This window comes from Medicago truncatula, chromosome 1, assembly GCF_003473485.1.
Source record: "Medicago truncatula cultivar Jemalong A17 chromosome 1, MtrunA17r5.0-ANR, whole genome shotgun sequence".
Classification (NCBI taxonomy): domain Eukaryota; kingdom Viridiplantae; phylum Streptophyta; class Magnoliopsida; order Fabales; family Fabaceae; genus Medicago; species Medicago truncatula.
This window is the reverse complement of record NC_053042.1, coordinates 12469591-12611827: the sequence shown is the minus strand read 5'-3', so window position 1 is coordinate 12611827 and position 142237 is coordinate 12469591. Positions and strand designations below refer to the sequence as shown.

The 142237-nt window shown below is 33.6% G+C and overlaps 15 protein-coding genes, 1 long non-coding RNA gene and 2 other non-coding genes across 23 annotated transcripts; 11 read left to right on the top strand and 7 right to left on the bottom strand.

Annotated features, from left to right (window-relative positions):
* Window positions 1–8061: 8061 nt before the first annotated feature.
* Window positions 8062–12162, top strand: LOC11418857 (mitotic spindle checkpoint protein BUBR1). The gene is made up of 11 exons (XM_003589640.4): window positions 8062–8343; window positions 8430–8489; window positions 9477–9621; window positions 9734–9891; window positions 10237–10318; window positions 10427–10490; window positions 10573–10657; window positions 10925–11084; window positions 11225–11307; window positions 11664–11738; window positions 11849–12162. Exons 1-11 carry the CDS (start codon window positions 8147–8149, stop codon window positions 11910–11912), a joined length of 1173 nt encoding a protein of 390 aa, XP_003589688.1. The 5' UTR covers window positions 8062–8146; the 3' UTR covers window positions 11913–12162.
* Window positions 12163–20942: 8780 nt separating this feature from the next.
* LOC11421625 (cytochrome P450 71D11) lies at window positions 20943–27651 on the top strand. 4 transcript variants are annotated; one of them, XM_024778345.2, is made up of 4 exons: window positions 21913–22076; window positions 23398–23478; window positions 23816–26425; window positions 26651–27651. In XM_024778345.2, exons 3-4 carry the CDS (start codon window positions 25526–25528, stop codon window positions 27266–27268), a joined length of 1518 nt encoding a protein of 505 aa, XP_024634113.1. In that variant the 5' UTR covers window positions 21913–22076; window positions 23398–23478; window positions 23816–25525; the 3' UTR covers window positions 27269–27651. The 4 variants fall into 4 exon arrangements, 3 of the variants coding, with proteins under 3 accessions (XP_024634113.1, XP_024634098.1, XP_003589691.1); XM_024778330.2 differs by having other exon boundaries at window positions 23813–26425; XM_003589643.4 differs by having other exon boundaries at window positions 23398–26425.
* Window positions 27652–52391: 24740 nt separating this feature from the next.
* Window positions 52392–54567, top strand: LOC11430373 (cytochrome P450 71D11). The gene is made up of 2 exons (XM_024778044.2): window positions 52392–53418; window positions 53725–54567. The coding sequence occupies exons 1-2, from the start codon at window positions 52513–52515 to the stop codon at window positions 54346–54348; spliced, it is 1530 nt and encodes a 509-aa protein (XP_024633812.2). The 5' UTR covers window positions 52392–52512; the 3' UTR covers window positions 54349–54567.
* Window positions 54568–55039: 472 nt separating this feature from the next.
* Window positions 55040–57537, bottom strand: LOC11428553 (pre-rRNA-processing protein TSR2). The gene is made up of 3 exons (XM_024778095.2): window positions 57034–57537; window positions 56739–56852; window positions 55040–55523 (listed from the first exon to the last, which is right to left on the bottom strand). Exons 1-3 carry the CDS (start codon window positions 57295–57297, stop codon window positions 55386–55388), a joined length of 516 nt encoding a protein of 171 aa, XP_024633863.1. The 5' UTR covers window positions 57298–57537; the 3' UTR covers window positions 55040–55385.
* Window positions 57538–58114: 577 nt separating this feature from the next.
* Window positions 58115–60755, top strand: LOC112419912 (uncharacterized). Its single transcript, XR_003010023.2, has 3 exons — window positions 58115–59714; window positions 59865–59928; window positions 60612–60755. It is a non-coding gene; the product is annotated as an uncharacterized lncRNA (long non-coding RNA).
* A 2427-nt stretch (window positions 60756–63182) lies between these two features.
* LOC11430374 (uncharacterized) lies at window positions 63183–63845 on the top strand. The gene has a single exon (XM_024774571.1). The coding sequence runs from the start codon at window positions 63183–63185 to the stop codon at window positions 63843–63845; it is 663 nt and encodes a 220-aa protein (XP_024630339.1).
* Window positions 63846–66383: 2538 nt separating this feature from the next.
* LOC11434359 (pyrophosphate--fructose 6-phosphate 1-phosphotransferase subunit alpha) lies at window positions 66384–71868 on the top strand. Its single transcript, XM_024777816.2, has 18 exons — window positions 66384–66583; window positions 66980–67152; window positions 67261–67373; window positions 67876–67950; window positions 68051–68164; window positions 68250–68317; window positions 68496–68579; window positions 68665–68718; window positions 68804–68884; window positions 68974–69067; window positions 69165–69238; window positions 69406–69516; window positions 69621–69665; window positions 69756–69917; window positions 70007–70123; window positions 70261–70364; window positions 70809–70974; window positions 71491–71868. Exons 1-18 carry the CDS (start codon window positions 66494–66496, stop codon window positions 71614–71616), a joined length of 1851 nt encoding a protein of 616 aa, XP_024633584.2. The 5' UTR covers window positions 66384–66493; the 3' UTR covers window positions 71617–71868.
* A 3801-nt stretch (window positions 71869–75669) lies between these two features.
* LOC11419828 (pentatricopeptide repeat-containing protein At3g48810) lies at window positions 75670–80058 on the bottom strand. 3 transcript variants are annotated; one of them, XM_024777655.1, is made up of 4 exons: window positions 77258–80058; window positions 76980–77049; window positions 76250–76370; window positions 75670–76142 (listed from the first exon to the last, which is right to left on the bottom strand). In XM_024777655.1, exon 1 carries the CDS (start codon window positions 79954–79956, stop codon window positions 77968–77970), a length of 1989 nt encoding a protein of 662 aa, XP_024633423.1. In that variant the 5' UTR covers window positions 79957–80058; the 3' UTR covers window positions 75670–76142; window positions 76250–76370; window positions 76980–77049; window positions 77258–77967. The 3 variants fall into 3 exon arrangements, with proteins under 3 accessions (XP_024633423.1, XP_003589699.2, XP_024633374.1); XM_003589651.3 differs by having other exon boundaries at window positions 76980–77037; XM_024777606.2 differs by having other exon boundaries at window positions 75688–76142; window positions 76980–80058.
* A 44-nt stretch (window positions 80059–80102) lies between these two features.
* LOC11425160 (rRNA N6-adenosine-methyltransferase METTL5) lies at window positions 80103–85336 on the top strand. The gene is made up of 8 exons (XM_024777695.2): window positions 80103–80260; window positions 81934–82031; window positions 82768–82837; window positions 83062–83110; window positions 83935–84023; window positions 84118–84165; window positions 84719–84778; window positions 85028–85336. Exons 1-8 carry the CDS (start codon window positions 80144–80146, stop codon window positions 85136–85138), a joined length of 642 nt encoding a protein of 213 aa, XP_024633463.1. The 5' UTR covers window positions 80103–80143; the 3' UTR covers window positions 85139–85336.
* Window positions 85337–86920: 1584 nt separating this feature from the next.
* LOC25482694 (G-box-binding factor 1) lies at window positions 86921–93173 on the bottom strand. The gene is made up of 12 exons (XM_013611285.3): window positions 92885–93173; window positions 91893–91988; window positions 91740–91787; window positions 91530–91625; window positions 91346–91423; window positions 90918–91090; window positions 90784–90838; window positions 90548–90596; window positions 90313–90404; window positions 89166–89243; window positions 87930–88055; window positions 86921–87248 (listed from the first exon to the last, which is right to left on the bottom strand). Exons 2-12 carry the CDS (start codon window positions 91953–91955, stop codon window positions 87183–87185), a joined length of 924 nt encoding a protein of 307 aa, XP_013466739.1. The 5' UTR covers window positions 91956–91988; window positions 92885–93173; the 3' UTR covers window positions 86921–87182.
* Window positions 93174–96514: 3341 nt separating this feature from the next.
* LOC25482693 (deSI-like protein At4g17486) lies at window positions 96515–100878 on the top strand. Its single transcript, XM_013611284.3, has 4 exons — window positions 96515–96747; window positions 98744–99000; window positions 99927–100214; window positions 100350–100878. The coding sequence occupies exons 2-4, from the start codon at window positions 98790–98792 to the stop codon at window positions 100592–100594; spliced, it is 744 nt and encodes a 247-aa protein (XP_013466738.1). The 5' UTR covers window positions 96515–96747; window positions 98744–98789; the 3' UTR covers window positions 100595–100878.
* A 3183-nt stretch (window positions 100879–104061) lies between these two features.
* Window positions 104062–106642, top strand: LOC25482692 (UPF0496 protein At4g34320). Its single transcript, XM_013611283.3, has 2 exons — window positions 104062–104353; window positions 105289–106642. Exon 2 carries the CDS (start codon window positions 105291–105293, stop codon window positions 106404–106406), a length of 1116 nt encoding a protein of 371 aa, XP_013466737.1. The 5' UTR covers window positions 104062–104353; window positions 105289–105290; the 3' UTR covers window positions 106407–106642.
* Window positions 106643–108234: 1592 nt separating this feature from the next.
* Window positions 108235–108306, bottom strand: TRNAQ-CUG (transfer RNA glutamine (anticodon CUG)). The gene has a single exon. It is a non-coding gene; the product is annotated as a tRNA-Gln (tRNA).
* A 201-nt stretch (window positions 108307–108507) lies between these two features.
* LOC25482690 (pyridine nucleotide-disulfide oxidoreductase domain-containing protein 2) lies at window positions 108508–120291 on the top strand. The gene is made up of 16 exons (XM_013611281.3): window positions 108508–108835; window positions 109056–109217; window positions 109788–109967; window positions 110075–110132; window positions 110491–110541; window positions 110928–111010; window positions 111156–111243; window positions 111492–111533; window positions 111628–111702; window positions 111799–111867; window positions 112502–112617; window positions 116835–116947; window positions 117627–117706; window positions 117947–118067; window positions 119697–119763; window positions 119872–120291. The coding sequence occupies exons 1-16, from the start codon at window positions 108573–108575 to the stop codon at window positions 120002–120004; spliced, it is 1701 nt and encodes a 566-aa protein (XP_013466735.1). The 5' UTR covers window positions 108508–108572; the 3' UTR covers window positions 120005–120291.
* A 3022-nt stretch (window positions 120292–123313) lies between these two features.
* On the bottom strand, window positions 123314–125607 carry LOC25482689 (pentatricopeptide repeat-containing protein At1g63080, mitochondrial). The gene is made up of 3 exons (XM_013611280.2): window positions 125379–125607; window positions 123500–124716; window positions 123314–123391 (listed from the first exon to the last, which is right to left on the bottom strand). The coding sequence occupies exons 1-3, from the start codon at window positions 125605–125607 to the stop codon at window positions 123314–123316; spliced, it is 1524 nt and encodes a 507-aa protein (XP_013466734.2).
* A 2361-nt stretch (window positions 125608–127968) lies between these two features.
* LOC25482687 (pentatricopeptide repeat-containing protein At1g12775, mitochondrial) lies at window positions 127969–129171 on the top strand. Its single transcript, XM_013611278.1, has one exon. It carries the CDS (start codon window positions 127969–127971, stop codon window positions 129169–129171), a length of 1203 nt encoding a protein of 400 aa, XP_013466732.1.
* A 2669-nt stretch (window positions 129172–131840) lies between these two features.
* TRNAS-UGA (transfer RNA serine (anticodon UGA)) lies at window positions 131841–131922 on the bottom strand. Its single transcript has one exon. It is a non-coding gene; the product is annotated as a tRNA-Ser (tRNA).
* A 646-nt stretch (window positions 131923–132568) lies between these two features.
* LOC25482684 (uncharacterized) lies at window positions 132569–133945 on the bottom strand. Its single transcript, XM_013611276.3, has 2 exons — window positions 133389–133945; window positions 132569–133121 (listed from the first exon to the last, which is right to left on the bottom strand). Exons 1-2 carry the CDS (start codon window positions 133877–133879, stop codon window positions 132809–132811), a joined length of 804 nt encoding a protein of 267 aa, XP_013466730.1. The 5' UTR covers window positions 133880–133945; the 3' UTR covers window positions 132569–132808.
* Between the last annotated feature and the right edge of the window lie 8292 nt (window positions 133946–142237).

The window sequence follows — 142237 nt, the reverse complement described above, 5'->3', positions numbered from 1 at the left end:
TTTGATAATATAACAATATGTAATGCCTTGTATTTCAAAAAAAAAAAAATCCAAAAAATAAACTCAAAATTTTCGATCAGTTTTGTCCTTGAATACCTAGCACCTGAGTTGGCGAATCCACGTCAGGGCTTAAGGTCAGACGTCATCACCGTTAACTACCCAACTTGACAGAGGGATGAATTGATCGACATTTGTAGAATTAGGGATGTTTTAGCTGTTTCAAATAATTTGAGGACGAAATTGAACAATCTGTGCAAATTCAAGAATAAAAATGTCTATTCACTCAATATGAAATTAATATTGAATTTAATTTAGTAGTTGCTTAATTAACGAGGTATTTTATCCTTAATATTTTTTTTTAGATAGACGAAATGACAAAGTCATTATAAACTCACACGCATTAATGAAAATATTAGAGTTCGAACTCTGATTATGACGTCCGACCTAGCAATTTCATTATTTTTACCAGTTGAGTTAGAAAATGTGAACAATAACATATAAATATATTTTATATCTATATTTATGTGTACGCACACGGGAAATAATAGTGCAAAAAGGGATTTAAAACTCACTTATTCACCTTAAAAAGGTGAATTTCTGACTACCTAAAAAAAAAACAATTGTTGCAAATAAAGCGGTATAAAAAAGGCGACATAATGGCTTTTAACAATTAAAATGTAAACCTGAAACGTCCTTCAATATTTGAAGATGGACATCACTATATTCGGTTGTATACAACACCTTTAATGTGATGAAAGTTTTGCTATTAAGATGAAAAATTGAAATGTCGTTAAAGATAACCATTACTATAACGGAGTTGAACATTGTTACTTCGATTATATTTATAAGAAAAAACAATTTTTTAGATCCATTGAATATTTAATATATTGGGACTATATTCCGGTGATCTTAGTTGCAAAGAAGCTTATAATTTCAACATTGGTAAGACCCAAGATCTGCCTTGGGCTAAGTCGATGTTGATATGACGCCTTATTCATAGCAAAGTCCCAACTGATGAAAATCTATACAATATAGGTATTACAGTTGTTTCTGAGTGTGTGACTTATGCAAGTATATTGCTGAATCTAGTCATCACATTTTCCTTGAGTGTCCTTATTCTTTGAAACATTGGAGCTAGCTTAGCCAAATTCTACAAATTTATATTTGTAATAAGGGTTGGTCTAATCAATGAATTGTTTTAGTTATTGTGCTGAACATTAATACAATCATTTGGTATTGAAGAAACAAAGCCAAGTTTTTTTTTTTAAGTAGCTTAGTGACTAGAACTCACACAATTAAAATGTAGAGAAGTGAGTGTCCGAGTTTCGAACTCCGGCCCCTGCATATAATATGCAATATCCCTTATTAACTGAGCTAAGCTCACGGAGATAACAAAACCAAGTTTTACTATGCAGGTTCAGTGGAACTCGACCATTAACATTATCATTTATAGTGCTCTTTTGAGAGGTAACCAATGGATTGATGTTCGTTCTTGTAACATGCAAGTGTTCCAGATTCTAAAATCTTTATTGGTTAATATTCACGATCCTTTGGTGCCTTGTATCAACGAGGTTTTTTGGCATCCACAACATAGTTAGATATGAAAGTTTTTTTTATTTTTGAGTAAGTTAGATATCAAAGATGTCATGTGATACTTTTTATTTTTTTTATTTTTTTAATAAGTTAAATTAGTCCACCTAAATTGGCATTAGAGATAATCGAACCTGAGACATCGAGGAGGAGCACACTTCCGTATCACAAGTCAATACCATCAGACCAACCCAAGTAGGTTGTAATTTTTTTTTACATTATTTTTTTCTTCTTCTGCGAAATATAGATTTGTTTTTCTTTGGTACCCACAAATTATAAATTATTTGCAGACTTCATTCACAAGAGAAACGCCATGAAATAAAAAATTTAAGAGTTAAGAAAAACATAGATTTGTAAATTATATTTTTTCTTTGAAGGGAGATTTGTAAATTATAATTAAACATACTAATTTAATATCTTTTATAAAGTAAATATAAGTTTTTTCTTTTGTGGTGACCGGGGCGTTTACATATATTATGCATTATTTTTATCAATTATGCATTGTCTTTATCAATTGAACTAAGTTCACGGATAAAAAATAAAAATTTCTTAATCCATGCATTATAGCATCACACCTATATTGAAAAATAGAAACAACTCAAAGTCACCGACGAGAATTCAAAGAACAGGCTTATGAGCCACTCCAACAACAACATACCAAAACTATATATTGATATCTGCATAGATACTACGATCATTCAGCAAACAAATGATCGCATAAACAAACACAGTCATAATACATAGAAATAGAAATGATATGCATCCTAATCAACAAACAACTACTCTCACTCATGAATTATTCTAACTATAGGTTGATGCGGGCAGAGAAGCCACTTGTTACCCAAAAAACAAGAGGGTGATTCAGTATTCAACAGAAACACTCCAACGTTTACGTAAATCAACAACTACTTTCGAATCAGGTTTCGCCATACTTTATCTTTTGAGGTGGTTGGAAGATATTGACCGTGTCTAGAAAGGGGGTGTGAATAGAATCATAGATACTCTTTGATAAAAACTTTTTGCGAGGATGTGTGTAATTGAACCGACGTATTTTCGAACAAAAAAAAAAAGAAAAAAGAACCGACGTACGAAAATACCAATTAAGATAGTGCAAAGCACAACAAGCAAAGACTAAGAATAGTGAACTATACAAATAATTCATTGATTGTGAAATTCAATTGATTAATATATTTTTTCAATTTAGAGAACTTCGAAATTAGGGTTTGTTCTTAGAGAATTTGTTGAAAGTTAATTCTTATAACCATTGTATATCTTTGTAAGAAACTCTTTGTTAGTGAATTGGAGAGATCTCTCTGCCGATCAATTTGGATCGAAATATCACCGTGTTCTTCTTACTCGTCTCCTTTATCTTATTTTATTGTCTATGACCGCTCTGATTTTGGTTGCTGATAATTTTGCTCTACACATGAGATTCATTTGGAGAGATGTTAAACACTTGTATAGTTGGTTGAAAGGATCTTCAAGTGGGCAGAAGACCATATAAGATTTGAAGAGGTAAAGATGAAATCTTATGGGACTACATAGTGTAATTGGATGCAAAATCTTGTTGGGATTTTTTCTCAAGAAAATTGAAGATGCTACCTGTTTCTCAAGAAAACAAAAATATAAGGCGGTTTTTTGCTTGACAAAGCATATGAGCTGCAAGGTTATTTCTTGAAATCCAAGACAAGCAAAGTGATTGCTTCACTTGTTTACCTATAGGTCTTATAGTTCACAAGGTTGTTTCTTAGAGTACAAGACAAAATAGGGTTTACTAAAAGAGAATTCTTAGGAAATCAAAGGCTAATGATTGGTTCCTTTTGGGATAGAAACTAATATTGAGAAATACTTTGAAAACACCTTAGGGATATAGAATATGATTGGAATTAGGGTTTGTTCTAAAAAAATTTATTGAAGACTAATTTCTTGTAACTCATGTATCTCTTTGATAGTGAATTGAAGAGATCTCTCCTCCAAACGTAGGCCAATTTAGACCGAACTAAGTAAACAAATATCAACGTGTTCTTCTTATCCTTCTCGTTTATCTTATTTTATTGTTTATGATCACTTTAATTTTAGTTACTGCTAGTTTTGGTCCACACAACAAAGTATTGGTGTGAGTTTTGATCCAAATTCACAAATTATTCAAATTACAATCATTCACTTTGATAGTCTTTTATCAAGGTAAAATGAACACATATTTAAGAAAATGAAAGCATATAACGTTTTCACCAAGTAAACAAGCCCTTAACATGTCTCTTTTACTACCTATACTTTATATTCACTCTTGCTGATGATACAGTAAGGCTATGATCCTATGTCTATCTCCCATCCCAGTCTATTGACATTCATAACCTTTTCTTCCAATAATGCTTACCCTACTTTCAAATATTGTCCAATGCAATAATCCTTATCCTATTTTCACATATTGTATTTCTTTCCTTTTCTTATCTCCGATTCATTTGTGAATTGATAATTACCTTTTTTTCAATAGACATGATAATCACCAACTTGTTGTGGACTTTTAATTTTTGTAAAAATTAATCAACACGCAATGGTCAATAATATAGTTAAACAGGGGATACAGTGATATATTTTTAACGTTATTTGTAGCACATTGAATTCTATAATCCAACTGGAGTAAAACTAATATTTTTGAGAAAGACAGAATGTGAAGAAAAAAAAATTCTCATAATATATTTTCCAAATTGCTGTGACCGATTACACCAAATTCCACGAGCCCTATTGAGCGTGGATTATGTGGTTGCATATTTTATTTGGATTATGAAATTGGAAAAAATGTTGAGTGTTGAAGGATGTTTTTAACATATTTTTATACATTTTTGATTATACGATCCCAAATATTGGAAGGTGCGCGAAAAATTAGTCGAATGTGATAGGAATTGTCGAATAATTAATGATATAGATAGATTCCATAAACCCTAGTCACTTTGAGTGTACAAAGGCATTTTCGTCTTTCAATTTGTACACACCGGTCAATTTTGTCCTCAAATTTTTTGAAATAGCTAAAAGGTCTTTGAACTTTACAAAAGTCGATCAATTTCATCCCTCCGTCAAGTCTCACCGTTAATGGTGATGACGTGTGACGTTAAGTGCTGACGTGGATTGCCAACTCAGATGCCACATATTTAGGGATGAAAATGGTCGAAAATTATATTTTTTTGGACTTTTATTTAAATGAAAGTCATTACAAATTGTTACATTGTCAAATTGATCAATAAAAATTATTCACTAAAAATCAAGATGGTCCTTGAATTATGTCTCTCCCTATCAAATCAATCTCTGAATTATTTATCTTAACTATCAAATTGATCCCTATCAAATAAATGCTAAAAACTGAAAGAATGTGTTTAACTTTATTTATTACATTTTCATGTTTGAAATGAAATTTCATCCATGTTCAACGTATCCTCGAAGGTCTTCATGCAAAAGTGTTGAAAACCACTTCAAATTCTCTTTGTTTTCTACATCCACATTTATGATATTATAAACATAATTTTGCATATGAAAAATTCTCTTTGTGCTACCAAATCAAGAACCGCCCCTCAGCCACCATACTGGAGCTTCTCTAGAGCTCTCACATGTAAAGATTCACCTGTTCTTGACATTTTATGCATGTTTTATTTATGCTAGGTTGATGTCACTGCTAAAACTCTTATGCATAATGTTTCAAGATGGAAGGGCACATCCTTTACTAATGATGAAATAAATACTCTAAGTGAAGCAACTCTTGCATGTTAATCAACTTGTGATGAAATTTTAACATAAAATTTCTTAGAGTCCTCATTGACAGAAACTTTTGTTTCGTTATAGCCGAGGATCTGGCAGGATCAGTAGCATGGCTTGGTAGAGGTTTGTCTTGTGTCTGTGCGCAAATAAGAGATAGTGATGCTTCTAGCTTTTCTGAATTAACTCTTAAGCAATATTTTTATAATTTACTAAACTAGCTTTTAGTTTATGTTTTGAGTGTTTCTAATTCTGGTAATTATTACGCTCCATGCATCATCCAACAAAAACTAGAAGAAAACATAATTTTTTTGTAGCATGTTATATGGACTAAAAACTAGCTTTTAGTTTATGTTTAGAGTCTTGCTTAACTAGCTTTTAGTTTATGGCTTGAGACTTTAATGTGGATATTATAGGAGGCCTTTAAGGTATTATGGAAGGTTGCCTTTTCTAAAGAAGAACTCTATGGCTTGATATCAGAGCAGTGGAAGGAAATGAGTTGGCAAAGGTGGGAAGATTCATCAATAGATTTTTTTTAGATAGACATTGTCCTTTATCTTGTGTTCATCTTAATTAATTGTGTTAATGATTTTTATTGTCATGTGTTTGTTATTGGTATGTGCTTGTGCATGTAGAAAACAAAGAGAATTTGAAAGGGTTTTCAACACTTTTACATGAAGACCTTTAAGGATATATTGAATATGGATGAAACTTCATTTCAAACTTGAAAATGTAATTAATTATATTTAAACACATTCTTTCATTTTTTAGGATTTATTTGACTGTTTCAGGGATCAATTTGATAGTTAAGATAAATAATTCAGGGATCGATTTGATAGTGAGTGACATATATAATTCAAGGACAATCTTGATTTTAATGAATAATCCAGGGATTGATTTGACAATATAATAATTTGTAATTACTTTCATTTAAAAAAAAAGTGCAAAAAAAAGTTAATAATTTTCAATCAATTACGTCCCTAAATACGTGGCATCTGAGTTGGCAATCCATGTCAGCATTTAACGTCACACGTCATCACCGTTAACGGTGGTGAGACTTGACAAGGGACGAAATTGATCGACATTTGTAAAATTCAGGGATGTTTTAACTATTTCAAAAAATTTGATGACATAACTGATCCATATGTACAAATTGAAGGACGAAAATGCCTATTCACCCGATATCTTTGCTCTTTTTCGAAGGACCCCCCTAGCCACTTTGATGAGTCGTGATAGTTGTTAGATGTTTTGAACAGCTTGTATAAGTAGTGTCATGGTGAAGGACGTAAATTTCACAAACCAATAAATGTTCATGTTGTCGTCGTTGTTGTTTTTATTATTAGACTTGTGTTATTTCAACATCCATATATGTGACAACCAAAATTTTATAAAGGAAATGAGGTAGTGGACACAAAAACCAAAGCAATAGAAAGAGAAAGTAAAAAGATAATGTGAGTATGAGAGAGAAAGTTATCTCAAAAATTGTAAAAAATGATTGTTCAAATATCATTTCTCTTATTATTAGTAGTTGTAGTCTTTTTTACAAAAATTTAGATAATAGATATGTTTCAATTTTTTATTGTAGTAAACTATACTTTCTTACATAAGTAATAAATTATACTTATCAATTTCAATGTTAGAAAGAATATAACAAATTATGAAAACTATAATGAAAAGCACGGTGATTAGCTTTATACCACCAAAAGAAAAGAAGCTTAATGCTCTCCACAAGTTGAATTGGAGAATTTTCTATACCCCGAAAAAGTCTAACATTTCTTTTCTTCCAAATCATCCAAGAACTAGCAAACCAAATCAAATGCATGAAAGAATACATTGATTTAGCATAACATGAAGAAGTACCAAACTGATGAAAATGATCCACAATATTAGAATGATCTGCTGAATATACACAAATCCAATTCCTAACAAGCTGCCAAATATGACCAAAAAGATTAAAGTCAAAAATAAATGATTATGTGATTGGAGGAGACCATATCCAATAGCACACAACCAAAGCCATGTATAATAATCCCTCTTTACATACTAGACTATAGACTAACTTTGACATAAACAAATTTTACGGGGGACTATAGCAAAACAACAAGAATCAAAACAAAAAAAAGTTACATAGTTGCAAGCAAGGATTAACAAATTTTCTCAAATACTGAAAAAACAAACAAAAAATTTGTAGAGACAAAAAAAAAATATTCAAACCCTTATTTATTTAATCATTATTGAAAATTTTATAAATATTTTATAGACTAAATTACACCGAAAGTCCTTTAAGTTATTTAATTGTAACATATTGATTTTTTAAATTTTTTCGTACCACTTAAACCCTTTAAGTTAATTAATTGTAATAAGTTGGTTTTTAAGTTTTTTCCGTACCAATTAGATTTTTAAGTCATTTAACTGTAACAATTTAAGGATATAAAGTTTAGGAATTTCAGATCTTATAAAAGACCAATTTGTTATATTTTTTACGGATTATTTTATAATTTTTATCATTCCTATTTTTTTGGTGTTTTTTAATATTCCTATTTTTCCTTAAAAGATTTCCTATTTATTCTCCCCAAAAAGAATATTCCTATTTATTTTCATCATTGTTGACTCTCCAAAAAAAAAAACAATAGGAAAGTAAATTAATTAATTTGATTAATACAATATTATTCATTTTCCAATAAAGTAGCAACGGCTAGTATTAGCGTATATAAAAACACTTTCAAAATTCAAATCACAAATTCAACGCTCCCATAAGATTCCTTGGTAGTTGGAACACAAAGAAGAAGAAGCTTCAGCAACAACAACAATGGCGGAGATTGAAACGCAGAAGATAGATCCAGAGACAGAGTTTCTAGCATCGAAGAGAGAAACCGGAACCGAATGGGAAACCTTCAAAGAAAACGTGAGACCATTGAAACGAGGTCGTAATGTTAACATTCTCAATCACGCTCTCAAATGTCACACCGACAATTACCTCAAGAAATCTCTTATTCAACAACGAAGGTTCTTCTTTAATTATAAGGATTTCTAGATTTTCTTCGTTTTACTTTGTTTGATTTCATTTAATTGATGAGTTTTTGGTGTAACAGAAAACTTATTGAAGCCATTGATGATTACAAAGGCGAAGATCCTCTTCTCCCTTGGTTAGAGTGAGTGTTCATTCACTACTGTTATTAATTGTATCGCATCGTTACTAATTTAATGTTGTTATAATATTTTTAATTTTAGGGTTTATTTTAGGAGATTGGATTGATATGATTTTGAAGTTTTAGGACCTGATTGGATATTTAGTGTATATTTGATTATGCGGTGACAAAAATAGATTTTAGATGAATTGATTATGTGAAATTGATTTTACTTAAAAGCGAGTTGAATGTAGAATGGTCTATGTTTAGATAAATTCATGTAAAGTGAGTTGAACAATAAACTTTAGAGTAAAGATCATATTTAGACTCAAATGCTACAAATTCTAGCTTCAAGTTAGAATTAATTCTAGAGGCAAAGTCGAATCTACTCCAAAGCAACTAAACATGTCAAAATCAACTTTACACCTCCACAATCAATTATGGTTACTGCAAATGTGGAACCAGACATAGGCTTAGTTTCTCAATTTGTGTCAAGTATAAACACTTGTAAAGTGATTTTGAATGAATTTATTTTGTAAAATTTATTTTGGCTAAATATCATTTTGGCTGCTCCAAATGTGGAACCATACATAGGCTTAGGCTTAGGGTCTATGCTGACAAATAATGATTTTGAATGCAATGGCTGCTCCAAATATGGAACCAAACATAGGCTTTGGCTTAGGGTCTATGTTGACAAATAATGATTTTGTAAAATTGATTTTGGCTGAAATAAAATGAATTATGTTTGGTTATATTTGTGTGAAAAAGAGTTGAATGATTTAACCAAGCCTAAAAATCAATTCTAGAGGCAAAAACTGCAAATATTAGCTTTAAGTCTGAATCAATTCTGTAAAGGTAAAATGAATTATACTCGATAACAAACAAACACGACAAAATCAATTCTAAACCCTTAGAATCAATTTTACTTGCTTCAATACTGGAACAAAACATAGGTTTATAATAAAATAATAAATTGTGAATTTATTTTCTATTTTGTTATTGATGGTGAAGGTGTATGAAGTGGGTTCAAGAAGCGTTTCCTCCAGGTGGAGATAGCTCAGGGCTGGTGGTGATTTATGAGCAATGTGTTCGTGCTTTTTGGCATTCGGAACGGTATAAGGAAGATTTGCGATATCTCAAAGTGTGGCTTGAATATGTAGGGTTCTTAAATCTTTTGTTTTTTAATTTTTTACTTAATTATTTATTTAGTTGGTTGCTTTGATTTTGAGTGGTGGTTTGATAAGAAGAGATGTTGTTGTTGGTTGCAGGCAGAAAATTGCTTTGATAAGGAAGTTATATATTCTTTTTTGGATGCAAATGAAATTGGAAAAACTCATTCCGATTTCTACATTTCATATGCTTTGCACTTGGAATCCAAGAACAAGTTTAAAGCTGCTAACCAGACATTTGAACTTGGCATAAATAGGTACTGTGGTTTCTTATCTTATATCTTGGACCTTGTAATGAAATTCATATATTGTTTGATGTGTTAATTTGCTATATGCCATATTGTATACCAGTTGAATAACTCCAGGGAAAGTGTTAAATGCTTTTCACTTTTGCATTAATTATGGTTGCCAAAGGATATAATTGTTCAAGGTTTATGTCCATGTGGTTTCAATTTATACAAATTTGGAAAGGAAAATACGTGTGTGCATTTGTTATGGCCAAAATACTGAGCCTAAGTTCCATGAGATACCTTAGTTGACGAGTCATATAACTTTATAGAAGATCTAAATATTCTGTTTTGGTATGACTACCAATTTTGCAGGAATGCTCAACCCATTGAAAAACTGAAAGCTGCTTATAGAAAATTTCTTGTTCGCTCAATGTCAAGGACAAAACCTATAGATGTATGTGGTGTTCTCATTAGCACCTCTTCCAAAATTTTATAATATGATTATCTATGACTATGAGCTATCTACATTTGTTGTCTGACCCTCATATCTTCCGCTAACTAGGACCCAGTGGAAAAAGAGGCACCTGTGCGTAGCTTTGGAACTCTTCTTGCAAAGGGAGATAATGGTTAGTTCCACCCTTTTCAATTCTCTCCACATTACTTTTTGTCTCAATATTTTAAATTCTGAACATTTTTTCTGTGTTGTAGGTGCGCCCTTGGCTCCTTTGAGCAGTAATCGTTCTTCTAAGCCCTTGGCCCCTTTGAACAGTAACCTTTCTGTTAAGAATGATAGGTAACAATCCTAACAGTATTGTAGCTTTGGATTTATTTGGTTGGAATTGCCTTATTTCTTCCTCTTGTTTTTTGGATCCTTATTTCCATATATACTTCATTTTTCAAATCACCTGCACGCACTATGCACATAGTCTTGTAGAGAAATATATGAATAATGAGTTTCTAGGAACATATATAAAATGACCTTGGAATTGTCAAATTCCAATTTCATGCAATGTACCTCTAGGTTGGTTTTTATTGATATTTTCATTATTAAATCTTGTAGGACTCGAGCAGCTCCACTTTCCATTTATAAAGATTCAAATGCCAATGCTGAGACCTGTCCACCTCAGCCAGATCCGTCACACTCTTGGCTCAAACTTGGTGGTCGTGCCGAAAGAAACAAGGAAAACAATGCAATTCCTGCAAAATGGAAATCCTTTAAGGTGCTGATTTTCGCCTAGTTCTCTTTCTTTTTCCTGCCTTTTCAAAATTGATTGATAATAATTTATCGTACAGCACTTTACTTATTTGCTTGCTTTTGTGTTCTGCATTGCTTAATGTCCAAGTTTCTTAATGCTTTTAGGTCCCACAACGACCTGGAACTAGGGCTACAGTGGTTGGTGCAAGTGCCTGCATCCCGGTGTTTGTTGATGAAGAATATCAAGGGTAAGTTGAATCACTTTACAAGGAAAAATGTCCCAAATTGCAGCCTCCATGGCACTATGCATCTAGTCTGTTTTTCTCTTTCACTTTTATAGCCTGTTTGGTTAAGTGATGGTGCACTATTTCTCGCGTCCCAACGTTCCCTAAGCTCTAATTTGTAGAGTTGGGTTGAACGTACATTTGACAAATATTAAACGTTAAAACAAACAAGCATTACCATTTTTATTTAGAAAAACTTAACCGCCATTTTTATTTGAAAATAATACTTCTAAGTAATAAGGCATTCTACACTGCAGTTTGTGTGTGTTGGTTTTTTTCTGGATTATATTGCTGAACCTCTATGACATTGTGTTTTACAGTTCATTAAATCCGAAAGCAGAGGGTAAGTCCTCAAATTTGAAGACTAGGCAAGACGACGAAAAGGACTTGAAAAGGTAATCTCTAATCACCTGACAATTTCCCTCCTCTGATATAAGACAGAAATCTGCAACCTAATACATATACATCATTTTATTTATTTATTTGTATTTTTTGTTTTCTGCAGAGAAACCGAGTTACTAAGGAAGGATCCATTACGCAACTTCCCGCATAGCAGCCTCCCCAGATAATTCAAACTTCTGAAAGGTCATTGCCCTTTGCAGCAACATGCTATCATTTCATGTAGCAATTTGTGGGACAGCTTTTCCCTAGAAAGCTTGACCCCACACATCTCTGTCTTTTGCTTGTATTGGAATTTTGGTTTGTTTGATTTGATGAAAATTTATGTTGTACCGATAATCAGTTTGTGTATGGATAAATCTTGAAAAATTTGTACTGAGAATGTACAATAATAGTTTGTTCAGTTTTTTTCTTTATGAATGCAATTCTTTTTAATTGGAAATTTGTTTCATAGTTTTATGAAAAATATTAAACATCTGTAACAGATTATAATAATCTACTCAATTCTTTTCTTTATGAATACAATAATAGTACTCTCTTCTCTGCCCTCACACTGCATGCAAGTTAATTGATTTCCTCAAAGTGTGTGTGATGATTTAGATAAAACTTAGGAGGTTCATTTGGAAAGGTGCCGCTGACAAAGGGATGCACTTAGTTGGGTGTTATAAAATTTACTTAACATCAAAGGTTTTAAGGGTGTGTGTTGCTAGACTTCAAAATGAACCATTTGCCTGACAAATTGTGGGTGAAAATGTTTGAAGAAAGATATGTGAAAGGAAGACTATTGTTCAATGTGTTCGTAACTGGAGAATCGATCATTTGTAAATCTATATCAAAAGCGTTACAAAATTGCAAGATGGTTTATTTTCAAGATCAGTTATGGTAACTGATTTTTGGTATGATCCTTGGGGTCTTTAAAGAGAAGCCTTGCACTATGGTTCCTTTTGTTGTTGTTCAGAGTAATGGGGTCTTTAAGGACATATGGTTCAATGGGGTATATGGGCAACTAATCAAGCGTCCACATGAGGGGTGTTTTTGGTTAAATGTTGACGATAGCTAGCTTGTTAGGCTCAACTAATCAAGCAGGTTTTGCTCATATACTCATGGATAATGATGATTTTTTTTTGGGGGTTATATGGAGCAGTGGAGATTGCTATCATCCTTTATGCAGAAATTATGGCTATCTATCTTGGTTTAAATCTTTGTTGGGATGCCAATTATAGGAGAATTAACTGTTTTTTTAGACCCATTTCATTCAATTAGTCTTATAAAAAATGGTGTTTCTATCCAAGATCGGTATGTAAATGAAATCTTTTTGGTCCACCAATTGCTTGCCAAAGATTGGACCGTCAAGCTCGAGTATATAATTAGAGAAGGTAATGTAAACATAGATGAGTTAGCAAAGATGAGAGTTCATTCTTCCGAATCTTTGGTTCAACTGTCAAACTTGTCTTCTGCCTTCACGGATGCTCTCTGCAGTGCAGATGCTTGAGGAGTAGTCTTTATCACGGATGCTTTATCAGATTAGTTCTCTTATTGTTTACTAAAAAAGAGATAATCATCTTCAAACTGGTTGAGACCGCGTGAATATGAATAATTTTTTCAATAGAAGTGTCTGGCGTTAAATATGAATACATTTTTCCACGTGATTTGAACTCTTAGTTTGCAACATAAGATAATGTAATCTATTTTCATTGGATCCAATTTTTCTTGGTGACAATATTTATTTTATAAATTATAAAAACAATGGTTTGATATTGACAAAATTTCTAACAAATATTAAACATATTTTTCAAAAATTATAAAAAGATAATAAAGAAAATATTAGATCCATGCCGTCATGTTTATCTATACCTATATGTAAAGTGGATACAGTCCCCGTGAACTTAGCTCAGTTGGTAAGGATATTGCATGTTATATGCAGAGGTCAGAGTTCGAACTCCGGACACCCCACTTCTCCACAATTAAATTGTGTGAGCTCTAGCCACTAGGCTACTTGACAAAAAAAATAAAATTGGATACATGATTCGATGTGATTTTCTTAACTTCGAATTTTATCTTTCATTTAAACCAATATATTTACAATTTTATTCTTGACAAAATTACACTTTTAGTCCTTTAACTTAATTTCAGGTAACAGTTTGGTCCTTTATCTTTTTTTCATTTCAATTTGGTCATTTTTGTCCATTTTTATATGAATTTTTAAGTTTAAAATTCATGATTTTATTTTCTTATGGTCTTTCAATCTTCAAATCTATGATCCTCGTTTATGTTTGCATAAGAATATTAGATTTGAAGCTTGAAAATGTATATAAAAATGGACAAAAAGGACCAAATTGAAATGAAAAAAAGATAAAGGACCAAACTGTTACCTGAAATTAAGTTAAGGGACTAAAAGTGTAATTTTGTCTAAAATAGAAACAATACTACTACCATAAGAATTTAAGTTATTAATTAATTTTTTTTAAAGATGAATTGCTTGAGTGGGTGCGTCGTCAAGCAAATAAGGCGGGATTTACAATTGTGACACAAAGATCAAGCTTGATCAATCCAATGTTCCGGCTAGTGTGTGAAAGGAGTGGAACTCACAAAGTGCCGGAAAAAAAAAAAACCGAAGCATGCGAGAACGGGCTCAAGAAAATGTGGGTGCTTGTTCATGATTAGTGGGTATCAAAGTAAGCAAACAAAGGAATGGGGATTGAACATTCTTAATGGAGTTCACAACCATCCCATGGAGCCGGCTTTAGAAGGACACATTCTTGCCGGTAAATTAAGAGCACGACAAGAAGATTGTACGTGACTTGACCAAGAGCAAGATGCTTCCAAGAAATATTTTGATACATTTGAAAAATAAAAGACCACATTGCATGACAAATGTGAAGCAAGTGTACAATGAACGTCAACAAATATGGAAGACAAATAGAGGTGACAAGAAGTCGTTGCAATATCTAATATCTATGTTGGAGGAGCACAACTATACTTATTACTCAAGAACACAAAGTGAAAGTACTACAATCGAAGATATCTTTTGGGCTCATCCAACATCCATTAAGTTGTTTAACAATTTTCCAACGGTTTTGGTTATGGACTCCACCTACAAAACCAACATGTATAGGATGCCAATGTTTGAGGTAGTTGGGGTCACTTCGACCGATTTGACATATTCGGTTGGGTTTGAATTTATGACACATGAGAAAGAGGAAAACTTTGTTTGGGTTTTAAAAATGTTGTGTAAACTTCTTTCGTCAAAGATGAATATGCCTAAGGTGATTGTTACCGACAGGGATATGTCTTTGATGAAAGCGGTTGCACATGTTTTTCCCGAAAGTTATGCAATGAATTGTTACTTTCATGTGCAAGCAAATGTTAAACAAAGGTGTGTCTTAGATTGTAAATATCCTTTGGGTTTTAAAAAGGATGGGAAAGAGGTGAGCAATCACGATGTTGTCAAGAAGATAATGAGGGCATGGAAAGCTATGGTTGAATCGCCCACTCAACAGTTATATGCAAATGCATTAGTGGAGTTCAAAGATTCATGTAGTGATTTCCCAATTTTTGAAAATTATGCCATGACCACCTTGAATGAAGTGAAGGACAAAATTATGAGGGCATGGACAGACCATGTGTTGCATCTTGGTTGCAGGACCACGAACAGGGTCGAATCGGCTCATGCTTTATTGAAGAAATACTTGGACAATAGTGTGGGTGATTTGGGTACTTGTTGGGAGAAAATACATGACATGTTGTTGCTTCAGTTCACTGCTATACAAACATCCTTTGGTCACAACGTTAGCGTGTTGGAACATAGATTCAAAGATGTCACTTTGTACTCGGGGTTAGGTGGTCATGTGTCTAGATATGCTTTGGAAGAGACACGTTGTAGGGAAACATTGTGCATGGACAATGACATTTGTGGTTGTGTTCAAAGGACATCTTACGGGCTACCATGTGCATGCGAAATTGCTACTAAGCTCCTTGAAGAGAAGCCAATTTTATTGGATGAGATATACCACCATTGGCTTAGGTTATCTATGGGTGAAGAAAGTAACGAAGTTGCTTTTTGTGTCGAGGTTGAGTTGAAGGCTATTGTAGAACGTCTAAAGAAACTCCCTTTCCAAATGAAGCTTGAGGTCAAAGAGGGTTTGCGGCAGTTGGCATTTCCTGAAACCACCTTGATGTTGTAACGCCCACTTTCGTTTAATTATTTATTTAATCGAGTTTAGGCAATTATATTATTTTTTTTATAATATATGTGTGAGTTTTGTTGATTTAAGATGATTTAAGTTGTTTTGGATGTGTTTTGATGATTTGATTTTGAGACTTATTTTATTGTTAAATAAAATAAGATTTGATAAGAAAATAAAAATATAAAAAATATTTAGTTGAGGGCTGTTTTGAGATTTTAGAGAGTTTTAGGGGAGATAGTGAGATAAGATAAGATATTAGGAAGAGGTATATAAGAGATAGACCTAGTTTTAGAAAAACATTGTACGTACGACTGTTTTTGGAGAAAAGGGAGAAAAAGCTAAGAGAAGGGAGAATCACCTTAGAGTGCTGCGATTTTCTTCATACAAGGTAAGGGTGAGACTATTAATTCAGTATTGTTAATTGATATAATTCTGATGAATAATTGACAAAGTTAGGATTGATTTAGAAAAGTTTTGAAATTAGGTCAAATCCCTAAAATTGATGATCAAACGGTAAAAGTTGTTTAGATTGATGTAGAAACCATCCTATAACCTTAGAATATGTTTAGGATGAATTCTGGAATTGAAATTAGGCTTAGAACCTTGTTAGTTGATGAAAATTGTGTGAAAACTGCATTCTGTCCGAGCCAAAGTTCATCGCTCGCCATAGTGAGCTATGATCATCGCCTCGCGAGTGATGAAGTTCATCGCTCGCCACGCGAGCCATTCCCTTCGCCTCGCGAGTTACAAGTCGTAGCTCGCCACAGCGAGCAACCCTACTCGCCATAGCGAGCTTGACCATAGAGCATGTCATTTTCTGAGTTTTTGACTTTTGAGTTGAACCTTAGATGCCTTTGAGTACCTTTAGGTGCCTACTATTGATTAAGGAATGATTTAGAACGAGATTGAACTTGGAACAACCTTAGTTGGGATTCTGGCTTGTACTCGCCATGGCGAGCAGATGCTCTCGCCTCGCGAGCACTTCCAGAACTGAGTGCTTTTGAGGATTGTGAGACCTGAGCTGTTTGGATTGGTTAGGAAAGGAACTTAGGTGCTAGTGAGACCTATTGGAGATATTGACTGAGAACTGTGAAGCCTTTATGATATATTAAGTGATTATGAAGTGAATTATGGATTGATTGCCCTTACTTGAATTATTGTTGATTGATCAAGAATTGTTGAGAATGATTTGTTATTAAGCTTGACGTGATTTGATTATGCTGCAATTGTTATTAAACTATGTTGCATGAATCTGAAATAAGTTGATGAATGAACTCCAAATTATTGGATGTATAAGTGATAAGTTGATTAAGATGTTTTGTTGTTTAAGTCCATGCATTAGCATTCATTGAGCTTTGTCCTCACCATGTTCGGAGCTTTGTCCTCCACACGATAGGAGCTTTTTCCTCCACACGATTAAAGTATATTAATACTATGATGACGATTGGAACCACATGCATATAAGTGTCTAAGTTGCATTGTCGCATTTGTCGAGTTTAAGGATGTTTATGTTGTTGATGATGAATGAAGTTGTGATTATGTGATAAATGTTTATTCAAAGATGTAATGTTGATTAAGAATGATTATGATGTTAATTACGATTCCGTATTATATTGATTAATAATATTGTGTTATGAAATCTCACCCCTTCTGCTTGAAAATGTTGCTCTTCGTATGAGTAACTTGCAGGTGATCGTGCTTAAGTGTGCAGTTTGCTGTTGTGAGTGGCCTTGCCTCACTGAGTCGTCTAGGTTGCTCTGATACGTAACGGGATGGGGTTATATGTCATGCATGCTTCATTCTTTTACGTGAACTATTACGTTATGTCATGATATTGATTAACTGTTGAGATATTTTGATGGGGCCTACGAGCCAAAACGATTTATGGATTTCGAAATAATTTTCCGCTGCATTGTTTAAGTATTTGGTTAAATTGTTATTTAACTGATATTGATTTATGTTAAATGTGATATCCCGTTTGTTTATGTTGTTTACTCTGATAAATGTTTAAGAAATTTTTATATATTGGGAAAACGGGGTGTTACAGATGTCTCCACCACCACGAAAAGTACCAACCAAGGGAGCAAAAAAAAAGTCGACATTGCGAGGTCTAAAGGAAATATTACATCGACTAGTCGGATCCCTTCTTCGTGGGAGGTTGTTGATTCCCAAAATCCGGATAGCCAACCGTCACCATCACCAAAAACATCATCATATAAAAGGAAAAAAGGTGCTCGTCTTGGTAAAACATCACTTTCCCCACTTCCACCACCTACTCAGTATCCAAAGGCTAAGGCTATCCCGGTTATGAGTCCTATTGATTATATGCCACGCTTCATGCTTCTATTTATTGAAAAAGTGGTGGATGTTATCGGCGATGGACATTGTGGATTCCGGGCTATAGCCGAGTTCATGGGCTTGATCGAAACAAATCATCTCATGATCCGTACACATCTTATTCAAGAGTTGATAGATCATAAAGATGATTATGTTGAAGTATTTGCGGGTGAGGATCGTTATAACTACATTTTAAACGGCTTACATCCTCCCGCAAATACAAAAACTTGTGCACATCTTGTTGATAAGTGGTTGACTTTTCCGAACATGGGACACATTGCTGCTAATTATTACAAAATGTGTGCGGTCGTGTTGACAAATCTTGAAGTTGGAAACTCGGAATCTTTTTTCCCACTAAGAGGGCCACCACCGCCGGGTAATCAAAAAACTCTCATCTTGTGCCTTGGGGCAATTCCGAATCATTTCGTGCTTATTTATTTGAAGAATGGTTGTCCACTACCTCCATCATCTACGGAGTGGCACAATCACAAGAAAGAAGATGCGGTGACTTGGGAAGATGAGTATTTGGATCAACATGAGTTGTTCCGAAAGCTCATGGCTATTGAAAGTGGAAACAAACCGTTGAAACCACAAAAGGAGTCAAACAAAGCGGCGCCTATTTTGTTGGACACTCTCGAAAAACCAAAGCAACAATTTGAAGTTATTGCGGAAGATGAGGAAGATTCTATGTCACTTGATCTTCTCCAATCACTTGGTCTTTAATGAGTGATTTTTTGTCGGTGTTAGTCCTTTTTTTTGGTAGAAATTACACCGACGTATATTTTGGGGTCGAAATTATAACGTCAATTTTTTGTGGCCAATATATAACTAACATTATGTAATTTATATATATATATATATATATATATATATATATATAGGACATTTCAAGTGAGAGTGGGTTTTAAAATGAGAGGGTGAGAGGATTAAATAAGAACCCTTAGATTAAATTTAACGGTTGTGATTAATTTACTCAATAAAAAAGCCACATGTTCTGTCTATAGTGTACGCACACACGTCATCTTCCTCCATGTATCATCCAGATCCACAATTTCACACCTTTCATCTTCCTTCAAGATACTTGCAAGGCTGCAACACTAAAATCCAACAGTAGCGCTAACAGTTTCCGACCCTTGGATACTCATCGTCGGAACTTGTGAAAGCCACCATCGTCGTCGCCGATGTAAGCATATCCAATCGCTTTGTTTTCGGTGGTCATCGCTTTTCTGCCTCTGAATCCGCCGTTCGTGTTCCATCGTCGTCTGATTTTCTGTTCGAATGGAAAAAAATTGAATTGATTTTTGTTTCTGTCATAGATTGAGTATTGCAAAATTGAATTTCTTAACCTCCACCAGAAGACAAAAACGATTCAATAAAAGTTAAAAAAATTCTGTCATAATTCTTCTTCTTTATTCTCAACCTTGTTATCCATAATTTTGTTTGTTGATTACGATGATGGGGATAATTAAGTTTTTGTTACCAACTCATGAAATTAAAACCATGAAGAAGAAGAAGCAGCAGTACATAACTCGTGAGAGAGAGAGAGAGAACAAAGTGGAAAAAGAAAAGAAAAGGTTGAGGTTACGGTACATGAACCCTTTTTAAAGAGTAATTAAATTTGAAGCGTTGATTTATATCAAAATTAATTTCTCTCATTCTCTCATTTTAAAAGTCCTCTTATTAGAAATGTCTTATATATATATATATATATATATATATATATATATATATATATATATATATATATGATAATATGACTTTTATGTGGTGAAACTAATGCAATACTTATTTATAGCTTATTAATGTTTACGCATTTGATTTATTCGTTATTACATTCCATTTAATTTTGTTCTAATATATGATTCTTTTCTTAAAACTTTTTTCAAGTGAGACATGTCTGAGGTTGTACAAATTGAAAGGCGTGTTAGGTACTCCGCGTTTAAAAAGACGGTTAAGGTTATGATAACGCCGATGGACTCTCTTGACGATTTGAAGGCACAACTTAACACTTATTTTGAGCATCTTGGTGAAAATCAATATCCACGTCACTTGTTTGGTCAAATGCCATGCATAGACCTAGGAGAAGATAGAGATGAATACGCATGGAAAACGGCAAGCTATATGCCTTTGCTTATTCGCGACGACGGCGACGTCGGATTTATGTTTCAGAATATGGTGGAAAATAATATATTATATATGTATGTTCGTTCCATATGCAATTGCGTTGAATGTAAGTAGGGATTTAATTTAATGATGTGTAATGAGTTGTTTAATTATGGACACTTAATTATAGACACTTAATTAAACGTTTGTTTAATTTTAACCAAATGTCGGTTTAATTTAATTATGGACAATTGTAAAAGATATTGTATTTATCTTGTTTATGTCTGAGTTTCAATCTTGTATGAATTATTTTGCCTTTGGAAATGCTCTGGCCGAAAAAATGGCTTGAAAATGTTTAGAATTATGCAGAACAAACTGTCTGCATAATCAGTTTTCCTCAGCAGTTAACTGCAGCCGAATTTCAAATTCTTTAACTGCCGAGGGGACAAAAAAATAAAATACTCGTGTGGCACAACCTTATGTAAACAACAATTCTCAAAGTTAAATTGTGTAATTTTATAAAACAATTATAAAAAAATAAAAATAAAAAAAAACATTTATAAGTCGGGTTTGGTCGAAATTCAAGATTCATCCAATCCGAACGAAGGTTTATATCCCACAGGCTAAACAATAACGCTCACAACGATTCATCGCAGTTTCATACTCTCAATCTCAGATCCAAACCAAAAATGGCGGAACACTTAGCATCAATCTTCGGCACAGAAAAAGACAGAGTAAACTGCCCTTTCTACTTCAAGATCGGCGCGTGTCGTCACGGCGACCGTTGCTCTCGTCTCCACAACCGACCCACAATCTCCCCAACTCTTCTCCTCTCCAACATGTACCAACGTCCCGACATCATCACCCCCGGCGTCGATCCAAACGGTCAACCAATCGATCCGCGTCAGATCCAACAACACTTCGAAGATTTCTACGAAGATATCTTCACCGAGCTTTCGAAATTCGGTTACGTTGAAACGTTGAATGTTTGTGATAATTTGGCTGATCATATGATTGGTAATGTTTATGTGCTTTTTAAAGAGGAAGATCATGCTGCTGCTGCGTTAGCGAGTTTGAGAGGGAGGTTTTATGAAGGGAGGCCGATTTTAGCGGATTTTTCTCCGGTTACGGATTTTCGTGAGGCGACTTGTCGGCAGTATGAGGAGAATAGCTGTAATCGTGGTGGTTATTGTAATTTTATGCATGTTAAGAAGATTGGTAGGGAGTTGAGGAGGAAATTGTTTTCTTCGCAGCGGAGCAGGAGCCGGAGCAGGAGTAATAGTCCGAGGAGGAGAAGGAGAAGCAGAAGCAGAGAACGAGAGAGGCCGCGTGATAGAGATTATGATTCGCGTGGAAGACGGAGTAGTGATAGGGATAGGGTTAGGGATGGAGATAGGGATAGGGAGAGGAAAAGAGATAGTAGGGATAGAGATGGTGGGAGGAGAAATGGGAGGGAGGCAAGGGAAGGAAGTGAGGAAAGGCGAGCGAGGATTGAGCAATGGAATAGGGAAAAAGAGGAGAAGCCATGATGTTTTTGCTTTTGGTTGATTAAAGTTTAGGTGAGTTGAGCTCACCAGGGTCAGGGTTCTTTTTTATTTTCTGTTTTGACAGGTTAAGAATTTGTCTTGTGGTGTATTGTGAAATTTAACTGTAGGGTGAATGTATGATGGTGGAGTTTATGGAGGAATTGGAAAAGAGACGGGAATGGTAAGATTTGTGTGCTGGTTAGTTTGTTTATGATCCATGAAGTGTTTTATGAATTAAGATATTGGTGGAGAACCTTAATTAAAGTTGGAGTTTTGTTATGTTTCTATTTTGTTTAATGTGTTCATTGTTTGATAATTAGGGTATGTTTGAAATGACTTATTTAAGCTTATTAGCCAAATTAGTACAAATACTTGTTTGTGAAAACATCTTGTGATATGTTCGTAAGTTGTTTTCATCTTATTTTCATAAGCACTCTAGGATAGATTATAAAAACAGTTTGATGTTATTTTATCATTGGTTATGGATAGAAATAGCTTATTCATAAACATTTAGTAGTTAGCTAGCTTTTCTAGTATTCCAATCATGAATGGAGGATAATTAGTTGTTTTCTGGTGTGGTGGACTACATTCTGCTTGATATTGTGAGGACTGATTAGTTGAAGTCAATTTTGTTGATTCTATAAGTAGTTTTGATGAATTCTAGCTGAGAAATAGCTTTAGGGGACTCAATGAATTGTTTTTACTAGTTTGGATAGCAGGAAGAAGTGAAATACATGATATGGCATCATTCATTTTACAAAGTTTTTTATTTTCTGAAAATTATTTTTTTTGCGTCTTGAGTGATGAATTTGGAGTGTTGCAACGAGTTGCAGCCCTTATTTTTGTTTTGTTGTTGCCCTTGTTATGGCTATCGGGAAGCTAGATAAGATGGACGGTATCTTGTGTTTTGATGGAAAATTCGATAAGCTTAACCAGTGGGATGTGGGGTAATGCTTTATTGCTTCTGGTAGTATGACAGTAAATTAGGATATCCTCTTTAGACCTGAATTTCAGATTGTATTCTGTTTGAAGTTATGCAATTAGAGCATTCGGCCTTTTAAGGAGTGTGGCTATGACTGTCGGTTGTGTTGTTCGCTCTTCCTGCGAATCTGTTGCCTCTGTTGATTTTTTGACATGACATATCCCAGTTTTCTACTGCATGAAACTAAGTGATAATGGATGATTTTTCTGCTTCTCTTTTAATATGCAATCAGATGTCAACTTTGATATTGTACCTGAACTGGTTGCTGGTAGATTTTATTTTATCTCCCCCATTTTCACGTCATGAATTAGAGGCCAGAAACATACACATTTACCTCTTTTCTGTGATTTTCCTTTGTTGTTTTTTAAATGTTTTTGTTTAAAAAAAAAAGTTCATAGGGTTCTCATGTACAAAACTATCTTTAAAAGTTGGTTTTTTTCTTGCTCGTGATCTTTCCTTACTATATTTTTATATTCCCTTGTATGGTGTCAAAGTTTTAAGTGCATTTTTTCTTGTGTAGGCTAGGTGCTAGGGGATTGGTTGCGCTGCTGATGTTTCTTTGGATGTAGAAATTGCAATTCAAACTTTAGAGATTAACGAGGTTGGGGTTTCTATCGTAAGTTTTTGTTGAAGTTTTAGTTTGTGGCTGCGTCGCGATTCTTTATTGCAGAGAGTCCCTCTCTAACAGGGCTGTTGTGGTCTTAGCCACAGTTGCATTATGGTTGCAAAGACTGAGAGACATCAAAACCTAAACCTTGATGTCGTGGCCCAAATCGCGAATGTGGACTACTTTTTAAAACTCTGGTAGTTGTGATTATTATGATTTTGACATTTAATGTTAACATGTGAGGCCAGAATCCTTTTCTTTTTACACCAATTCTGGGCATATCCCACCTGTGAATTTTTATAACACCCTTTCTTCATCATTTTTACAGCAGTGTAGGTATAGAGAAGCTTTTTGAAGAGAGATTTTGATGGATTCCATTGGTAAATGTTATATAAAAAAATATTGGGTCGACTAAGATGAGCAACCTCTATTTTTGTTATTACTGTCTTGGGATTTCTGCCTCAAAAACTATTGCCCTGTTTGAGCTCTCTAGATGCTTATGCCAACATAGTCTGTTCTATAGATTTATGCTTTGCTCCAGTTGCTCAACGTAATGGCGGTGTAGCAGTTCTTCATTCATTAGTTAGGAAGAAACTAGGGTTATCATCAACTTGATAATCTGTGATGCAGCATTTTATATTTAGAGCAGTGAGATATATATAATATAATGTCAAATTCATATAGGAAACACACTTGATTAGGACATAGGATTTCACCGGGTGCTAATACATATGTTATCCCAATGATTGCTGAGTGATACCAACATTTTTGTGATGTTAAAATTATTATTTTTGCACAGAAGTGATGTTATACTAGTTTTTCATTACTCTCTTGCCAATTTGAAAATATGACATTAAGATGTTTTTCATTACTTCCCAAGCATACTCCAGTTAGGAAATAACAATTGCAAAGATATCTTCAAGGTGTAGGTTCATATAGGTCCATGTATTTTGGCCAAGTCTCCAAGTGTTTGATGTGGTGTTGATGTGACAAGACGTGTCCTATAATATGTATCTTTCAAGGCTCCAGGGGAATGTACTGGAGTTGAGATTGTTTTTCTTGAACCCTATGCTAACTCCTATTTCCAAAGAAACAACTATCTTCGCCATGGCAATTCCCCAACATCCTCAGCCAAACCCTTGGTAATTTCGTCACGACCATCATTGACAACCTTGTCTAAAGTGCTACTAAACCAATTGCCCAGACCACAAATCTAGCCTACCTCAGCTGAATTAACATCCCTCGTTAGTGAAGAAATCATTAGATTATGCAACAACTCCACAACTTTTGTAGCATTATTCCACTTCAAACGACCGACTTACTCAACTAAATATATGAAATAAAACAAAACTACAAGAATTGTATAGTTAATAACTAAATCAAATGCTTTAACACTTAGATGTTTTTTTTAACCAAATGAACGCCTAAATGGTAAAAGACTAAAGCGATAATTTATTCAACTAACTCTCAATCAATTGTGTTTGTTGAGATCTATGCAATCTTTAAATATTTTTGTGATCTACAAAATTGCAATTGCTGCATATCAATTGTATTTGTTTGCAAATTTTTCGTTATATCAAAGATTGTGATTTTTGAAATCTCTATAAAAATAACTGATCACAACTACAATTGCAGTAAACTTACTAATGTTTGTACACACACCTCGCAACACAAGGTTTCAAACAATCTTCATCCTTGTTTATTTATTTGCTTTCAATTTTCCATGTTTTCCACGAGTTACTCTTTTTAGAATTTTTTATTCAATGATTGATCTCACCTATAGCATATTTTCGTAAATAATATCTCATGTAGGGTCGTAAAAGAAGAACATACTTATCAGAAAATATAATATATGAGCACGGTCCTCGAGTTCAGCTACTGTTGCTGACCATTGTTCAAAACTATCATTATCGATTAATAGCACTATAATACACTTATACACGTTACTAGTTTGTTTTATCACCAAATCATTCACCTATAGCTTAAAAATTGCTGATAGCTACTAGCACTAAACTACACATTTCTAGTTGGTTTAACCTCCATGGATTCCCCAATTTTTTACTTACTAGCCCTTGTCTTGTTTTTCATCTTCATGCTTGTGGTACTTACAAAAGGGAGGAATCTTAAGAAAAAAAGTTCAGCTCCAAATCTACCCCCAGGACCATGGAAGCTGCCTATTATAGGACACATACACCATCTTGTTTCCTCTACACCACATCAAAAATTAAGAGATTTGGCCAAAGTGTATGGACCCTTGATGCACTTACAACTTGGAGAGATCTCTGCAATTGTTGTTTCCTCACCAGAGTATGCTAGGGAGGTAATGAAAACTCATGATATCATATTTGCATCTAAGCCTAAAATTGTTGCAATAGACATACTATTATATGGATCCACAGATATTGCATTTTCACCTTATGGAAATTATTGGAGGCAGCTACGAAAAATATGCACAATTGAACTTCTTACGCAAAAACGTGTTAGTTCATTCCGGCCTATAAGAGAAGAAGAGTTCACCAATCTCATCAAAAGTATTGATTCACAACAAGGATCACCCATCAACATCACTCAAGCCGTAGTTACATCAATTATGACTATTACTACAAGGGCTGCGTTTGGAAACAAATGCAAAGGCCAAGAACAGCTCGTATCGTTGGCAAATGGAGAATCAGTTGGAGGAGGTTTTGACATAGGTGAATTGTTTCCTTCAGCTAAATGGCTTCAACTAGTTTCTGGTTTCAGGTCTAAAATTGAGGTATTGCATAGACAAATTGATCTTATATTAGTAAACATCATCAATGAACATAAAGAAGCTAAGTCAAAAGCAAAAGAAGGCGAAGTAGAGGAAGATCTGGTAGATGTTCTTCAAAAATTTCAAGGTGGTAATGATATTGACCAAGATATATGCTTAACTGACAACAATATCAAGGCTATAATCCTGGTAAGTATAATAAGCCTTTTGAAAAAAATAACGTTTTCCATAGGCCGCGACATATCAAGGTTTTTGGTGTATTAGAAAACACGATATAATCACGATTCAGATTCTTGATTATTGCAATATCAAAGATTGCGACGCAACCACAATTTAAAACCTTGTGATTGATGCCAACAAATTATCTCTTTTAGACTTTAGTAGTCTTTTTTGAAATCCTGATATATTTTTCAGGACATCATTGGTGCTGGAGGTGAAACATCATCCACTACCATAGTTTGGGCAATGGCAGAGTTAGTAAGGGATCCAAGAGTGATGAAGAAAGCACAATATGAAGTGAGAAAAATATTCAACAAGAAAGGAACTGTTGGTGAAAACTATATAAATGAACTCGAATATTTGAAGTTAGTAGTGAAAGAGACTCTAAGGTTACACCCTCCAACTCCTCTTTTACTTAGAGAATGTGGACAAGCATGTGAAATTGAAGGGTATCATATACCAGCCAAAAGTAAGGTGATAGTAAATGCATGGACAATTGGTAGAGATCCAAAGTACTGGACTGAACCAGAGAGGTTTCATCCAGAGAGATTCATTGGTAGCTCTATTGACTACAAAGGAAATAATTTTGAGTACATTCCTTTTGGTGCAGGAAGAAGAATATGCCCAGGCATCACATTTGGTTTGATAAATGTTGAGTTGGCACTTGCATTGTTGTTATATCACTTTGATTGGAGGCTTCCCAATGGAATGAAAGGTGAGGATTTGGACATGACTGAGCAATTTGGGGCTAATGTTAAAAGAAAAAGTGACTTGTACTTGATACCCACTATTCCTCTTCCTTCTAGGATTTAAGTTATATAGGCTTTGAATTTGGGTGATTGCTTTATAGGCTCATTGCATTGCTCAAAAACTTCTCGTATTTATTGATCATAACTCCCGATCGCACAAAATCTATCAACGGTTATGATCCGATCATTGTTTTTTGGATCTAATCGTAGCTCTCGACCTGCTTATTTTAGAGGGTTGAGCAACTTGAAGGGCCTATAGAGCAATCACCTTGAATTTGATGTTTCGTATTTACTTTTGAAATAAAGCTTTTTCCATCTTTATCGGGTTTAGTAAGGTTGATGACTTGTTAACAGTTGAAACCATTTGTGAGTTGAAACTGGGGAACCAATTGTAAAGGAATGCCAATGCACAAGGGAAGTATATATTTACTTATTGGATCTTGTTAACGAGTTTAAGGATTCCAAAAGAATAAATAATTTTATTAAAAAGTCAAGTATTTCGATTTCCTATACATTGATTACACATATTTTCATAAAAAAATTACTATTTAAAGGTCTTAAAGAGGTCCCAGAGGCACTCGTTAATATTTCACTTACTTGTATCATAATTATATTGAAAGAAGTTTGTTTTGGCGAGACTGACTCTTCTTTATACCGATCAAAACTAACTAATATGTTGATCAAAACTAACTAATATGACACCTTTAGGTTGTATTATCAGTTTTACCGGTCTCTGTTCGTCTTGAGTAGGGACCCGATAGTTAAATAAAATTTGTTGTTTAAAAAAAAAAAAACTCTCCACATTTAGATGTCTAAGTAGGTCCAATATTTACACATAGATATTTACCTTTTCCACGTGTATGGTGGCTTGTGTGAACAATGAAAAAAATTGATTCAATGTAAAAAAAGTGTCTCACTATCTAAACAAAATGTAAGCATTGTTTAGAATGTGTGGTCTGAGTGAAAATCAAAATTGATTCTGAAGTTAGAATAGTGCTTGATAATCAAACCAAAGTCTAAGTCATTCAGATTTGAAATAGTTCCATATAAAATCCCTAATGCAAAAAACAAAATTAAAGTTTGTGGCTACGCTACACTGCAGCAGCAAAATCCCATTTTCAGCATGATTTTCCACCAAATTATTTCCACATATAGATGAATTTAAAAGTACGTTTTTGCAACTCCTCATGAATCTGAACACATAACTTACGAGAAATTCTAGTAAGTCCTGTATGCTATGCACTCGTATATAAACTTCGTCCACTTTTAATAATTTTAAACGCACGAAAGGCTTCTTAGACATGGACTAACTAAAATACAAAATATATTTTCTATATGCATCAACATATGTACATTCAATGTTACCATCCAAGATGATTTTTTTTTTTCTTTTTCGACAAAAACAAAACGATATTCATTCATTTAAATTGATAGAATGCATCAGAATCAACATCGCTAAAAACATAAAAGGTGAATCTCCGAACAAACTAACAACATCCAAGTTAATAGCATACAACGACAAAATGCCTTAAAAAAATATGATAAAATATAAATCGCCAGAATACCCATGCTTCGTGATATGAAAGGCTGACGTGCAAATCATTGATTGAATTTGTGATTTACTAAAGTTGATCTTTCAATATGAACCAAATGAACACCACTACAAAACGTAAAATCAAACAACGCCGCACAAGACGACGAACAACACAACGCCGCACACAGACGTCAAAACACGAACAAGACACAAAAGAAAACACTTGATATATGTGAAAATCACTTATTTAGATTGACAAAATTGGGAAAAAAGATGCAAAGGGGTGATTATAGGTCAGAAAATGACCTAAAACCACACATCCTCGACGAGTGAAAGAGAAAAAAAACATAGAGAGAAGTTTGAGTTTCTCTCACTAAAAAACTAGGGCCGACTATGTTACCATCCAAGATGATAGTTGCTTATATTCATGTCACGATATATAAAATAATAAGGGATAGTGAGTGATACTTATCTCTCTATATGCTGGTGAAAAAGTTGCAGCCATAAATTAATGATAAATAAAATTATAAATCGAACCTAAAGATCATTAGAATTTGTGTTAGGGGATTGCTGCAAAATTTAAATAAGAAGAATATGAAAATGACCATGATAAAGAGTGCACGCAAATTCTAAGGTGTGTGCGAACACACAAAGCTTTAGGTTCGATTCAGCTCATTAATTTATGTCAATCAGATGCAGATGGATATACTAATTAATCTCCTTCATGGTACTGCAATTCTTAATGTAACATGCACATTCACTTCAAACATGTTGATCAATGGTAATTTACAGAATAAAGTTCTGTCAATTTCTCTAATGCACTAAAGAAAAGAAAAAAGCATTTAGTATTATTTTTGGCAGATTTTTTTGGTTTACAAAAATGTGATGTTATATCTCTTTTTCCTCCCCAAAGTGTCTATTTGTAGAGAAATTTATGTCATTTTGGTGAAGATAAACAATTTTTTGAAAGAGTTTCTTCATGAATAGACACAATGGTTACATTGCTTCAATAGTCAAACATTATATCCTTTCATTAAAAGTCTCTATTTAATCATTGCAATTTTTCAAATTTATATTTAAAAAATTCATCTCAAAATATGTAGATGAATAAAGCCTTCATTTTGAACCCTTTATTTCTAAACAATGAAATGAAAATTAATGTATTCTGATCTATGAATCACAGTCTCTGACACGGATATTAACACAAGACGGAAGTGTTGGCATTGCTAATATAAAATACAGTGGAAATACACAACGATGCATATACATTAGTTTATTTATTAGAATTAAACATTTCCTTCGTCCAGAAATATATGACATTTTTAATCATTGTATAAGAAAAATAAATTTAAAAAAGGGTCAGGCTAACATGTGCCCAACATTTTCGTAAAGAGCAAATATTTATTGAGAAATATTAAATTTCAATCTTGTGAGAAACAAATTGGCATACTTTTCAACGCATAATTTATATCTTTGATACCTTAACATGTGTCCAACATTTTTCTTATTTTATATATAGTATACATATAAGTCTAAAGATATTTTTTGTCTGATATCTCTATTATAGGGTTCATAGAATCATGTTGGTGTCCCCTAACAAAAAATTGCATATTGATCCTTTAATTTGATTAAATGGTAGCAAATTAGTCATTTTCATCCATTTTGTTAGAATAGATATAATGGATCAAAAATATATTTAAGCCTTTATAATACTATTTTGCGAGTTTTGAATAACACAAATTCTTACTTTTATTTTTATTTTGGTGATGAAACACAAATTCTTATTTAATCATCAATAAAAGATGGACATGGTTACCTACGTTGAGTTGACACTAATCAAAATCATTCATTTGTTTTCTATTATTTGTGTTATCCATGTTGAGTTACCCATGAGATAATATAACATAAATAGTGGGAAATCAATGAATGATTTTGATTGTTGTCAACTCAACATGAATAATTATACTCACCTTGATGGATAATGTGATTCTCACATTTGAATTATATTTATGCACTAAATAATTGAGTTACTAAGATCATCTCGGATGTAAGAGTCTCTTTATTTAGGGTCTGTTTGGTTTGGAAGACAAGTTGTGAATAGAGAAATAGACAAGATAGAGTAAGAGAAGAGAGAAATAAGTGAGAAATATAGTAGATTTGGTGTAGTGTTTGGTATAAGAGAAAGAGAAGAGAGAAAGAAGAGAGATAAGTGTGTTTAATGTTTAAAATGACAAAACTATCCTTACATAGAAAACCAATGCACAATTTTATCTTATTACAATTTCAATGAAAATAAATATTTAATCTTGCTTACACAAAAAATTAAATATTTTTATTTTATTTTAATTTGATGAAATGATTTTTTTTTAATAAAATTGAATAATGCTATTTGGAAAACAAACTCATTGTACATATATGTCAACAAAAAAAAAAAGCTCATTGTACGTACAAAAGACATTGAAAGGGCTGGATGTATTAAATGAAAAGGGTAATATGGAAAAAAGCGAAAAATGCTTCTCTTCCGTCATTTCTTCGCATGTCCGTGAAGAAAAGAAAAAGTGACAAGTGCTCGCCATATTAATCTCTCACTTCAAACTCTCTGCTGCACAAACAAGAAAAGTTGTAAACTTCTCTCCTATCTCTCTCGCACCATCTTCTCTCTCGGCTAACTCTCTGAAAACAAACACAGTGTTAAAGACCTGATACCTATTAAGTAATAACCCACCGGAGAACAATCATTTTGGTACTAATATGGAGAATGAGGTTTCATTTAAGCACCTCAACTTTAAGTGGGGTTCACAATTTTTTTCTATTAAAATAATCATAATGTATGTGTCTTTTATTGATGAAACCTATTTAGAATTTTTGTTAGAGATGTTGGATTAGAGTCATTAAGTACTTATTAAATAATGTTATTAAAAAAATATAAATAAATAATATGTACATGTGATACTCATTTAAATACTAAAAAATAAGTATCTACATTATGGACGCTCTACCTTCTAATTGATATCTTTAAAAAAAAAAAAAAACTTCTAATTGATAGTAACATTTTGGGCATGACCGCTGAGTATAAAAAAATAAAGTTTTAAATGCAATTTTGATCTCCCTATTTTCAAAATTGTTAACTTTTGATACCTCTATTTTCAAAACAAACTTTCTCATCCCCACAGTTAGAAAGTCAACAAAAAATTTTGGTCCCCCTCCTCTTTAGATGATATGGCAAGCTCATTAATGACGTGAATCCTATGTGACACATCTTTTGACACATTATTTACACTTCATTAAAATTTAAATATAATCATAAAACTAAATAACAAATTAATATTAAAATTTTAAAAAAAGAATTGGGGAATAAAATTACAAACCCTAAAACACCGCGTTAAATTTTTGGGTTTCTTTCTTTGCTAGGGTTTCCCGTTAGGGTTTCCTAGTCTGATTGATTTCACCTTTCTTCTTGTTTCCTTTGCCGTTTTGCACCCTTCATCACACAAGCCCTGCCATGGCTTTTGATTGGCAATCAGAATTGGCTTCCACGGTGAAACCTCCTTCTCCCTCCACCGTGGTTGCACACTCCACAAACTGTACCCCACCAAAAAAATCGTTTGCACGGGCTTTGGTTGCTGCAACCGTGACAGACACATCTTCACCGTTACCATCTCCGGTTATCCGTGGTGAAACGCTATGTATCCCTATTTATGATGAGAGCTACAAACAAGGAATTGATGCTTGCAAGAAAAATTTATGGGGCCGATTCATATTAAGCAAGGGCGATAAGCCCTATGGATTCCGGGAGGTTCAGACAAAGCTTCAGCAACTTTGGAAGAATGTTGGGCCATGGAAGATAACGCCACTAGGAAAGGGGTATTTTGAATTTATTTTTCTTCCTATGAGGATATGCGGTCAATGGTCCAAGGGAACTCTAAACCTTAAGCCAGGTTTGCTTCGGCTGTTCGAATGGTCCAAGGACTTTAGTGCACGCACACAGAGACAGACACATGCACAGGTTTGGATTCGATTACTTGAGCTGCCGCAAGAATTTTGGATGGACCGCACATTGAGAGAGATTGCAAGCGCAATTGGAACCCTGTTACTTATCGATTCAGCCACTCAAAACCGAGTATTTGGACACTATGCGCGCGTTTTGGTGGATATGGACCTGTCAAAGCATATCTTTAATGAGGTTATGATTGAGAGAACAGGCTTTTCCTTTGCAATTGGGATTTCCTATGAACGTTTACCGGTGTTTTGTACACACTGCGGGAACATTGGACATCATACCTCAAGTTGTCGATGGCTGCATCCCGTGAAAGAAATTCCTGTTATTGACAAGAAGAAGAAAAGTATTGTTTCACAGAAACAACAGCCTCCGGAGTGGCAACCTAAGGACAATCTCGATGGCATAGGTTCATCCAAAGCCTTCGAAGCTCCGGTGGGCAACAATAACAACAATGACGTAGAGGATATTCCAGTACTGCAAGAGGTTGCCAAAAATTTACCAGTTCAGGCTGATAATACCGAGTCAGCAACTGCACAACACTCGGCTGTTGTTTCTTCTCAAGATGTTGCCACAGACCAGCATGATATTGAGGTCATACCGGTTGTTGACGATGATATAAGGAAGGAAACGCTTCCCAACACCTCGATACATGTCTTGGAGAAAGTTTCTGACTCTGCAGAGACACAAGAAGGGGACACTTCTGCAGCATCTCAACCTCGCTTTACGGATGTCGTGGAATTCGAAGTTCAAACACAGACAAATAGCGCAGAAGTTGAAACAATTGCAGCTGATGTTAACAATGTTCCTGCGTTTGTAGCACATGTTCAGCACCATGAAATTCCGATTGCAAAGAATGTGCTGAATGACTTGGACCTTTGGGCACATATTCGAGAATATGACAAACGGATGGCGGAGGAAGGACTCACGCAAGTATTATCCAAGAAGCAACAAAAAGAAGCAAAAAAACAAGTGTTAGGAAAGGCTTTGTACAATACCCGAGCAAAGGGTACCCCTCCTCCTCCATCATCATGAATGTCCTTTATTGGAATATCCGAGTTATCGACAATTTTGAAACTAAAATTGCTTTACGAAATTTATTTATGTCACATAAACCTCTTATTATTTTCATTCTGGAGCCGATGATATCTTTTGAACATGTTCCCTCGTGGTATTGGAATAATATTGGAGTTTCTAAATATTGTCTGAATGTTAGAGATAATTTACAACCGAATTTATGGGCACTTTGGGGCAAGGACATTTCCTCCACTGTTTTGTCTGTGTCTGATCAATGCATAACATTACAAATATCGTATCATCAGTCACTTGTATATGAAGAGAAGCTGCATGTCGTGTTGCAGGCTACAGAGAAATCAATATATTATTGGTATTGTTTACAAAGTTTTACTTGGTCAACAGGTTTTTGCTGTGAGGAACTTTGATTTCACAAGGAACAGGCAGAAGCTGCTATTTATGATGTGCAAGGAAATTGATGTGCATAAATATAATCAATTACATATACTACTGGATTGGAGAGGACTGTGGTTTAACAATGAAAAGAATCACCCTTCACTCTTAACGTGGAATGTCAGGTTTAACATAGCTTCAAAAAATATTCTTATTGATGACAATATGAAGCCAATTATGCTGATTTTGGTACTGCCCTACTTAGGATTGCTATAAAATAAAATTATGTCTCATAAGCCATTGGTAATTGCGGAGCCGATGGTTTATTTTGAACATGTTCCCTCGTGGTATTGGAAAAGTATTGGGGTGTCGAAATAAATGATAGAGAATCTGACCGTTCAGGGTTCAGTTTGGTTTGAAATGCTTCCGACAGAGTTGCATATAGATTTCTTTCGTGATAGCGTTGGTTTGCCTAATTACAGATTTTCTTAGTCTGTAGTAGTTTATTTTAGCCATTTTCTGTTTGTTTTTCTTCTGAGGGTTTTGGCCTAATCCCCCCTCTTCTTGTATATATTTTTCTTTTTTTTTAATAAAATTTTAGAGTTTGGCGGCATAGGACGGAGGTTTCCCGGGATGCCAATCTAGTTGGGATGTCGGTGTTTTCTCCCGATGTTTGTCCTTACTCCTTGCTTAAAAAAAAAAAATGAGAGAAAAATCCCAAATTGAATTCACCATTATTACAGAAGTTATTTGTAACATAAATTGTCCCATGATGGAAACTTTCTCGCATGGAGTGTTGAATGCACCAAAGCTTCGAGCAATACATGTGAAGAAACAAGGTGAATGCCATTGAAATGGTGACATTAATACTACCATAAGAAAATTTGCTGCGAAATTAAAATTGCATTTAAGCCAAAATAAATAAATTTGGGCGTGCTCTACCTCTTAACGATGGCAATCCTTAATTTTTAGAAGTTTTTCTTCAACGTACTAATACCAAACCAAATAATTTTTTTTTAGGGACCAAATTAAGGGGCCGTTTGGTTTACCTTTTTTAAAATAGAGTTTTATAGTGTAATAATTTTTTGCTACAATTTTTTTAACAAAGCAATTTTTAAGGAAAGTTTTAAATGAAAAATTTGTTTGAATAGTTTATCTTAAAATGTAATTTTAAGTATTTCATCATTTTGTTATAATTTTTTTTGGATACTAAGATTTTTTTAAAAATCTCTAAAAAAAAGCTATTTCAAATAGCTTTTTATAAAAATCGTTTTTGAAATATGTCATCACTTTGAAAAAAATATGTGATTTTTACTATTTAAAAATCTCTAACAATGAATATTTAAGCTAGTGAATGTCAAAATCTCATTTTTAACTTATGTTAAATTATTTTGAAATAACTTTTACTATTTTAAATAAATTTCGAAAAAAAAAAACCATTTTTAAAAAATACAAATAAAAATCTATTTTTTTAAAATCTAAAACAAACAGATCCTAAATAAATTAATCGATCATTTTCCTAATTACATTAACTTTTCAACCCGTCGCATGCAGCTATTTTAAACGTACGCTGCCATCTACTAGACTGCACCCCATGCTGAGAGCCTGAGACAGCCCTTTCAATGAGCACCGGTTTTAATTGAAGTGATTACCTCACCAGATTTTTGTACTTTGTCACGTTTGGTTTGGCCGAGAAACACGAGTAAATTACTCAAATTCCTCGGCAGTTTAACTGCCAAAATTTTAAAGAACCGGTTGCAGTTAATTGGAAAACTTCGGCAGTTAACTGTCGAGGAATTTCAAACCTGAAATTAAATAAGGAAATACACCTAAAATTTCCTTAATTAAATTTAATTCTTTAATCCTGTTAAAGAATTAAACATAATTATTTTTATGATTTCATTTATATGATTTTGTTGCCATAAATGAAGAAATATGAGAGATGAATAATATCTGTAATCGGTAGTTAATGGACCTAAAATAATGATTCAATAAAAAAAAATACAACAACAAAAACGTTACAAATAATAGAATAATTATATCTGTAATTATTAGTAATTAATTAAATTAATGTTTGTCATTATTCATAGGTTTGACTAACCTATTATTACTTTATACTAATAATTCATATATTATTACTTTAATTAACATGAAAAACGCAACAACAACAAATAAAAACGCAACAACATAGAAAAATGTTAGTCATCGGTAATTAATGGACCTAAAATGGTGATTCAATACAAAAAAAATGCAACAACAAAAATATTATAAATGATAGAATAATTATATTTGTAATTAATTTCATTGATGTCTGTCATTATTCATAGATTTGATTAACCTATTATTGCTTTATAATATTTCATATATTATTCATCTCTCTTTCAAATAATTATATTTGTAATTATTCTATTAATAAAACCTCTTTTTTTTTTTTTTTGTAGAAATAAAACCTCTTTTCTATTACTAGTAAGAAACGTGATCGAATATGTAACTTTAGGATCTCATATTTCTTCATTTATGGCAACAAAATTATATGAATGAAATCAACAACGTTATAAAAAGAATCATGTATTAAAGAATTAAATTTAATTAAGGGAAAATTTAGGTGTATTTCCTTATTTAATTTCAGGTTTGAAATTCCTCGGCAGTTAACTGCACCCGGTTCTTTAAAATTTCGGCAATTAACTACCGAAGGGTATTTGGGTAAATTACTCGTGTTTCTCAGCCAAACCAAATGTGTGAACAACAATACTCATTACTTCACCAGTTCATGTAAACATTAATAATGAGGTGGTAGTCATTTTTCAGTCTTGAATGTTTAACGAGTAACTACAATAGTCTCTAAATATATCGAATTCAAAAATAGTTTTTAATTGCGCATTTTTTAAATCAAAATAGTCTCTCGTGTTAAAATGTTCCGTACATAAATACTGTCATATCAGTCGCTCAATATACTTATTTACTATCATATTAATCTTTATAAATACTTGTTTATTGTCATATCAGTCATTGTAAGAAAAGGCTTATTGTAAACATTGAGGGATTATTTCAACGTCAAGGACCATTTGACTAATGTAGTGCATAATCAACGACTATTTTAAAATTGTTACATTAGAGAATCTTTATGACTACTTGTTATACATTCATATACCTAAATAACTATTACCCCTAATAATAATCACTTCACCCGTTTTAAAGCGGAAAAACTAAAGTACTCGTTGTTAACGTAGGTTGATTCAGCATAGAGAGTTGATGTATTCCTTGTGAGAACATAAGTTCAACTTAGGATGTTGACGTAAAAATTTGATAGGGTGATCTCTGAGTACATATGTTACTGTTGCGAGACTTTTTATAAATAATATTAATATTTATACTCCATTTTTTTGAGAAAAAATTGTTTTAAATTATAAGTCATTTTACAATATCTGTGAAACAGTAAATGTTACTTTTTCTATTATACTTTCAATAATTTATTACTCTATCCTTTAGGGCACATGTTAAGATATCAAAGATAAAAATTATGTATTGAAAATTGTATCAATTTATTTCTCACAAGATTAAAATTTAACGTTTCTTAATAAACATTTGCTCGTTATAAAAATCTTAACACGTACTCTTAGGACACGTGTTAGCATGACCCATAAAAGAAACAGATAATTTTGGACAAACTTTTTCGTTGTTTCAATTTATCATTGAACAAATTTTCCCAGCCAAAAAAATTCTTTTTATTAAAGCAATGGGAAGTGCAGAGGTGTCACTATAGAAACATGTGGTCCTATAGCTAGGTTGGTACCACATGCCCTAAAAATCAATTGCAGCACCTCTTAACTCTTAAGAATGAAGAAATGAAGAAAAATACAAAAGAAGCGTGGTGGGGCAAAAACCAAACTCGCCTAAGGCTTTGTTTGCAAGTTTGGAGGGGAATGGAAAGAAAGATTTGAAGAAAAAGGAATGAGAAAATGGAATAAATAAATAACATTGGAATGAATGGTTTTAGGGGGCTTATTTTTCTTCAAAATATAAAAATCTCCTCATTTGGAGAACTAAAAACTTGTATTGGAGGAGAGTTTTGGGGGGTTTGGAAAGGTTTATATGAATTATTCGAATTTAATGTATGTTATTATAACATTTCTTAAAATTTAAAATATATTAATCATAAACATATTTATCACTCTAAAAAAATATTCTTTTAAAAAAATGTGAAGGATTTCTTAATTTTCCCATATATTTCTCTTCCCCAAAAACTTTCTCCTCCCCACCAAACTCCCAAACAAAACCTAAAGAACCAGCAAAAGTAGCGAAATCTAAAGCAATGAATGTTTGTGCGATTTTGAATGAAATTCCCTTAATATAATATAATGATATATGATGGTGCATTGACAACCCCCATATTACTATGAAGATGCCTCTCCTTTACAATTGATTATGATGGTGGATTGTGGCAAACAAAAGCTAAGCATACAGGTTGCACAATTGATATATAATGATGGTGCTACATGAAGGTGAGAAAAACACAAGAAGGAGGGTTGAATTGTGTTAGTTTTTTCTTCGTTTTCTCCTATTAAAGTCACTCATCAGAAGCAGATAGAGTTCAACTTCTGAAGTGATGTTCAGATACTAAATGCAGAGGATAAAAACAGAGAGAGAGAGAGAGAGAGAGAGCAATTATACAGGTTCCTTCCACAAACCGGAAGTAGTCATGTCCCCCTTGCACTTCCAAGGAGAGTTCACTAAAATGTAATATCTGATTACAACTGCTCACTGCTAAAACTAGCAAGAGACTTCAAACTACTCAAGCATAACTGCAAGAGATTTCCTACGCTTCTGAACACAATCAAGAGACTTCCTATGCTCAAGCACAACTGCAAGAGACTTCTATTCAAGTAGAATTACAAAGAAAATTGTTTGAGGTTGAACACTTAATATACAATCAGTGGTGTTCACAATACAAATCAGATACAGACTCTTAAGACTCTAGAATTTCTAAGATATGAACTTTCATAAGAAATTCTAAGTGAACTTTTGATCCAGAACAATTTCAGCAGAGTTTTGGGGCTTGTAAATTGTTGTAGAGTCTTGTCATTCTCTAAGTCTTCACTCCTTTATATAGAGGTGTGAAAGAGACGTTGTGAATTGCCATCACATCAAAAAGAGTCGTTTGAAGCTTTGATCAATCACCAATGATCTTTTGTCTGATATGGTTATTGTCCTATGAAGGATCAATTTCAAATCCATTCCAAGTATGAAGGAACATCGTTGCAGGCAAACTGTGAAGGTGAAAAACACAAGAAGGGGGGGGGGGTTGAATTGTGTTTTCTTTTTCTCTTAAAAAATACTTCTTCTGATAAAACTTCAGAATCAGTTTGATTGCTTCTGATGAAATGATCAGAGTCAGATTGCAGCGGAAAAGAACAGAGCAGAGAAAAGAAAGACAAAGACACAAGCAGTTATCCTGGTTCCTTCCACAACACGGAAGTAGTCCAGTCCCCCTTCCACTTCCAAGGAGATTTCACTATAATCACAAAGATTACAACTGCTCAATACTTTCTAAGTATGAGACTTCACAAAAATGCTCAAGCACACACGCAAGAGTCTTCCAATGCTCAAGCACTAAGCAAGAGACTTCTACTGCTCAAGCACGCAGGCAAGAGACTTCTAATCAAACAAAAATACAGAGAATTGAGTTTGAATTGAACACTTGATATACAATCAGTGGTGTTCACAATACAATACAGAAAAGACTCTAGACTTTGAATTTCTAAGATGTATCAAATCAGTGCAGAAATTCAGTGTGCTTTGTAGAATCAAATTGACAGAGTTTTGGCGCTTTTGAACTTATGTATCTCTATCTGCAATCTTCAAGTCTTCACTCCTTTATATAGAGGCGTGAAAGAGACGTTGAGATAATCAGCACGTCTAAAGAGTCGTTTGAAATCCTTTGATTATCCACCAGTGATCCTTTGCCTGATTTGGGTGTAGTCCTTTGAAGAATAAACTTCAAATTCATTCCCATCTTGAGTGTACAAATTCTGCAGGCATGGCTGTTGTTTTGTCTTGTAGCGTAGACAGAAAACAGAGTAGTGGAGGTAGTGGTTGTACACTTGTACTTTGTCAACTCTATTAATGAGAGACAAGTGCTCAGTGATATCCATATATCCGTTGATACCTCCCTTTCAATTCTTCGTTCTTCTTTGATAAGACTGAATTGAGAATCAGCTACTTTGAATCTTCAGTTTGATTAAAGGATCAAACGTAGCTTCTGGTGAAGATATTGCTTCTGATGAAAACTTTTGCTTCTGATGACCTTCTGCTTCTGATGACGTCATCTCTTCAGAAGCACTTCAGCTTCAGGAGCAGTTTTCTTCAGATGCTCAGAATTTCTTTTTCTTTCCATTGTTCTTCCAAGACCTATTGAAATAACTTGAGTAGCCTTTGGTCCTGTACACTTGAACAATTATTAGTAATAACCAATTGACAATTTTTAATACCTTGTTATCATCAAAACTTAATAAGGTTCATTGTGAAACACATTTTGTTCCAACAATCTCCCCCTTTTTGATGATGACAAACAATAGTATTTAAAATGTTCAATTGTTGTTGATCTAATTAATAAGTTGACCACTAGGATAGAGGTTTGTAAGCTCCCCCTGAGTCTAATAGATCTTTAAGGTGAGGTTTGTAAGCTCCCCCTAAGTTCTATTCTTATTAATTAAATTTCAATAAAATACTCATAAAAATTAAATCAGAAGAATTTAAAAGAAATTTAGAAGTGGTTGTAGTGGGGCTCAGTGCCTTAAAAATACTATACATTTACTCCCCCTTTTGTCATCAACAAAAAGAATAGAAACAAAAGAAAGAGTATCAGAGCAAAACAAAACAAAAGAATAAACATATAACCTTTAAAAATAGTATTTCAGAGCAAGCAGCATTAAATATCATCAGAGTTAAAGCTTGTAAAACATATTGAAGGTGAAAAAGCACAAGATCCAGAAACAATGATAATATATATATAGAAAAGTTGAGATACAAATGCAGTGCAACTAAAGTACTTAGAACAAAAATTAAAACAAGCAAAAAAAATGTGCAACTAAGGTTGGGTTTGCTTGTACATCTGTTCCAATAGATACTTGATTTGCTCGTCCTTCTTTTTGAGTAGCTCATCCTTTTCCCTCATTCTTCTTTTGTATCCAGCATGAATTCTTGTTGCCCTTGAGATGTACTCTTCTTCTGGATAGAAAGGAGTGATGTCCAGCAGAGGCACGTAATTCAGCTCTTTCACTCTAGCTGCTTCATGCATATCATCCAACAACTTTTGCAGCATGGCAGAGTGAGATGAGACATACTTAGAACTTAGCTTATCCAGTAGGTCATCAAAACTCTTTTTCAGATCCATCCATTGATCAAGATAGTGAATAGGAGGTACAGGAACTGTTCTGCGAAGAATCAGTGTCTGAATCTCATCACTAAGCTTGATTAACTGTTCATCTATATACTCAGATTCAAGGATATAGTCAGGGATGGTTGAAGGTTCAGATTGAGTTGTATGAGATGTGGAGGGTTGGTCAGAGGCTGTTTGTTGGTCAGAAGAAGTTAGGTCAAATATTGGTGGTTCTGGTTGTTGTTCTGGTTCTGTTGATTAATGGTCAGAAGCACCTTGTTCAGAAGCAACTTGTTCAGAAGCATCTTGTTCAGGAACAGTTTGCTCAGGAACATTTTGCTCAGGAACAGTTTGCTCAGGGATGGTTTCTGTTTGTTGGTTTTCTAACACAGTCTTTCCAGGGACTGTCTTAGAGGCCTTTGTAGGTGTAGGTTGCATTTCACCACCTAAGTGTTTTTCTAAATTGTGAATGGTTGAGGATTCTTGTTGTTGTTGGGGGATTTCTGAAGTAGTTGCTTCTGAAACTACTTCAGAGGCTCTTTGTGGAGTTTGGTTATTTGGTGAGTTTGTTTGGGTGGGTTCAGGTTGTTGTATATTAACAGGTTCTGGAATATCTGGATATAGTGGATGAGTAGTAGGCAAATTGAATTTCTCACACAGTTTAATCCTATTTTTGGAAAATTCTATTTGAGTTCTCTCATAGTCAAGTGTTCCAAATTCTGTTAGTTTGGTAGGTTTGGTTTTTAGAAGCTTGTCTATGTGTTGGCTAAGGGGTTGGTCATCTGATTCTGTTGATGATGAAGAGGGTGAAGAGGGTAGAGATGGAATCTGAGTATAGATGTCAGGTTTGGATGAATTACCTGAAGATTGAGCTTCTGGAGCTTTTGAAACTGGTTCTGATGAAGTTGCTCCTGAAGCTTGCTTATTCTTCAAGGCTTGAGAAAGCAGAGTTGCTCCATACTGAACAGTTTCTAACTCAGACGCTAAAGCAGCAATGTCAGGAGTAGGCACATACCCTGCAGCCTTGAGACGCTCATCCCTTTCTTTCTCAAACACTTCCTTCAACCTTTTCTTCTCTGCTATCTTGGATGCAGAGTACTCCTTAGCATACTGCTTTACTTCTTCAGTCATTTCAAAACTGGGCATGACTATAGGCTCTGAAGTTATAGTCCTTTTTGCCTTCTTGGGGCTTGAGTCTTCATCCCAGTTTTCTTCCAATTCTTCCAACATTTCTGCCCTTCGTCCTTCAGCTGTCTTCAGATTTCTTGAGGATCTCTTCCTTTTGATGGTCTTAAGAGCAGCTTCTCTTTTCTTCTTGGGACTTAGAGGCTCTTCAGAAGCAGCTTGCTCAGAACCTGTTTGTTCAGAAGCAGGCTGTTCTGCTGTTTCTTGAGCATTCCTTGTCCTTTTTGAGATAAGAGGGACATCATCCAAATCCTCCACTTCCTCAAGAATGGTGGACATAGCAGATTTTTCCTTCTTGGCTTTCTTATGCTTCTGAGCACCCTCCTCAGTAGCATCTTCAGCAAGGTATTCTTCCTTGGTGATCTGCTTCTTCTTAGATTTTCTGCCTTTGGCCACAGGCAGATCACCACCATACATTTCTTCAGGGACATCTTTCAAACTGATCTTCTTGTTGTAGGTTTTGTAGAAGTCCAAGATGTAGGCCCTTTGTACATCCAGGGGATCCTTCTTGCAGATGGGGATGTGATGAGTGACTAGATCAGATATTGCATCAGATTCACGCATATCAGAATCTAGTTTCTTGAGAGCATTTGCTGGAATCAGTTTCATCTTCACAAGAGTTGATGCATTGATTATCTTCCCAGTTACTGCTCCCAGCTTCTGGTTATCATAGATGCCCACATCCTTCAAGGCACTTAGAAGTCCTCCTTCTTGAAAGATTACAGAGAGTAGTCTTCCATAAGGAACAAACTTTCTGTTTTCCATTTGACTCTTCTTTAGTTCCTTGATCATGTATTTGAACATTTACTTTGGAACATTCATCGTTGTTTCCTGAGTGATGGTGTGATGCAGAAAGACTTTGTGACCAAGAGAGGATTGATCACTTCCTCCACCTTTGGGAAAGATGTTTTCATTCTGGATCTTCAGCAGCATTTTCTTCTCAATGCTCAAAGTGTTGTAAGGTTGAGCAACCTTAGACCCATAGATGGTCTCATTGACAATTTCCTTCCAAGAGCTGGTTCTTGGATTAGGAATTTCTTCTCCAAAGTATTTGCCAAAAGTATCCCTTCCCATGGCTTGAGCAATAATCTGCTCATTTATGGTTACAGGAATACCCATTACATTTGATCTAATCTCTGTGCCGGTGAAGGAGAGTAGACCCATTTCTTCTCTGGTTTTTCCCTTTATAGTAGGATCAACCAGAATCAGTTGAGCTTCTTCCTGTCTAGCAGCTTCAATGTCAAAGACTGAAGCCCTTACCCAGAATTGTCTGACCAGAACTTCATAAGTTGGACCATTGAGAAGACTGAAGTAACCCATCATCTTCTGCTTCTTGTAGAATCTTACCAAGTCGCACCCATGGTGAGTTAGAGAAGCGAAATCCACTGGATTTTCCGCTTGAATGATTAACTCCCATTCCTCAATAGACATAGTTCTTCCTTTGATTTCATATGCTGGAGTATCTATATCCATATTTGATGAAGAACCACCAGCGGAACTTGAAGATGCCATAGATTTGAAGTAGTTTTAGGGTTCTAAGGTGTTTTGAGAGGATGAGTGAATGCGCTTACTTTCGCAGAGGGTTGAGAAGAAAATAGAAAGTGTTTGTTGTGAAGTGAGTAGTGTGTGAATTGACTTAGTGTTTTTAATAAAACGTTTGCAATTCAGAAGGGACAAACAAACACAGCATTAATGACAAATTGGGGGCGCGTGTAAGTATGTTAAAAAGCGAATAAAACATCATTGCCCTTTTTGTTATACTCCAATACAAATAGACCACGTCAGAGACTCTTCAGAAAACTACCTTTTGGGTAATGGGACAGCTGTTACATAAAGTAACTACCAAAGTTCCCACTAACCATGCTATTCAGAAGCAAAGAATAACACTTCTGAAGTTTTAGTGCTGACGTCATCTTCAGAAGCACATTTTCCTCAGAACCTCAGTTAAGAGCTTCTGATGAACCAAATGCTTCTGAATAAACTTCAGAACCAAACTTCTTATTCAGAGGCAAGCAATTTTTCAATCAGACACAAAATGCATGTTCAAATTTTTCTTAATAAAATCAAATCTTTCAACAGATAAAGGTTTTGTAAATATATCAGCCCATTGATGTTCAGTATCAATGAATTGTATATCTAAAATCCCTTTTTGAACATAGTCTCTGATAAAATGGTGTTTGATTTCAATATGCTTGGCTCTTGAATGTAGAATTGGATTCTTTGACAAACAAATAGCAGCAGTATTATCACAATAAATGGGAATACTGTTAGCATTAATCTGATAGTCTTCCAACTGATGTTTCATCCAAAGTAGTTGTGTGCAACAACTTGCAGCTGAAATGTATTCTGCTTCTGCTGTAGACATAGCAATAGTTGCTTGTCTTTTGCTTGCCCAGGATATCAGATTCTCTCCCAGGAATTGACAATTTCCACTGGTTGATTTTCTTTCAATCCTATCACCAGCATAATCAGCATCACAGAATCCAATCAACTTATAATCTAGGGATTTCCTATACAGGAGTCCAAGATTAGTTGTTCCTTTCAGATACCTGAAGATTCTCTTAACTGCAGTTAAATGAGATTCTCTAGGATCTGATTGAAATCTTGCACACAAGCAACACTGAATAAAATATCAGGTCTAGATGCAGTGAGGTATAACAGAGAACCATCATACCTCTGTATAGCTTCTGGTCTACTACTGTTCCAGTATCTTCTTTGCTTAAGGTGCAGGTTGGATGCATTGGAGTGTTCATCACTTTACAATCTTCTAGCTTGAACTTCTTCAGAAGCTCCTTTGTATATTTTGTTTGATGAACATATACTCCTTCTTTACTTTGGTTGATTTGAATTCCAAGAAAGAATTTCAATTCTCCCATCATATTCATTTCAAATTCATCCTGCATTAACTTAGAAAATTCTTTGCAAAGAGATGCACTAGTAGAACCAAATATTATATCATCAACATATATTTGCACAATCAAAATATCTTTCTTAAGAGTCCTTCTGAAGAGTGTTGTGTCAACTTGTCCTCTTTCAAAATCATTTTTAATTAAGAAATTACTTAGTCTATCATACCAAGCTCTGGGAGCTTGTTTCAAGCCATATAGTGATTTCTTAAGTTTATAAACATGGTCAGGATGCTTAAGATCCTCAAACCCAGGAGGTTGTTTAACATACACTTCTTCTTCAATGACACCATTAAGAAAGGCACTTTTGACATCCATTTGATATAATATTATGCCATGATTAATTGCGTAGGATAGAAGTAACCTGATTGCTTCCAATCTTGCAACTGGAGCAAATGTTTCAGTGTAATCAATGCCTTCTTGTTGACTGTAGCCTTGAGCAACAAGTCTGGCTTTGTTTCTGGTTACTTCTCCTTGTTCATTCAGCTTGTTTCTGAATACCCATTTTGTTCCAATAATGTTCTTCTGAAAGGGTTTGGATACCAGATCCCACACATCATTCCTTTGAAATTGATTTAGCTCTTCTTGCATAGCTAATATCCATCCATCATCTGAGAGAGCTTCTTCAACAGTTTTAGGCTCAATTATTGAAAGCAGTCCTATTAATGACTCTTCTTGTCTAAAATGTGATCTTGTTCTTCTAGGACTATCTTTGCTTCCAATGATTAGCTCCTCAGGATGTGAAGATTTGTGCTTGAATTTAGGTTGAATAACCTGCTGAGTGTTATCTTGAAAGTCCTCAGAAGCACTTTCATTCTGTACTTTTGGGCTAGGTTCTGCTTCTGAATTAGACTCAGCTTCTGGAGTGATTTCAGCTTCTGGACTAGATTCAACTTCTGTATACTTTTCAGAATCAGAAGGTTGATCAGATTCTGATGCATCTTCAGAATCAGTTGTACCTGTACCAATGATCTTTCCAGTTTGGTTGCCACCAAACTTCACTTCTCCTCCATCTTTCATTGTAAGGGTAAGGAACAAAGCTTTCTCTCCAGTCATGTGCCTCGAACATCCGCTGTCTAGGTACCATGACCTTTGTTTCTCTCTTGCCCTTAAGCACACCTGCATTTTTGGCCAATTCAGATTTAGGTACCCATATCTTCATGGGTCCTTTTGGGTTAGTTTTGGAGGTTTTACTTTTCCTCCCTTGTACCTTAGGGTGAATGCTGAGTGGCTTCTGATCATTCAATACTTTAGGTTTGACACCTTTTGGTATTGTTTTCTCAGAAGCAGTAGCTGCTTTGTTCTTCTGATCCTTTTGTTTTGGGATTTTAGATTCTGGTTTAATCAGATTCTGATGAACAGGTTCTGATCTTTTCAGAATTTTAATCTTTTGACTCTTATGATCAGATTTTGTCATTACCTTGATCTTAAGGTTTTCTGGCTTTGATGTGATCTTAGCCTGTGAACCAGAAGCTTCAGGTTTTGACTGAACAGCAGTTATAGCATTTGTACCTTCAGGCACAAAGGTGGATTTCAATCCATCCTTGATACAATCACAGTAGCTCTTGAGACTGTATTCTTTGGATTTCTCCTCAGAATATCCAACCCCTTTGCCTTTGTTCTTGTATGTGCTGTAGATCATAGAAGCAACTTTGCTTCTGTCTATTCCAGCCATAATAAAATCATCCAAGGCAATCTCATGTTTATTGCCTGAACCTTTATCACATTTTTCTTGTAGCTTCTGACAAAGACTCTTGAGTCTATCTTCATATGTTGTTGATATGAGGTTAAACCCTTTGAGTTCTTCTTCAGAAGCTTTTAGTTCCAATAGAGTTGACTTTTGTTGTTTCATCAAATCAACATATTTTTCTTTTAAATCTGTCAACTCATTGGTTCTGTGTTCAAACAGTGATAAAAGTTCTTTTAGAGAATCAACAAGTTCTTGTCTAGGGATTTTGGAATATACCTCATTTTCATCTTCTGAATCTGATTCAGCTTCTGATACTGCTTCTGATGATACTGTTGCCACTAACCCCACGGCTGCCTTAGCATCATCATCAGCTTCTTCTTTATCAGAACCAGATTCACTATCCAAATCTTCCCAGGTCGCCATCAAGCTCCTTTTGATTTGCTTTCTGAATTTACTGGAGTTGAAGCTTGATTTCTTGGATTTGCCTTTAAACTTCTCCTTCTGAAGATCAGGGCAATCAGCAATGAAATGACCAGGCTTCTTACAATTGAAGCATCCCTTCTGATCTTCTTTCTTGGAGTTCTTGTAGCTACCTCTCTTGCTCAAAAATTTCTTCTGCTTCCTTGCCAGATACTCAAGCTTGTTGGACAGCATAGCCATTTTTACAGATTGATCTTCATCAGAATCTCCATCAGGTGATTCTTCTTCAGATTCACTGGCTTTGTAGGCTTTGGAAGATTTTGAGATCTTTCCTTTAGATGGTAAAGCAATGGATTTACTCTTCTTAGAGGTTTCATGCTCATTTAAACTCATTTCATGCACTTTGAGTGAGCTAACAAGATCTTCAACACTTCAAGTATTTAGATCCTTAGCTTCCTCAATAGCAGTTACTTTGGGTCTCCATCTTGAAGGTAAGCTTCTCAAAATCTTACTAACATGATCAGAAGCAACATAGCTTTTCTTCAGTATTTGCAATCCAGAAACTAAAGTTTGAAATCTTGAGTACATTTCTTCTATACTCTCATCATCCTTCATTCTGAAAAGTTCATACTGATGAACTAGCATCAAAGCTTTAGCCTCTTTTACTTTCTTGCTGCCTTCAAAGTTTGCACATAGAGAAGCAAACATAGCCTTCGCAGTAGATTTGTCACTCATTTTCATGTATTCGGTGCGAGGTATAGAAGCCACAATGATTCCTCTTATCTTGTGGTGTTTCTTATAAAGCTTCTTCTGAGCAGGAGTATGTATTCTTCTGTCTATAGCAGCTCCTTCTTCATCCAAATCCAGATCATCAACTCCATCTTCCAGTATGTCCCATAACTCTTCATCCAATCCCATGATAAAGCTGTACATATTAGTTTTCCACCATGAAAACTCTTCTGGATCTCCATTAAACTTTGGAGCTTTTCCAGAGTCTGTTTTCTTGTCAGCAGTATCATAGTCATGCTTGACACTTGTGTATTTTGTAGTAACTGATTCCTCATCTCCAGACATGTTTTTCTAATAGATCTTGAACTGTAACACGGTTAAGTGCTGTGATAACAGAGCAGGCTCTGATACCAATTGAAGGTGAAAAACACAAGAAGGGGGGGGGGGGGGTTGAATTGTGTTTTCTTTTTCTCTTAAAAAATACTTCTTCTGATAAAACTTCAGAAGCAGTTTGATTGCTTCTGATGAAATGATCAGAGTCAGATTGCAGCGGAAAAGAACAGAGCAGAGAAAAGAAAGACAAAGACACAAGCAGTTATCCTGGTTCCTTCCACAACACGGAAGTAGTCCAGTCCCCCTTGCACTTCCAAGGAGATTTCACTATAATCACAAAGATTACAACTGCTCAATACTTTCTAAGTATGAGACTTCACAAAAATGCTCAAGCACACACGCAAGAGTCTTCCAATGCTCAAGCACTAAGCAAGAGACTTCTACTGCTCAAGCACGCAGGCAAGAGACTTCTAATCAAACAAAAATACAGAGAATTGAGTTTGAATTGAACACTTGATATACAATCAGTGGTGTTCACAATACAATACAGAAAAAACTCTAGACTTTGAATTTCTAAGATGTATCAAATCAGTGCAGAAATTCAGTGTGCTTTGTAGAATCAAATTGACAGAGTTTTGGCGCTTTTGAACTTATGTATCTCTATCTGCAATCTTCAAGTCTTCACTCCTTTATATAGAGGCGTGAAAGAGACGTTGAGATAATCAGCACGTCTAAAGAGTCGTTTGAAATCCTTTGATTATCCACCAGTGATCCTTTGCCTGATTTGGGTGTAGTCCTTTGAAGAATAAACTTCAAATTCATTCCCATCTTGAGTGTACAAATTCTGCAGGCATGGCTGTTGTTTTGTCTTGTAGCGTAGACAGAAAACAGAGTAGTGGAGGTAGTGGTTGTACACTTGTACTTTGTCAACTCTATTAATGAGAGACAAGTGCTCAGTGCTATCCATATATCCGTTGATACCTCCCTTTCAATTCTTCGTTCTTCTTTGATAAGACTGAATTGAGAATCAGCTACTTTGAATCTTCAGTTTGATTAAAGGATCAAACGTAGCTTCTGGTGAAGATATTGCTTCTGATGAAAACTTTTGCTTCTGATGACCTTCTGCTTCTGATGACGTCATCTCTTCATAAGCACTTCAGCTTCAGGAGCAGTTTTCTTCAGATGCTCAGAATTTCTTTTTCTTTCCATTGTTCTTCCAAGACCTATTGAAATAACTTGAGTAGCCTTTGGTCCTGTACACTTGAACAATTATTAGTAATAACCAATTGACAATCTTTAATACCTTGTTATCATCAAAACTTAATAAGGTTCATTGTGAAACACATTTTGTTCCAACAAACTGTTATTTTTGTCCTGTAGCAGAGACACAAACAGAGTAGTGAAGGTAGTGGTTGTACACTTCGTACAATTGTACTTTGCCAACGCTCTTCAAAGAACAAGCAACCAATGCTTTCAAATCTTTTGAATTAGCCGTTGCTTCACTCTTCTGGTCTTCTGCAATGCTAGGCGTGATTAAATCTTTTGAACAACCTTTGAAGCTTTAAATCTCTCATCTTCAGCTCGTGATGATCTTCAGCTTCTGATGAAAGAACGCTTTTGGTGATGTTGCTTCTGATGAGGTGGTTCTAATGAACTTGCTTCTGATGACGTCATCACTTCAGGAGCACTTGACTTCAGAATCACTATTCTTCAGATGCTTCAAGCTTCCTTTTTGTTGATTCCATAGCTCTTAGTTTTTTCTTCCAGAACCTACAAAATATATTTAACCTTGTATATGGTCCTACACACTTGAACAAATATTAGTATATCCAATTGACAATTTTTAATACCTTGTTATTATCAAAACTCTCAAAGGGTAATGTTAAACACATTTTGTTCCAACACTACATGTCACAACAGAACCTAGAAAAATTTATCTCAACAACAATTATTTCTTTTTACAAAATATTTGTTTTTGTCAAGCAGCCTAGTGATTGGAGCTCACACATTTTAAATGTAGAGAAGTGGGGTGTCCGGGGTTCGATTCTCGGCCCCTGTATATATTATGCATTATTCATACCAACTGAGCTAAACTCACGTTATTATTATAAAATAATGACTTAGTAGTTTATTTTATAAGGGTCTTTTAGGTATATGATACAAGTTAGTTTTTTGGTATTATGTAATTATAGTAGTTATCTTATTATTATTATTATTATTATTATTATTATTATTATTATTATTATTTGTATGCACGAGTATATATAAGGATTGTATGGCCTTGATAGAAATTAATGAAAATATAATCAATTTTCCTTTTTAAATTCTCTAATTTCTTCCTCTAAATTTTGGAGTCTCATCCTATTCGAACTGGGTCGTATCAATTTCTTGGATGGTTGTAGGGGAAGAGGCAATGGTGACGGAGTCAAAATGGATGGACATGATGGGGTCGTAGGTTTTGGCGAGGGAAGAGAGGCTATAGTAGAGTTTGGGACCTAGTTAGTGTCAAAATCTTATTTCCAATTATGGGTAGATCGGTTACTCTCACATGGTTGTCAAATTCTTATTTGAATCGTAAAATCCTCTGATTTTGTGGTTATACTTGTCCTCGGCGCGATTATGTTAAAATCTTATTTTGATGAAATCTTGTATAATTTATGGATCTTTTGATGAAATTGACACCACATAGAATCGGAAATGAGACATTAAAAGGATGACATTTTAAGGTCTCAAGTTAATACCACCAGATCAACCCAAATTGTTTTGTGAGTGTTAGTGCTATAATTACATTAGTATTTCAAGTTTAAATTATGGAAGTAATAGCAACCATGTTGTAATGTGATCAACGCTTATGAATTTAAATTTACATCAATATTTCAAGTTTGACTTAAAGGTATTTTTTTGTCTTACATGAATGTATATGCAAATATTGAGATTTATGAGTTTTGTATAATGTTACGATTTTATTTCCTGATCATGCATAAAATTTAGATTTTAACTATCTTGTGCTCTCATACTCTCTCTTATGGTGGTTGAAGTTGACTATCTTGTGCTATCATACTCTCTCTTATGGAGGTTGAAAACAATTTTATAAAAAAAAATACACTTTGGAGAGACCATAGTAAGATTATGCTCTTCTTTAATCTAATGGCAAATAATGAACTTACCCATATTTTTCTATTATGAAGCACGGATACTCTTTGGATTAAGCATGTTCCGGTATCGGACACGCGTCGTGTCTAACACCAACACGATACTGACACATATGATTACACTCAATTATGTGATTTTTTCAAATTACTAACAGTGTCAGCGGCGTGTCAGTGTCTGTATTCGTGCTTCTTAGCTTTTCCACCCTAAATGCCCCCAAACATAGACCTATTGGCAATTGCCAATTTGAAATACTCTTGAGAGTGCATTCCATGATATAAAGACAAAAAAAAATCTCAAAGAAAATCGTTGAAAGCGTGAAGCAAATAAATAAATCGTTGATGAAGATTTCGATGCCAAAGATCAAGATTTTAAATTGTTGTGGTGGGTGTGTAGTAGCATCGAGATTCTTAATAATGTAAAAAAAAAAACTATAGACCCTTTAAAATAAGCATATAGCAGTGCAGTGCTGTAATACACGTTACCGGTTGGTTTTATCTCAATCTCATCACCTTCACCTAAATTTAAAACCTTGTTGATAGCTAGCACTATACTACTCCTTTCTAGTTGGTCAACTCCATGGATTTCAAATTTTTTGACTTAATAGTCCTTGCATCCTTTTTCCTCTTCATACTTGTTGCACTGAAAATAGGGAAGAATCTCAAGGAAAAAAGGTCAGCTCCAAAGCTACCACCAGGACCATGGAAGTTACCTATTATAGGAAGCATACATCATTTAGTTACTTCTACACCACATCGAAAATTAAGAGACTTGGCGAAAATTTATGGACCCTTGATGCACCTACAACTTGGAGAGATCTCTGCAATTGTTGTTTCATCGCCAGAGTATGCTAGGGAGGTACTTAAAACCCATGATGTAATATTTGCATCTAGGCCTAAACTTCTAACTATAGAAATATTGTCATATGATTACACAGATATTGCTTTTTCACCTTATGGAAATTATTGGAGACAACTACGAAAAATATGCACAATGGAGCTTTTCACACAAAAGCGTGTTAGTTCGTTTCAACCAATAAGAGAAGAAGAGCTTAACAATCTCGTAAAAAAGATTGATTCGCAACAAGGGTCGCCCGTCAATATAACTCAGCTTGTAGTTTCATCAACATTTTCTATCATTACAAAGGCTGCGTTTGGCAGCAAAGGCAAAGGCAGAGAAGAGTTTGGATCTATTGGAGATGGAGAATCAATTGCAGGAGGTTTTGACATAGCTGAATTATTTCCTTCAGCGAAATGGCTTCAACGTGTTTCCGGTTTGAGGCCTAAACTGGAGAGGTTGCATAGGCAAATTGATCAAATACTAGAAAACATTGTCACTGAACATAAAGAAGCAAAGTCAAAAGCAAATGAAAGTCAAGGTGGAGAAGAAGAAGATCTGGTAGACGTTCTTCTAAAATTCCAAGGTGGTAATGACAGCAACCAAGATATATGTTTAACTGATAACAATATCAAGTCTATAATCCTGGTAAGGATAATAAACCCCTTGGTGTAGAGCTTAGATTGAATTGAATGGTTGATACTTTAGAACAATACCACTATTTGCCATGTTAAAACAACATATATTTTTTTTTTTAAAGTTAGCAATGTGTCGCGAATTCAAGGTTTTTGATGTCTTGATGACAGCGATAGAATCAGAATACATGTTTGCAATTTTTTGCATTATCAAGGATTGTGATGCAACCTCGATTTAAAACCTTGTGATGACCTATTGGATGCCATCAAAATATCTCTTTTAGCTCTCTCTTTTGATATCCTTGCATTTTCTTTTCAGAATATCGTTGGTGCTGGAGGTGATACATCAGCTTCTACTATAGTTTGGGCAATGTCAGAGTTGGTAAGGGATAAAAGAGTGATGAAGAAAGCACAAGATGAGGTAAGAGATATATTCAACATGAAAGGAAATGTTGAAGAAAATTGTATAAATGAACTCACTTATTTAAAGTCAGTTGTGAAAGAGACCTTAAGGTTACATCCTCCAGGTCCTCTTTTACTTCCAAGAGAATGTGGACAAGCATGTGAGATTGATGGGTATCGTATACCAATCAAAAGCAAGGTGATAGTCAATGCATGGGCGATTGGAAGAGATCCAAAGTACTGGACTGAACCAGAGAAGTTTTATCCGGAGAGATTCATCGGTAGCTCTATTGACTACAAAGGGAATAATTTTGAGTACATTCCCTTTGGTGCTGGAAGAAGAATATGTCCAGGTAGCACATTTGGTTTGATAAATGTTGAGTTGGCACTTGCATTGATGTTGTATCACTTTGATTGGAAGCTTCCCAATGGAATGAAAGGTGAGGACTTAGACATGACTGAGCAATTTGGAGCGACCGTCAAAAGAAAAGATGACTTGTATTTGATACCTACAGCTCCTCTTCCTTCTGTGGCAAGATAAAACCATACATACAAGCAAAGGCTATAAGTATTACCTTGAATTTGTTGTTCCATATTTACTTTGGAAATAAAGATTTGTTCATCTTTGCTGATTTTGTAGAGCTTAGTGCTTTCTAAATTCTAATGTGTCCGGTATCGGTGGCAACTGTATTAGGAGCCAACATATGTTGACAAAGTAAATTTAGTTTTCAATAAACTGCATGAAGCATTTGTGAATTTAGTTTGAATGACTATTAAAAACATAAATTAGGTTCTATATACTCAGAAACTAATATGGTGGTCCTTAGAAATTCAGAAAAACAATATGGTGGCTCTACTACAAAATCTTTCAAGCTCTGTACTAATCACAAATTGAAAATTTGAAAGTAGTTATCAACCATCAAATCAATATATACAAGGTAACTATGCAAATCACTGGCTTAATACTTACTTTTTGCACGTGTGTGGCTGTGTATGAACAAAGGTCTCAGTTTATTGCTATTGTACAGAAAATGTAACATAGTTTAGAATGTGAAATCCGAGTGAAAATGCTCCATGGTGAAAATCTGTGTACTAGCCAAAATGAGTGGAAATCTGTTTTTGATGATGGTGAACCATTAAGTTGAGTATGAAAAAGAGTGCATTAAGTGTGTGAAAATCTGGAAATGAAGAGGAAAGGTGACCAATTTAACTTATCCTCTTATCCTTGGTTCATTCAGCTAAAAAATCTGGCACAATCTCCATGATACAAAAAGTACAAACAAACTATATAAAGTATAGGGGAAAAGGTGAAGTAGCATTTCAATAAATCATTTGATTGTTTTTTCATTGGAATAGACGTCAGAGAATGGATGGATTCTTCTAAATAAGTAAAGAAAAAGTATGCATAAAACATAGTAACAGACCTCAAAAAGGTTTGAAATAGCTAAAAGAGCACAAAAAAAAAACAGATCCTTAAAAATAATAATTTTCATCTACTTCTTTCTACCCTTATTTTTTTTGTGTGAAACCACAAACCATCCATCATCTGCTTTATCAGCAACCTCTGGCTGAGATCCATTAACCGGCTTGTTCGTGGAATTCATGTTGGATTCGGATTTTGAATTGTCCACATCCAGAATTATTATCTTTGTTGCCAGAACCACTATCTTCGTCGTCAGAATCACTATCATCATCGTCTCCATCAGCATTCACAACCTAGCATAACATAAAATGTTGGACATCAATTCAAGTAAAGTGAAGGACCGTCTAATGTTTCTCAGGACATGTGTAATCAAAGAAAAACATGTATCCCTCAATCATACATGCTTAAATAACATATATAGCAAATTGACAATTACCATCATTTAGCCCCATGTTAAGAAATTACATAATAGTTGTTCACATGAATATCAACTATCAAGTCTGTTCCTATATGTTTTTCTTCGCTACATAGAGCAATCAAAGTTACAATTACTGAATGTATATTAAGTTCGCAAATGGATAATTTCCATCTAAATTAAAGGTTTCATCTAAGTTTGTTTATGGAGGAAATAAAGGCGTAAGAATTGGGGTGAATGAAGGAAGGTAAGCTAGAATGCAGCCAAGGAAGGGTGCACCAACAACTCAAACTCAGATACTCGAATTGTATATCCTTGAATCGTCAAAACTCAAAAGCCTCTAAATGTTTGCAGTGAAAACTTCTCTGTAGAGTAAAATACTCAATAAAGCTGAACAGCCTAATAAAACCATACTCTAAGATGTAATAAGATAAGAAGAGCCAAAATTAGAATACGATCAGTAAAATTATAAAATCAAATCCTTAATGCATAGTAAGTAAATTATGCAATCAACAACCTTCAGCTGCGGGATCAAGCAGTCCCTAAATTTGATCACTTCTTTTAACATGGTACAAGACTACAGCAGTTTATATCATTTCAATTTTCATAAATATCATGTAAAAAAGATTACAACTTTCATCAGATTCCTCAATACCACTGTCAAGTGTCAGCAACCATAATTGATCAAGTCGAACGTAGAGAACTCAAGTAGCTATTTGGCCAAATACGTCCGACAGGCTAGAGGTGTTGGCCAAAGAGGAGGGGAAGAAAGATGTGGGGGCTCAGAAGCATGTTAGTTAGACACATAAGAAACAGAATTGAGGGGAGGGAGACATATGGGATGGTACAAATAAATTTGTTAGAACTATACTGAAAGAAGAGTGTCTCTCTGAAGGTTAATTCTTGGTTCAGAGGATTTTCTGTAAGAAACACATTTGCATCTCTTCACTGTTTCTATGAGTGAAACTGAATAAATCGTACTTATAAATCTAAATAAATCGTACTTATAAGTTAGAACTCTATATATTTGATATTGCAAAACCAATTATAGAACAGTTAAGTTCGATTCCAAATGCATTGTGCCTTAATTTACCTTTCCCACGGGAGGATGAGCAACTTGATTACGACTAGCTTCCCTGAGACGCTCGACCGACATAAAATTACCAACTAAGCATTCTTCGTACATTTTCATTAGTAGTTTAGCTACCTACACAATCACAAACATGGTCATAAAAATTAAAAGCAAGTAAACTATGCAAACACATACATACATCACGGTCAGATTACCATGTCCCTTCCTCTTGGAACATTAGGGTTAACACACAAAAGTACACTAATTTGAGTCAAAAATAAATATTTCTTAAAAAGGTAATGAAGTAAATAGAGACCTCTTCAACGCTACCCTCTTGATGCACAAGTTTGAAAAAATCCATGGCTTTATCAAGTAACGTTTCAAGATCATAAACATCAAGATTTTTGGAATGAGTGAACCAAGAAAGAATGTTGGAAGCGAGGTTTTGAGCTTCTAGGCGAGAGTTACCCTTGCACCATCCTTGTTCAATGGCGTGTTGGAGTGCAGACCAACGCCCCAAAACCAAACCAATTCCTTCCTTGAATACTTGTATCCATTCTCCTCCGTTAGGACATGCCATTTCTGCAACGAATGTGAGGTTGAGAATTAGGGTTTGTGTATCCTTTACTATAAAAGCCAGACTTGATGTGCTGGCAGTGTTGCCCTAATCACTCCTTATTTTCCCTCCCTAATCCATAATTAATGCTAATCCCATCTGCCAACCACACCCTAAATCTCAGCCTTTGATCTGATGACCTTTCATGTTTCTAGATAAATCAATCAGAATTGAAACTCTTTTCATCTTCCTAACAAGCATTAAAGCTATACACTTTATGTCAAGATTTCTCCCTCTCTCTCATCACTTACTCGGGAAACGGAACATCACTCCATCCACTCCCCCAAATTCTCTCTTCACCTCTCGGCTCTCTCTCTCTCTCTCTCTCTTTCTCTCTCTCTCTCTCTCTCTCACAGTGAATCCCTTCTTCACCTCCACGAAATCAGCCACACCCTTTCCACCATCTCCTCTTTGCAGCAATCGCCCCTCATCTCTCACTTCTCCGTTTTTCTGTGTGTATGATTCACTTTCAAGCGAAATTGAACACCTCTTTGACGGTGTCACCTCTAGATTGTACATTTATCACTACTTTCTCCTATGGTAATTGTTATTGGTTTGATTTCTTCTTCCTTTCACCATTTCTAATTTTAGGGTTTTTAGTATTTTGTTTTTCCTGGTTATTGTGTTGTGCCGTTGAAGTTTACGTGTGAAGGTGTAGGTAGAATCAGAGAAAAAGGCTTATGAACCTTAACAGTATGTAAACCAACGGCTATTTTTAGTTTAAGTTTTTATTTGATTTTGTCAAGATTTTGAATTTTTTTGAAGAAACAATTCTGGAATTGTAAGGATTCGTTGATGTTTGTGAAGATAAAGATTCAAATGATTGAAGTTGCACTACAAGGTTCTATAAAAGGTTTGCTATAAATACGGGCTAAGTGTTAAGTTGAACCAAGCTTTAATAGTATGTCATGGCTTCATTTGGTAGTAGAAATGCACAATTAGAGGTAAAGTTCTTCTCTTTTGTCTCTCTCACTCATACAATAAAAAGGAAAACTATGACCATGTGTAATAGATAACTTTCAAGTCTAGAATGTCGGGATCTATCCATTACCAAGAACAGTTAATGGCAGGTCAATCCCTGAAGTCAACTTGCAGAGGTAAAATTTGTGCCTTTTAAAAAATGTTAGGGTATGACAATGTAAAAATTCCATAATGTCCAAATGCATATAGTTTAAATTTTAATTGTGGAATGAGACATGCTTTCTTTCAAATAGAATTTAAAGATTGCGAGGCCTTATTGTATTACAAATTGAATAATAGTTTGAATTTTGATTGAGTAAAAATTAAAGTTTATTTTCCCTTGCCCAATCAAAATATGGGGTTGAAATTTGTTGGTCTTGAATGAAGGACACATTTTGATTGAGTAAAATTTGAGTTTATTTTCTTTGATTTGTGTGAATTCTTCCTGAGCTTATCAACTTTAATTCATATGCATTTCTTTAGACGTTTTTATTTTATTTTATTTCTGACTTTAATTTTTGCATAACTTAACTGCTCTATAAAGAACTACTATCTATCTTCACTGCCTCATTAAGAGTTGCATCAAAATACCTTTATGGTGTTGAATATTGTTCAGTCCATCAAAATACCTTTAATTTTTCTCATTCATTTATGGTGTTGCACCAAAAGAGCTGATGTATCGTGTCGACAATTTAGTTGCGTCATAAGGAGAATTGTCATATAGATAGGTGATTCGGCTGAGTCACAGAGAGTGATTATATTTGAGGTATGTAAATTACGTAGATGTTCTGCTCCTAAAGAAAATAAAGTTCTTCAAAATTCAATGTCAGATTGAGAACTCTATACATTCAATGTCACATAGATTTTTCGACTGTGCTTTATTTTGTTGATTTATTTGAAGGTATAGTTGCAAGGCTTATTGCCATTTGATTTTTAATTACACGTGTTAGTTTATATATGCTAAGGTTATCACTATGTATAGAGCACATGCATACACGAATCTATATAGATGAGTTTCTACACATTGTGAATTAACAACTCACATTTTGCATATTTTCTAATAATAATACATAGAGCATCTGCAATATTTAGCAATTATAATTTACTCCACACATTGGAAAATCATAATTCAGTTTTTGATTATGATTACATAGAGCATCTGCAACATTTTTTATTGTAATTCAATTTATAACTAAATCATAATTGTACATCTTACTTAATTAAAGAAAATCCGAGCTGCATATCATACCTCATTGGAACACATGTTTTACTCCACACAGGTGAAGAAGCGCCCTGCATATCTCTTCCCTAAGTCTCCTTAGTCTCTTTTACACTTGAACACAAAAGTTTCATTCACCCAAGTTTCTAAATTCTCATATTCTCCACTTTTGGCCACCATCATCTGAAGAGTGACCACATAGGTATGTAATATGTTTGTTCTTTCTCAATTTCTTATTCAATTCGTTCTTTCTAAATTTGATTGACAATTTCGTTGGCAATTTGACCGACCATTCCATCATTAGTTATACTATTTGAATTTGATTTTGGATTTTGATTCATTTCTACTTTAGGTTTTAGATTGCATCATGTGCCATGTTGCAATGGATGGGAGGATCAAGGCTTAAAGCTACGGCAGTGAGTTTTTTTTTTTTTATCTCTATTAGTCTCTTTTGTTTTCATTCTCTTGAAGTTGATTCTCTTAATTTTTTGTGTGCACTTTTCTGTTCATGTCAATCACTAATTTATTTTTTCAATTTTTTACAGCTTTTATAATCTCTTTTTGTTCTTATTTCCTTCCTTTTTTTCCCCTCTGTTTGACAACCAAAGAGGAAAAGATTAATGTGTGCCATGCTAAGTTGATTTTCTTCATTTTCTTAGTAAATCATTTTCCCACATATCTTCTTCAACTCCACGCCTCTCATTTGCTTCTATCATCTTCTTGATTTGTTCTCCTCTATCTTAGATGCATGATCTTAAAATGGTCACTTATCTCCTCTATTATATTTTTCATGATGCTTATGGGTTTTGTATGATGTTTATTTATCATTCATTTTTGCAGCCTTTTCAATGTATTATGCAAACCAATTTGTATTCTGAACCTTTGAAATTAAAGGCTTCCTGTAGAGGTTACAAATTTCAGTTTATTTTTTTTGCCTCCAGTTTGAAATTCCCACTATTTTCTTTGTTCACTTTCAATCTGTCAAAATCCTTTATTTTACTTTTGCTAACCATTTTAATTGGTAGTTAAAAAAATATGATCGCAAAAAACAACTAATCCAATCCTCTATCCATTTTGTCGTTCAAATTGAAAATTGTAGAACATGATGAAAGTGACATTGCTGCTATAGAACTCAAAGTGGAGCTAATCTCAAGTGCAACTTAATGTGTTTTTTCTATTGTGAAATTGTATATACAGATGTAAATGACACTGGTGTAGTAATATATTATTAGAATTATATATACAGATGTAAATGGCAGTGGTGTAGTAAATATAGTATTAGAATTTTGAAAAAGTTAAGAAAGATACACATTCTACAATACCACAACAATGAATGATTGTTTAGACTGCATAAGAATTTTGTGTGTGCAGCTCTTTGGGTTCATAAACTGTCGTTATAGCACCAAAGCTTCTACCACCAAACAACCAAAAGATGAGTTCTGTGAGTAAAATTAGTTTATTGATAAGAAATATTAAATTGATTTTATTTCTAACTTCAATTTGATCATAATTAATAAGAATATGTTTAAATTGATTTTATTTCTAACTTCAATTTGCTGTACAAGTGAATATGTTTAAATTTTATCATATGACATATGACTTCTATTTATTACAATGGGTTAATGATGTAACGACTTATTCGTTTAACTTCTGCTCGGTAGGACCCGGGTCAAGAGTCTAGTGTTAGTGGAGAATTAGGGTTTATATAAGTTAGAACTCTATATATTTTTTTGTTACACCTGGTTTTTTTAATTTTTTTTTATAATACCAAAATTATCCTTTTATATAAATTTTTTGAAAATTTTGATTTCATTTATTGTCACTATAAAATTTCACTTTTCTCACCCACCAACGATCAAACAATCCTGATGTTCAATTAATCTCTATGAAAGATTAAAGAGTGAATCAAAATATATTTCATTTATACTCGATTGCATATAAATAAGTGAATTTTTTCTTCTTTTCAATAACGCTGGTTTCAATTTCCTTCTTCTTGTTCAACTGCACTGTACACAGTTTCAGTTTTACATTGTTGAGGTTAACTTAAATTCAGTTTAAGTAAGTTCATGTAAACTTAGTTTACATAATTTACTTAAACTTAATTTACATAACCTACTTAAACTGAGTTTAAGTATGTACACTTAAACTCAGTTTACAAGACCTACTTAAACTAAGTTTACATGTACATACTTAAACTGATATTACGTATAATCATTGAACAAGGTTGAACTTTTAGATGTATACTTAAACTCAGTTTACATGACCTACTTAAACTGAGTTTAAGTATGTATACTTAAACTAAGTTTACATGATCTACTTAAACTGAGTTTAAGTATGTACACTTAAACTTAGTTTACATGACCTACTTAAAATAAGTTTACATGTACATACTTAAACTGAGATTACGTAGAATCATTGAACAAGGTTGAACTTTTAAATGTACACTTAAATTCGATTTATATGACCTACTTAAACTGAGTTTAAGTATGTACACTTAAACTCAGTTTACATGACCTACTGAAACTAAGTTTACATGATCTGCTTAAACTGAAGAGCGATTTTAGGGTGTAACCAAAAAAAAAGGAAGATGCTTTTTGAAAATTAAATTTTATGGAAGAATAATTTTGTCATTTTGGATGCAACCAGAATTAAACAGGGTGTAATTAGAAAAACTCATAATCTTTTCGTGTTCATTCATTTTTATTTTATTTTATGAAAATTATTACTTTATAACTATTGAAATAATAGAGTAACATGAATATATAATAATCTTTTAAATCAATTTTGACAACAATCTCTTCCAAGTAGACTCACTAAGATTTTGTTTGATTATGGTAGAATCATCATTAGTACTCGCATCACTTGTATACATGTTCTTATTAAAAAAAAACTAAATATAACAACTAATATCACTAACTAATTATTTTTTAAAGTTTTAGTGTATTATTAAAACATATAAAGTATAATTTCATATACGTAAAATATAAAATTCTCTTAAATTTTATTTGCAATGATAATTGATAAAGGGTGACACCACAAAATATTGTGAGATAGATTGTATTGTATATTAAAAATGATTTTATATTGATCCAATGATTATCAAGTATACACAATAACAATTATTTTACTTAGTATGATTCATTTTTGTCGATGAAAAACAAAAAAAACAACCAAAATCTCTAACTAATATTTTTAAATAATATTGTTATGTAAAATATTTTGTTTAGATATATTCAAAATAAATTTTTTATTTCCAAAAATAGCTAGATAAAAGGAATTTTCTAAATGACTTTCATTTTTAGATTTTCTGATAAATTCTTAACGATTTATTTTGTTGTTGAAACTACTTAACAATATATAAAAATACATCTGACACCTAAAAATGGAAGTCAACATATGTGTTGGGATTGTTGAAAAAAGTATGAGACATGCAATATTTACACGTCAAAGTTATGCCAATCTTTTAGATTTCAACTATAAAAGTAGGCATCATGCAAGATCTCCACATCTTCATAGAATTGAATTATGGTATTTACACAATTAATTTTTCTACTTCGTTTGAAACACTTATTTTAATTTTCATTTATTAATTTACACAAAATAATAACAATAGAAGCATTATCCATAACCAACTATATATGTAACAATAATCATTTGCGTGCAGGTAAACATGAGATTAATCTCTAAATCGTTTATTTTCTCATTATCAATACTTGTGATGCTATCAAGCACAACTTATTCACAACTACGGTCTCCAAAAGTTATTCAATCAACAACATATTTGTCAAAAGAGTTTGAAGTGGGACCTGGAGAAGTCGCGGCAAAACAAATGTTTGATATTGAATTTCCAAAGGGTCATGTTGGAATCAAGAGCTTTGATGTTGATCTAGTTGATGAACATGGAAACTTTATACCATTGTATGAAACTTACATTCATCATTGGTATATTTTAAAATATATTATAAAGAAGAATACGTCAGTGTCACACGATCCAAATGATCATACCAAACCTTATGGGGAACCCATTTTCAAAAGAAATGATGGAACATGCAACAATGGTATTCTTCCACATCAATGGGGTTCTGGAGGTGAAACACGAGGAACAATTACAAAACTTCCTTATCCTTTTGCGGTTGGAATAGGTAACCCTGCAAATATTACAGAAGGGTGGGAAGAGAAATGGTTGTTGGGTCTGCTGCTCATTGATACACGAGGCGCTAAAAATAAGAAAATTTGCATTCAATGTAGGTGTGACCAGTTTAATCTCCCAGAAATTTTTTATAATGTGACATTTGGATTCCATGGAAAAGTGACTCCTGAATATAAAGCATGAGTCCTTTGTTGCCAAGATAAGTTTCAGTGCAAAATGAGAAAGGGATTTCAAGCACCAAGGAAAAATCTTGCCATAAGATACAACATAACCTGGGTTAACTGGGACCAACACCAAATTCCAGTTAGATTTTATTTACTCGACGTCACTGACCGGGTAAGAACAAATGGTTCTGAAATAATCCACGATTGTCAGGTAAGCATTTAATTTAAATATTTTTTATTTTATTTTGTGGTTAATTAAATTATGTCATGACCAATATGTGGCTTAAGGGATTGGGTTTGAAAACCTTAGTAGGAGGCTTAGGGAAACTCTATTTACTATATACCATAAAATACTAAAAACTATCATTTGCATCTAAAAACAAAACAAGATAATTTCTTAAATCTGATGATAATAGTTTTTATTATTACTTTGCATGTAAGATACAAGTGATCCACACCGATTTCTAAATTTATTACAGGCAGAGTTTACAATTCCAAAAAATAATAGTCCACGTTCAAAAAGCAAGCATCCCTATGGAGAAAGGTGGTTATCTTATCTACGCCTCTGGTCATGCACATACAGGCATTGTTGATGCAACATTATACGGACAGGTAAAGTTTAATATTATTCATTTGATTAAATTTTGTTAAATATTATGTTATCTCAATGTATTTTTTAAACGATAATAAGTTTTCTTGATTCTATATATAGTCAAATTAATCTTGTGATAATGCTTTATTAATTTTTTTTTTTTGTTTTGGATTAATTAATTAGGACGGAAGGACTTTGTGTACATCGACACCAACATATGGAACGGGAAAAGAAGCAGGGAATGCGAAAGGTTACCTTGTTGGAATGTCAGTATGTTATCCAAAACTAGGTTCAACGAAGATTGATGATGGTGAAACCATGCGATAGAATCAATATATAAAAATGAATTTCTACCTGCAGTTATGAGAGATATGCACTTCTATCTGGCTGATCAATTGTCGTATGAAGCATAGAAATCAAACTTCTATAAATTTATAAATTTTTGATTAGATATGCCCGTCATTGATACCATTAATGTAACACCACAAACCCAAATTTTAGATACTTAATAAAATAAATTATTTATGAATGATTTTTGCAGCAGATTTAAATTAAGTATAAAAATTTAATTTTAAATAAAAGGCTTAGGATGTCACATTTTAATCTTCCACAAATCATTTATATGATGTCCTAAATTAAAATATCTTGGAGCAAAAGGAACTAAGGTTTATTTTACAAAATAGTACTATTGATCCAATAGTTTTACCTAGCATAAATTTTTTCAAAACTATATAAAATATCATGGACACATTTCTTACTCAATTGAATCATCGACCGACAATCTAAGAGTTGTGCTTTTATAAATATGCACACATAAATAATGAAGGGGTGAGTACTAAAATGAGATGTTAGGATGTTTTGACAAATAAAGGCACTTAGATTAAAACACTTAGGAACATAGTAACCTTGTAAAAAGCATGTGAGAACGTCTTTAAGGTTGAACCACCTTCGTTGCCTTGCCCTTTTTTTTAAGGATTGACTGCCTTGTCCTTTGATTTTAACTTTTAATTCCACTTAATATTTCTGTGTCAATATCACACTCTCTAATACCACCGTCGTTAGTGACTAAAAAAAATACATTGTCGTTATCATCACAAAGTTTCTGAATGACTACTCAGACCAGTGCACATTAGAGTTGATGCTCCCCCTCCAATAGCACCTATTCGAGGCTTATCATATTGTTTTTTGATATATTTTTAAGTAATCTATCTATTAACTAAAAATTCACACTTAAAGTGAATAAACGAGGAATATGAGCTCATATGTATTGCAATATCCATGTTAACCTAAAAAGTCAATCTCAATATATAGATATTTTAATTACTTAATAATTAATAGCAATATAATATTAACCATTAGTAATAAAATACCAATAATTTTTTTTTCTTCGCATTTTGTAAAATAAAATTACCTATCAAAATCACTGGTCTTGCATGTGATACACTAGGACAATAACTGTGGTCCACTCAAATATTAATTCAACACCAAATATTGTGATTGTGAGCCCTAAAACAAAGAATCTCAAATCCAAGCATAAGTCTAAAAAGACCAATATTCCTATCTATTCAAAATTCCCATTCATATTTTATTCATTCATATCATAAAAAAAAAAAAACCACATTTTATCTTTAGTAAAAAAAACTGAATTTGAACTCTTTTGTCCTACTTTTATTCTCCATAGAAAACTGACAAAATCACAAACCATAGAAAAAAAATAAAAAAGATAAAAAAGTGGCGTCAAAGGAGGCATAAAAATAGGATTTGAAAAGGGTAAATCTTTTTCCAAAACAAAGAATATGCTTAGAATAAAAAGATAAAAGTACATGAATTCTATGGGCTGGGTAACTTTCTCTTCAAAGAATAAAAAAATATATTAATTTGGTCATTGATTTTGAAATTGAAAATCCAAAGAAAAAAAATTAGGTAGGTTTTGTTTTGAAGTAGTTGTTGTTTTAGGTACAACATAAAAAGGGTTACCCAACACAACACACTCAAAACAAACATAACACAAACGTTATTCACACTTCACTCTCCATAGTAGAACATAGTATCTCTCGCCACCAACAACAACTACCATGGATTCTGATTATGGTATTCCTAGAGAACTCTCAGATCTTCAAAAGCTTAGATCTTTGTACCAACCTGAACTCCCTCCTTGTCTTCAAGTGAGTGTTCATGAACAATTTTTTAAATTTTTTTTGTGATTTAGATCTTGGGTTTTTTGTTTATTTGTTAAAGTTTTGATTTTTGATTTGTTTTTGACCTGGGTTTTGAATTTGATGAAATGGGGTGGACTTGTTTTTATGTTTTTGGAGTTTTGGGTTTATAAAGTTTTGGTTTTTGATTTGATTTTGAGATGGGTGGTGATGAATTTGAATGTAATGGTGTTGATTTTTGATTTGTTTTTGACTTCGGTTTTGACTTTGATGAAATGAGGTGGACTTGTTTTTTGGTTTATGGATTTTTGGGTTTATAAAGTTTTGCTTTTTGATTTGTTTTTGAGGTGGGTGGTGATGAATTTGGATGTAATGAGGTTGATTTGTTACTGTTTTGATGTGCAGGGAACAACTGTTAGGGTTGAATTTGGTGATGGAACAACAACTGCTGATCCAGCTGATGAGCCTACTATAAGTAGATCTTTCCCTAATACCTATGGACACCCTTTGGCTCATTTTCTTAGGGCTACAGCTAAAGTTCCTGATGCTCAGATCATAACAGAACACCCTCCTATTAGGTTAGTTAATCTATTTTGTTTTGATTTGTTGATGTTTAATTGGCATTGTTGTGAATCTGTTTGATTTGTTTGTGTGTGATTTGAATCTCACAAGTTTCGTTGTTGCAGGGTTGGAATTGTTTTTTCTGGAAGACAATCTCCTGGTGGACACAATGTTATTTGGGGTCTTCACTCTGCTCTCAAGATTCACAATCCTAAGAGTGTTTTGCTTGGATTTCTTGGTAATTTGCATGACTGATCTTAACTTTGTTTGTTAATTGCTTTGATTGATATCTCTTTGATGCAATATATTATATTAGTGTTTTGGTTAAGATTCATTTGAATCAATTTCATTGCTATCAAAGACCAAAATTGCCATGATTTTTAAAAAACCATGTATGCTTGGATTGGCAGTTAGTGTTTAGATTTGTTCCAATCAATTTTCTCGCGTTCCAAGACTAAAAATTACCATTATTTTTAAAAAATACTATGGTTTCGACTGGCGGTGGGTTGACAGCGGTGAACCATTGTGATTTTTGCTAAAGCCACACTTTGGAGCTTAAAATAATTCACAGTGAAACTCACTGTGATTCCTAACATGCACGAACTAGAGAATTTTGCTAACCAACGGGATCACTGTTTTTTAATTTTAGCCGAACACATGCTATTATATTGACCGTGTAATGCAGATATTTGATAGAAAACTGAGTAAATAAGTCTGCATGCTCTTTTTCCTTTCTTCAGGTGGGTCAGAAGGTCTATTTTCTCAGAAAACTTTGGAGATAACTGACGATATTCTATCCACATACAAAAATCAAGGTTGGTTGTGACTGAAGAAGCCATTGTTATATTAGTTAATCGATTATTTCTCGGAATTTTTTTAACATGTTATTATCATACGATGGATGTTCTTTATTAGGTGGTTATGATTTGCTTGGGCGGACAAAAGATCAAATTAGGACCACTGAACAAGTTAATGCTGCTCTTGCTACATGCAACAATTTGAAACTTGATGGCCTTGTCATCATTGGAGGTATAATTCTTCCTGGATCTTCATCTATGGCAACAGTCACATCTTTAAAAGGCATTTCTAAATGCTGAATTTTGTATTTTATCAGGTGTGACATCAAACACAGATGCTGCGCAGCTTGCAGAAACATTTGCTGTTGCAAAATGCCCTACAAAGGTATATAATCAGTCGTTTTGGAACTTGTTGGAACTTGTCGTTTATCCAATGATCTGAAACGGAATATCTTATTATCATAATTATTATTTGATCAATGAATTTATGTTTTATATTACTCTAGTTTCAGTGTACAATTTCAGCAATAAATTTACTGATTATGGTTATTGTGATTATGCAGGTAGTTGGTGTTCCTGTGACTTTGAATGGAGATCTTAAAAACCAGTTTGTGGAAACAAATGTTGGCTTTGACACAATTTCTAAGGTATATTTCCTATCAGGGTTGTGACTCCTATTTAAACACTATTGAACAAACGAATAATCTTGATTTTTTTTGTTTGTTTACTCAGGTGAATTCCCAGCTCATCAGCAATGTCTGCACTGATGCTCTCTCTGCAGAGAAGGTAAGAAATCTAACATCCTTGTAAATACATATGAAACAAACGCATTTCCTTTTGAAGTACCTTTCTGACTGAGTTTTCTTTCTAGTATTATTATTTCATTCGTCTTATGGGACGCAAAGCATCACATGTTGCATTGGAATGCACTCTTCAGTCCCATCCAAACATGGTATGAATTAATGTCCTGCATCATTTATATCCGACTGTTTGTTCTATTGTTTGATGCTGACTAACTATTATTTACTATGCTCTGTTCAGGTAATTCTTGGTGAGGAGGTTGCTCAATCAAAGCTTACCCTTTTTGAAATTTCACGAAAGATTGCTGATGCAGTTCAGGCTAGATCAGAACAAGGTTTGAATTATCTCTCTCCAGTCTTCACATTTCCTTTTTTTGTTCCTTTTCCCCCCGTCTTTTGAGATCTGATATCACATTATTATGTTTTGTTCAGACAAATATCATGGAGTAATCCTTATTCCAGAGGGTCTGATTGAGAGCATTCCTGAAGTGTATGCACTTTTGAAGGTAAGCCTTCTTGCTCAATAGTATGCCCCCACCCGTGTTTATTGTCAATAGTTAATCTCAAATTAGTCAATCCAAATAGGCCTTTTGTCATTGATGTTAGTTGTTCTTATGAATATGGTAAAGAATGTAATCTTAATCCATTCTTGGAAAAACCTTTTGCATCTCAGGAAATTCATGGTTTACTCAGACAAGGTGTTGATGTTGAGAAGATAGCTAGTCAGCTTTCGCCATGGGCTTCTGCTTTATTTGAATTTCTACCACCATTTATTAGGAGACAGGTAAACTTGTATATATTTTGTTTAAATATGGCCTCGACTCGAGTCAAGTTTGTTCTAATGAATGCAGCGAAAAATCTAACTTGACTTGAACTTCAATGCTGCAGCTTCTACTTTATCCTGAATCAGATGACTCAGCACAGTTGTCTCAGGTAATAATCACCAGATGCTTTGTTATTCATATAATTTGCTAGAATTTCAGTTCCTTGATGTCTTTGTTCTCTCTATGCAATGCCTTGTAGATTGAGACTGAGAAACTTCTAGCATACCTTGTGGAAGTAGAGATAAACAAGCGCCAGAAAGAAGGCACATACAAGGGAAAGAAATTCAATGCGATTTGCCACTTTTTTGGATATCAAGCTCGAGGATCCCTTCCATCAAAGTTTGACTGTGACTATGCATATGTATGTTGATTTACTATCCTTTGATTAGGTATTAGGTTAGTTAATCAGCATCAGTGTTTGATGATAATAATTTGTTGATATTATTGCAGGTTCTTGGACACATTTGCTACCATATACTAGCTGCTGGTTTGAATGGATACCTGGCAACTGTAACTAACTTGAAGAATCCTGTAAACAAGTGGAAATGTGGTGCTGCTCCAATTTCAGTACGTTTCTTTTTCTTATTTTTGTTTATTTCTCGTGTTCAGTGGTTATTCATTCATGATGGTTTTATATAATATATCTACGGAGTCCATATTAGATAATGTTTTTGACAGTTTTATGTGTTTGCAATGAACTTTAGGCTATGATGACGGTGAAGCGTTGGTCTCCTAATCCTGGAGCCACATCAATCGGAAAACCTGCTATCCATCCAGCTACTGTGGATTTGAGAGGCAAAGCATATGAGTAAGACTTCTTGTCATGTTTTACGTATTTGTTTATGCTTTGGGCCCTGTTTGGATAAATAGCTTAATTAAGTGGGTATAGCATAAATCTTTGTTATTTCTATAACAAAAGATTAAATAAAACTGCTTTCAAATAAGCTGTTTTCATAAGCTATCTTGGAGCGCTTATGGAATAAACCTGAAAACAACTTATGCACATGTTATAAGCCATTTTCCTATGTTATCTCAAACAGTCTCACAAGTGCATATGCCGTTGTTTGTTGATATGCTAAGACAGTCCAAACAGACTCTTGACTTTATTTACTTGATTTTAATACTTGATCCATACTTGCTTTTTTCCTCGCTGTTAACATGCACACTTGTTTTTTTTTCTCTTTCTTTTTCTCTCTAAATTACAGTCATATTGCTTGGTAGTTAAGGCACTGATGCATGTTATTGATTGCAGGCTGTTACGACAAAATGCGACAAGCTTTCTTATGGACGATATTTATAGAAATCCAGGCCCACTTCAGTTTGATGGTCCTGGTGCAGATGCCAAGCCTATCACTCTTAATGTTGAAGACCAAGACTACATGGGTCGCATTAAGAAACTTCAGGAATACCTTGAACAGGTATTGACAATTAACTGACAATTTAACAGCACAAAAACCTTTACAAAAAATTGTGATTCAGTGTTTCACATCGAAAAATTCAGATCTTACGGTATATTCTTAGCATTTCAAAACACTGAATAGTCTAGATAATCTCATTTAATGATATGGTAAAGACCTACTAAAGTACAAATTAATATACACTAATCGTGTAAACTTTTTAATATAATGATTCAATCTTATTTCACTACAATACCACTTTGTTGATCACTTCTTAAAATATCTCGATAAACATTTTCATTAAAATAATCTCATCGAAAAGTTCAAATCTTATGGTATATTCTTTGTTTATCACTTCCTATAGTCGAACAAAATTTTCATTGTCAGTGCGTCATTAAAATAAACTCAAACATCAATGCCTTGGACATCAAAATTACCCTTGATCCACATTTCTTGTTGTGCACGTTACTATTTATTGTAATATTTGAAATTAATATTATGTTTCTCTTTCTCATGAAAATTTCGTCTTGTTGCTAGGTACGAACCATTGTAAAGCCAGGGTGCCCTCAAGAGGTTCTGAAAGCAGCTTTGAGCGTCATGGGGTCCGTTACCGAAGTTCTGACTGCCATGTCATCATCTTCCGGCAACACTTCATCACTCTGAATGTGACATTTTGGAAGTTGTATTCTTTTAAGAATTTTCTGGCGTGACATTTTAGTTTTTTAGTTTTTAACATTTTATAGCCGTGGAAGTAGTTATTGGTTGAGAAATAAAGTATTAGGCGAGACACTTGCATGTCGACATGGAATTTGTGAGATTACTTTATTCAAAGTTTTGATTCCATCTGTTTCTGTATACAATAACTGGGTGATTTTTTTTAGTGCCAATTAATTTTGTGTTTGTCTTGTATCATAATCTTATTTTTGTTCACATACAAGCCGTTTTTTTATATTTGATTACATCATCATAGCTTGAGATAAAAAATGAGAGTCAAAGAGTGCTTGAAATTGTCGGGAGGGAAGCGGATGGGGGCCGGCGATGTGTCTCGGTCGGATGTGGAACGGTTTGTGCCGGTCCGCCAATCGGCTCGGGACATTGACCGACGCGGATTGTGATGGTGGCCCAAGCCTGGGTTGTTGAAATGCTCGCGGAGACGTCATCATCACGATTGTGGGCTACAGCGCGCGCTGATTCGGCGTGAGTTTATCTAAGTTGGTAGGAATAATGCATAATATATATAAAGTCCGATGTTCAAACCTCGATTACCAAAAAAAAAAGACTTTTCTTAAATGTACCGAAATTGCAAAAACATCTTTAGTGCTTTTTTATTTGTTAGCAATTTTATGGATTAAATTGACCAAGAAAGACCACTATTTAGGAAAAGTTTAACTACCTAAAAACATATTTGATGTTTGATGAGGACCAAAAAGATTAATGAAAGAGACACTTGTTAATGTGTACACAATTTTGATGCATTATGGGATAAATGTGACAGTTAATTACACTTCTAAGGATTAAAATGGTGGTACACGATTAGACTTGAATGGGTGTTTAATGTTGAACTTGGTTTTCTGGAATACCATTCAAATACTAGGGATTAATTCTAAGCATGTGATATTAAAATAAAAAACCATGGATAGTGTTGTGCTTTTTCCAAAGCTAGGACTCAAAACAGTCAATATCAGGAAGTTAGTTTCAACTTTCAATGGTTCATTGTGCATTTGTCAAAGTTTGGTGCGAATGATAGTTGGTCAATTACTAAATTATTAATTTTTTCTTAAAGTAACTTTATCCGTTTTAAAATGAGTGTTACTTTAGTCAAAATAATTTGTTTTAAAATGAATGTCACTTTTAGTTTCCAATGCAATAATAACTTTTTCTTTTCAATTGTACCCTCCAATTAATACTCAGCACACTACTTTCAAATTATTATTTTTAAAACTAACCAATAGTTAATAAGGATAATTTGGTAAAATAATCATTATCTTTCTTTTAATCATTGCATATCTTAACATGTGTGTAAACACTTAAAACGACACTCGTTTTAAAATGGAGGAAGTAATAAACTTACCACCCTACCTCATTAGAAACCTATCTAATGTGTGCTGAATAAACAATCTAATGATGCATAGTATAGCCAATAAAGTCAAGTTAATGGTTTGAAAATTTGTTTATGATTATGTGAGAGCTACTTCTAGATGCCGTTGATTACATTGAGTCATAACAATGAATTCCACATCGATCAAATGCTGTTGTTTATGAAGTGGGGGGGAATGCAGTTGAAAAGACAAGAAACGTAATTATTAATGAGTGTCTACGAAACATTCTTTAAGCATTTTAAATTAAACAATTATCTATTAAAAAAAGTTAAATATTTTGATTTTCAATGCATTGAATACACGTATTTTCATAAATATCTGCCACTTTTAATTTTGAAATAATGCTCTGGAGACACATGTTATCATTTCCATTATGTTATATAATTCGTTAGCCTTTGTTCAGGCGAGTTTTGTCCTAAAGACTTATGGTTGGGAGGTTGCTAGCTTTCTATAGAATCATTTAGAAAGTTACCAGATGATGATATATTGTCATTTCTCTGTGAGAAAAAATTGAGGTGGATATGATCAAATGAAATAAATTGGCAACAAATAAATGATAAAACCTGCTCTAAAAAATAATGATAAAACCTAGTCATATTGAAGTTTATTTCATTTGGATTTGGATAGTAAAAGTTGTAGATATTTGTTTTTCCTATTTGTCTAACTTTGATTTGTATTTTAAACTAATTGTCAAGTGGTTATAATCTAATGATTAATGAACTTTAGCTAAAGTCAAATTAATGTTATACAAATGTGATGTTTGATTAAAATATTTTTTTATTGGGAATTATGCATTCACACATTCAAATATCAGTAGCCATTCGAGTAAGATTAGACGATTCAAATTTAAATTTAATATTTTGAATTTTAAAAAAATAAATATTAATTTATCTATTTTTTTTAACATCGTTTGATTTTGATCGGACGACTACCAATGTCTCAAATACACGACTTCGTTGTATCTCTGACCGGAGAGACTCCAATTTCGATAATCTATATTACTTCTACCCTTTTTGTTAGAACTAACAGTTTAAGACCCCTTTATAACTTTGGATTGTGAGCAACCACACAATTGAGCAGAAGCTACAAAATGAAGTTTCACACATGTGTCTCTCTCCTTCCATCCCCTACACCAAACATAATATCTGAAGCTTGCCCAATTATAACAGCCACTTTAATTGGTTTTGGGAGAAGTTTAAAAGAATCATACCCCCATTTGACCTTTTATGCTCATATATACATATAGACAGAAGCCACACATTTGTCATCCTAGCTAGATTCCATGAAGCATTTGGAAAGAAACCACTTCTTCTAGGCATATGTTCTCAAGAAAACATACATTTACGGTTCCAACATAATTACTGAAGTTATTAATTACTGAATCAAAATAATACACATGTATGTAGTATCTTTTTTTCTTTTTTTTGTGGACAAAATAATACCTAGTAACCTAGGTATGCAATAATTTGTTTTTTATTTTTTATTTTTTTATTTTATCAAATAACACTCCATTCTAATAGAAGAGAGGTCTTCTCGTTAAGCTAATGGGATGTAAGAGTATCAAAACCAACGCTGATCCAAACAAAAAGGGATAGTAACAAAAAGGGATTGTGGTGTTAATGATGATTTTATCATGATAGTTTTTAGCGAATTAATTTGTTTTCTTGATAGGATGGAAGAACAGTTAAAATACAAAATATAGAGAAACAATGGATGTGAAAAGATGAAATTATGGTTATTAGTTGTGGTTTATTTGTTTGGTTCCTTAAGACTTTATCTTTGTAATTGAACTTGTCAACAAATAAATTACTCACCAACATAAAAATGAAATATTAAATCTTAACATGAGATACTAATAGTACAGTGACCAATTGTGGAAGACTAACATAGTGGTTGATATCTTTAGTAGGAAGGTTTGCATCCAACATTAGCTTCAAAGATGAATTAATCTGGCACACCATGACTTAAAGCAGTCAATCACCTCAATCTAGTTTGCCTTTTACAATTATGACGCATGTAGTACCGACACTTTATATCAACATATCAGTTATGTGTTTGGTGTCCGCGTTCGTATCGGACCATTGCCACATATCAAAAATTACTTTCTGGAGGAAGATATGTGTTTCAATTGCAGAATCAGTATTGCAGCCTAATGCACTAACCAAAAATAAAATCAGGTTTCAAGCTTACTGGATAACTAGGCAACAAACAGAGCTTTAAGAAAAGAGGCTTGCTAAAGCAATGTTGAAAGTATCAAAGAGATTGTGATACAAAGCTACAATGATTCAAATATATACACGTCAAACAAATTTCAAAGCTGCACTAGCAGATTGACATACTAATAGAATTTACCAAAGTAACATTTGGTATTAATGCAAATCATTAATATTCTCTTGTTGCTCTTTTGAATGGAACATACAAACTGCACCTCAATTGATAATTGAGAAAAACCAACTAGATAAAAAAATAAATTAGAATGGCAAAAGTAGTTGAAAATTCGTAAGACAAAGACATGCTTTCCTATCCAACCCGGAATTGAAATTCATGCCGCCAAAAGAGATTCAACAGCACATTTTAAATAGTAAATAAACAGCCACAAGCTTATGATAACATAGCATGGCACTTAAGAGAGAAATTTGATGAATAGATAGGTGTACATATGCATCCACGACCTGTCCTATGTTGCAATTGGCAAAATCAATCACAGGCATAGCGGTCACTTTTCTGTTCATACTGTATACAACATGCTTTGTTTTTAGAATTGAATTCTTTCATCAGAAAAAAGAAGCCATTTATACTAATCATATTGATGCTTCCTGAAGATCATAAAGCTTATGTGGTAATTTAACAAACTATGGTACAGTTAGAAATAAAAAATTGCATGAGACATGCATACCAACATTAACTTCATTATTTTCCATGTCACATTTGGAGAGAACCAAAATTGAATTATGTAATTCGACCAGAGATACCACCACCTTACTGCATTCATTCTCCACAATTTCACTGCTCCCAAATACATATTTGTAATGTGGTAATTTGTTAAACGATTGCCGTGCTTGAAGGCAAATAGTCTTACCTTAGAATAATCTGAAAATTTTAGAAAATATTAGCTGAATATTTTCTAAGACAAAACAAGTATCTTAGCTGAATGAATGATGTAAAATTGGAAAATAAGGGGAGTTACAATGATGGACCTGAATGGAATCGTTTTCCTTGATGAGTTCCAGTCTCCAGATATTCCTCAGAAAGCTTAACGAGCCTTTGTGTTAGGACGGAATTTTCATCCTTAAGAGTGTCTATCTTTTCACATTCTTGCTGCCAAGGCACAAATAATGAGAACATCAAATGAATAAACAGAGTTCAAGAAAATGATAAAGGTTTGTTGATGTTATAGTATATCGGGTAGGCATGTGATTAATTTTGTATTTGTTGCTGCCATTTAAATGCATATTTAGGACATAAGGCCGAAGGAAAAAGCAAAGGAAAATAGAAACAAGAAAGTGATAAAATGTCAAGTAGAAAAAATAGGACAACATCAACCAAATACAGCTGTTTTATGTTATCTTAATTTTTTTTTGAAGAAGCTAAATTAGCCCACCTAAATTGCACCGGAGAGAATCGAACCTGAGACCTCGAGGAGGAGCACACTCACAGATCCCAAGTCAATATCACCAGAAAAAAAAATTAATAATTTATTTAACAAAAATTAGAGTTAGGAGTTGAAAAAAAAACTTTTTGGGACTAAGCAATGAGATCCAATAATGAAAATGAACCAGCATCTTTTTTTGTTTTTTACACTTTAATCATATGCAACCATTGTCGAATTCACAGGCATTTCAATATTTTCTGTAATTATGAGGATAACTATTTATAACAGAACCACAAAAACCTGCTGCATTGCACCAGTCATGGTCTAGTACGTACCTGTTTCTTTATCCTTGATCTTTTAGCTGATTCCCTGTCAGTCTTTTTCTTTCTTTTCCTATAACATCACCTTCCAGTCAAAAGAAGTGTGGCTAAATAGGAAATACTAGACAGTGTGACAGATAGTTAAGAATTAAACTTAGCAACCTTAAGTAATTTACTTTCTGAAATGTATTCACCATACAAAGTTAAATAAATAAAAGTAATTTATTTCAATTCAATCAATACAAAGTTAAAAATCTTGACCCCAATATTATTTCCTTCAATTTAATACTAACCACTGTTGTCAATCGCGAATCGCAGCAAATAGTGGTTCGTTCAAATTCTGCGATGCAGCAGTGCTATAACGCCACTATTTAACAATACCCTGTAATAAATAGCCGATCGGGGAGAAATAGAGATTTGTTCAAATGCCGCTATAGCCTCTATTTAACAACACTGATAGTGACAATCATAAAGCTTAGGATCTGTTTGGTCGAAAGAGCGGAGAGAAGCGGAGTAGAGACGAGTGATTTTAATTTAAAAAACTATGGTACACTTAAAAATACAAAATTACATGAGCAAATCATGCTAACATTATATCCATTATTTTCCATGTCACATGTGGAGAGAACCAAAATTGAATTCTGTAAATCTACCAGAGATTCCACCCCCTTACTGCATTTATTCTCCACACTTTCACTGCTCCAAAATACACGTTTGTAATGTGGTAATCTCTTACATACTGTTGAAAATTGCCATACTTGAAGGCCAAAAGTCTACCATAGACGAATCTGGAAATTGTGTACCTGGACTTTCTGCAGTTTCGATCCACTGGACCATTGCATTCATGCAGCTGGGTGAATCACCACCACTCGTGCAAGATCAAACGGCCCACATCATAATTTGACAAATCAGTTTTAAACATCACAATATTATCAGCAGTCAAGATCTCCCCACACTACCGCCACTTTTTGACTGCTAGGAATCAATTTCTGAAAATTGCACACTACATTATTGAGCTCCCAATAATATCATCCAAAATGCGGATTGGTCCCATATGACCCAACTTACTAAAGAACCCTCGAACCAACACATTCCAAGTGGCAATATTGGGAAAGATTCCTCTCTTCAACATTTCATGAAGATACACAACAGCCTCTTCAGTGCCTAACCAGTTACAGATACCCCACAAAATAATGGTATGTGTTATTATGTCTGCACGAAATTCCTTCTCAGCAGAGATATTATCCAAAACCTTGATAGCAGTTTTAACCTTACCCAACTTACAATATGCATTAACAGTTGTATTAACCGTAATGGTATCCAGCTTTATTCCATTTACCAACATTTTCCCCAAAAGCTGCAAAACCTGTTGATGCATTCCATTAAAAGAAAAACCATACATGATAGTGTTGTAAGTGACACAATCAAACTCCACTTTCCTTTCTTCCAACTCCCTTATAAGTCCACAAGCCTCTCTGAATGCATTCGCCCGAAAGAGACCATCCAATAATTCATTATACGTTCTGATATTAGGTAAACATTCATATTTCTCCATCTGATCAAGCACATTCATCGCCCATTCTACTCTTCCGGCACGACATAAACCCTTGATAAAGTTGTTGAATGTAATAACAGTTGGAGGACAACCATCAGAAATCATATTATCAATAAGATCAAAAGCTTGATCGAACATAGACATCTGACAAAGGACATCCACCATGCAGGTGTACACCACAACATTTGGACGGCAACCACAATTTATCATCTTGTTCCATGTTTCACAAGCACTAACCAAATCCCCCGATTTTGCAAAACCATATATGATAGTGCTATATGTGGTCACGTTCGGACGAATAGAATCTTTCTCCATCTGATTCCATACAGATATTGCTTCATCCATATTCCCATCGGAGCAAAGACCATGTATGAGAGTGTTGTATGCGACGACATTTGGACTAACTCCCTCTCGGATCATGAGATTCCACAAACCAACAGCATCACCTACTCTCCCTCGCACGAAAAAACCTTTTATCAAAGAAGTAAATGTCTGAACATTAGGTCTGCATCCTCTCACAAACATTCGGCCGAAAACTGCAAGCGACAATTCAACATTCCCCATATCAGAAAGACAACTAATAACAGTCGAGTAACTAATAACATTCGGATCAACACCTCTATCCACCATCTCATTCATCAAATCAAACGCCTCCTTAAACCTACACTCTTTACACACTCCATGAATCAAAGCATTATAAACCGGCACAACAGGTTCAAATTTCATCGCCAACTCTCTCGCTTTATCCACATCCCCCAATTTACACATAGAAGAGATCACGGTAGTATAACTAACATCATCCGGATCACAACCCTTATTCGACATTTCAACAAGCAACTTACATGCACCATCAACCTTCCCGTTTTGACAAAGAGCCTTAAGAAGAACATTATATGTAAACACATTCGGCTCCAACCCTTCACTTTTCATGTTATTATAAAGCGCATTAATCATCTTAAACAAGTTTTGACTAAGCAAAGCATCCAAAACAAGATTATAAATCTTAACACTAGGTTCACAACCAAATTCTCTAATCCTATAAAACATTTTCAAACCTTGTTCACCTAAATTTGATCTCCTATAACACTTGATAACAAACTGAAACAACTCTTGAGAACATGGTACATTTTCTAACTTCATTTGTTGTAAAAGATACGAAACACCATCCATTTCATTGTTTCTACCAAGCTTATCAATCATAGTTTCGTATGTTAAATGGGTGTGTTTGAAAGTACCTGAATTTGACAAAGATTTGAAGTATTCAAGTGATGAAACAATATCATGTTCTTGTCTCAACACTTTAACAACATGGGATTCTGAAACAGGACAAACGTTAAGGCTGTTGGCTTTTTCAGGATTTGGGTTTGTGGCAAGAACAAATGGGGTTGGAGATTTGCGTGGTTTTAGCAATAAGGAACAACCATTTCTCAAATTCATAGCTATGTTTCAGTGGAGATTGAAACTATGCAAAATTGCAATGTGCGCTTCAGAGAGAGGAAAAGAGTGTTTTTTTTTTTTGACCAAAGAGGAAAAGAGGGGTAATACCGTAATCTCAATATATATATATATATATATATAGACAGAGAAGTATCACTGAAAGAGTAGTAAAGTTTTGCGCAGGAAAATGAAGCTGAAAGAGTTAGAAGGTCACCTTGGTTCTCTTGACCAATTCCCTCAACCAAAGATTGAGCTTGAACAATACCCAACTGGACCTCACATCGCTTCTCGTATGCTTTTCACTGTAAATTTCTTCCCTTCTTTTATTTCCCTTTAAACTTTACTCTTTAATTATGCTCAAGTTTCATTCTTTTGCCTTGTTCCATCTTCATTCTCACATGTTTTAATTCAGTGAAATAATCCATAACTGTTTCCCTTGTTATATTCATCTATGAACTTCTTGCTACATTTGTGCTATTCAAACTAAATCATATATTCTTTTGAAGATTTTCTTGCACAGGTTCTCAATACTAGTATATTACAGATAAAAGAATTGAAATTGCAGATGTTAGTACGATACCATAGATTAAATATATGACATCCTAGGTTTTTGTCAAATCATTATATACAATTTATTGGTGTATAATTAAAAAAAAAAAAAAGGTACCCCCGTGAGATATTTATCCTCCTCTAATGATAAGTTGATTCACAGAGAAAACCGCTCCCTGATTCGAAAGAATATTTCCTCCAATTTGCCTACACCATTGACGATAGTTTCTTTCTTTACCATCATTCTCGGTCTCACTCCCAACCTGTTGCCCCTTCATATCGTTATGTTGCCTCCTCTGAGTTTCAGCAGCACAGTGAGAACATGTCCTCCACTTCCAAGTTCATGTTCTAGAAACTTGTTGAAACATTTGAAGCAATGCAAAAGAAGGATGTTATAAGACCCTTCACTCTAATAGCTACCACTATTGATAGCCCAACATCATATTGTTTTTTACGAATTAAAGTGTGTTTACTAACAGCATAATAGTGTGTACCACGGTCACTGCCCAATGCTTTTCACCCCCCCGTTTCTCTTATGCTCCACTACAACTAGGTTCCGCTCATATTCACTCCCGTGGTGGTGTATAGCATTCATTTTTGTAACTCCTCTCCTATGATTCTTTAAAAGGCAGCCTGGTGCACTAAAGCTCCCGCATACGCATCCATAAGGTTTTCTAAAGTCATCAGTCTTAATTTGATTAAGAAGATTGTTGTTTCCGGATCTATCTATAACAAGTGTAATTAATTTTGGTACGTAGAAATGGAATATTAAGAGTTTGATGTCACCGTTCTTGCCATACGATATCTCTATCTAAGAGGGGTTGAGCTATTATGCTATATACATAGTATGACATGATCAATTTCTCAAACTTTCCTTCTTTCAAGGAATGAACTTGATCTCTTCTAAGTTGGATGCTAGCATTAGTTCCCACATTTAGGAACTGGTGACTTGGAAGATTATTTCCCATGTGAAAGTATAAATGTTTGCGCAACGTTTTTTCCTGTAAATTTGTGCAAGAACATGCAATACAGAATTCCACAAACTGAAATTAATTGGTTACGTAACTTGACTAGACCATAAGAGAGGAAACTTGAATATTAACTAGGACTATATATATATTAAAGGAAAATGTGCCGTATGTAAGTCAGTGGAAAAATTCTAGGTGCTAACTCTGCTCCTCACTGGTCTGTTGATGTTTTTTGTGCTCTGATAATCCTATGGAAAGTTTTCATTTTATGGTTGAGATTAGGGAGGAAGATAAGGTGGTTAGGATATTGTAGAAAATCAATCCAATGGTGAGCAAGCATGTGTTGATTTGCAAATAATAAGCTTATGGATGAGTGCAGTTTTGTTTTTTTAGTCTAAGAATATTGATTATAATTCTACATTCTGAAAGTCATGTTTCTATTGTGATTCTTGTGTATCAGGCTGAGAATTCTTTTGATGATGTGAGCAACAAAGTAGTAGCTGACTTTGGATGTGGTTGTGGTACTTTAGGCATTGCAGCTGCCCTTTTGAGTGCAGAGTAAGTTTCAGCTTTCTTTCTTGGATCTTTCACCAGTTTGTCTTTTATTTTTCTCAGTCAATTTCCTTTACTTTATGCTATGTAAATCAGAGCTGAGACTATAATGACATTGATAATAGGTACACTAAAATTTTGAACTACTATTTTATACAGTCTACAAAAGGATCCGAATTCCCTGCATTAACTAATACACATTTATACATATTAATTGATCTCGACAATTGATTTGAGATAGATTGGCACAAATTAGAGCTTCATCAAATCACCTTTAAATAATCTACATGATTGATTTGAAAATGGACAGTCAAAATCAATTACTTCCTCACACATCCAATGTGTGGAATCCAAATCCGTCCCCGTAAGCTCTCTTGAATGAATTTGTATTTCCTAATTTCTGAACTATACACTGTTTCGCATACACGGTTTGTTGGAAATTCCACTTCCATTGTGGTCCTCCCCTAGCCGCCTAAGTCCGGCATTTGGGTTGCCTTTGTTTCAGCTTCCAACACCTTCATTGTGTTGGGTGTGAAATGGGTGGATTTAGTCCCACGTTGCCCAAAGATATGGCATGTTTAGTGTTTATAAAGCATGGGCAGCCCTCACCTTACTTAGAGTCCCTCCTTCCTAAACCAAATTCAGATGCCAAGTTCAAGCTTCAAATGCTTTTTCTCCTCTCAACCGAGTAATATTTTAATATTACTATAATATTCTTTTGATTTGTGTTAGCGTTGATCAGACATGTTCTCAGCATTGACATTGATCCAGAATCTCTTGAAATAGCATCTCTTAATGCTGAGGAACTTGAGGTATTGTTCTTTTGCTCATTATATTTGATGAATGAAGTCTTAGGTTTATCTATAACCAGGTCTCTTGTTAGAGAAAAAGAATAATCATGCTCAATTTGATTTTTATTTGAACAATTTCATAAGCGCTTTAAATTTGTATATTTTATTTGAAGCAATCGTTATTTTAATGTTGGCTGCTACTAACTAATACAACTATTAATTTTGTTATTCAACTAAAACTGCAGCTGGACATGGATTTTATTCAATCTAATATCATGGACTTGAGATGGAGAGGTATTTTCAACGTCATCTTTGTCCTCCTTCAGTAGTATGATACCGTTACATTGTGCAAGTTTTTGTCTTGAAACATAACTAATATTTTTGGATATATAAATTCTGACCTTATTTCTGGAAAATATTGGAGAACTGCGTCTAAACAAGTTTATAAGCACTTTGATTCCATGTCATATAAAATACTAGTTGATGATGGGCCTAATTTTTTTTTCTTTTCCATTTTTGAAGACTTAATATTTTGTTTGCAAGTTACGTATCAAACTGGTTTATGTTTGAACTCTTGTGGTTGTATAACACATGCCTAGGATTACATTGCTTTCATTCATCGTGTTTGGGATTCAAAATGAACATGATTTTTGATCATGTTGATTACATTGTTGTAATTATCCTTGACATTTTCTAACAATATGAAATGAAGGCTTACTGGCAAGTTCAGTTTGCTGATTTTTCTCTCTTCGCTTTTTGCCTCTCCCTGCTTTGCTCTTAAGGAAGTGCAAATTAAAATGGCTTCTAATTATGTCTCCAGGATCCTACTTGAGAGTATAATAGATGAAACTACATTTCTGAATTGTATCCTCATTGTATTGTATTGTATCGTATGAAGGAGGTCCAGTATATGATCTCTGCTGCTAACAAATTTCCCCTCCCCCGAACAAATTAGCCTCTAACATTTACCTATAAAAAATGCATGTTATTTACTGGTATTCAGTGTATTAGTGACTCATTCTAGTGGTTATCAAACAACATAATCTAGATTTATCTGTTGCTGAGAATTGTTTCTGCAACAAATTCATATGATATGATCATCTTGGTACTTTCGCCAGGTCCAATTGTTGATACAGTTATTATGAATCCTCCATTTGGAACTCGGAAAAAGGGTGCAGATTTGGATTTTCTTTCTGTTGCTATGAAGGTAAGCAATAGCATTGATGTTGTTTATAAAATATAAACATATGATCTGACTGATGCGAACTCTAATATATTGTTCCATATTTTTGTTTCATTAGGTTGCTTCTCAAGCTGTTTATTCTTTGCATAAGACTTCAACAAGAGATGTAAGTCAGTTGCATCTTAAATTCGAGTTTTTCAAATGAGTAACTTGGTTCTGCGAGCTTCATTAGATTGATTTTGACAACCACCAATATGTTTTGTATTTTTGGTTTCAATTATTGGATAGCCACGATGCACATGTATAAGGGCCTGTTTGTTACAGTTTTTTCTGTGGAAAAATCACTGTTTTTTATGAAAATAAATAAATAAATTACTTTTAGGAGTAATCATCCATTTGTTACAGATTTATAAAAAAATGATAATCTAAAAAGTAAAATCTATAAACGGCTTCAAATGAGAAGATGTTTTAAGCAGCTTCAAATGAAAGTCATTCTTGATAACTGATAATTTTTAAAAGTGATTTATATCATGGTAAATAAATACAGATAGCTTCTGCTTTTAAAAAAATCTCTAAAACATAATTTTTAGATTATTAAATATCAAAATCACTTTTATATTCTATAACAAACCTACCCTAAATCTATGTAGCTTAACAGCGTAAGTAAATTTTCGCCACATATGTAACAATACCATGGGTTCATTTTTATATGATTGCAGCATGTGAAACGTGCAGCCTTGAGGGATTTCAATGCTAGAAGTGCTGAAGTTATCTGTGAGGTGAGTGCAGTTTACTATATATTTGATATTTGGGAGTCCTATGGTAAATGTTAATATTTGTACATAAAAAATAATACTGTAGTCATTTCCTTGTCACAAATGCAAGATTGAATATCAAAATCACCTTTTTAAAGTATTGTTGACATATTAGCTTTCATGTTCCAGTTTTCTGTATAGTAACCACCATGGTGCAATTGTGGACCTTTTCTAATACTATTGAAATCTGATATTTTTTGTATGGTTTTGTAGCTTCGGTTTGATGTACCGAAATTGTACAAATTTCATAAGAAGAAAGAGGTAGATATTGCTGTTGATCTCTGGCGTTTTGTACCTGCAAGTCATCAAAGCAGAGGCATTTAGCGTAGACAGAATTTGTGCGATAACACAATAAATTATGATGATAAGATTGAAAATTAAATATGAAGTTTTGTCATGAGCTCTTGTCAGACCAAGGGTGATTCCTCTTTTGTAATTGTGCTCAACTTATGAATTAAATCGTTTTTTCATGAGAATATCTTAAATTGGTAAAAATATTTACTCTAGTTAATTATCACCAAATTGGCCTCTTAATAATCTTGTATGTCTACTCGAGCATTAGTGTAGACAGATATAAGCTTATAACTGTTAAGTTTCTTGACATGTTAAGATGACAGAACAAACAACAGCATTATAGAACTGGTTTCAAATTGTGTACACATTTTTTATCTACTTTTCCTCGACATGCAAGAATGCAGTGAGAAATATAACTTCAGCTCAACACCATCGATAAAAAATATGTTTTCCTCAAAAAAGAAAAATAAACAATATAAGATGCCACTTGGGCAAAAGAAAAACAATAATTGAACTTAATTTAGTTGGTTCATAAGAATTTATTTTTTTAAAGGAGAAAGATGTTCCCACTTCCTTTTTCTTCCTTCATTCTATATATAGAATCAACGTTGAAAATACTTCTTCATCTTCTTATAGAATCAACATTGAAAAGATTTCTTTTGTTAACTTACTCCTTAATAATTTTCGGTGATTCAATTTAGTTTGCACCCCTTAAACTTTGAATCCCACTTGGACCACTTGAATGACCAACTATAGCATGTATTATGCGGTTAAAGCTACCATATACACTACCATTGTGTTTGGTTGAGGTGAAATAGAGAAGAGAGAAATAGGAGAGAAGTTCAAAACTTCTCTTGTTTGGTTGCAAAGAGAAAGAGGGAAGAGAGATAAAAACACACGGGACCCACAGTTATTTTTAGTTTCTCCAAAATTGAGAAGAAAGAGAGAAGTCCACTTTTTTATTTTAATTCCACTAATACCCTTGTGAAATTGTTGCAAGTTTGCAACATGGAAACATAAGTATTGTCGAACCGTGTCAACACATAGGCAAAATCTGTGTTCACTACTTAAAACCTCTTTTTTGGCAAATTGAAGAATCAAGTGATTTTCAAGAAAACAACACATCTAAAAAGAGAGGGGTTGACATTTTCAAAAAAGATTATTAAACATGCATTCAAATTCATTGTTTTGTGTATGTTTGTATTCACAATGAGTTTGAAAGAATCACTATGAACCACATGATTTTTGAATAAAACTACACTTTAAAATTTCAACAAAATAACAGAGTTAGCGTGATTTTGTCAAACATGAAGTAACTACACTTTTTGTGAAATAAAATGAAAACCAAAAACAGGATAAATTAAAATTAAAAAGGAATAATTTAACTGATTAAATTATTATTTATTATTAATTAAAATATAAATAAGATATTTTAATATATCTCTAAAACTTTTAAATTTTTAGAATCTCAATTTAATTTTACCAATAAAAGGTTATTTTTAGGCTTAAATAGGTCTTTCGTCCCTGCAAATATAAGTCATTTAAATTTTCGTCCTTGAAGTTACTAATCCTTTCAATCTGCCCCTGCAAATATTAATCATTTGACTTTTGGTCCTAATTACATCTGATTAGTAACTTCAGGGACGAAAATTCAAATGACCTATATTTGCAGGGATGAAAGACCTGTTTAAGCAAACCACCTCGCCCAATCATCACTTGCCACATGGGCACTACGTCGCTAATGACAGCTCACCTCAGCAAAAAAACCTAATTAGGACCAAAAGTCAAATGATTAATATTTGCAGGGGCAGATTGAAATGATTAGTAACTTCATAGACGAAAATTCAAATGGCCTATATTTACAGGGACGAAAGACATATTTAAGCCTTACTTTTATGTTGATTTACAAATCTAATCATTGTGTCTAGTGTGAAATATTGATTAAAAACTGAAAGCAGGGTCAAAAATTCAAATAAAAAGAATTGTACATTTCTTGAAAAGAAAAAGAAAAAATGAATTGTACACTTTGATATGCTTCCTGTCTTAAACTATTTTTTGGCTCCACCACAGAGTTTCAAGCAGGCTTAATGAGCAATAGATCTGCAATTGATTCTGGTCCATACTTCTTAACTAGCTCTTCCTGTTCTACCACCAAATCACACTCAAATTAGTAGCAATATTTGAAAATAGAGCATTGAGAACCACAATACAATACTCAGAACTAACTTCTTCATAAACCAATATCAGAAGCTTTAAATAAATAATTGTCATCTAACAAAATTAACTTGCCTACCTTCATGTTAGGTAACTTCGATAATTAATTGTACTACCTAATTAGAAAGTTTGTTACAAAGAGAGATCATAGGTTATAAATAATAGGTAGAAGAGATTAGAGAGGCCTACTTTTTTAGAAATGGGAGAGATTCAGTTATTATATAGATACTTTTCTATCAATTTATACTATTTTTTTCTGTATTCAGAATTAGTTCCTATCAGTTAATAATAATTGCCTTAAGATTTTGAGATGATATATGGTGTTAAGCACACTGTGGGTTCCTCTTTGCCAATTGACGGGATTCATCTTCAATTTTCGACTCCACCTGACCTCCTAACAGTTTTCATTTCTTCCTTTTATTAATTACGAAAGTATCACCTAGTTTTTAGTTTATTTAATTGTTTCTCATGCAAATATTAGAAAACAAGATGGCATTTTTCTAATGAAAAGCGAAAACAGAAAATATTTTCTCAACCAAAACAAGTATCTTAGTTGAATGAATGATATAAAACTGAACAAATAAAGAGGGGAGTTAAAATGATGGACCTCAATGGAATCATTTTCATTGGCAAGCTCCAGACATTCCTCAGAAAGCTTAGCTAGCGTTTGTGCTAGGACAGAATTTTCATCCTTAAGAGTGTCTATCTTATTATATAGCTCTTCACATTCTTGCTGGCAAGGCACAAATAATGAGAACATCAAATGAAATACAAAGTTCAAGAACATGATAAAGTTTTATAAATTATGTAATCCAGGAGGAAACTACAACAAATTCACAAGAGATGTAAGAAACGTCAACAAGAAGCACAAGTAAAATTTTCAACTTCCACAATAGTAATGGAAGATAATATTTGGCTGTTTGGGAAGCCAAGATCCTATGATCATACAACAACAATAACAACAAAAGTCTGCTCTTTTAGCACTAGGTGGATTCAAATTACATGGATCAATCGATGACATAAAGCCCTATCATATATAATCATAATCATGTACCTACAATCATGTTCCAAATAAAGGGAAAGGTTGTTAAGAATATAAGTCGATAAAAAAGAAACCATTAGTTTACGTTTTTTTTAAAAAATTATACTGTTAATATAAACATGTCATTGAAACTGATCATCAATGAAGGAAACTAAGACCTGATTTGTCCTTTTGATCAACTTAGCTGGCCATGTGGCATAACCAATCAAGTTAAGAACATCGTTTCTTGGATATTTTGCTATCTAGCTCTCAATAGTTGTCAGTATATCCATTACTGTCTAAAATGCAGCTTAGCTCCTAGAGTTCTGTTATGTGCTTTAATAAATAGGTGGTTTTAAAATTCCAAATAGGTACAAGTATATTGGGTAGGCACGTGATTAATTTTGTATTTGTCACTGCCATTTAAATGCATGTTTAGGACATAAGGTCATGATAAAAAGCAAAGGAAAATAGAAACAAGAAAGTGATAAAAAGTCAATTAGAAAAAATAGGACATCAACCAAACACAGCTGTTTTATGCTATCTCAATTACTTAATAAGTTAATTAGATCAGCATAACATTTAATAATTTATTAAATAAAATTAGAGTGAGGAGTTGAAAAAAAAAACTTTTTGGGACTAAACGATGAGATCCAATAATGAAAATAACCAGCATCTTTTTCTTTTTACATTTTAATCATGTGCGATTAAACCATTATCGAATTCATAGACATTTCAATATTTTCTGTAATTATGAGGATAACTATTTATAACGGAACCACAAAACCTGCTGCATTGCACCAGTCATGGTCTAGTATGTACCTGTTTCTTTATCTTTGATCTTTTAGCTGATTTCCTGTTTGACAACCTTTTTCTTTCTTTTCTTATGTCATCACCTTCCTGTCAAAAGAAATGCAGCCAAATAGGAAATGCTAGACTTTGTGCTAGATAGTTAAGAATTAAACTTAGCAACCTTAAGAAGAAATTTACTATCTGAAATGTATTCCCCGTATATATTTAGCTAAAATGCAAACTAAAACAAAAGAAATTTTTTAGACAAGTTGAAGTTGAAGTTCTTACAAGATCAGTTGCCCACGCAGGTAAACATTCTATAACTATTGCCAATTCGGCATGGCGTCGTGGATCATACAGATATTTTTATAGGACTAGGTAGATGGTGCAACTATGCTAGCCAACAAATTTAAGCATATCTAGCAAGATTCGAGATGGAAAATGAACAATTTAAATCTCTATACATACAATATGTCGATGGGGCATCTCATGACGGTAACTTTGCATAATAGCTTAAGATTTCAAGAGAATCTGGCCTTAGAGTTTTATTTTTGCGACCTCCATTTTTCTAAATCTATGTTACATCGACGCTTCAAATTGAAGGCGTGTCCGAGTGTTTGACATTTGTCAGTGACCGACACTTGTACGAAACTAACACCTATGGTTACATTCCAACACTTCTATTTTATTAAATTATTATTGGTGTCTTCATGTTTGTGTCTATGTTTTATAGTTCTAAAAAAGTTATGTTGTAACACGATGTAGTGTGGTTTTATTGGAAAAGACGAGTCCCACATTGACTGCAACAGATAGTGCTTAATAAGTGCTTATAAAGCTAGGACATTCCTTGCCTTACGAGTTTGAGTTAATTCCAATATCAAACAGCGCCTGTAACTTGTGTTTTCAATCGCAGATTACACAAAATGGCAGTTCATTCAAATTCGGCTACGCAACAATGCTACAGAGCCTCTATTTAACAACACTACCTATAACATGTGTGAATGAGATTTTCCAAGTGTGTGCATATCATAATGATTCAAAAGAGATTTTACTAGTTATCTTAGTAAAAAACTGATTATTCTTCTAGTTTAGCTAATCCACAAAAAAAAAAAAAAAAAAAAAAAAAAAAAAAAAAACTTTTCAAACATGCTACGAAAACGCATAAAAGTTACAATACCATATTTTTAAGTTGAGCATCGACATTAACAATGTCGGCATCAGATTCCTTGATGACTGTCCCCAAATTCTGAGCCAGACCAGATGAATTTTCTACAAGGAAACAAGATGCAAAACTGTTAGTCACATGAGCTGTAGTTCATGTCTTTGGAACCATTCACCTTCTGAACATTCAAATTATAGATCATAATAAAAAATGAATTTTTATCATAAGATAATCAAAAGAAAAATCTTACCATCCGCAGTAATCATGTTAGATTTATGCTTCTTAGTTAAAGGAGAATTCTGCCACAGAAAGGATGTAATTAGACTTTTTTTCGAAGAATTTAACCATACTAACAAATAATTTTAAAGCCTTAATAAACTACTCATTTCTTAAGTGTTCTAACTTCGAAACCGAAACATAACAGTGGCAGAACACGTTACATTCATCACCCACATTTTTATATAAAAAATTAAACGATCAACATACTTTGTTACTGTCATCTTGATCTCTATCTGGTGATCTCTTGCTTCCACTTGCTGCACTGTGCACACATAATTTTTTATTCAGACTTGGGAAATTACTACCAACAAGTTTAGCAGAAGAACAAGAACAAATTGTACCTCATTGAGGTTCCATCCCTGTCATTTTTGGGTGCAGAAGACTGGTTTCCAAATTCTCTTGATTCGCCAGTCATTAAACTTACAGGTTGTGAGTTTCTAGCAAATAAGTTGAAATCTTGGTTTTTTTGGCCAAAATTTCTGTGTACCATTTCTGAAAAAGCCTTTGCAGCATCCTGACCAAAATGCATAAACATTCATATATGAATATACAGACTCATACACAATTCATTATGGAAATTGTTCTAAGATGAAGAAATGTTCATTAAATCATTCCACTAGTAATTGGTAACCCCAACCCCACACCCTAAAGAAATATGAAAATTCCACTAAATATATACTAACCATAAAATGAATTCCATAGACATTATGATAGAAAAAATAAATTAATGAAGTGCAATTAATATATCTATTGAAAGGTTTAGGCTCACCTCAACAACTACGTGCGGTTTATTGGAGAGCCTCACGGGATCATGTAGAGCATCACGTTGAAGTAGTACATTGTTTGCCTGCACCAAACAACAAAAAATGTGAAAGTGAAGCAGGTGACTGGTCCCTCTATCGTAGTCTAAGAAAGAAACATGTCATACAAAGCAGTAATATGTATATCATTACCTGATTTTGCAAGATGTACTGATGATACAAGTAAGGAGCAGCTGCAAGTGGATGATTATAAAAGGGGCTTGGAGTAGACCCTGGATTGTAATAAGCCTGTTTAAAATTTAAAAGAAGATAAAACGAGTCAGTTTTTTCTCTATGTAAAAGACGAAGTTACACGACCAAGATACCATCACAAATTGGTTCAGAGTAGAAAATGTTTTACACCTGCATAGCTGTAGTCCAATGTGGTAACATAGGTTTGTTTGGAGTTTGCTGTTAGAGAGAAAAATCAAAGTAAAATAGAGCATATCAGATATAAGCAGATCACATTGCACATAAAGAAAATTAATTAAGATAGCCATAACATGATTTACTGACATCATCTTGAGGCGCCATGAAATTGTAAGGTCTGCCAAACGGAGTGGATTCTTCCTTCCTCATCAAGCTCGAGAAACTTGTGAATCCAGTAGCTTCCTGAACCAAAACAGCAAGATAATGTACAATTATGACCATAAACGTCACAGAATATTTGCCAGACTATCTGAATAGTTACATTAAAAGTTCATCAACAACTGGACCAACCATACCAGACCAGATAATGGTTTATCAGGTTCGATAGGTTCAAACTTTAAAGAAACAAAGAATTTATATATAAAAATAACAAAAGTGATCTATTTCTTTTCAATCAATACCAAATTGAAAAAATTTCCTTCAATTTAATACTGACCAGTATTTTCAATCACAATCGCGGAAAATGGTAGTTTGTTCAAATTCTGCAATGCAATAGTTATAGTGATATATTGCTGCTATTTAACTTATCGCAGAACAATAAAGATTTGTACAAGAACCGAGGAGCGAAGATAAACCTTTTCTTGCTTGATTAACAAGAAAAGGAGAGAAAAAGTGGTAATTTCTTTTTAACACTCTTATAACATCTAATGTAAAAATATTTCAGTGATTAAAACACTAAATTGTTTGAGAATTTTACTTCTCTCCTAAACTAGACTCCTACAATTACAAATCCCCCAATTTTGAAAAAAAAAATCAAAATTGAATAGACATTAAAAATAATCCTTCATCTTCCCCCAATAAAACACAGTGTAATTTAAACCGTGTATTAAATATTTCAATTACACAATCCACCATCAACAAGAAAACCTAAAAAATAGTATCATATTTTTTAAAATAAAAACGTTACACAACGAGTACAACATTGTCAAAATTTGAAGTCTTAACCCTCCGATGTTCATCTCAGATGAAAATAAAGTCGGACAAATAATTGTTTTCGATAGGATTCGAACTCGACACCTATGAATGAATCAATATTAAAGCAAATAGGAATTGAAATGAAGAAAAGGTTTGAAAATTACCAGAGAAATGAAACTGAAACGGTGAGAGAGAGAAGAGAAAGAGCGCGAAACACACGTTTGTGTAATGTAACTCTCACTCACTCCGATAAAGCCCAAACACTGTTTTATTTATCAATCTTCAAAGTTCAAACTCGCACACTTCATGCTACTTTGATTCATTACGCTTGTACCCTTCGTTGCGCTAAATCTGGGTCGTTGGATAGATTTTCATTTTGATAAAGTAGTAATATTGACGGTTGAATTTCTTCGCTGCGTGTTTATTTTGATGCATGGGATTCTGGTCTGGTGATATTATATCTTCATAAATTTGGAATGTTATTAAATTACTTTAATTCAAATCTTTTTCTTCATAAGATATTTTTTTTAAAACTTTTTTTGTGGAATTGTTTTTTATAACTTGTCCTTTTCCGGAATAAAGTATTCCATTTTAGAAAAAATTGAAATGTTTTCAATAATCTATATGACTTTTTTTTTAGGATGACTTTTAGTAACTTTTTTCTTTTATTTAAATTTTCTTACTTGATATTTTTTGTTTAATTAAATGATTTAATTTAATCTTGATTTTATATTTTGAATCAAATCAACTATAATTTGTACTCGTTGGCTTGGCAAAGTTGGTAATATATTTAATGCAAGGTCCGAGATTCAAACTCCAGCTACCAACAAAAAAATTTAACTATAATTTTTTTTACAAAAAAAAATATATATGGGTGCATTTGTTTGAACTTAAAATAAAATAAAGATGCACTATAAAATGTTAGTGTACTATAGACCAGAAAAAAAGTGTTCATGCACTATAAAATTACTATATCGTAGTGAAATTGTTTCTTCACCTTCACTATCCATCATAATAGAGCTTAAAATAAAAGCTCTTGTTAACTTGTGCCCTAAGGGCAGAAACTAAATAAAGAAATTTAACCTTGAAAATTGTGCATTCATAATCTTAAAAGTTCAAAAACTTATATTTTTAATACAATATTTATTGTTTGTTTCTATTTTAAGATCTTTATCTTGTGCCCTTAGGGCACAAGTTAACATTTCCCTAAAATAAAATAGAGATGCACTATAAAATGTTAGTGCACTATAGACCGAAAAAAAAGTGTTGATGCACTATAAAATTATATCATAGTGAAATTGTTTCTTCATCTTCACTATCCATTATAATAGAGTTGTCCTCGTTTTTTTTTTTTTGTGGTCGGTCACCTCTTTTGATTTTCATCAATTTTTTGAAAAAAATCAATCTCTTCATGAATTAATAACGGTAGGGATGCGAATGAGCTGGGCCGAGCTGGGCTTTGCTTAAATAGGCTAGGCCTAGTTGAAAAAACTAAGGTCTAAGCCTTGACCTTTTACTTGTTAAAGGCTTTATTTTAAGTCTGACCTGACCTTTTTAAAAGCCTGACCAGGCCTATTAGTCTGTCTAAAAGCCTAGTTTGTGAAGAGGGTTAGATTGTTAGAAACAATTTGCTTTTGTCACAATGCTTCACACCGTATATTTTGATGATAACAAATCAAAGGAACATCATATGATGTTTTGATGTTAACATAGGAAGGAATAATTTATCTACTATGTGTTCAAGTGTGCATGATTTTAGTGTCTCAACAATCATCAAGTATAACTAGCTAAACACAGTATTATTAGAAGAATCAAGGAATCCAAACTATCAGAAGCACACTGAACCTTTAGAGTATGAACACATGGTAAAAGACGACCAAGCTCAAGTCAAGTTAAATTAAAGATATGCAACTAATTATCTAGTCAACACAAAGTCAACAATCAGCTAAACACATTGTCTGTGCATAAGTAATCCTCTGTATGATAAGCACATATGCATGTAAAAGTCAATCGCTTGGACACGACAATTCATTGAATAACCTAAAGATAAGAAAGTCGAAATCAAGTGTATGACATGAACAATCCTCTGATTAATCCACATAGAATTCAAAGCAATCGTCGGGATACAAAGATCCTCTAAATTGATCAAGTTGAATATCAAGTCTCAAAGCTTTGTTATCTTAGGTGTAGAATGATCTTCTAAAGTACAATGATATGATTCTCTAAAAAAGCTAGGGATAAAAAAGAGATCATGTTCAAACAAATGCAAACAATCATGTAGTACATATTGTTCAATCTATCCAATGACTATTTGTACCATATTTCATACTCTGGCTCACTTTTATGTGCACGAGGTTGTGGAAGAGATGAAACGGTTGAATATATATTTTTTGAATGTGAATTTTTAGAAATATTTAGATCCACGTTCTAAATTGGCCTGATATATATATCTTTGTGTTATTCTTTGTTATTCTTCAAAACATGATCTGCAATTTTTCACTGTGAAATTTATGGTAGACATTAGATGATTATCAATTTTTATCAATTTTGCTTTTTAAAAAACTATATATTTATTATTTGAGTTACGCTAACATGTATTTTAAAGAATATATTAAAGATTCTATAAATAATGAGTATTTATTAAAAAAAATTAATTATTAAAATTTTAAAATATAAATTGACACTTTGTGAGAAAACATGACTACTCCCTCCGTTTCAAATATAAGCAAAATTTACTTTTTAGGTTCACTCATTTAATGATGTATGTGGTCCATATTATGAACCACATACATCCTTAAAATGAATGAATTTAAAAAGTGAATTTTGCTTATATTTTAAAACGGAGGGAGTAAATGACTTTAATTTGACGTGCAGGGAGAATGTTTCTTTCATTTTTGTAATCAATCAATAATTTGTGGACATTTGTCTGGTTAGTTAGGAAACCCGTAAAATAAACATAATGATACATTATGCATCACAAAGCTGCAATAATTTCTCACCTAAGAGACCAAAAGCTGCTAAGCCAGCTCGTATTAATGAGCATTAAGTAATAATGTAAGGAGAATAGTTTTGGAAAGATGCTCAAATCAAAATTGTTTAAGGACCAGTAACTAAGTGATTAACATAAATTGAATGAAGGTCTTATTAATTTAAATCAATAAAGAAAATGTGTTGAAAAATTTGTGATAGAATGTTACCAACATTATTCTTTATTGATATAAATGTATAATGGACGATGATAATCCTTTTTCTTGACTACTTACTTCAACGATGATAGTAAATTATCTATTTTTATGGATTTTTATTATGTTTTTTTTATTAGAAGAATCCTATTTAAAACAGTTCAAACACTAAATATGAATAGTTCTGATAATTAAAATTTAAACAATGATTTATCATGTTGTAAGAGTCTAACTAGTTAGATCCAATTTTTGTTAATATATATTTTTAATTTGAGTATAAAAAAAATCAACATTACAATAAAAATATAACCTAGTGTTTAAAAAAAAAAACTAGTATTTTTTTTTTTGCTAATAAGGAACAAACACACAGTATTTGAAAAAAGAAAAAGAAACAAAATTCAATAAAGAGAAAGAGAGAGAATAATCCATCCATTCAAAGCAAAATGCAATGATGACAGTCAATGTCAAAGTGTCAAGTCCAGACAGAATTTCTTTCACAGTTATTTTAATTTATTTCACTTTTTGAGTTGCAAAACTTTGTCCATTATTATTATTTTTCACTTTTCAAATTTTCTCATTTTCCAAAAATAATGGTTTATTTATGATTATGATTTGCTCATTAAGCATAAAAAAAGACATAGTAGTTTGTGTCTGCTTTCTTAACTATAACTAGTTAACAACACAACACAACCAGCTTGCACTTCAGAAAACAAAACAATGTGTGAGTTTCAGTCACACACATTGTTCCATTCTCTTCTTTTTCTCTCTTTCAAAAACCAACTATGACCAATAATAATAATTCATTCATATTTTGTTGGTGTTATTCTTCACTTCACTCTTAAAAGGTTTGTTTGTCTTTCTGTTTTTGTTGTTCTTCTTTTATTTGTCTTGCATGGTTTTACCTTTTGGTTTTAATTTTTATTTTATTTTAAGTTGGTTTTTGTTGTTGCATGTTTTATGTATTTTCTTTTTCTAATTGTTGTTTTGCTTGTATAAGATCAGCTACTCCATTGTTTGTTAATGTTATTTATTTTTGTGTTAATTTTGTTAATTTGTTTACTAATCTGATCTATTACCTTTGATAATGTTTTATTAATTTTTTTCTTCTATCAGTTTCATGTCATGAAGTTGAGCTCAGATTTGAGTTAGATCTTGAAATATGTTTATTAAATCACTCTTAATGCTTCAACTGTAAATTTGATTGGTTTTTATTTTTGTCTTGGTAGTTGGAATTTGGAACTTCTCATGTTGCTAATTCATTTCTTTAGTAATTAGATTTAGATTTTTTAAATGAGGAAAATTTGGACATTTTATTACTGTGAAATCTGGGAGGCATAATGATGTAAGATTATAGTTAATTTTGTTTCAATTTGTATAACATGGTAATTGTTTTTTATACCAATTTAGTTTCTTACCTTATGACATGTTGAAGTTGAACTTTTTGCTTCTTGTTTGTTTGTATTCTATGATGTCAAGATTCAAGATGTGGCATCCATGCTCTTACTAAATGCATAATTTTTGTGGTTGTTATTATTGGTACCCAAAAAGGTATATCACATATGTAAGTCCAAATATAGAATTATTGGTTTAAGTTCATAGTCTACTATACATAATTTTTGTTGTTATTATTGGTATCCAAGAAAGCTTGTATGTGTCCAAATATTATAGCTGGAGTATTGATAAAACCCTGAGTGAGGACCTATAGCTTCTGTTTAAGACATGTGAGCGAAAATTTATTAACAGTGAAGCTTGATATTGAAATTTTCTCACTGATGTGATAGTAAGAGCATGGATGCCACATCTTGAATCTTAACGAGGGATCAATTATTTAAGTTCTGTTAGTTAACCGGCTAGTGGGGATAGGACAAGTGACTTATAGACTGGTTTAACAGGCTATAACAAAATCCGTCCAGTTTTCCATGTCTAATTACTGAAGAAGGCTATCATATCGTGCCTAATCAGCAATCCCGGCCTTTACCTCAAATGTTATCAGAAATGCACAAGTTGGAGGTGCAACCGGAGGAGTGAGATGTTGGTCAAGTGGAATCAATTACCAACACATGGAGATATAAGATTGGCTTAGTGGTTGAGATTGGGGAGATGAGAGACGGAGTGCCTTGGAGGTCGAGAGTTCGACCTTCATCCTCAGGATAATGCTAAAATTACTAACATTTGTAATTCAAAAGAAATACCAGCATGTGAAAACATAGAAAAAAGCCGATGTTGAGTAAATTACTAACCTTCGAGTGAAATAAGTTAATGACCAAATGTTGAGTAAAATGTAGAAGGGAGTACTCTGAACTTTTACCTGTGTTTGATTAAATGATGGTAAAACGAGAAAAAAGCCGATGCTACGATCAAATTTTCTATATCTTAGTCTGATTCGAAAGGAAAATCAGCAATTCATTCAAAAGAGTATTGCATTTTTTGCCTTCCAAAATTGAAGCAAGCTTTACATTAAAAAGTCATAGTCATTCATGAACATTTCATAACTACTCTATTGCATCTAAAGTGTTGACTAGTGTTGAATGGAAGGCATGTGATGTGTATTTATGCAATTACTATTGGAGTAAATATGAGATCTATAGTAAAAATGTCATTTGGTTTCATATCACGATTCACGATGCATAAAATTCGGTAATGATATTAACTAGACAAAACTATAAGGCTGAAGAGATATCCTTTCTTTCATAGTTAATTTGTTCAAAAAGGAAGAAGTTTTGGCCATTATTTATATATGTTATCGTAACACATAATTATTATGTGCTTCCTTTTGATGTTTTGTCAGTTATATGGTATGTGTACAAATGATTATATCTTTTTCTCTTAATTTATATGCAGGTAGGAAATAGATATCGAGTGCTTCCTGGATTCGGTGATTCATAAAATGAAATCAGGATTCAAAAATGGATGGCCCTCTATCGTTCGTCTTCGTCTCAAAGACAAATCCGTGACACCCTTTTGCATATTCTCTAAAGTGAAATCAGCTGGAAACATACCCGGAAATACTCCTGTCTATCTCAATGTGTATGATTTGACCACAGTTAATGGCTATATGTATTGGGCTGGTGTTGGTATTTTCCATACTGGAGTTGAAGGTCAGTTCACTTCACAGTTAAGCGCGTATAGTAAAGGCCAAACTGTTTTCATATAAGCTATAAGTTGTTTTCATAAGCTATCTTTTAGTGCTTACGGAAATAAGCTGAAAACAGCTTATGGACATGGCGTTAGCTGTTTTTATAGGCTCTCCCCAACATATTATGTTACTGTTTCCAAGCTACCAACTTCCCTTTCCATGAACTTACATTATTTGGTTTATGGTATTGTTTGATCGTTTAATTACAACATCTGATCTAAATACTCAACTCCACTTGTGGGATAAGGCTTAGTTGTTTTTGTATGTTCATGTAACTCATATTTCAAATTTGGCTCTATTTGTATAAACAACTGAAGTGCTTATAGCACGAGCGCTTGTGTGTATACAATTTCTATAACAAAAGATAACCTAAAGTCAAACCGTTTCATACAAGGTATAGGTTGTTTTCATAAGCTATCTTGGAGAACTTATGGAAATAAGCTGAAAACAACTTATTGACTTGTCATAAGCTATATACGTAAGCTCTCCCAAACAGTCACACAAGTGCTTATATCAGTATATAAGCTCAAATAAGTCAATTCAAACAGACTTTTTATTAGCTTACCTAACCTCTAATTATCATGGACTAAGAAATAACCTTTAATCCTGGCTTATAAAAAAAAGACCTTTAATCCCGCATACTAATTTAAGATCATTTAGTGAGAATGCAGCCTTACTTTCAAGGTCTAGATTAGATGAATGTTTGATCACATTCATAGGAAAAGGTGTCAACTGATATATCTTTAAAACTTAGAGAAAGGGATATCTATTCATGTGCATGTTACTTATATCTGGTGTAACTAAGTTCTCCTTTTCTTAATATGGTGAAAGTTAGTATTATTTTTGGACTTTGGAATATTTTCTAAGATGAAGTTACTATGCTGACAGTTTATGGAGTAGAATATGCATTTGGAGCCCATGACTATCCATCAAGTGGTGTATTTGAAGTTGAACCTAGGCAGTGTCCTGGATTCAAGTTCCGGAAGTCTATATTCATGGGAACTACTAACTTAGATCCATTCCAGATTCGAGAGTTCATGGAGAACCAGTCTGCAAAATACAATGGTGATAGTTATCACTTGATTGTGAAGAATTGCAACCATTTCTGTGAAGATATTTGTTACAAGCTAACAGGGAATTCAATACCGAAATGGGTCAATCGTCTTGCAAGAATAGGTATATATATATATATGACATGTTTTCAAATATAAGATACACTCTTTCGCGTTTAGATACTTTTTTCGAATTCTGTTTTAGAGAATTTCAAATACCACCTTGACTAAGAATTTGAAATTATTGTCTTCATTGTAGGTTCCTGTTGCAATTGCATACTCCCTGAAGCCCTTAAAACTTCCACTGTTCAGCATGATCCCGATTTTCAAGGCTGTGATAGTGAAAAAAAGAGGCTTCGAACCGCTTTCAGTTGTCTGTCATCAATCTCAATGCCGCAAATGGAAGTATCAATGCCTTCATTGTTTCTGCACTCTCACTATAAAGGTTGCTTACCACCGTGGCAGTTAAAGAAATCTAAAAAAGGCTCACTAAAGGCAAAATGAGAAGACTACTTTGGTTATCATTAACTCTTGTCTCTTGTAGAGTATCCATTGTTTTTTCTGGTAACTGAATGCTGGAAAAGAAATTATTGTTTTCAGTCATCCATGCTCTTCCGTAAGAGCGAAATTTTCTGTCCATATTTATTTTGATTATCCAAGATGTTTCTATTTTTTGTCCCTTCTTTTTGTTGTCTAGTTTCTGCTTTGTAATCTTCTGAATTTCTGTAAGATATACTGTTGTCTCAGCTAAATTTTTCATGGCTGGAGAAATTTTTTCATGTGCTAAACTGCTCTAAAGACTATCTCAGTTAAGGCCATTCTGATATGAATTTAGAAAGTACAAAATAAACAGGTTATATGTCTCAGCATGAGAAGCCAGGATTTTCTTTCTAATTATTCAGATAGGAGCATGTCAAACAAACACAAAATTGGTAAGAGACCACACTCTATGGAAAAGAAATTGATACCAATAATAATTTGTGTGAGTGTTGTGTGCTATGAAGCACTGACACACGAACACTACTAGACATGTCGCTGACACATTGATACCAATAATAATCAGTTAAAATGGAATAATCGAATGTAATCACAATCGAACATTTGACATGCTTTTAGTATGAAGTGTCGGTGCTATCACTATTTAAGAGGAAAGAACACTAATTATGTTTATTTAATTGATGATTTGATAATTGACATGTGATTGGTTTCTATGTTTTGTCACGCTGATTGTACATTGGTCTATATATATATATATATATATATATATATATATATATATATATATATATATATTTCAGACCAAACAAATTGCACGTAGGCCATGAATTGTAAGTGTAGCAGGAACATTTTCTACTATATTATGTAGGCACCACTGACCAATAATTGTAAGCGAATTTCCAAAATTTAAAAATTATACAAGTATACAAAAACTCAATTATTTAAAATATAAATGCAGTAATTTTTCTTAATTTTACATTCAGATTTTTTAATATTACACATGGTTAATCATCTGTCACCAAGAGATAACCATGTATTAAAGAAAATATTCACCACCAATGAGCAAGATTTAAGAGTATGAGTCTGCCAATTTCCCTTGTTTCCTTTAGTAGCTCAAGGACATTAAAAAATTGAGCTCATTATTATGTAAGCAAATATAGATGATTTTTACTCCAATTTGGCTGATGAATTTGAACAGAGAAAAATGAGCAAAATAAGAATTGATATTAGAAAAAACACACACAAAAAAAATGATTATGGTCCATTTGGATCCTAATCAATCCCTTGCCAACTCAGTTTGGAACATTACATCCAAACTCAAAGTGTAGGTATAGAACATTTTTTCTTCTAGAGACATATTGTATCTTAAAATTCAAAATTCTACGTATTCACTTATTCGTATCGCACTCACACTCCTACTACGTTTTGAGATTTCATAACTTGTCTCTCTCTCTCTCTGAAATCAAAAGATAACAGTTCTCACATTTTTATAACTTGTTTTTTTTTCTTCTTTTTTACTTGTTTTTAATTTTTTCAAACAAGTACTATCACTTGATTGTTTCCGATAGGTGTCTGGAACTTGTTTATGTGGTCATTCGAGGTGAAGTTTGAGGTTTGAACTTGTTCGTTTTCGGAACTTGACTCTGACTTCCACAATTGTATGGGGGTTTAATTGATTTTTGGTGTTGCCTTTGGTTTTGATGGTTAGTTTTTATTGATGTTGATGGTGGCCATCAGTTGGGTGGTGTTTATATTGATGTTTGTTTGATGTACGATGTGTATGAGTTTTCTTTTGGATGTTTTGTCTGTGCACGACACCCTTTACTCTGTTGTTTCCGTCTTGCCGGTCTCGGCTCATCTTGTTCATGAACTTATTATTAACAAATTTGGCGTTTAAAAAAATTACTACTATCATTCAAAATGTACAAATATAGTAGTGAGTAAGAGCACCCGCATCTATGTCATAAAGAAAAACACAATAAACATAGTCAAAATATATAAACATAGTGATTGTTGAAGTTGAAACCGTGGTCAAGCAAAGCTACAAAATATTAATCAAATATCCATCTCTCGTTGAAAGAGTTGTCACACGTAGACTCAAACTTGCAAAGCTACCCAATGTTTATGTTCTAACCAGTCCCAAACATCTATTGTTCTAAAAAGATAGATCCCTAATTAATTGCGTTATTAATGATATTGTTTATTTTAAGTGGGAAATATCCATCAAAATAGATCTAGTAATAATTTTTGGAAAAAATAAAAAAGATTCCTTATATATCCTTTTCATGTTGAAACTTGTCAAACAAAAATGAAAAAAACATTCCCTTTTTGTTCTCAAAAGTCCTAAAGTGGAAGCATGTGCTACCTACTTTGAGCTTAATCTATTCATCCAAGTCCAACCAACAATCCTTTTTCCTTTTTTTTGTTAGTTGTTACTAATCAATGCTTTGCGCGTTAAGCTCTAATGCACTTTCACAAAATTGATTTATTTTTCTCAAACGAGCTTATAAACTATAAGCTAACTTAGTTTTTTTTTTTTTTCCAAACAGACCCTTAACTTATTTTAGTCTAAAAAATTGCACTAGTATTCAAAGCATAAAAAAAAAACTCCTTTACTTTAATATTTAAATAGGAATAACAATGGGTACCCAATAGGTAGGTACTATAGTGCCCGTCCCTATACCCGCATTTATAAAAAATACCCGTACCCGTGTCCGTATCCTCATGGGCAACAACTTTAGTCCCATACCCGCACTTTAACTATGAAAAAACAAAAAAAACATCACAAATGAAATAAAACTACGATCCCAATTTTTTAAAATTAACTCATAAAATAATATGAATCGTGGTATTTAGTCAAATAGAAAATATCCAAAATATCCTTAAAAAATTATACACCAACATGATGGAGTTGTTATTGTATTAAGCAGTTGTTTGGTTTAAGTTTAGATTTAGGCTTAAATAGCTAAATAAATTAATTAATTATACATAAAAAATAAATAAATAATTTATGATATTATATAAATATGTATATGCGGGGTTGCGAGTCTGGGCAGTATAGTACCCTTACTTGTGCTCATATCCATAAAAACGGGATTTTACCCTACCTATTATGGATATTTTTTACGGGTACCCATTGGGTCTAGGTCCAATTGCCATCCCTATATTTAAGATTAATTAAAACAAATTTTATATAATTATCTATTATCATCTAAAATAAAACCAAAAACACCAACATTACATTTATCCGAATGAAACTAAATTTAAATTTCTTAAACAATATTTCACATAGGAATCTTATAAATGAAAGATATGTTTCGATAGAAAAATCTCACAAAAGATAATCGGTTAAGTTATGTAAAAGAGATTAGTTATCAATAAAATTGATCAATAATTCTCATCAAATAAAATTGTTACGAAAAAGAAAGTACAATGTTCCCGCGTTTTCCGTACTCAACTCCAAAATATTATTTGTCTTTTTTCTTCGTGCGTGCAAGTTATCGACAAATTTCAACACACAAACATTTCTTCGTAACTCGCAAGTAACATTTTGTACAGTTGTACTATGTTGTAACAACTCCATTGTTGTTTTTAAGATCTTATATATATAAGCATACCCCTCTTTCAAACCTTGTTGTTTTCTCTTTACTTTCTACATTTCTCTTTTCCTGAAAAAGTGAAAAATAGTAACAAAATCGATTATCACCTTCCAACGTTTCACATTTTCATCTGGGACGCGTTTTCTTCTCCATTAAGCTTTCAAAGGTATGATCTTTACTCAATTCTTCATCTGGGTCTGTTTCATTTCACTTGTTCTTCAATTTCATCAACTAGGGTTTCTGTTTATGGCAATTGGTGTTTTTTCGTGTGTGAAGTTTTCAAAGATATGAACTTTACTCAAAATCTCTTTCTGGGTCTGCTTCATTTTATTTCTTCATCAATGTCATAACATGGGGTGTCTTGTTTAGTTGTTCTTGTTATATTGCAATTGTGGTTTTGTTCTATTTGTAAATGACTGCAAATAGCTATAATTTTCACTGATTTGTTGAACTAGATCATTTTATTTTCCTTCAATCTTTTTGACATTAGGTTGAGATTTTTCCATTAAGCTACCTCTTTTGTTTTCAGATAGTTGCACTCATTATCATAAATTAGGGTTTCACTTTACCAAATCAGGAGAAACTTGTGGTTCCTTCCCTCAAAAAGTGTTTTTTCCTTTTCTTTTCTTAACCCTCTAGTTCTCATAGGAAAAAGTCCTCATAATCCGGAGTTTGACCGCTAAGTAAAGTTGACCAAAGATTGTTCCGGTTAGGATTGGAACTCAGTAATTTTAATTTTTTTTTGAAATATACATGAAATATAAGCAAAAAAGGTAGTTGAAAAGTTGATGTATATGGACTAAATTTTTAATCACATACAATGACTTTTTAACTACCACTTTTGCTTTACAAAGCACAGACATCAAAGACGACGACGCTGACACGTCAGCACCGATAAAATTTTGATAAAATGACATAGTAGTTAAATGTAATCACAAGTGTCAGGGTTTGACACTAGGAGTCTAGGACACGCATGTCGGTGCGATAGTGCTTTTGCTTATATTTTATTCCAGAGGGAGTAAGTAGTTCTTATTGGAAACTGATTCTGTTTTTTTTCTTTCTTTTTTACTTGTATTGTAACCAAGTTTTGTTTAATTACAGCAATGGGAGGCTGTATGAGTAAGACCCCTGAAACTCAGTCTGATATCAACCTTAATGTTGAAATGGCAACTGAACTGAGGTCATATGCGGCTGCCTGCAAGCATGACGCAGATTTGCAGTCATTCGACAATAACCTTCAAGCTCGAACAAATCAGGTCATAAATTCTCTTGCAGTTGGAGTTGAAGTTCGATCCCTTTCGTTTGATTCCCTCAAACAAGTAACAGAATGCCTTCTCGAGATGAATCAGGAAGTTGTGAAGGTAATCTTAGACTGTAAGAAAGATATATGGAAGAGTCAAGAACTGTTTGAGCTTGTTGAGGAGTACTTTGATAATAGCTTGAAGACTCTAGATTTCTGCAATGCTTTAGAGAAGTGTCTGAAGAGAGCCAGGGATAGTCAATTGCTTATTGATGTAGCTCTTCAAAAGTTTGATGAGGAAACTGTGTCGGGAGACAATTGCTACGTGAAGACGTTACAGGAGCTGAAGAGTTTTAAGGCTGTCGGTGATCCTTTCACTGAAGAATTCTTCCAAATATATCAATCTGTTTATAATCAGCAAGTACTCATGCTTGAGAAATTGAAACTCAGAAAAGGCAAGCTTGACAAGAAACTAAAACAAATCCGTATTTGGAGGAAGGTGTCGTTTATCATATTTGTAGCCACAGTTGCTTCTGTTTTGATCTGCTCAGTTGTAGCAGCAGCTGTTGCTTCTCCACATGTTGCAGCTGCTGTAGCTGCTGTTACTGCTATCCCAATTGGTTCAATGGGAAAGTGGATCGACTCACTTATGAAGAACTATGAAAATGCATTGAAAGGTCATAAGGAAGTAACTATCTCAATGGAAGTTGGATCCTATGTAGCTATAAAGGATTTGGACAATATCCGGGTTCTAGTTAATCGACTTGAAGTTGAGATCGAGTCTCTAAAAACGAATGTGGGTTATGCCATTGAGGAAGAAGGAGCAGTGAAGGTTGCAATAGAAGAAATCAAGAAGAAGTTGGGAGTTTTTATGAAGAATGTCGAAGATTTAGGAGCACAAGCTGATACATGTAGCCGTGACATCATAAGAGCAAGGACCGTGGTACTACAAAAAATTGTTAAACTTCCCCACAAGTGAAGACACCGTTTTTCTGTATTGTCAACCAGTAACTGTTATTTTATAATTCATTTATTCCTGTTTCTTGTGAAATTTCATGATTTTCAGTTATGCAAACTTAGTTTTTTGTAGTAGTACAATGCGCTAATGTAAGAAGCTAAGACTTCTTTTCATGACTCTAGGGTTATAATGTTTGTAACTATATTCGGTAATGTAACTTCTATTTGTGTTTACCTTCTTGTTTGTTGGTAAAAAAATTTCTCTCTTACCTAGTTCACTGATCTTCTTAATTTCTCTCCCACCCCCTCTCTCTGTCGACAATATTCTTTCAGATTCTCCACATGTTACGGTTTGTGATTCCAGTTTCTGATTACTCTTCTGGTTTGCCATCTTGAACATGTTACTCCTCCAGATTTTCTTCAGTTTTGAGTTAAAATTGATCTGTATTTTTATTGTTTCTTTGTGAATTTCTGGAACAGTGATTCTTTTTTGATTCGCTGTGCATAAAACCATTAGATTTTGGATTTAACCATGATACCCTTTACATGTATCTTATTCTTTTCGTCAATGTAATTATGTAACTTTCAGAAGCCGTAACTTGAATCAGGGAATGACAATAAATACAAGAGTCAGAAACCAAAATGGACAGGTTTTAGGATGAAACGCTTGAAAGGCTATTTTTCAGATTTTGTACTAGTCTTGTGAGTGGTTCTTCCCGATTTTATGACATGTTTGAGTCGCCATCGTCTATCACGATGTTGTATGCGATGATTGAGAAAGGGACAGCTGAGTAGCTTTACTTGAAGTAGAAGCACCAGCTAGTGCTCAACTCAAGTAAGTTCTGGTCATCATATGTCGCGTGTGTTTATGAAAACCTCAAGCTACACCTAACGCCTCTAGCCAAGATTAATATCAAATATGACAACTTCAAAATTCCCAATAATCCTAATCCATTCTGTGTTCGATGCTCCAATTGCAAATTCTGGTATTTGAATTGTAAATAACTTTACAACCAAGACTTGTAGATATGTGAACTGTCCAATGTACATGATAGAGATCCCACATTTTGGTTGTAAGTATAGGGAAGCCCCTCACCTCTTGGATTAGCTTCTGGGGTTGAGTTTGGATCAAAATTCTAATTTTAAGATGATATAAAGCCTAAATTGCTATGCTCCGGTTGTTCAATCCTTGGCTGAGATAGTGGTTATAAGTAAAGGGAAACACTCACCTCATGAGTTAGCTTTCGTGGTTAGGTTAGGTCCCAACTCAAGTTCTAAGATACAAAAATAACAAATACTATAACGTTTGATCTTATCCTTCTGCTAGCCAAGATTACCCTCAGTTATTATAAATACACGAAGGCGAGGCACTCAAAGTTTATTGATTTATGGCCAATAAGATAATGTGTTTGTGATTGTAGTGAAAATTAATGTGAAAAACATTTTGGGTGTTGAGACTGGATGTGAGATTGCACAATTTCAAGAGCTGCCCTTGAAGATATTACGAGTCTTCTATAATCATGTTTTTCGCACAGTGTAGACCTTGATTAAAATATTAAATATGTTCAAATAGCAGATCTGGTTATAAAGTAGATAAATAAGTGCACAAGAATATAATGTCTGATCGCAAAGACATTATCTGCTTTTTCGATTGCACAATAGAAATTTAACGATTTTAATATTGTGTTCAAAGATCATTTATTGCTTTTTCCAATTCATGTATCTTAATGAAAAACCACATTATAGAAATTGAAAAAAAAAAAAAAAAAAGTTCAATAAATATTAGAGTAACTTACTTCCTTTTCATAAAGAAAAAGGAGAATAGTAAGAAAGGAAAAAAATAAAAAAAAAGGTCCCACCGAGAATTGAACTCGGGTTACCAGATTCAGAGTCTGATGTCCTAACCGCTAGACCATGGGACCATTGATGAATATTATTTCATTTACATTATATATATTCATTACATCTTTTTGATTCAATTACATATATTTTGTTTTTTAATTTAAAAATTGATTTAAAAACACCATTGACCAATCATTGAAAATTGTAAAGAAAATGGTCAACTTCCGTTGACCTATAGATTACTGGATATTCCACTCACGTCACGTGTTCTTCACAGCTTTACTCAAATTCTTCATGTTAAAAAAAAAAAATTCACATTCACAAGGTGACAGAACACTGAGCGAGAATGATATGGCGAAGAACCTTAACAACCTCCACCGTCGCCACGTCAGCATTGAAGCAGAAGAAGAAATGGGACGCGATCGTCATCGGCGGTGGTCATAACGGCTTGATCTCCGCCGCTTACTTAGCTCGCGCTGGCCTCTCAGTCGCCGTCCTCGAACGCCGTCACATTATCGGCGGTGCCGCTGTCACGGAGGAGATAATCGCTGGCTTCAAGTTCTCTCGCTGCAGCTACCTCCTCAGCCTCCTCCGTCCTCAAATCATAAGGCACGTAACTTCATGCACCATTCCAATTTGATCATACCACTATTTATGGACACCGAACACGACACTTCAATATCGATAATAATTTGAGTAAATAACATGAGAGAATTGTTGATTACAAGAAGGAATACAACAATACTTCTTATATAATCAACGAATAAAAAATGTTATTTCTTGTTGTTTAAGCTCATTTTGTGTGTTTTGGTGGATTTGAAAATGATAGAGAGTTGGAGTTGAAACGACACGGGTTGAAGCTGTTGAAACCGATGGCGTCGTCGTTTACACCGTCGTTGGATGGGCGTTACTTGCTATTAGGACAGAGTGATGAGATGGATCATTCTGAGATTTCTAAGTTTTCCAAAAGAGACGCCGATGCTTATTTCAGGTACTTTAATACTTATTTTGAATCTATGAAGCACTGAACGAAAATTACTAAAGTGAATGTAATCACATGTGTCCGGACATGTCGGTGCGACCGAGTTTCGAATCAGTCAATTTAGTCCTGCAATTTTCACTAAAGGTGAAGGATTTGGCTTTTTTGGCAAATGCTAAAAGTGCCAACTGCTATTGCTTTGGAGGTTGATTTGATGCCATTGTGTATAATGTTGAATATTTAAACTGATAATGTAAAAGGGAGAAAAAGAAATGGTTTTTTAATAACATTTCTGTTGCTGATTGTTTTGGTTCTAAAATTTTAACAAAACCAACTTGACATTTTGTTATCGATGTCTTATTTAGTGCAATGTGCATTTCATTGGACTGCCTTCTCTCAGCAATAAAAGTCTTTATAAGATGTAAAAACGGATTTGTTGCTTTAGGCATGGCTCTGCTACATTTCGAAGTTTCTGAAGTCCAAGTGTGTAACCAAACAGTTATAATGGTGTTTTGATTTGAAATAGTTCAATTGTTGTAATTAACGTGAACACTTTTATTTTTCTCGTGTTGGTAATTGTAGATATGAAGCTCAACTCCAGAAGTTCAGTAAGTTACTAGATTTCGTTTTGGATTCGCCTACCCCTGAAATTCTGCATGGCAGTGCTTCTACAGTTGACTTGCTGAGGCATAAATTGCAGAGATCTAAGTTTTGGGCTCAGTGTCTGGGGCATACTCTCTCCTTGGGTCAAAAGGGCATGGTGTAAGATCATCTCTCTGTTGTGCTTATAAGTTTTTGGAACTGCAAATCCATCTTCTGGAGGATGGAGATTGTCTTAAAATCTAATTTGTAGGAAAATGCTTCTCCAGGGACTTAATGGAATTATTACTGTCTCCAACCTCGAAGGTCCTGGACAAATGGTTTGAGGTTGTTACTTACTTAATTATTGCATAATAAATTTGGTATATAGTATCTTCAATATGTTAATGATGTTATGTTGTATAGATTATTGCACTTAATTTTTTGTCTAACTTATTCAAGTTTGTCTATACACTTGTAATAACTTAAATCAAGCAAGACTCTGGAGGACTTTTCAACATGTTTTTTATTACTGAAATCAATTAGTTTGTTTATTACGTTAATTTCCTCCTGTAGCTTGGAAGTATTCAATAATTTATTATTTTTCACAGGTACAGACTTATGAACAAATGTTAAGCATTTTTCACTTGAACAATGAATATGGCCTTCAATCTTCCTAATATTTATCGATAATCTCGGAGTGCAGTCAAATTTGTTGAAGGGAACACTTGCAGGAGATGCTATCATTGGGAGTATGGTAAGAGTTTTCTGTTTTATTAATTTTTTTTGCAGGGTTTACTCTAATATAGTTAGCATCTTAGTTAGACATGTTTTGAAAGAATGCACACTTATTCAAAAACAATATGCTTTCTTTTTACATGCATGCTTTCTCATTTTTTTTTTTGGTCAGGTAGCCTAGTGGCTAGAATTCACCTTTTTCAAAGTGAATAAGTGGGGTGTCCGGGGTTCGAACCCCCGGCCCCTGCATATAACAATGCATGTTCCTACCAACTGAGCTGTGCTCACGGAGACTGCTTTATCATTCTTTTGTTTAGCACTCTTTTTTTTGTATTGGTACTTATCAGCCTGTGCTACCAATCTTTTTCATCTTATTTCATGCTCTTTTCTAATTCTTTTTAATAGATGAACATCAACACTCCTGGAAGTGGATATGTTTTGCTACACCACATAATGGGTGAAACTGACGGTGATCGTAATATTTGGTCGTGAGTATATCTACTCTGTTTTGTTTAATTGGTATTGAAACATTTTTATTATCAATTTTAGGGTTCAGAAGCCAGGCATGCATATATGTTAGTCTCGACCAATTATTAAGAAATTATTTTTTAATTTCAATTCATCCATATGCAGGCATGTAGAGGGTGGTATGGGTGCAGTATCCTTAGCTATATGTAGAGCTGCTAAAGAAGCAGGTGTTCATATTGAAACAGATAAAGAGGTTTGTTTCTTGCGACCCCTATCCTTCTTATTGGTAGTTGCAAGATTTCTCGTGAGCCCTATTATAACGTTGGTGTCTGATTTTGTTTTTCTACATAAGAATGTATTTAACGGGTTTTCATTTATTCGATTTAAAAGTATTAGTCAGAGTAACTTCAATAGAGAAAAAAATGAAACAAGTTTTTTCTCCAGCATTGTAATTGTTATCCCATCTTCGTGTCGGTCTCTCATCGTTCAACACTGAAATAGGTTTTAAAGGTGATGGTGGCAGAATCTGGCAGGGCAAATGGAGTGAGTTGGCTTGCTTCCTGATTTGGCTTTTAACATACAAAACAATTTGTTATAATATTCTATCGTTAATTATGCTTCACTGATGATTTTGTAGGTATTGCTGGCTGATGGGACTGAAGTGCACTCTTCAGTTGTTTTGTCTAATGCAACTCCTTATAAGACCTTTATGGTAAGCAGTTTTAAATTTCATGTCATGATTCACAATAATTTACAATACTTGCTAATAGTCAAATATTAAGTACCGAATGCTGGATTTGTCTGGCAGGAACTGGTACCTCGAGATTTTCTTCCTGTTGAATTTCTTTGTGCAATTAAGCATTCCGACTACAGCTCTGTAAGATACTTTCTGTTGAACATGAAATTTTTATTTTGAGAAAAATCTCGGTACTTGTTTCAAGAATATTGGCTTTATGTTGTTTTTGTTTTTCAGCATTTTCTTCTGTTGTGCAATTTGCCATTTAGGCATGAATATTTAGTTTTTCTTGTTAATATTCACTCATAACTGAATGCACAAAACAGAGTAATGCCGTAATAGTTTAATTTTTTTTGTACTTACTATTATTGAACAAAGCAGAGTAATGCCATGAGAGTTTTTATTGTTAGGGGTTGCTTTTAGATAAACTACAAAACAACCAAGATAGCCTTTTCTTAATTTGGTTGGATAAGTTATACGGATCAGATAACGGCATAATGTGCTATCATAAAACGTATAAAATGAGAGAGAATTTAAATCCAAATCCTTCTTACTGGTCTTGCCGGCACCGTACCAGATAATATCTTTGGAAGTAATTTGTGTTGAATGGTAAAAGAGATTTTTCTTTTGAAGAATAAAGTTCTTTGAACCATAGACCATTTCTCTGGGAGCATTTAACATTTGGCATTCATATATGCTTTGGTTAAATAGAAATTTTCTGTTTGCTTGGAGTTGTCTCGTTTTATGTTCTTGATTCTCTCATCATTTGGAGCAGGGAACAACAAAAATCAATGTAGCTGTTGATAAGCTGCCTCAGTTTCCCTGTTTCAAGATAAATAATACAGAAGTAGGTCCACAACATACTGCTACGATCCATATTGGTTTTGAAAGGTATGCTAATATATGCATAAGACCTGAAAGACAAATCTTTTAACTTTTGTTTGGATTCATTGCCATTATTTATTTTGTAACCTGCCATTATTTTGTAACCATACAGTTGACATTGCAGTCAGTAGGGATGTCAATAGGGCAGATCGGGGACGGGGGAACTTCCCCAATCCTCGCCCCGTTGGTGAATTCGTTCCCCATCCCCGCGGATCCCCATATTTTTTGTGTCCCAAATTAAATCTGTACACACTTCCTTCCTTAGTTATTTCACAATAATTTTCTCAAGATAATGGGAAACAACTAAACTACCAGATATGTTATATCAAGCCTTAAACACTGGGGATGTCAATGGGGATTTTTCAGAGCGCGTTCGGGGCCCCAAATTTGTGGATTTTTTGCGCCGCGGGGACGGGGAAAAATGTTCCCTCGTAAGCACTTCGGGGCGGGGATCAGGGAAGTATCCCCCGCCCTGCGGATTCCCCGACCTGTTTAAAATACTGTAATACCCTTACGTTTTTAAAAAATCCAACCGTGTATGAGAAGGTTTTTATCTAAAAATGGCTAATGAAGAAGTTCAATCATCCAATGATGTTCCACCAACACAAGAAACTCAAATGACTCTGAATCAAATGAATGTGGAAAGTCAAGAACGCGAAGCTGTTCGTGAGCCCAGTGTAAGTCCTAACAAAAGAGAACTCAAATCTGATGTTTGGCCCCATTACAAAAGGCTGAAGATAGACGATGTATTTAAGGCAATATGGAAATACTGTAAGAAGAAACTTGGTGGTGAGTAAGGAAATGGTACTACTCATTTACGGGACCATCTTTGCATACGTGCAGCTCGCAATAAAAGAAGTCCACATGGCTTGCTAAAATTGTCTGAAGTGTCGGGAAAGAGTAAAGAATCATTCGTGGCTGGAACTTACACTTTTAATCAAGATGTTTCTAGGACTGAACTTGGAAAGATGATTATTCTTCATAAATATCCCATCATGATGGTTAACCATGTTGGTTTTAGAAGTTCTATACATTCTCTTCAACTTTTGTCCAAGATACCTTCTCGCAATAACATGAAGAATGACATCATGAAGTTGTATGAAAGCGAGAGGACAAAGCAAATGAATTCACTTGGTAAGAATAGAAGTCGCATTGCGATAACTACTGATATGTGGTTCTAGCAATCAAAACAAAGGGTATATGGCTGTCACAGTTCATTACATTGATGAAAATTGGAATTTGCAGAATCAAATCATGAGGTAAATATTCTAATTTAACATGGTTATTTTATGTGATGTTTACTTATGCATTGCCTTATTTTAGGTTCATTTATGTGCTTGCACCACATACTGCTGAAGCGATTGGTGATTATTTGTCAAAATGTTTGTTTGAATGAAATATTGATAGAAAATTGTCAACATTAACCGTTGATGATTGTAGCACCAATTATGCTTTGATTGATTATATGATTAATAAGATTGGACCTGTGTCTTTTGTTTTGAATGGTGAACTGTTTCATAACATTGTATGCCATATTTAACTATCAAGTTTAAGATGTGGGCGCAACAACGCATATGAAACAATTCACCATTCAAAACAAAAGACACAAGTCCAATCTTATTAATCACATAATCAATTAAAGCATCATTGTTGCTACAATTATCAATGGTTAATATTGAAAATTTTCTATCAATATTCCATTCAAACAAACATTTTGACAAATAATCAACGATCACTTCTGCAATATGTGGTGCAAACACATAAATGAACCTAAAATATAGACATAATGAATCTAAATTATAGTATGAAGTAAACATCACATAAGCTGATTCTATTCTGCAAATTCCAATTTTCATCAATGTAATGAGCTGTGACAACCATATACCCTTTGTTTTGATTGCTAGAAGTCCACATATCCGTAGTTATCGCAATGCGACTTTTATTCTTACCAAGTGAATTCATTTACTTTGTCCTCTCGCTTTCATACAACTTCATGATGTCATTCTTCATGTTATTGTGAGAAGGTATCTTGAACAAAGGTTGAAGAGAATGTATAAAACTTCTAAAACCAACATGGTTAACCATCATGATGGGATATTCATGAAGAATAATCATCTTTGCAAGTTCAGTTCTAGAAAAATCTTGATTAAAAATGTAAGTTCCAGCCACGAATGATTCTTTACTCTTTCCCGGCACTTCAGACGTTTTTAGCAAGGCATGTGTTGGACTTCTTTTATTGCGAGCTGCACGTATGCAAAGATGGTCCCGTAAATGAGTATTACCATTTCCTTTCTCACCAAGTTTTTTCTTATATTCTTTGCATATAGCCTTGAATACACCGTCTATCTTCTGCCTTTTGTAATGGGACCAAACATCAGATTTGAGTCCTCTTTGGTTAGGACTTACGCTGGGCTCACGAACAGCTTCACGTTCTTGACTTTCCACATTGGTCTGATTCAGAATCGTTTGAGTTTCTTGTGTCGGTGGAACATCAAATGATTGAACTTCTTCAATAGCCATTTTTAGATAAAAACCTTTACATACACACAGAAGGAAAAAAAGTTAAATGGAAGTTGGACAAAAATAGTAAGCAAACATAGATTCAGTTCACAAAAATAGTAGCCTTAAATCTAATCATTCACATAATCTATAAACATCAAACTAACTCAGGTAGTAAGCAAACAGAATCTAAACATGAACAGAATTTCGTACCTAAACATAGTAAGCAAACAGCATAGGAACTGCATAATTTTAACATATTCTTAACATCATTATTTTTTTGGACATGAACTGATTTTAACATAATTTTTTTGGACATGAACTGCATCATTTTAACATAATCTTAACAGCATAAATCTTAAATGCATAATTTTTTTTGGATTTGAAAGATACAAACTACTCAAAATTTTAACAGAATTATTTTTTTGGACATGAACTGCATAGTTTTAACAGAATCTATAAACATCGAACTAACTCAAAGGTAAAAACCTTCACATACACACAGAAGGAAAAAAAGTTAAATGGAAGTTGGACAAAAATAGTAAGCAAACATAGATTCAGTTCACAAAAATAGTAGCCTTAAATCTAATCATTCACATAATCTATAAACATCAAACTAACTCAGGTAGTAAGCAAACAGAATCTAAACATGAACAGAATTTCGTACCTAAACATAGTAAGCAAACAGCATAGGAACTGCATAATTTTAACATATTCTTAACAGCATAATTTTGTTGGACATGAACTGATTTTAACATAATTTTTTTGGACATAAACTGCATCATTTTAACATAATCTTAACAGCATAAATCTTAAATGCATAATTTTTTTTGGATTTGAAAGATACAATCTACTCAAAATTTTAACAGAATTATTTTTTTGGACATGAACTGCATAGTTTTAACAGAATCTATAAACATCGAACTAACTCAGAGGTAAATATAAGATTAAATTTGAGATTGAGAGGAAAACTTACAGATTTTAAGACAAAGAGCGAGTTAAGAGGCCGAGAGTGAAAATGGGGGCCAAGATTGAGATTGAGATTGACAAGGAGGAGGCTAGGATCGAGAGGCGTGAGATTGAGATTTGAGAGGCCTGAGATCTGTGATTGAGATGGAGATGCTGAAATGGGAAAATGGAGGCGCAGCTAGGGTTTGAGTTTCTCCAAACTCATGAGACTGAGTTTCTCCAGTAACAACTAAAAACATTATATATTTTTTTCTAATTTTTATTTTATAAAACTATATTAAAAGTCCAAAAAACCAATAGAAAATAATAGGACTTTTTAAAAATGCAAGGGTATTACTGTATTTTTAACGGGGTCGGGGAATCCGCGGGGCGAGGGATACTTCCCTGATCCCCGCCCCGAAGTGCTTACGGGGGAACATTTCGCCCCGTCCCCGCGGGGCAAAAAATCCCCGAATCTGGGGCCCCAAGCGGGGAATCCCCGCGGGGATCCGCTCTGAAAAATCCCCATTGACACCCCTAGCTGTCAGCAAAAGCATTTAGCATGTTTAGGAATATATAATGGACAGAGATTGTTTTGGCATACCAAACATTAAGAGACTTGCTACTATTGTTGTACTGGATATTTTATTCAGTTAAATAATGGAAATTTTGAGATTATTCCCATGGTCAAGTGCTAGCGTTATACTTATGTGATAATAGTAATAATAGTTGAAACTTAGCTACTGTATTTCCTTTTATATCGATTGCTATTCCAGTATGGAGGAGATTATATCAGCTTGCCAAGATGCTTGTAATGGCATACCATCACAAAGGCCTGTGATGGAGATGACAATCCCTTCTTCATTGGACGACACCATATCTCCACCTGGTATGACATCATAAGTCTCAACTACCCTTCATCTATTTCACATAGAGAAAATAGGATCATTTGATCTTGTTATTTTAGTTTGAAACCTTCAGTATGCGATATCAGAGTTGTCGATGGTGAAGGACAAAAATCCTCCATATAAACATGCAATTGTGGCCTCTGGCAGTTGTCAAAAAATCTGCCGCGCCATTATATCATGGCGGTGCTTTGGCCGCTATTTAACAATATTGACCTATATCACTGTAGACCCCAATTAATTCTAGTTGAACCCAGTGGATTCACTTAAGGAGAGTCAAGCTCCTTCCACTTGCACCGATCGGTGTTGGTAATAAAGCGGAGTATCAAATAGATTAACCTGTTTTGCTGTTTCTTGACTAACACCTTTTAGTTCAATTCTCTTATTTTACAAAGGAATCCCATGAAAGAAAATTCAAGAACTTCACCTATAATCATTTGAAATATAGAAAGCAAACCTGCGACAAAAATGTTTTTCACGGAGACAGAATCTTTTAGTCATGGATCAGAGGAACACAATACGAATGTTGACTATTAAGAATTATTCCAATGTTTTATTACATGTTCTTTTTATTGAATTTGGCTCCTTTTTTCAATTTAGGTATGCTTCATATTTATGTATTATTAAAATAGTGCAGCAGTCAACATATGTGCTGTCTTGTAGGTAAGCATGTCATCAGCTTATTTACGCAATATACACCTTACAAACCCTCAAACGGTAGCTGGGACAATGCTGCATACAGAGTAAGTTGCACTTGCACAAATGATCTTATATAATTCATTGAATTGTTATTTTCTGAGAAACAATGCAGTGGTAGTATATCTTTCTGATCTTGTTTATATGTATTCAACACATAAATGAATAGTCCATGATGTTCCTCTATTAACCTCATTATTGAATTCTCTTATTCATTCTAGCATGGGTAATTAGTTGTTTGGAATTTAAAAACAGTTGCAGCAATTTATTTTAATTGTCAACTGTAGGAATCATATGCACAAAGATGTTTTAACTTGATTGAAGAACATGCGCCTGGCTTCTGCTCATCCGTCATAGGTTATGACATGCTAACACCACCAGATTTGGAAAGGGAAATTGGACTGACAGGTAATCTACAAAATTAATCTGTATAATTAAAGACTAACACTAAGAATTTGACATGGTAACATTTTTATGGTATCCTTTTACGAAAGTGCCTTATTGTGAATAACATATTATAGTTATTGATTTATCACGTTTTCTTTTTCTATATTTTTTAGATGCTTCAAACTTGCATTGTTTTAAAAAAAATTGATATAATTTTCTAGAACGTATCATAGTTTGTAACTTATGTAGCAATTAAGTGATATACTAGATTATTGATAGTGTATTATAATAAGCCTTTAGATTATTGAATTACCTTTTACAGTATGAAGTCTACACCTCTTTTGGCCTGGGAAAAATGATCAAGAGAATCTTCATGTAGAAACTTGAAACTTATGTGACAATTGGAAGATTATACACTATATTGACTATTAAGAAGTTTCATTCTTGCTTTTTATCCTGCCTGCACCAGTTATTAAGATTTATTTAAACTCAATACTCATGTTGGTCATGATTTGAGATGGTTTTAGTGAATGGGAAGATAAAATGTCACATACGATGTGCCTTATAGAGTAGTTTCCTTATTTGACAATAGGTGAACGGTCTCATGAGATTATATAACTTATTTACGGTGCAAACCTAATTGAGTGGTTTTTGCAGTTCAACATAGTTATTACATTTTATTGGTTGATTTGGTTTCCCATGTATGGTTGAACAAAAGGTTTGAACCAGTTTGTTAAAAAAAAAAGGTTTGAACTATGTGTACCTCAATTTGTCTGTCCTTCTCCATGGTCTTAATCATGTCATTCCAATAAAATATCGACAAATGACAACCGAGCAAATCTTCAAGAAAGCAAACAAGTGTTTTGCTTAGTTAACTACTTAATATGATATAATGAGATATCATTAGCTCAGCCTTAAATTATATGTCACTGGTTTAGCATATGGTTTCATTTTTTTGAAATAAATTATGTGTCTAGACTCAAACTTTTGAACCGGTCGCAAAGTCTAGTCAAACAAACACGCACTCTAGACATTTAGTCTTGGCTGCAAGGGACTGTGTTGAGAGACTCATATTTCCAAATTCTAAGAATATGTAGTTGAGACAGCTGGGTTCCTAATAACATGGTGCAATCACAAGAAGCGGAGTATTGTGAAACCATCCTTAAATTTCGCGTTAAACTATTGTGTCAAAACTATCGATTGCTTTGACTTCCAAGAGTTTATTTGGAAGTTCTCCATTGAAGGGTAGTGCCATGTTAGGCACAGGGTTAATAGGTTATTATTTAACTAAACTTCTTCGTTTCTTAGTAGTTACTGTCAATCCCAATCATATTTTGCCTAACTTGGCAAGGGTTTCTCTATTCTTCTGTCTTGGACTCATCATTCATATGATAGAGCTAGGTTGAATATTCTCCTCTTGATTTTGCATTATCCTTTGATTCCTTTTTTTGCTTTCAGCTCCCATGTTTTATTCAATTTAAAAATTAAAAAAGGAAAATGAAAATGATGTCCCTACAGACTCTTTTTGAAGTTCAATATTTTACTAAATTAAATTATGTTCAATTTTTCCCAGTCTTCATAAAATCACATGTTCTGTATTGAAGTACAATATTTTTATATTATTTAACTGAAATTAGCAAATGTGTGCAGGAGGAAATATCTTCCATGGTGCTATGGGTTTGGATTCACTTTTCGTGATGAGACCTGTCAAAGGCTGGTATGTTTGTTTGGTACATGAAATGCTATAGAAAATTTCATATTTGGCTTAAATCAAAATGATATTGTAGGATAAGGAAATGTTTTTTTCCCTTTCTTTTTGGAATAGGTCAAATCATAAGACACCAATCAAAGACCTGTATTTATGTGGAAGTGGATCTCATCCTGGAGGGGGTGTCATGGGCGCACCGGGAAGAAATGCTGCACGTATTGTTTTGCAGGAATTTAAGAATCGATATTAATAAGATCTGTATTTTTGTATCTAATCTAATCTGTCTATTAATATTACTTTTCTATGTAATCATCAACATTCAGGAAAACATAAATCGTGTTAAGAAGGAGGCTAAATTTTAATATGATACTGTAATATGACAGTGGCATTGTATAAGATATATTGTATAGTATAGAATAATATCCTATGTTCTTAATTACCGAATAACAGAAAAGTCTTAGACTAACAGCTACTTATACTTATAGATCTAAATGTACAACATTTGTATTTATTGGCAAATAAGCACAAGATTTTATACTTTTCTGATTTTGCAATTTGATGAGCAACAGAACGCAATTGCATATTTACCTTGAGTGACTATATATGTATGGAAGCATTCAAGTGCTTCTTCACTGACTATAACTTGACGGGTTCATCTTCAGAAGCAAGTCATGTATCACTCTTCCAATGAATAATCATTTTCAAGCATGCTTGTTGTGTTGTTAGCATCAAACCATGTAGCTTTTTCATAAGCATTATTGGCTTCAACTATTGAAATAGTTTGAATTTTCTTCCGTTATACATCATGTGCAACATTTAACCGTTTGCTTGTTGTATATCTTTTACAAAAAACATTTTTTAAGTTATTCCATAACATCTTTGGATGGATAAAGATTTTCAGGAAAAGGAAAAAAAAAATGCAAATCTATCTACTTTAACAAATTTTCTTAAGCATTTCAACAACAGAGCATGTACCTTTGATCAAGATGTGATATCGCTTTTCATTTCATTACCCATACCCAAATTTCCAAATCCTGTGGTATAAACAAGACTTAAGTGTATCTTTGGTTCCTAAGTTTTAAAATGTTACGATTTTGGTCCCTATTAAAAAAATGAAAAATTTGGCCCCCTAATGAATTAACCCCTTTGCAATTTTCACCAAATCAATGCTTATTTGACACTTCATTAAAGAACGTGGCACGCCACATGTATATATTACTGTTTGTTTATAAAAAATAAAAAAAAAAGGCAGGCGTGTAAACACATGAATTCAAGAAAAGGAAAAAGAAAATATAAAAGAGATTGGCACGTGATAGCTGCTTTAGATTCTAGGGTTTACTCTTCTCCCAAATTTTCACATCAGCAAAAACTTCATCTCTCACTCCAAATCTCCTTCCCAAGTCACTTCCATATTCGAATCTCCTTCCATAATCATTATTCAAAGGCTCTTGTGCTCGTTTACACACACACATTTATCTATTGCTCCCTTTTGTGATTATGTAGGTTGTAACACATTTTTTTCCTCATTTTTTCACTAACAGATGCATGTTTCTGCGGTAACATTTTACGATAAATAATGAAATAAAACGAATAGCATAATAGCCCCTGAATCATGCTCGCCGATGAAGCTGTCACTAGCACCCTTTTTCTCTTTAAATGTCGTTTCAATTTTGTCTTTCACTCATATGCCATTCTATTGCGTTATACGTTGCAATGTTGTTTTTGCAAATTAGAAATTTGAACTCCCTTAAAAAACATCACGTGATAAATTTTAAATGGACCAACAAAGAACTAAGCCTTTTAATAATTGTGTTTTTTTTATTTATTTATTAATGGAACCCTAATTTTTATATTTCATATGCCCTCAATTGAGCAGCTAAATTCGAACAAGATATATACTCATAAAATCATTGTCACCAAAAGGGGTCACATGGTTGAATTGACTTAAATTCAAATGATTGGTTGATTGACCGATTGAACTTGTTATGTTGGAAGAGATAGAGGATAGAGGCGTTTATTTTTTTCAACATGAACGTGAGTGCGTGAAATGTGTGTTATGATATGTTAAAGAGGCTCACAATTTATACAAATTTACGAACAATCTCACAAAAACGCTTACTTTAGAGTTATCTTATTCAAATCAGAATCATCAAATTCAAATCTGATCGTGATTACGAATAACACTGACGTAAATGCTGATGCCAGCGCAATCCGTAATCGCAATCTGACTCGATGACAAAGATTTTTATAAGATAATGCTAACCTAAACATTGATGTTGGATAATTCGTAATTTTCTATAAATAAGGGGGTCTCTTCAACATTTCTTAACACCCGCTTTGGAGCAAGCGAACTTTTTGCCTATATTTAATTGTGCTTTATTAAAGTTAAATACTACTTTGGCATAGTTAATTTTGTATGAAAAAAAAAATACGAGTTACTTAAACATAAAATAATTTTTGTTTTCTGACCGGTTCTTGAACTCAAAATACAAATTCAATCAAAGGGGGTATATCTCCGACCTCTATCAAAATAAAAGACAAAATGATTTTGAAAGAGCAAAAGAACCAAATTGTGTTCAAATAGAAACAAAAATTATCAAGAATTACTATGACGATAAGGACCAAGTCTCTCCTTTGTTCCCCCTGTTTTTCTAAGTTCATTTTTATAGTAGTATTGATTTTATTTTCACCAAGAATTGTATCGAATAGAAACATTCGAGCATTCAAATATTTATTGAAATCAAGAAAAAGCTGAGAAGATATTACATAATCTTATAGCAAGACAATGACAATTGACGAGGATGTTTCCCATTTTTGAGAAAGTGAAAGACACCAATAAAGGAATGACTGGTTTTGTGAAGGGAAATAACATGAAGTTATAATCAGATACAGAAGAGATACCATTAGAGAGCATGATATTGAACATAGTACAGCAAAACAGACATGCTTGCATGCGTGAACAATTTTAGGATCAATATTAAAGATGTTAGAGTTATCTTCGTAACAATGTTTTTCAGTTTGCGGTCCAACTATAGTTACTTCTGACCGAGACTTAAAACTTAATCTCGGTTTCAAATAAGCAGTCCAACACATCATGCAGAAATAAAATATGAAGAGTGTGGAATGACAACTATCATACATATATAAAAGAAAGAAAGTATGAAGAAATCAGAATCAGAAATGATACACAAGCTTCTCTATATAGTGAAAGCAATATGAGACAGTCTCAAGTAGCTGTTATGAGCTAAACTAGGTTTATAATACTGTTGGAAACTTATTTGATCATAGCCAAAAACATGAATGAGAAACTCAATCCTAGATTGTATGGTCTATTACCGAATCATAAGAGTAAGATCCATCCAAAGAAAATGTCACAAGGCAAGACAATGATAAGGCATAATCAAAGAGAAAATATAAAACAAGAAACACATGAACAAATTAGAATTACATTAATTAAGCATTATTATTTTGCAGTGCACACACTTGGAAGCAAAGATGTAGAAGTGAAAGTAAAAGCAGAAGCATGGTCCTTAAATTAAAAAACTAGAAAGCATGTAATCTACAATATTCCACCGGCAGGACGTAGCTCCTTCCGTCCTTCCTTTGAAGGATCCATCCTTATTTCAATATGGTACAGCTAGACCCATATTATTATCAGGAAAGCTAAGGTCAAGCAAGAACACACATGAAATAAATATAATCATAATAATTAACCTAAGTAATAATGATTTTCCAGAAAACAAACAGAAAATCTCAAACTCAACTCTTCCATCTTTCTTGTAACTTTAACTGTTCCACCATTGTATAGTCCACCAACCACGGATTGACAACTAGCAAGATCAGGTTTGACACCGCGTTTTATCAGAACAGCAACTGCTCTTTTAGCAGCTGTCACCTCTTGTTCTGTAACAAATTTAGCAGCTTTCACATCTTGTATATGTTCTGTATCTAAAGCACCGATGTTTCTTATTCTTAGTGCTTCCCCAAATTCTCTAAACAAGGCAATTGCTTGCTTAAATTGACCAGTGATGCAATAGCCATAGACTAGACAGCAATATATGTCATTACAAGGTATGATCTTCTTCTTAACAATCATTTCAGAAAATAAATCATAGGCTTCGTTTATATGTCTTTCCATGCAGAGTGTGATTATGATCGCATCATACATATCCTCAAATTCATCTTCCTCCTGCTCCGCCTCGCTCAAAAAGTGAAAGGGTATTTTAGTTTCTCCAATCTCACATAAACCATTATTTTGTTCCTTGTGAATCTGCGGTGCCTCTCTCAAAAAGTGTATTGCTTTTTTAGTTTCTCCTATCTTACATAAACCATGGATTATAATAGAATAAGTCTCAAGGTTCAACTGAAAACCCTTTAGTATGGTGTAATTATAAAACATAATTGCTTTATAAATCTGGCCTCTGAGACATAAACCTCGAAAAATATCATTCAATGTGGAAGTAGTAGGACGATGACCGTCTTCAATTATTCTGTGGAATAGAGAGAAAGCAAAAGAGATGTTACCTGATTTTTTTTTAGAGTGACAACTGATGAGGATTTTCCAAGTATCAATGTTTGGATATACACGATCATAACACTTACGGGATAGGGATTCCTCCCATCGTTGAGCAAGTTGAAAAACAGTCAAGAGGCAACCCTTTTTGATAAGGGAAGAAAAAAGGAAGTTAAAATCGGATATGGAATAGAAGCCATCGTAATCGAGCATCAGATCGAATATACGAATAGCAGAAAAATGATCAAGAGTTTCAAGATTAAAGTACAAGGGTTCTGTAATTGTACTTGAAGAGAAGGAACGAATAAGGTATGAAACAAAAGGACGAGGAGGAGGAAACAGCTTGTTATTGTTGGGAATAATAATAGAAGAAGAAACAGAAACAGAAACAGAAACAGAAGAGGTACCAACATATCTTATTAACCTTGACAACATTGTTGTTGTTTGCACTGAATGTATGTTTTGCGCACAACAGAAGTAACAACACAGATTCAAGATTACTACCGCTACCCTAGCTAACCCCTACTATATAATATTTTTTAATGAAAAATGTTATAGTTAATGGTTAAATAATATATACTCCTTTATTGTATTTGAAACCATATATGACCTTCGACTCTTTCACTTCTTTTCTCTTTCTCAAATCCTAGCCGTCACCATAATTCTTCTTGTTGACCTAACAAAGAGGATGATTTAGCTTCAATTTTGACTTGAAATCACCCTTCAAATTTTTCTTTTCTACTTTAGTTAAATAAATGATTTCCACATATTTTCAGCCTTCTTTCATTTATTTTGATTTTTCACCTTTGTGCAATGTGTTTTCTTATAGATAATATTCGTTGTCGCGAGACACTTCTTCCCGAACAGGTCACGAGAGTAATTTGCACACTTTAAATTTATTTTTTTTTAAGGAAGAAATTCATTGCATTTCATTAGCTAAAATATGTCAAATAAATGTAGGTACATCATCAATAATATGGGGGCTAGGATTAGACATGGCTGCATCAGCTAACTCGTGAGCTATCCTATTTGCTTGCCTCCTGTTGAACTCGACATGAGAGTTCTGAAATCTATCCACTAACAGTTGTTTACACCACTAGCAACTGTTTACAAGCAGTAATAATACACCCAAATTCGCTACTATCATCTAGGCTAGCATTAACACAATCAACAACTCTTTTACAATCAAGAACAAAATCGACGCTGTCAAACTGTTGATTGGAAATCCAATCAATAGTTGTGTGCAAACCAGCAGCCTCCCCCACGTCTATATTGCAAAGAGGAGCAAACAATTTCGTTCTTACAAGAACAAAAGCACAATCGTCATCCCTAAGGCACATGCCCAGACCAACCCAGTTAAGAGAAGAGGAAAATGATGCATCAGTGTTGCATTTATACCTATCAGGTGCCGATTTCTTCCAATTATCTTTTTCTTGCCTTATGGGTCGCACCTGTGGTACGGTGGTTTGGGTGCTGTTGCAAGGCCTAATAACTTGGGTTGCTCTCCATTCTTCTAGAAGTTGAGTTGCACGTTGAGATACCTACGAATTGGTTTTATTCTGTGCAGATAAAACGCGGTGTCAAACCTGATCTTGCTAGTTATCAATCCGTGTCCCATAATTGTGGACATAGTTCACATTGCCCTGAAGAAAGATACTGCAAAAGAGTGAATATGAGAGCATGACTATTATAATCTTGACGAATCACCCTGTCAATTGTGTCCCATAAATTCGCATTCCGCCATACTTGAACAACTTTAGAACACTCAATGAGAATATGAATGCTATCTTCATAATTGTTTTTACATTGAACACATTCAATTGGGCAAGAGACTCCTCTACTACTTAGGCAAGCGCGTGTTGAAAAACAACCATGACATAAACGCCAAGAAAATTCTTGATTTTAGGAGACACTTTAAACTTCCAAATAAGATTCCAACGGCCATAAACATGCATGTGAGAATTATCCATGCACACTTTAAATAATATAATTATTATCCATGTTTATGCTGGCTTAGTGTATGAATAATTATTATCCATGATTATCATTATGTTACCACGTTTGTTAATAATTATACTATATATAATTTATTTTAGGTGCAAGGTATGTGGTTTAGTGTATGAATAGAGATAAATTTTATACCCAATTTTGTTGATGATTTTGCACCAACCACTACAAGAATTTTAACATCACATTTTTTTATAAAAATAAATGATATTAATTTATTCAAATTGATAGAGTACATCAATACAATATAAATGCAAAGTTGCTAAAAACAAAAAGATAAATCTGCGAAGAAACTCACAACAGCCAATAGCATAAAATAGAAAAGTACATATACCTACAAATATAACTATATTCAAATCTCTAAATTGTTAAAAAAGAAATTAACCTTAATGTTAGTGTTTTGTTGTGCTTGTCGATCATGTGTCAACTGCAGAGTGAGATAGAGAGAACTGGTGCAGAGGAGGTTCAAGTTCAATATAGAAATTGCATAGCATCACACACATTTAAATTAAAGAAGGTCAGGGGGTTCAGGTGCATCCCCTGAACCCGACTGGCGGAGCCACGTCGGAAAAGTAGGGGATTCAAGTTCAATATAGAAATTGCATAGCATCACACACATTTAAATTAAAGAAGGTCAGGGGGTTCAGGTGCATCCCCTGAACCCGACGTGGCTCCGCCACTGCATGGAAGTAGTAAAGTTTAATGAAAATTTAAATCTCTTTACTAAACAACATTTTAAAAGTGTTATTCATGAGATCTTTGGATCCACCCATAGCTAAATGCCAACGTCGAAGATAATGTAATTGGATTTGAAAAAAATGTTTTGGAATATTAAAAACAAAAATAGAATTTAAGTTTAATCTGAAATTAAATAAAAAGTCCAATGTTCTTTAAAAAAAAGTTCAATGTTCTTTAAAAAAAAGTCCAATGAGAAAACATGAAAGGAATACATTAAAAAAAATAGATATTTGTCTGACGTGACCAACTAATTTAGAGACCAATCTCACCGTTTATTAACGGGGGTCAATTGAAACCAAAGCAAACATGCATGAACCGATCCAACACATGAGTTGTTAGCACTAGAATAATTCGAACCTTAGATTTAGAGAGGATGACACTCTGATGTCTTTGAACTAGAGCTCAGGAGGAAGCCAGCCGCTTAAGAGAACTTCACTTCACCCAGGGGTTTGATTATCGTATGTTTTTAGATCTCTGGACTGAAGCCGAAAAAAGTAACCTGTGAAGCTAATCTTCATATAGGGCGGAAAAGTAGCCAAGCTAATCTCGATAAGGCTACACCACCATGACAATCCCTAGGTTTGAAAGGAAAACTTGAAGAATGAAATAACAAATAGAACAAAGAATAATCCAAAACAATCAAGTTCAAGGAACACTTCTCTGTCACAATTTACTTGATTTCCGATCGAACTCCGGATTATAGACCCATTCCCCCTCGTAACATAACGGGAGGGATAGATAACATCCAAAACAAATTATAGATGAAAGAATATGTTAGATTCTTATCCTTAATTGGCCGCATGTTTTTAACAAATGAATTCTAATTTATTCAGACTTTTCCATTTATAAAATATATACATAAAATTAAAAATAAAATAAAAAATCAAGGTTTAGGGTTTAGGGTTCTGGTAGCCGTACGGTAGAACAATCTGTCTTGTGTTGACTGCAAAACATACATGACAGTACAAACAACAATGTTGTCAAGGTTAATAAGGTACTATGCTTCCTCTTCTGTCTCTATTATTTCCAAAAACAACAACAAATTGTTTCCTCCTTCTTGTCCTTGTGTTTCATACCTTCGTTCCTTCTCCTCAAATTCAACAACATCCTCTGTTTTTGGAGAAATTATAAAAAATCTCCGAAATTCTCCCCCAGTTACAACATCATCATCCTCCTCTAAGTCTAACAATATTAATCCTATGGTTGTTATCTCATGCGAGCTTACAGGTATGGCTGTTTCACAGTTCAAATCCATGCTATCTACTAGTACTAGGGGTCTCTATTCCATATCTGATTATAACTACATTTTATCTTCCCTTAGCTCCCAGGGTTTGTCTGATACTATTCTTAGACTTGGTCGTCTGTGGGACGAATCCCAAACCCATAATAATGTTTTCCCAAACGTTGATACTTGGAAAATCCTCATCGACTGTCATTGTGCCACTGGTAACATGTCCTCGGCTTTCTGTCTATTCCACAATATCATTAAAGCCGGTCATCGTCCTACTGCTTCCACTTTGAATTATCTTTTACAAGGTTTATGTGATAGAGGCCAGATTTCTAAAGCAATTATGTTTTTTAATTACTCCATCTTAAAGGGTTTTGAGTTGGACGATTGTAGTTATGATATTCTAATTCATTGTTTATGTGGGATAGGAGAAATTAAAATGGCCACACACTTGTTGAGACAGCGACCATGTGAACATGATACTGTTACTTGTTTTGTTCGCCTCATGGTGGTGTATGCAAAAGTCATATCTAGGCTCTGCGAAGATAGACTTGTAAACGAAGCCTATGCTTTATTTTCTGAAATAGTTGTTAAGAACAAACGAGTTATGCGTAATCGTGGCTTGCATCACCGTCTAATCTATGGCTATTGCATCACCGGTCAATTTAAACAAGCAATTGCCATGTTTAGAGAATTGAAGGCAATAGAAAACATCAACACAAGTACTTGTATTCCCACTTTAGAATTAGGTACAGAACATGAGGTCAAAGCTGCTAAACGAGCCTTGTGTGTGCTGATAAAACGTGGTGTCCAACCTCATCTCGCTAGCTATCAATCTGTGGTTGGTGGACTATACAAAGGTGGAAGAGTTAAGGTTGCAAGAAAAGTGGAAGAGCTGAGTTTGCAATTTTGCAAACCTTTTCTGGAATAATACCATTATTGTGGAAGTTAGCTGTACAATACAAGAAATAAGGATGTGCCAAAAACAAAGGAGCTACTTCTCATGTAGAATATTGTAGACTACTTGCTTTCTAGTTTTCTAATTAAAGGACTATGCTTCTGTTTTTACTCGCATTTCTATATGTAAGTTTGCTTCCAAGTGTGTGCACTAGAAAATAACGATGTTTTTTTAATCCTAATTTGATTATGTCTTTATATTTGGCAGATATATTTCCACCAAGCAGATAGTTTCCTATGTTTCTTGTTTTATATATGCTCTACGATTATGCCTTATTATTGATTTGGTAATATACCATACAGTCTAGGTTTCAGTATCTCGTTCGTCTTTTTAGCTAATGATTTCAGTCTGTTGACAGCAATTTCATGCAGTATTATTTGGATACGAAAATAACTCTTGTCCATCTTTTTGGCTAATGGATTTGAATTTGAATAGAAGTTGCAACTGAAGAAATTCGCTGCAGTATTATAAACTTAGATATTGCCTTGATTTAGCATACTACCATGTTTAGCTCCTACCAACTACTTGAGACTATCTCATGTTGATTTCACTTTAGAAGCTTGTGATCATTTCTGATTCTGCTACTTGTTTCTTGGGTCGGTTTTCATATATTTATGCTAAGTCGTTACCTCAGCTATGTTGTAATTTTTTTTTTATTTTTAAACCTTTTTCACTTAAACATATATCCTGTTTTTGTGTGAGATATTATTGGACCACATATTTGAAACTGAGATGAAATACTTGAACATAAAACTAAACAACGTTGTAAGGTAGATAACTTCGGATGCACAACAGAGTTACACTCACTGTTATCAAGATTTCTTAATTATTTGACTCTAAATTTGCCTAGCAATTTGATGCATCTATTCAAACTTTTGAACAACCAAATTTTCCTATGACCATGAGTTTTAGGAGAAATTTTACCATAACAAATAGTGCAGAAATATAATTTTGGTATCACAGCTACATGAAAACAAATCTGAACATAACTCTTAACAGCAAAAAAGTGCATATGCACAAATTTGCAAAATGGTGGAATACATTTATTATGGACCAGAATATTCTATTTTATCCATTCTTATATACTAATTCAATATTTGTTCACACCCTTGATCTCAATTCCACACCCCTGTCATTGTTACTTTGTGAACATAATTACAAGGAGCTTCTTTCTGAACATAATATTGTTACTTTGTGTAGAAGAGTGTCTATTATTGTTCGCAATTGTGATTCCATTTTTTTGTTTGCTCTCTTTACTACACCATATACTTTCCAATTAAGCACATGTGTAATGCATCCTATGCCACTTTTAAATTTGTACATGTTAACTTGTTTGGCAAGACTCCAATTATGCTCATAGTCATAATCATAGAAAAAGTTTTTTATAGACAAAGCCCCTAAACAATCCATCAACCAATTCCAAGATAACAACTTCCATCTGAAATCTGAATATACATTCAAATTAATACACAAATATTTCACTTACATTTATCACAATAGCATACATCTGATACAATACAATGAACTACCATCGACCACAAGATCAAGCTCGTGACATCAATGACCCCATAATCCCAGCAATAAGAACCGTTGGCTCTCCCAAAACGGGCCATGACTTACCTATTCTTTCTTCCCTTCACAAAATGGGCCATGACTTAACTACTCTTGAACTGGCTCAACGATGGGAGAAATCCAAAACCTATAACAATATTTCCCCAAACATTGATACTTGGAAAATCCTCACCAGTTGTCATTGTGAATCGGGTAACATGTTCTCAGCATTCTAGCTATTCCGTAAAATCATTGAAACTGGTCGTCGTCCTACTACTTCCACATTGAATGATCTTTTTCGAGGTTTATGTCTCAGAGGCCAGATTTATAAAGCAATTATGTTTTATAATTACACCATACTAAAGGGTTTTCAGTTGAACCATCATAGTTATTCTATTCTAAATTTCTAATCAATGGTTTATGTGAGATAGAAGAAACTAAAATAGTCACACAGTTGTTGCAAGAGGTACTGCAGAATGTTGGCAAGAAACAAATATATGATGCTTTTACTGTGAGGTGCTTTTAAAAGAAGCTCATGATTTGTTTTCTGAAATGATTGTTAAGAAGATCATGCATGGTTTTCATCTTACCACATATAACCCTCTAATCTATGGCTATTACATCAACGGTCAATTTAAACAAGCAATTGCCTTGTTTAAAGAATTCGAGGAGGAAAAAAAAAACATCAGTGTACTTTAGTTAAAGAACAAGAGGTGAAAAGTGCTAAAAAAGAGCAGTAGCTGTGCTGATAAAACGCGGTGTCAAACCTAATCTTGCTAGTTATCAATCCGTGAGTGGTGGCCTGTCCAAAGGTGGAAGAGTTGAGTTTAAGATTTTCATGTAAACCCAGCAGCTAGTGGCATCAACACACACAAAATTGAACTTTTGCTGAGCATGCTAAGCCTTTGTTAGAGTTCTTAGCCTCACTTGATCCAAATGAAAAAGTGGTTCTTGTTGGACATAGCTTTGGAGGAATGAGTATAGCTCTTGCAATGGAAACTAGAACTAGGATATGATGAGAACATTTTTGTCCCAAAAAATTGAATAAATATAAAAATGTGATATTATTTAATTCTTTAAATTAAAAAATACGTCAACAGCAGGGTTCGAACCTGCGCGGGCGTAGCCCAACAGATTTCAAGTCTGTCTCCTTAACCACTCGGACATATTGACTGATGAATTTTGTTTTAAGTTGATTAATATTTATTAGTTTAGGTAACTTTTCTCTTGATTGCTCATTGCAGTCAACTTTTCTCTTGATTTATTTCTTTTTTGTTTTTTGATCTCTATCATGCTTCTCAACACAAATCACAGTCACATTGTGATTGTAGAGACATAAAAATTTGAGTTATAGTGTCATGAGTGTGAATAGAAAATCAGATTTCTCATTAAAACCATGATAAATTAGATTTATATTTCTTTGTACTAATGCTCATGTATTCCACCGTTGTTAGCAGAAAATCTCATTTGCTTAATTAATGAAATTTGATCATGTTTCTATTTGGCTAATGTATTCTAATTAATGTTGAAAATGTCAACTACAGCTGATGTAGTATAAAGGGATCTTGATTTATGTGGTTTTATGTGATAAGATGATGATTTTGGTTACTGTTATTCTAATTTGATCGTGTCTGCGTATTTGGCCGATATATGTTCATCAGACAGCTACTTGAAAACAAATATCGACATAACACTCAACAACAAAAATGCATATGTACAAAAATAGGTGTTCAAGAAACAACTTACAAGGGTATATGCACACCGTCAATATCTTAGTAATGTGTCACATCTTATGTTCGATAATTTTTTACAGGTTTTGTCAAAAGGAAGATATATTTTACAGGTTAATTAGTTTGTCAAGATTTGAATTAAGCTCATAGTCATGATCAAAGCAAAAAATTTCTAAACATAAAACCCCTAAACAATATCAAAAGAAATCCAAGATAAGAATTTCCATATGAATATATATTCATTGAAATTGATACACAAATATTCCACTGACATTTTTCACAATAGCAGATATTTGATACAATACAATGAACTACCATCCACCACAAGATCAAGATCGCGATATCAACGACCCCATAATCCCAGCAATAAGAACCGTTGGATCTCCCAAAACAGCTGAGACAACGATCTGTACAGCCATTCCAGCCATCTCAGCACACTTCCTCACCTTCCCTTTGCTTTTTCTACCTCCATTATGCACAGTATGCAGATTATTCTTCAAACTCATAGGAACCCCTGTCTCAACCATTGTTGACATTGTTGTTGTTCTTCCATTACTTCGTCCGACATACATCTGATGCCAGCTCTCCACAATCATCTCCCTCACACATGCCACATGCAAGTTATACTTCTTACATGATGATCTGTTATCAGGGACGGACTCAGAAATTATGATATAGAGGCAACAAATAAAAAACTCATAAATTTGTAGTACTAATAATTTTAACATATCATTTTTTAAAGTATAAATATATATTGTAATTTTGTTCCGAAGTCATCACTTTCAACTTTTGTCCTTCATTATTTGTTTTTGGTAATCAATATAATAAACTTATATAATACTATACATATATTAATAAAATTTAGGGGGGTGAACATCACCGCAAGTTTGTTAGCAGATTCATCCTTACCTATAACTCCAGCTTCGTCCTTTTTGTCCACAACGTTGACACGACGAACTCACTTTCCGATATAGATACAACTTCACCTCACCATGATCATCAAGTATCATTGGAAGCTTTGCACAACAAGGGTGAAGATCAAAACCACATGAAAAGCAGTGGTAGACAAAACCGGTGACACTCTTTTCGCAAGCGTTACAATAACGAGGTATGTCTCCCGGTGGCTTTGAGAGGAATTGGAAGCAACATTTTGGGTAGAAAGGGTGGAAAAGAGAAGGGGATGGAATAGAACAATGCATGTGAAGATCATAGTCACAAATGTTGCAGCTGTAACGCGAACCTATGCCAATTTCTTTGCAGCCATCACATTTGAATGGAAACTCGGAGTGTTGAAATGTTAGTTTATGTTTTTGATGGCTAAAATGAGATATCTCATTGTATCTTTTTGTGGTGTTCATGGTTGTGTCTTTATGATTAGAAAATTTGGCTATGGAATACATTATTTTGGATTTTTTTTTGTTGCTTACAAGAATGGATAGTATATTTGGATGTGGGAGGATAGAAAAGCTATATGAATTATATATGATGAGGGTGAATCAAATTTAGCTTATGGTTCAAGCAATTGTAAAGGAAAAATAGTTCATGGGAATCTCCACGTATATAACAGAAAAGCACAAGATATACAGTTCTGATTTTTCAAACTACTTCTAAATTTTGGATTCTATACCGTAGTAATGTAGTTTGAAATTTTGTTTCCCTAGTCAAAGTAGATACCTAAATTTTGCTCGTAACATTTTTTCTATGAGATGCTTCAAGTTGCTACCGTTTTTGTTTTTACCACGTTATAGTTATAGTTATGAAGTTTTCACCGCGGTTTGACAATGATTAATATCATTGCGGGAACATGCAAGCATACAAGTGAATTCTCCCCTTCCAACAAAAAATTTCTCTATACATAAGAGTCATGGGATCACACTGTTAATCACTTGTTGCTCAAATCTCTTATCATTAGGACCAATCAAACGTTACAACTTTCAATTTTACTCATTATTTGATCAAATTTCTCAGTTAATCGTTATTAAACAAAATAAATCAATATTAACCATGCAGTAATAATGTTTTGTCAACAACATATTTTTATAACACATTTTATTTAGTATATGAAGAAATTAAGCAAAAAAGCAACTATTCAATGAAACTTATTGAGAAATGTATAGTACTACTAAAAGAGTATTCTCATACTAACAATTTTGACTGCCCTGTCTTTTAAAATTCTTTTGCTTTTCTATTTTTCTTTCATTTTTATCAAATCATACATTGCATTTTTCCATTTTATCTCCCTTCTTTAATGGGGTGGGTATATTATAAAATATTTGTGCTAAAGTATATCAGGCAGGGAGTGGGGCCTTGTGGCCCTGAAGAATATATCCAAAATTTCTTTAACTTAAATAATACATTATTGAATTTTACTTTTTCCACTTTATGCCTTTCCTCGTGCGCCTTATTTTTTTCAATTTTACCTCTGATTCGGATTTAGTTTTCGGATTGTATTGTTAGAATTTTACAGATGTTTTTGGATTTTAAAATCCGGAATAATATTTTACCAGAACTTTTGCAATTTTAAGCTTTAAAATTCGTAAAATAAAATGCAAATAGAATAAAAAAACAGAAGTAAAAAGACATAAACATAAAAACAACTCATTTTATTAATATATGAACAATACATTACAATAATTTTCAAGCTTTGTAAGCTTATTATATAAGATCTTAAATCTATTTCTAATCTCCTAAGAGCCTAATTCTAATCTCCTAAGAGGCTAAACACTGCTATGTGATAGGACATAGTAGTAGTTTCCCTATTGGAGGCCAAGCTGAGAACCACACTGACCCACATGACCCTCAGATGAATTGCACTTCGTCGCAGCGCGGTTCCATCCTCATTGACCGTTCATACAAACCCTGAAAAGTTTTCAACGAGGCCCTTATCTATGAAAGGCCAACAATGGAAAACCATGGTTGTAGAAGGAAGAAGAATAGGAGAGGGTGGGAGAGGATGGTGTGAGAAATGTTGGGGTTTGGAAGGCTATTTATAGGGAGGGGTGGGTCAAAAAAGGTTGAGAGGTCATAAATACAGTCAAAAAACGTGGTAAAACACATTTTTTTGACTTGACCACCGACAAAAACGTGTGGTGCAGACCACCGGCCATGACTGATGCATTCCGGAATATAAAATCCGGAATGCACATCTGTTTTCCGGAATATATTTTCCAGATCAATACGATAATAGTGAACGAGGGAAAAGTTGGCACTTCTTGTAGGGCTAAGGACGTTTTGGAATGTAAAATCCGGAGAGCTTCAGCATTGGTTTCTTTTGAAAGAGAGTCATTAATATGAATTTCGACGGTTACAACCACCAACACGTTTTCATTGACTGTATTAATGACCTAGGACTTGTTTTAGGCTATAAATAGGCTTCCATCTTCAACAAATACCTTCATTCTTCACTTCACCTATTTTCTTCCATTTTCTTCAAATGTTTTTAGTTTTTTAGGGGTATCGGCGGTGTCATGGTCATTGTTGACCGTTCATATGAACCCTGCAATAACATTGCTGCTTGTGTAAGGTTCATATAACGGTCAACAGAGATCCTTGACATCAAAGAAAAACTCAGAAAAGCACATAATATCTAGTCCAGATTTCGTTTTCTGGAATCACTAACAATCTGATCCGGGTTATGTAATCCGGACGAGGGGTATTTTTGAAAATTTTGCAGGGCGCGCGAGAAGGCGATAGAGTGAGAAAAGTTAAACTCTACATTATATTATTGAGGTAAATACATGAGGTATATTTATTATTAAGACCAATTACTGAGGTATATTTAGTAAAATGGACTCCACTAACCTATCACATGTGTCTATCTCTCTCCTAAGTTGACAAAAAATAGATAGTAAATAAATGGAGCAAGCCCAAACTCATAAGACGATGGGAAGGAGTACTCCCTTACTATGCGTCTCAACTACGCATCTATGTTCGTCAAAATGTTCCATGTGTCTCAGCTCCTCAAAAGGTTCCCTATCTATGATATTTCTGATGTGATTTAAAAATATATTTTTTAAAAGAAATGTCTAGTGCACATGATATGATAAAGATAAGTTATGATACAGAGTTGGATAATGATAGATACTTATTTTTTCATGCATTTGATTCACACATGATAAGTGTATTGTGATGTATTATTTAATTTTCTTTGAAACAATGTGTTATTTCATTTTACATTCTCTTGGTTTTATATATTTATAAAAAAAAAATACAAAATGATAAAAAAAAATAAAAAAAAATAAAAAAACTTACTTATTTTGGATGCTTAACCAATGCCCTTAGAATACTAGTTATCATTCTCCAAAATTATATTATGGAAATACTTATGATGACACGAAACCAATAGGTGAAACTTCCTTTGGAGAATTTTATTAGGAGTAATGATATATAATCACCCTAATTTTTTCAACAATCATTTAACACTTTATTTTTTTTCTATCTCTTTGTATAATCCATTTTGCGTGTCTATTGATTATTTTCCTTGTATTCTTTAAATAGGTAAGTGTTTGCGTGTCTATTGATTATTTTTCTTGTATTCCTTGGCGGGTATGCCGCGATCATAACATATTTATTTCAAAGTTATTTGGCTTGCTTCTACATGGGCAATTTGGAAGGATAGAAACAACTGTGTCTTTACCAATGCGGTTATCGATATTCACAACATCCTTGAAAAAGTGAAGCGCAATTCTTTTTATGGATTTCTTCTAATATTATTCCAATTGCTTTTGATTTTCATGATTGGTCGAGACACCCACTTCTGTGTATGGGTGTCATGTAATTTTGTTTTTATTATTTGGTGGTGGCATCCTTTGGTTTGGTGCCTTGTTTTTGTATCAAATATCGGGTGATTTATCAATTTTTGCAAACCTTATACAGGATTAATCACTTTTCATTTGAGCAATATATTTCATTTTGATTTGTTAAAAAAAAATCTATATAACGAAATAAATTCAGTTATTTATTCAAATCTTTTGACGTATATGGCATGTAATTTCTTTTAGGTGTATGTGTATCCTCACTAGAATGGCAACTTTATGATTGGAACCTAACATTATAATGAAATTTAATCTAAGTTACAGTTTACTTCCTATAATGAAGCAAAGAATGAAATTCTAAAAGCTAAGGATATATATGTGGCATGACAAGCACGCCACCAAAATCATTTTTAAATTTTTAAATAAAGGATGTACGAATAAATACCTACCTTAATTTATAGTTTTCTACCTTCTAGCCTCTTAGGAGCAATATCTTCAGAATGAAATTTTAGCATGAACTTATCCACTTGCATGCATCTTCATCTAGAATGCCAATAATGAAAATTAAATCTAAGGAAATAAATTCTTGAATATTTTTTTAACCATACAAAAAAATATACTAGTTCAACGTGTCCCATGGAGAGAGGTGTGTTTCATAGTGGGAGAGATGAATAATTGGTTAGAATCTATATATGCTATGTTCTTCTTCTTTATGAAATAAATGAGTAGAGAACCAATCAATGAATGCTAGCTAACTGAACACGAATAATTAAAGGTGCTGATTTTTTCTTACTTGTTTTCATATTTTGACTATTTTTTTCTTATCTCATCAAAGAATCAAACATGATGAACTTTCAAGAAAGTGAGAGTTATTTGTTTTGATACTTACTTGATCTAATTCTTATGCAATAGTTGTACTTGTAGAAGATTAAATGTATAAGTTGATTATTATTCTCTTTACGAATTTTGTGATCTGCGTCATTTGTATTCATCTCTCTTTTATCTTTGTGAAAAATGAAATTATTCCCTCAAACTTTCCTTTAGCCTTACAAATTAAGTAATTAAGTATCCTATACCAACAAAAAGTAACTAAATATCTTTGGTAGTTTGGTTAAAATTTATTTCTTAACTTGTTTTATGTAAATCATTTCATTTTACTATTAACGTTTAGTCATTAAACTTGTTTATAAAAAAAGTGTTTTTAAGAATATAAGGGGTGAGAAAAAGAAACTCCCTCTAAAGATTGTAGTAATACTGCAGAGAGGGCCCAATCTTTCACTTCTAATAATGTTTGGGAATTCCTTCAAAAATATTATTGGGAATTTCTTATCTTACCATTCATACTTCTCGCGCACCCTCTGAAAATCTCAAAATGTCCCTGGATTTTTTGAATTCTAGAGCTCAACATGAGTTTCTCCACTATTTTTAAAGAAAAAAAAATTAGTCATAGTTATTTTAGCTACGGTTGAAATCATGCAGACTAACTGCTTTACTCAAGATTCCTACCCATTTTGATTTTGATTCCATAATCCAAACAAAAAACAAGTGGTTTTTTTTTTTTTTTCATTTACAGTTTAAAATCTAAACACCTGTTTTACATGCTTCAAACCTTTCTTGTGTCAAAATTAAATTTCACATTTTTTCCATAATTATTTGTTACAAGAGGGGTTCAAAGCATGTAAAAGGAGGTGTTCAGATCCTAGAATCCGAATTGGTAAAAATCTTAAACAAAACAGTTAGTCGCAATTGCACTGTGGCTATTTTTTTACGACTATTACTTTTCCCACATTGTTGCCTTCTCGCGCTCCCTGAAAAATTCCATAAATACCCCTGGTCCGGATTACGTAATCCGGACCAAATTGTTAGTGTTTCCGGAATATATAATCCAGACAAATACGATATGAATATTTGGTGTCTTTCTTTGATGTCAAGGGTCTCTGTTGACCTTTATACGACTCCCGCATAAGCTGCAATGCAATTGCAGGGGTCGTATGAGCGGTCAACAATGACCATGACACCACTAATACTCCTAAAATCTACCTAAAAAACAAATTTTTTTTGAAGAAAATGTAAGAAAAGAGGGTGAAGAAGAATGAAGGAAAATGTTGAAGATCCAAGCCTTTTTATAGCCTAAAACAAGTCATAAGTAATTTGGAAGTCAAGGAAAACTTGTTTTTCATTCAAAACCGTCCTAAAAACGTATTAAAACTCCACTAACCAGCATAACCTTTGGTGAAACATCACCGGCCAAAATGTTACTGAGGGTTTCTGGATTTTATAATCCGGAATGCATGAAGCTATTCCGGATTTTAAAGTCCGAACTGCATCAGACCCTTTTGTTTGGATCGTTTTCGTTGCAAATGCCTTGGAAAAAATAGAACAAAGGTACATAACATAAATTGAAGCAACATAAGACAAATAAACAGTTAAAAAAACCATAATAACAGAAATGATGAATCTTTTTGGGAAGGAGTTTTCAAGAGGATTTCTTTGAGTTAGATCCTGCTGTCTTGCCAAATGACATATTCATCTGGCAGGCAGCAAGATCTAACTCATAGCAACCTCTTGATATTTTTGAGTTATCTATGTATCAAGGAGGCATCAAGCAGTATCTATATATTTTTGACAACATGCTGAGGATCTTCATCATGTTGTTATATAGAGATCTATATATTTAAAACAGCATGAGAAAGATCCTCAGCACAATGACAAAAATTTGCATGGTCTCTATGGTGTGCTTGTTTGTATTTGACAGCATGCAGAAGATCTTCATCACGCCGTCAAATAGAGAGTTAACTCATATATTTGTGACAACGTGAGGAAGATCCTCAGCTTAATGACAAAAATTTGCATGGTTTTCTTTGTTGTGTTTGTGTGTTTTGATGGTGTTGAAGCTGAAAACCGGAGAGGATGTATTTATAAAGGTCCTTGGATGTTGTGGACCATATAAACTCTCGGTGCAATGTGGGAAACACAAAAGAATCCAATGCTGAATAAATCCGGATTCTAAAATCCGAACCAACCCTCACCATACTCAAAGTCTCAAGTTTCCCTTTGTTCACCCCAACATCGTATGTTTTCGGAATATATGTGTATTTCAGATTATACATTCCGGATTACACCAGAAGCTTTTGGCCGGTGGTCTGCACCACAAAGAAAACATTTTTCAAACGTTTTGGACGGTGGTCAAGTTGAAAAACGTGTTTCTACACGTTTTTTGACCGGAATTGATGGCTTCCCCACGTTTTTTTAATCCCTCTCCGCTATAAATATGGTTCATTTTCTCAAACATTTGCACACTTTCTTCTCTCCTCTTCTCCTCTACAATGATGTGTTTCCATCGTTGGCCTTTCATAGAAAGAGGCCTCTTTGGAAATCCATCAGGGGTCATATGATCGGTCAATAGGGAAGGGGTCAGTCTGGGTGTGAGGTTGGTTTGCCTAGGTGTCATGTTGACCATCATGGTCTCTTGTTCCCTAGAGGCCCCTATGCCCCCTATGTCTCCCCACCAACACCAAAGCTACTGGTTGTCCTATCAGGCAGCATTGGTTTCTTCTTCCCCGCCATCTTCTTTCCTCCCCCCTCTTTCCTCTCCACAGCCACCGGTATTGCTTATGTAATAAGTTAAGAGTAGAAATAGATTTAACATCTTATGTAATAAGCTTAAAAAGCTTGAAAATTATTGTAATGTATTATTTATATATTAATAAAATGAGTTGTTTTTATGTTTGTGTCTTTTTATTTCTGTGTTTTATTTTATTTTACGAATTTTGAAGATTAAAATTACAAAAGTTATGGTAAAACATTATTCCGGATTTTCAAATCCGGAAACATCTGCAAAATTCTAACAATGCAATCTGGAAAACGAAATCCGGACCAGGGTTAAAATTGAAGAAGAAAAAAAAATAGGGCGTGCGAGGAAAGACATAGGGTGGAAAAAGTAATAGTCTTTTTTTACACTTTGAAAATGGTCGAAAAACCCCAATTTAGACATTTGGACTTTAGAATCCAAAAAACTCGAAGGCATTTTTGAAATTTTGGAGTGAACGTGAGAAGTATGTAGAGTGTGAAAAAATTATCATAATGTTCTGAGCATTCAACTCGGGTCTACTTCAAATTTCAAAGAAACATTAATTTGGACCATCAAATGATATAGTTTTGAGTCTTGGAGCTCATCATATTCAAAGTAGAGCTTACTGATATGAAGATTTAAATACACGTTTATGTGGAGTATTGTTAACTTCTGAATCAAACTTCATTAACGAATGAGTGAATTTTTTTACGGGAGTGTCGCTCTCTTGGTTTAGTAACATTATAGCGATCCTTTGGTTCAATAAATTTTAGTGATTATATAATGAATGATTCAACGTATGAATAAATATATTTTTATATTTGTAACTAATTGTAAATGTTTTAGTCCAGATAATTTTTATGTTTTGAATTTGCTATTAACATTTATCGAAAAAGTTTTCAATATAAACCTTAAAATATAAGATTGGTTCAGACACAAGAAATTTAATTTCAACAACATACATTAAAAATAACAATTTCAACAATATAACAAATTCAAGAACATAATTCAACAACATAATAAAACATACACAATGTCATGAATCAGCTAAAATTAAATCTTCAATCCAGTCTATCCAAGGAAGCTCTGATTTCTTCATAGGTCTTAAGTCGAATCAAACATTCAACATTTGGTTTCCATGTATTAAAATACATTTTACCCATTTAAACATAATAAATACCTTCGTTAGATTTGAATCAATTTTTAAAGTATTGTCCTTCATTTGAGAATTGAAATTTCAATCAAGAGAAATTCTTAGGAGTAAAATAATCTCTATACCACTAGATTTTATTCTTCATTGGTTTTAATATTCGTAAATAAATGATGAAATTAAACATGTATTAGTAACGGTCTTTGTGAGCTTAGCTCAATTGGTATGAACAACGCATAATATATACAAGGTCTGAGGTTCAAACCCCGACCACCATAAAAAT

What these genes read in the sequence shown, in the direction of transcription:
- LOC25482690 (XM_013611281.3), top strand. Translation starts at nt 108,573, where the DNA reads ATGATATGGCGAAGAACCTTAACAACCTCCACCGTCGCCACGTCAGCA. An exon ending in CGACACCATATCTCCACCTG is followed by an intron (nt 116,948 to 117,626) that starts GTATGACATCAT and finishes GCTGTCTTGTAG; the next exon opens with GTAAGCATGTCATCAGCTTA. An exon ending in GGGACAATGCTGCATACAGA is followed by an intron (nt 117,707 to 117,946) that starts GTAAGTTGCACT and finishes TGTCAACTGTAG; the next exon opens with GAATCATATGCACAAAGATG.
- LOC25482684 (XM_013611276.3), bottom strand. Translation starts at nt 133,879, where the DNA reads ATGTATTCCATAGCCAAATTTTCTAATCATAAAGACACAACCATGAAC. An exon ending in GGACGAAGCTGGAGTTATAG is followed by an intron (nt 133,122 to 133,388) that starts GTAAGGATGAAT and finishes CCCTGATAACAG; the next exon opens with ATCATCATGTAAGAAGTATA.
- LOC11421625 (XM_024778345.2), top strand. Translation starts at nt 25,526, where the DNA reads ATGGATTCCCCAATTTTTTACTTACTAGCCCTTGTCTTGTTTTTCATC. An exon ending in ATATCAAGGCTATAATCCTG is followed by an intron (nt 26,426 to 26,650) that starts GTAAGTATAATA and finishes TATATTTTTCAG; the next exon opens with GACATCATTGGTGCTGGAGG.
- LOC25482689 (XM_013611280.2), bottom strand. Translation starts at nt 125,607, where the DNA reads ATGTGCCTTAGGGATGACGATTGTGCTTTTGTTCTTGTAAGAACGAAA. An exon ending in TGGGTGTATTATTACTGCTT is followed by an intron (nt 124,717 to 125,378) that starts GTAAACAGTTGC and finishes ACATACATTCAG; the next exon opens with TGCAAACAACAACAATGTTG. An exon ending in AGTTGAGTTTGAGATTTTCT is followed by an intron (nt 123,392 to 123,499) that starts GTTTGTTTTCTG and finishes ATATGGGTCTAG; the next exon opens with CTGTACCATATTGAAATAAG.
- LOC11430374 (XM_024774571.1), top strand. Translation starts at nt 63,183, where the DNA reads ATGAGATTAATCTCTAAATCGTTTATTTTCTCATTATCAATACTTGTG.
- LOC11425160 (XM_024777695.2), top strand. Translation starts at nt 80,144, where the DNA reads ATGAAGCTGAAAGAGTTAGAAGGTCACCTTGGTTCTCTTGACCAATTC. An exon ending in TTAATGCTGAGGAACTTGAG is followed by an intron (nt 82,838 to 83,061) that starts GTATTGTTCTTT and finishes CTAAAACTGCAG; the next exon opens with CTGGACATGGATTTTATTCA. An exon ending in ATAAGACTTCAACAAGAGAT is followed by an intron (nt 84,166 to 84,718) that starts GTAAGTCAGTTG and finishes ATATGATTGCAG; the next exon opens with CATGTGAAACGTGCAGCCTT.
- LOC11419828 (XM_024777655.1), bottom strand. Translation starts at nt 79,956, where the DNA reads ATGAATTTGAGAAATGGTTGTTCCTTATTGCTAAAACCACGCAAATCT.
- LOC25482693 (XM_013611284.3), top strand. Translation starts at nt 98,790, where the DNA reads ATGAAATCAGGATTCAAAAATGGATGGCCCTCTATCGTTCGTCTTCGT. An exon ending in TTTCCATACTGGAGTTGAAG is followed by an intron (nt 99,001 to 99,926) that starts GTCAGTTCACTT and finishes CTATGCTGACAG; the next exon opens with TTTATGGAGTAGAATATGCA. An exon ending in CAATCGTCTTGCAAGAATAG is followed by an intron (nt 100,215 to 100,349) that starts GTATATATATAT and finishes TCTTCATTGTAG; the next exon opens with GTTCCTGTTGCAATTGCATA.
- LOC25482692 (XM_013611283.3), top strand. Translation starts at nt 105,291, where the DNA reads ATGGGAGGCTGTATGAGTAAGACCCCTGAAACTCAGTCTGATATCAAC.
- LOC25482694 (XM_013611285.3), bottom strand. Translation starts at nt 91,955, where the DNA reads ATGAGGAAGGAAGAATCCACTCCGTTTGGCAGACCTTACAATTTCATG. An exon ending in AACCGCACGTAGTTGTTGAG is followed by an intron (nt 91,091 to 91,345) that starts GTGAGCCTAAAC and finishes CATTTTGGTCAG; the next exon opens with GATGCTGCAAAGGCTTTTTC. An exon ending in AGGGATGGAACCTCAATGAG is followed by an intron (nt 90,839 to 90,917) that starts GTACAATTTGTT and finishes ATGTGTGCACAG; the next exon opens with TGCAGCAAGTGGAAGCAAGA.
- LOC11430373 (XM_024778044.2), top strand. Translation starts at nt 52,513, where the DNA reads ATGGATTTCAAATTTTTTGACTTAATAGTCCTTGCATCCTTTTTCCTC. An exon ending in ATATCAAGTCTATAATCCTG is followed by an intron (nt 53,419 to 53,724) that starts GTAAGGATAATA and finishes TTTTCTTTTCAG; the next exon opens with AATATCGTTGGTGCTGGAGG.
- LOC25482687 (XM_013611278.1), top strand. Translation starts at nt 127,969, where the DNA reads ATGACAGTACAAACAACAATGTTGTCAAGGTTAATAAGGTACTATGCT.
- LOC11418857 (XM_003589640.4), top strand. Translation starts at nt 8,147, where the DNA reads ATGGCGGAGATTGAAACGCAGAAGATAGATCCAGAGACAGAGTTTCTA. An exon ending in CCTCTTCTCCCTTGGTTAGA is followed by an intron (nt 8,490 to 9,476) that starts GTGAGTGTTCAT and finishes TTGATGGTGAAG; the next exon opens with GTGTATGAAGTGGGTTCAAG. An exon ending in GTTGATGAAGAATATCAAGG is followed by an intron (nt 11,308 to 11,663) that starts GTAAGTTGAATC and finishes TGTGTTTTACAG; the next exon opens with TTCATTAAATCCGAAAGCAG.
- LOC11434359 (XM_024777816.2), top strand. Translation starts at nt 66,494, where the DNA reads ATGGATTCTGATTATGGTATTCCTAGAGAACTCTCAGATCTTCAAAAG. An exon ending in ACAGAACACCCTCCTATTAG is followed by an intron (nt 67,153 to 67,260) that starts GTTAGTTAATCT and finishes TCGTTGTTGCAG; the next exon opens with GGTTGGAATTGTTTTTTCTG. An exon ending in TTGCAAAATGCCCTACAAAG is followed by an intron (nt 68,318 to 68,495) that starts GTATATAATCAG and finishes GTGATTATGCAG; the next exon opens with GTAGTTGGTGTTCCTGTGAC.
- LOC11428553 (XM_024778095.2), bottom strand. Translation starts at nt 57,297, where the DNA reads ATGGCATGTCCTAACGGAGGAGAATGGATACAAGTATTCAAGGAAGGA. An exon ending in AAGAGGGTAGCGTTGAAGAG is followed by an intron (nt 56,853 to 57,033) that starts GTCTCTATTTAC and finishes GTGATTGTGTAG; the next exon opens with GTAGCTAAACTACTAATGAA. An exon ending in CTCATCCTCCCGTGGGAAAG is followed by an intron (nt 55,524 to 56,738) that starts GTAAATTAAGGC and finishes ATGTTATGCTAG; the next exon opens with GTTGTGAATGCTGATGGAGA.